The sequence below is a fragment of the Pipistrellus hanaki genome, assembly GCF_964339955.1.
Source record: "Pipistrellus hanaki genome assembly, chromosome: 6".
Taxonomy (NCBI): Eukaryota; Metazoa; Chordata; class Mammalia; order Chiroptera; family Vespertilionidae; genus Pipistrellus; species Pipistrellus hanaki.
In genome coordinates this window covers 44,626,705-44,770,883 of record NC_140508.1, presented here as the reverse complement: position 1 = coordinate 44,770,883, position 144,179 = coordinate 44,626,705, and the positions used below count along the sequence as shown (strand labels likewise).

Below are 144,179 nucleotides of genomic sequence, written 5' to 3'. Positions count from 1 at the left end.
TGTGTGTGTGTGGTTTCCCCCCCCCCCCCCCCCTTCTTTTCTGGCAGCTGGTGTTGCCTCAGCAAACTAAAGCTATTGCTGTTTCAGCATCATTGCTAAGAAGGGCATCGGAGTATCTTGATGTCAGTCTGAGTTCACTCATCCAGATTAATTCCTGAGATGTTCAGCAAAATTTCTCATAAAGCCACCTTTCAGTCAGAGCAAAACAGATAACTCATTTTATCTGTGAGCCTTTTATCTTGTTACAAACTAAAATTCTCATCCATCCCAATTTTCACAGGGATTGAAGACGTTGCTGGGAGAAGAAGTGTGGAAAGAAACACAAAGTCAGCCCTTTGCTCCTCAACGTCTCGTGGAGGCCTCACCATCCCGGCAGTTTCCGACTCTTTGGCTCGGGGATTACACATGCGCAGTGATAAATGTGTCCTCCAAACTTCCCACTGGTTTTAAAGAAGCGGCTGATTTCCACTTTTATTTGCAGTAACATCAAAGGTGATCTCCAAAGGCCAAGAGCCTAATAAGATACCCAGAATCTTGAAGTGTGAAAGGATGTGTGGAGTCACCCTATGCCCTCCTGTGTCAGATGGGCAAAATGAGGCTCAGAGAAGTGACTCTTGCTTACAGTCCAACTGAGTGGAATGCTGGCCCTTGAAACTGAGCCTCCCATATTCTTCTATTTCAGCCTCCTTGTGGACAGAAGTACTTACGCTGGATTCAGATATTACAAAATAAACACACACAAAAAAGGATTAAAAATGCTTCAAACAATAAAAAAATAAAGATCTAATAATAAGCAATCAAACCAAAAATTTTAAAATTTGGGGGAAAGTCTTAAAAAAATGCATATGGCATTTTCTCCTTTGACCAGGTAATCATTCTGCTAAAACACATCTATGCATCCATAAGACAAAGTACTCTCAAGCTGTCAAAATGTTTCTGAAAAGTTTCATTATATTCTTCCCCCCCCCTTCTTTCTATGCAGAAATGACAAGCAGTTATATATATATTTTTTTCTGAGCAACTAATAATAATCCCTAGCACCTAGTATTATGAAAATTCAGGCATATAAGTTTTGTCCTTCATCTCTCTCAGTTCTTATCCCCTAGAAAAAGGAAAATTATAGACATTGTGCCGACGGTGGAAATGTTAGCTCCCCCCCCCCCCCCCCTGCAGGTTTTTCGTTGCTAGGGCATAAGATCACGTGTGCCATAAAACTCTCTCTCATCTGGCTGGCTTTGAAACATCTCTGAGACCCAGTTCTTACAGTTGAGCAATTAATTTCCCCCAGTACTTGGGAGCTGTTGAAATAAAGGAGATTTCAGAGAGAGCAGGTCATGACCTTATGCCTTTGTGAGCTGTGCTGAGAACTGACCTCCTGGGCTACAGGGAGAGAAAAGCCTATTAAAATCTCTTGGGTGAATACTTCAACAAGCTGATTTCATTTGGAAACTAATCATTTGGTGCATTTTTGAAGGCATGATGAATGCTGTCAGCTCAAATATTAATGTTGTTATAACCCTGGATACCATGCTTTTGCCTCAGATTCAGGGCTTCACTACAACATTTCAACAATTCCATTAGGCCACACCTAAAACATCTGAGTCTGGTAAAATACAGGGGGAGAAGAGAATATTGTTCCATATTGCCGAAAAAGTATCAAAATCTGTAAAGTACCTATGAATTAACTTAACCAAAAAAAAAAAAAAAAAATCATATGAAGTTATGGGCAAAAATAAAGGATATAAGTGCCCACCTAAATAAACAGATATATTTGCCATACTTATAAACAGGCCAACCTTGCACAGAATAGATGTTAATTTTCCCTAAATTAATCTCTGAATCAATGCAATTTTCCAGGGGACTGTGCTGAACAAGTAGGCAGACAGAATCCAATGTAATGGCTAATTTTATGTGTCAATGTGGCTGGGTCATGGCACCCAGATATTCGGTCTGACATTATTCCGGATGTTTCATGAAGACGTTTTTAGGTGAGATTCACATTTCAACCAGTGGGCTTTAAGTGCAGCAGATTGCCCTCCATAAGGTGGGTGGGCCTCATCCTATCGGTAAAAGGCCTGACTATGGAACAAGGACTGACCTCCCAGAGCATAAGAAGTATTCACCCTGACAGCCTTCAATGTGAACCACAGCAGTGGCTCTTCAGCCTGACGACCCACCCTGCAGGTTTTGGATTTGCCAGCCAATTTTTTAAAGTAAAGCCCTCTCTCCACACACACGCATGCTATTGGTGCTGTTTCCCTGGAAAGCCCTAATATTCAAAGGAACTTCCCTAAGGGGGCTGATAAAAAATAAAAAATAAAAAATCAGCCAAAGGGTTTATGCCATCAGCGTCTGGCTCCAGGGTTGGCAGTTGGGATCAGTGATAAGTAACACTGATTTCAGAGCAGCATCCTGGCAAGAGATGCTCAGATTTCATGTAGGCGGTGCTTAGTTGCCAATGAACAGAACTGTTTATACAAAGCGGAAAACATCCCTAAAACAACAAGAACCCACCACAAACCCCAAAGCCCCACTTTTAACCACAACAATTCGCCAGATGGCGCAACTTGATTTCCCAGAACGTGAGGCAATTCCATGAAGGGAAATAAGCTGATTTTTAAAATTGGGAATTACACAGATTACATAGGTTTTTTTTGTTTTGTTTTTTACTTTTTTAGTTTTGTTTTGCTTTCTTAATAAGGGCCCATTGCCATGATGTATGAGAATCTAAGTGGGTAAGGTTGGAGGCCAGGTTAAACATGCATGAAACCCCGGGGAAAGCTCAGGACAGTGAGTGGGAAGAGAAGCTGGGTCACGCAGCCTGGTAGAATCATAGGATCACGGGGAATTGTTACCCCTGCTTTAAATTCCTAATATTGTCTCAAAGTTGTTTGACTAAATGAATAACTTTTTCTAAATTTAAGCATCCTTCTCGAAAACAAGCAAAACAAACATGCTCATCTTTCCTTCCTGTCCACCACGTTTTGGGGAAGCTTGACTGCCTCCCTAAGAGGCTATAATCAAGCACATTTTCTCAGCTGTCATAAGGTTTTAACGACAGGCGAAAGAGGACATGAAAAATAATCAGCGCCATAAAATACGGGTGGGTGGAAACAGAATCCCGGAGTTGGAAGGAGCCTTGGAAACGTGTTTCATCCATCTCCTCAGCTCTTGGCCACACCTAACCTCAGAAAGCCCTGGGGAACGCGCCGTGCTGAACACCTCCAAGCACAATACCTCATCTGTCTTAGAAACTCATTCTGGTATCTAAGAATACTCCCCGTCAGGAAATTCGGCGTGGTAAGTTGAAGCTCCACTCACACCCATTTCCTCAGGCTCTGAGCTTGGGTGGAGATGGACAGACAGCAGCAGAACACACACCCTAGCTTCACCTGTGTTCACATCTGGAGATGGACAGACAGCAGCAGAACACACACCCTAGCTTCACCTGTGTTCACTCACCCAGTGAACACAGGTGAAGGTTGTCACCAAATACCATCAATCTCCTTCTCCCCGAGTCCCCCCCCCCCCCATCTCCCCCTTCCTGCTCTGGGTTAAATGACCCTAATCCCTTGGTTTCATTCTCTGAACGAGGCCTACTGTGCCGAATGATGGACAAAGAGTCCAGAAGAGGGTTGGTCACCCCTGGCTTTAAGGCAGTGTTTCCCAACCTTCTCTCATGATGAGAATCACCTGGTGGAGTTGTTAAAACACAGATTCCTGAATCCCAACTAAGAAGTGCTAAACTAGAATTTTTTGGAACATATAGGTAAAATTGTATACTTAACTAGTGCTCTAACACAGATGTTATATACAGAGCACTAAGTTAGGTATGCAATTTTACCTATATGTTCCCAAAAATTCTAGTTTAGCACTTCTTAGTTGGGATTCAGGAATCTGTGTTTTAACAACTCCACCAGGTGATTCTCATCATGAGAGAAGGTTGGGAAACACTGCTTTAAGGGAACCACCTGCCCCAGTGTGCCAGGGGCTCCCCAGAATGTGGCACTTTCGGTGTGAAACCAGGGAAGTCCCAGGCAAACCAGGATTGGTTGGCCATAATGGCTCTTCAAGAGGAAAAATGTCTCCCCCCACATTTAAAGGGAACTGCTAAGACCATCGATTCGTATCTGTCCCTTGGCTGTGATGCTGACTCTGTGCAGAGCCCAGCCTCTCTAAGTCATTGCCCAAAGTGTGCCCCTGTGGTAGGAAGGGATCTGGGCAGCCATCCAAACTCTGGTGCTAAAAGGGAGCTTCTCAATTAATGACATGTCACTGTCTGGGGACAAGAAGATCCATCTGGGCTGCCTCGCTTGTTCTGTTCCCAGCAGGACCTCCACCTGGAGGGGACATGGCAGAGTCTGTCCCATAGTGCACAGCACCTGCGTGTCCTCCACCCAGTCGCCTGGCTGAGGGGCACACATCGAATGCAGCACCTGTGGCTGGAAAAAAAATCAGGAAAAACAGGAACAGACATAAAGTGTGTGAGGGGCAGGGGAACGAAGCAAGGGGAATGCCAAAAAGGGGAGGGAGGATAGCTTAAAGTGTGTAGGAGAGAAGATGTAACTTTTTCTCCCTGTGCTCTAATGGGTTCATTGGCTGAGCCTGTAAATTAGACTGACAAAAAATATTAAACAAATATAATCAGGAGTTTATTTTTTAAAATTTTTTTATTGATTTCAGAGAGTAAGTGAGAGGGACAGATAGAAACATCAATGATGAGAGAGAATCATTGATTAGCTGCCTCCTGCATGCCCCACACCCAGGCATGTGCCCTGACCAGGAATCGAACCATGACCTCCTGGTTCATAGAAGACACTCAACCAGTGAGCCATACCGGCAAAGCTCACATAGCATCTTACAAAAGAAACAGAAATGTTTATAGCAGTGACAAGGCAAAGGAAAAGGTCTTTGAGTTTCCAGGGTGGAAGTACATGAAGGAATTAAAAAAGACAAGGGCCAGTTAGCAAAGTCCGTTATGTAGGTTCCTGTGATGGGTCTCGATGAGGGTCTAGCTTTATTTCCAGCAATTAACTTCTGTCCTTTCTGGTAGCCAGGGCAGGGAGGACACTCTACAGACTGATGTCCTGCTCTGAGGTGAATGGGGGGGAGGGGTTCTTGTATCCTCCTCTTCTCAGTTGCCATTAGCTCAAAATAATTCTTATGCCAAGGTGGCATGTGTTGGGGGCAAGGGCATATTCTGCTGCACTTCAAGAGCTAAAGCAAAAGCAATAGAGAGAATAAGATTAGAAACATACTCAAGGAGAGGGAGAAATTCTCCAAGGAACAGGGAAAAAAAAAAAAAAAAAAAAGGAAGACTGTGAGAAGCAGGAGGAGAAGCCTGTGTTGGTATAAGTTCATGCCTTTGCATCATCAGGCAGGTTCACCGAGTGAGAGTCCTGCCCCACTCCTCTTGCTACTTCCTCACACCTTTTAGAAGAATGGTTCTCAACTCTTGGATTGCATGGATCGGGGGGCGGGGGGGGGGGGGGGGAGAGAACAGACTTAAATTTAAATTTGCAAAAAACATGAAACTAAAAGGACCCTCTATTAAGCTCATTATTTCCAAAAGCAAAGGACAGTGTGCATTTGAGACGGAAGAAAATCATTGGCAGCCGATGCCAACATACATGCACTTGACATTGTCCTTATTTCCCCCATTCTGCCAAGGCATGCTAAAAACCTGGCCACAGGCCTGTGCCACGTGTCCACATGGGATTGGGAGGCTTTCATTTAGGGCCTCCATATCCCAAATAAGGGAATAGAGGCCTGGAAATGTAAAGAAACTTGACAGTGGTCAAGTGGGAAGGGCGGTTTCAATCTAAGTCACCAGGCTCCAGGACCAGCTGGGCAGCACTTTGTGAACGTGCTCCTGGACAAAACGGGTCTTCCTATTTTCGGAACAATTTGTACAGGTTTTTATAAGCACTACATCTGCCTCCAAATCAAAGAGAGGGCAAAGTACCGGGGCCTCCCTGGGACTGTTTCCTAAAGCAACAACACTTAAGACATTTACATGCAGTGATGTCTCTGTCTCCTCTGGCCGGACCCCCAGCCAGGGTCACCTCTGGGCCCCTCATCCCTGCCCTGGCTCCATGTCAGCACCTCACGCTGCATCCAGGGTGGGGCCTGTGCTCTCCAGCTGCTATTCCTATCTGTGTTTGTTCAGACTTCCTTCCTGCCCTCCTTTTCGCGTTCAGACGCCTTTTCAGCACTCGGCCTTGATCTGATTCCAACTGTATCTCAGCATCAGAGCCACAGAAAGATGTGGGCTGGTAAAGTCTCTTTCTTCATTTCCATGCCAGACACTTGGTGCCCACAGATGACTGAAGGCTCAGACAAAAGCCGATGCCCCTGAAATCATCCACAGGGGATGAAGTGCTGGCTTGGACCATAAGAAACTGGGCTGTGCTTCTATTAACCAGGTCTTATTAGTGTATGAATATTTTACCTGTTTACCACTTGCTGATTTATTAGTAACCTAATGACGAGGGACGCTTTCATGATGGCTTGTCTGCGAGCGTGGGGGAAACAGTACATATCCGTTTACTATGCTGCTGTGTACATTGAAATGTCAGCATCAGGGTTTAACACCATCCCCAGCGATGGCCCAGACAGATGAGAAGTCCTCCTGGTTCGAGCAATCTCTCAATAAGAATCTTCCACAATCGCCGAAGCCGGTTTGGCTCAGCGGTAGAGTGTAGGTCTGCGGACTGAAAGGTCCCAGGTTCTATTCCGGTCAAGGGCATGTACATTGGTTGTGGGCAATCCCCGGTAGGGGGTGTGCAAGAGGCAGCTGGCCGAAGTTTCTCTCTCTCTCATTGATGTTTCTAGCTCTCTATCTCTCTCCCTTCCTCTCTGTTAAAAATCAATAAAATATATATTTTTTAAAAATCTTCCACAATCAACTCCGTTAGCTGATCCTAATGTTTCATTGTCCTTATTGCTGAGACATTTTCTGCCTTTTCCAAATCCTTTCTGCTGTAGTGTAGACACGTTTCTTATGGGTGCCCTTGGCAGAGGTGAAAATACCACCTTCCATATTGCTTGCTGATATAAACTTCTTATCTGAAAGAGAAAATTCTGTCATCTTTTCTCTTTGCCCGGCCTTTAGAAGCTAACCTTTCTATCCTCTTTCGCATGGTCATAGAATTGGAAAGGGACATCACATATACCTGGCTTACTAATCCTCAGAGCTGGCATTTCAACATCACTCGTGATTTAATGCCGGAGGCCCACTCCAGCTGCAACAAGTCAGAACCTTTGTGAGCAGGACTCCGGAATTGATTTTTAATAGCCCCAGGTGGTTCTGATACCAGCATTAGTCCGTCAGGCAGTGGCTGGTTCCGTTCATTCTTACATTTCCTCATGGCACCCAGATGGAACCCCTCCAGTGAGAGTCAACTGCTTCCCATGAAAACCCGTCCCACGGCCAGAGCCCTCCAACCGGAAGGAAGATTTTCCTTTTCACGAAGCCAAAATCTGCCCCCTTGAAGTTTCTAGGAATGATGCAAGGTGTGGCCTCTGGAGCTGCAGTATTTCTGATACTTTTCATTAATTTTTCCAACCCCAGTAATACAAATCCCATTTCCAGGCCAACATCAGAGAGGAGAATAAACGGTGTGTTTCTGCAGTAACTGGTCGCATGCACGGGGAAAACAGCCTATGTGACTGTCCCAGAGCTCCGGGTTTAGTCATCGGCACATCAGCAAAACACGAGTTGTCTAAAGATCTCGCTCAAGCCTGGCTGGCGTGGCTCAGTGGTTGCGCGTCAACTTAGGAACCAGGTTGTGGGCTCGATCCCCAGAAGGGTGTGTGCAGGAGGCAGCCGATCAGTGATTCTCCATCATCATTGATGGCTCCATCTCTCTCTCCCATCCTCTCTCTGAAATCAATAAAAAAACATTTGAGTGGGGGTAGGGGGGTGGAAAAAGATATCGCTCATGGTTCTCAGACTTCAGTGTGAATTGGAACCACCTAAAGGTCTGTCAAAGCCGATTGCCAGGCCCCACCCTGAAAGTGTCTGCTGCAGCAGATCTGGGTTGGGGCCCCAGACTCTGGTTCTCTAATCAGGACCTGGGTGATGCTGCTGCCACTCCACAGACCTCACTTTTGGAACCACTGGGCTAAGTCAGCAGGTGTGGGGCAGCATTTAATACCCCGTGGAAAGAGAACCCATTGCCCTGGGACCAGATGCAGAAGCTAACTCTAAGCTTATTTCAATGCTATCAATTAGCATAGCGTCCTTGAGATTCATCCTTGTTGTGGCATGTGTCAGAATCTCCTTCGTGTCAAGACTAATATTCCACTCTATGCATAGACCGCATTTTGCTTATCCATTCACCCACTGATGCCATTTGGGTGGTTTCCTACCTTTGAATAATACTGTGAACAATGCCACTGTAAACACAAGGGTGCACATACCTGCTTGAGGCTTCTTCCTAGTTTTCTCAACTGTGTCCAGAGATGCTCTTCTGCCCCCACAGACACAGTCCCATCTTGTTGCTGAGTCAGATATGATGAAGGCAAAACATTGATTAACAATCTGGCATGGTTGAGAATGAAGTCACTAGCTCAGGGTGGGTTCTGGGACTCATTATAAATGCTAAGTTTTGCAACGGATCCTAACTCTTCCTACTGAACACCCCCTTTCAAAGAACATTTTCTTTTAGGAGAGTGGGGCCATACCTGTCTTACTGCTGAGCTCCTGGTGCCCAGGACACTCTTCTCCAGCCCAGGGAGGAGCTCAGTGGAGATGTTGAATGAGTGAGACATATTCTCAGCCAGGGTCCCCAATAGAGATTTCTGGGCAGTAGACTCTGATGTTGAGACCCTAACCTCCAATGTGATGTTTCTAGGAGGTGAGGCCTTTAGGTGGTGCTTGGATCATGAGGGTGGGATCCCCAAAACTGGGATTAGTGTCCTCATAAGAGGAGACCCAGAGAGCTCCCTTGCCCCTTCCCTCCACCATGTGAGTTCAGAGCAAAATGCCAGCTGTCTGCAACCCAGAAGAAGGCTCTCCCCAGAACCCAACTGTGCTGGCACGCTGACCTCACCCTTCCAGCCTGCAGACAGTGAGCCACCCAGGCTGTGGTATTTTCTTCTAACAACCTGAGCGGACTAAGACAGAGTTCAGCTCCGGCCACCAGCCCATCCATGCACCAAGCGCCCATTGCCACGTTGTTTCCCCCTTTTTCTTCCTGGGACTTCTCTCCCCCACATCAGGGCCTCCACTTCACTCCCACTCACCTTTGGAGAGCTCTCTGCTCATCTCCTTTCTTTTCCTCTCCTCGTCTTTTTGCTCTCTCTCCTTCCCTCTTCTCTGGTTCCGGGAACTCGTAGTTCTAACAAAACAGAGCATGGCGCTTGCAGCCTAATGATATCCAGCCCAGGGAATTGGGCAAAACACAAAACAGACACAAACGCTCCAAATCCCATTCTAGACACCCACAGCTGCACTCAGGGGCGGCTGCCGCACAGACCAGCTGCTGCTCATCTGCTGTCATCCCCCCTCTTCCAAAGGAAGGCTTCCAGCATCAAAGACACAGCCAGCTGTCAAGATGAGGGCCCTATTTTCATATATAGGACAATGAGTGCTGAAAACTGATGATGCAAACATGTAAACCAACGAAGGAGAGGCAGGGGAGGCTACTGGGCTGCCCCCCTCCAACCTCATCCTTCTTACAGAAGCACGGACTGAAGTCACCTCCTCGTCCTAAGAACGACACTGACAAGCACAGCCCCTCAGATGTACAGGCGTACATCAAAGGACACTAGGAAAAGGGATAAGAGTTTGATCTCCAGAGGAGAAAGGCAGGGAGGATGCAAAGTGCTGGGGACAAAGGGACAGCCTAGCCTGGTAATTAATTATTCATCCCCCACCCCCAGCATAATGTTGTGTAATGAGCACAGAAGAAAGCAAGTCATTTCTAATGAAGATAACAAGGAAGCCAAGTCAGGCGACTGGGGAGACTGGAGGCATAAGTGGGGTGACCTTCTTCTTCATTTATTGACGTCATTCATCTTCCAGTCCTGGAGAAACACCCCGCGTGGACACATCTCCCTGCTCACATCAAACTGAAGGCAAGAATATGGTTAGAAGTTAGGAAAGGAAGGTTCTAATTCTTGCCCTGTTAAACTGAACAAATCACTTAAATGTCTCTGCCTAGTTTCCCCTAAAACCAGACTCCAGGGTTGTCTGTAGGATCAATGAGATCACGCTTGGGAAAGCAGTGTGTGTTCCTCCAAGGGTCCTAAGTAAGGGTGACTGGTGCCTTGTAGGGAAATGCCAACTCATTGGCAGCTTGCCAAAGCTACTGAGACTATTTTTAAATCTCATACAACATAATGATAGTGTGTAGTGTGCACCCCAGTGCCTACCCCCACCCACAACTTCTGTGACAAAGCTGTCCAGCCCATAATCATGCAACAAGGTCAAAATCAGCTGTGAGACTCTTGCGTCCCTCCTTCCCCCAGGAAAATGAGGCCAGCCCAAGTTATTGCTAAGCAACAAAGGTCTTGGGATGTTGGTCTCGGGACTGTCACTCCAAAGGGTGTGGTGATCCAAATGCATGGAGATCCAAAATCATTCATCAATAATTTGAAACACGGAGATATAAAATTATTCATAGATAATTTGAAACACCATAGAATGGGACTTGATGAGCAGCCCCCAGAAGTTCTGTAGGATCTGTAACATAAACATCCCCAGCCAGCCTGGCTGGTGTGACTCAGTGGTTGAGTGTCGACCAATGAACCAGGAGGTCATGGTTTGATTCCCAGTCAGGGTACATGCTAGGGTTATGGGCTCCATCCCCTGTGGGGGCATGTACAGGAGGCAGCCAGTAAATGATTCTCTCTTATCACTGATGTTTCTCTCTCTCTCTCTCTCTCTCTCTCTCTCTCTCTCTCTCTCTCTCTCTCTCTCTTTCTCTTTCCCCTCCCTCTCTCTCTCCCTCCCCCTCTCTCTTCCTTTATGAAATCAATAAAAATATATATTTTTAAATCCCCAGCAAAACAGAAGGGGGGTGTCTCACTCAAAGGTTGGGGGAATTTGGGTCTCTCTGTTTATCCTGAGCTGGAAAGAGCTGGAAAGCCAGGTAACGCTCCCGTGATGTAGGTGCCAGCTGAAATGTGGCATGACCCTCCCAGCAGAAGTTTCGGAAGTCAGATTTGGCAACCAGAACTCAGTGTAGCGCAAAGAGGGCACATGGGGGATCTCCCACCACCCACATGGTGTTGGGTTTCCACTGTGAGATAACACATTTCTGTTATTTTAAGCCACTCAGTCTATGCAATATTGTTATGGCAGCATGAGCAAACTAATACAAGGGCCAGTATACATCTCTCTCTTGGGGATTGGAGCTAAGAGATAAAGAGAATGAGGCAGTCTGTAAGATGTGATGTGCAGAGGTCTGGAGGGGGCAGTGGGCTCTCGCTAAGCAAGCAGGACCTGTGAGCAGCAGGGAAGCGGGGCAGAGGAGAGAGGAGCACCCAGTGGAGGGTGTCCAGGGAGAAGGGTCCTGCTAACCAGCATGCAGAGGCCCCACAACCCCGAGAGGGTCCCTCGTCAATTCTCACTCAGCTGGGTGACCTTAAAATAAACCCTCTTTTTCTCTTTTTAGTAACTCAAGACTTACTATGGAAAGAGCCCAACTAGAGCAGACAACATGATCCTGATTCATCTAGGGAGTGGTCCTGTTCTATGTGGGTGTGTCCATCTGAAAACAAAGGATCCCGCTTTCTCCGCTATCCAGCCCAAGCAAACTTTTCTTTCTAAAGAATATGTGTTTTTATTGATTTCAGAAACAGGAAGGGAGAGGAAGAGAGAACTAGAAACATCAATGAGGAGAGAGAATCATTGATCTGTTGCCTCCTGTACCCCACGCCCCCCTCTTCGGATAGAGCCCGAAACCCAGGCATGTGCCTTGACTGGGAATCAAACTATGACCTGGTTTATAGGTCAATGCTCAATCACTGAGCCACACCAATAATGACTAAGAGCACTGCTTTACTTGGCTGGTCCTCACTCTTGTATCATTCATAGTATTAAGGACTGCCTTTGCTGTGGTTTGGACAGTTCCCGTATTTCCAAAGTGAACAGCAGGGAGAGGGAGGAAGCAAATGGACTGTTTCCTTTCCAGGGAAGGAAGCTAGCTTAAGACAAGGTCTGGGTCTCTCCAGCATCAAATGGAGAAAGGACAGAGAAAGCCAGCTACTCCTGGGGGACTAGGAGCGCTGTTGGCCAGTGAATTCAAGGCTCTGAAAATTCCCTTGGGTGTCCTAGAACACAGGGTTCCCTTTGGCTACACCCAACTGCCTTGTAGGGGTCTCTCACTTCGGAGCCTGGGGCCACTGGATGGCTGCCCTTTCTGCTTTCTTCTCAGGCATAAGAAACTGTGTCAAACGAGAGATGGTGGTTAAATTGGAGATTCAAAAAGAGTGTAAAGCATCCATTAGAGGGACTCTCCCCAGGGGCTAGGGAGTGCAGAGGTCCTAGCTGCACCCCAGCCAGGACTAGCTTTTTGGATTTTGTTTTGTGTTCACCAAAGGGGAGTCCCTGGAGGCTTCCCAGACAGTGCTGAGCAGCTGATGGATGACTCACTTGCAAAGGGCTCCTGAGCAGGCCAGGCGACCTACTTAGCGCCTCGTGGGTGCAGCGGGAGGTACGTTTAGGAGCCTTGAGTGGGGACCGAGCTGCACATGGCAATGCCTCAGCAGAGGCTCGCTGCTTGGAAGCTAACTCCTCACGTTTCCATTCGAATGCCTCCTCCTTTGTCCTGGTGTCCTGGTGTGTCCTGGTGTCCTGGTGTGTCCTGGTGTCCAGGCCACAGCCGAGGGAGACTGCTGACAAGGCAGTGAAGTGGGGAAATGGTCACTTGGCTCTTAATAACTGGATGCTGTTACGAGGGTCGCACCAGGGCCATTTACCATTTCCTGTTTCAGGCCCAACTTCCAGCTCCCCTCAGCTCATCCTCCAAGAGTGTTGGAGGCCTTCAGGCACAGGTTACCCTGAGGGCTTTGGTTAGGATTGAGAGTCCCTGAGCCCTGGAAATGGCAGGTGAGGCCTTGTGGATATGTGCGTTTTTCTGGGTCGGGTGGGGGGGGAATCCATAGATTTTGTTCACCATTTTGAAGAGATGGGGGAGTGCAGAAGGGCTAAAAGCACTGATAAAGGGTTTTTAGATAGAACAGAAAAGGTGATGGGAGACCCAGAGTGTTCTGGAATCAAAGGTGGATAGCAACTCCTATGTTTCCCTCTGAGCTGCTTGGATCATGGAAAGGAGGGCCTTGGCATCAGGAGTCATCTTGAGGCTCTGAGTTTCTCGTTATCGGATGAGGAACAAATGCATTCACTACCCTTCCTCCCACTCCAACCGTGGTCCCATCAGTACTCTGCCTACTCCACTCCAATGTGCACCGGCTGTGCTTGGCTGAAGAAAGACACACAACCACAATGGGTGGTTTCTCCTTCAATGCATGACCACACACACCAAGCGGTCCTTCCTGCTGCCCAGTGATCACACCTTTCCCTGGTCCCTACACCTGCCCACTGGCCCAGATCACAATGGCATTCATTTCCTCTCTCCCCAACCCTCCAAAATGCCTCCTTAGCCTAATCTCAGCTGCAGAGCTATTTCACTTTCCTCAGCTTGGCCCTCTCATCCCCTGCGTCTTCAGTCGCAGCCCTGCTCTGTCTCAGGGTGCTCTGAGAGAGCACAGACCTGTGCACTGGAGCCGTGTCTGCTCCCCTTCCCGGTGAGACTCTTCTGTCCACAGTGATGTTCACTTGCCTCTCTCCTCTCCTGTGGCTGGAAAGCTCTCAATTGGACTTTTGCTCCACGACTCCATGGAAACTGCTCTTGCCAAAGTCAGAATGACCTCCCTCAGGTGTCAGTCCTCAGCTCTTGTCTTACTGACTTATCAGCACCTGGAACAACCCTTCCTCTCCAGACATGCTCTGTGTCTGTCTTCCTAGACATCCCAGTCCTCTGGATTTTGACCTGCCTCCCAAGCCCTTCTTTCTTGTCTCCTGGCAGGTGCATCTCTGGCCTCTGGAGTGACCCAGGGTGCAGCCTTTCGACCTATTTTCTTCTCTGTCTACATGTGAGAGCCTCCTGACTAATGCCAGCTACCTGGTGATGCCTCCCCAGTGACTCTCCCAAGCCTGGTGACTCCCTGAATGCCAGGTTCTTATATCCAACTAGATTTCTAGCAGGCATCGCAAACCTCCCTGTCCTGGAATTTTCTCTATTTTACTCAACCTCCATACTTTCTGAGATAATTACTTCCACAGAAATCATGAAGTCATCCTAAGACATCTTTGACTGTGGCAGACTTAAGCCAAACCTTTGGGTTTGATGAGTGAGAAGAACGTTCCAAGAAATGGATAGTGCCAAGGAACATTCCAGGTGTGGTCAGAGAAAAGCGAAAAAGAAGGACAAAGCATGGAGCCAGGAAGGAAAATGGACAGGGGTCTCCCTCAGAGGCCAGGGCAGAAAAACCTCACAAAGCAGCCTCCCAGGGAGGAGCTGTCACTTCCACAACCAGGCTCCTGCACCTGCCCTTATCTCAATGGGAATGTTGCTATTTCCACTTCAGCGCTGTACGTTGGGTGTTGGGTGGGGGGCAGACAACTTAGTCATCAGAACACAGGACCACTACCCACTCCTGAGGGAGATGAGTGCGTGATCTGGATGCCACTTTGGGTTGTCTCCAGAGGGAAGGGGACGAATGTGTCTGTGTGTGGGAAGAAGAATAAGATGGTTTGGTGACCAATGGGGTGTACTCTGACAGACACAGTGCAATTTCCCTTCTTCTGGGCCCACAGGAAGAGGATGTGTCCCAGTCTCCTCTGTAGAGGGTGGAGCTGTGTTACAAGTTTAGCTTGATGTAAGATAGGTAAAGACTGGTCCATAAAAAGTCACTCTTGTGTAATCCTCCCTTTTATCCCTGCCCATGGGGACTTTGGAGGCCACACGTTGAGGATGTCAGTGTCATAGGTGGGATGCAACCTAGTTTCCCTGAGTGACTACATGACACAGTCCTTCCTAACCCCTGCTTTCTCTCCACCTCCACCTCAGACCACATTGGCAATTCTCCAATTGTATTAAGTCACCGAGCTTCCGGGGCTGTGTGTTAGTTGGCCTATCCTGACTTACACAATAGGTGCTCCATAATTTTGGTGATTGAATGTGCTAATTAATTTCAGAGCCCAAGCTTTAAACCATTACTCCTCTCTTGGTTGGCTTTCTGTGTGCTCTGCCCCCTTTCCTCATAAAATAAAATTCTTTTGTGATTTTAAAAGTAACATGCACTCAGAAATCAACAGCAGCAACAACAAAATCCAACAAGCTGATTAAAAATTGGGTACAGGACTTGCATAGACATTTCTCCAAAGATGTACAAATGGCCAACAAAGACATAAAAGAAAGCTCTCAACATCATTAGTCATTAGGGAAATACAAATCAGAGCTACATTGAAATGCCACTTCATATCCATTAGGGTGGTCCTATCCAAAAGCCAGCTGGTAGCAGCTGTTGCCAAGGATGTGGAGACCTCAGAGCCCTTGTGCACTGCTGATGGGAATGTACAATGGTGCGGCCGCTAGGAAAGATAGCATGATAGTGTTTCAAAAAATTAAAAAATAGTTGGGCCTGTCTGGCTCAGTGGTTGAGTGTCGACCTATGAACCAGGAGGTCATAGTTCAATTCCAGGTCAGGGCCCATGCCCAGGTTGCAGGCTCAAACTTCAGTATTGGGCGTGCAGGAGACAGCCCATCAATGATTCTCTCTCATCATTGATGTTTCTATCTCTCTCTCCTTCTCTCTTCCTCTCTGAAATCAGTAAAAATATTTTTTAATGAAAATATAGAAATATGATCCATTGTTTATAGATTCCACAGTTTCACCTGTTAATGAAAATTTGGGTTGTCTCCACTTTCTGGCTATGAATAAATAAAGCTTCAATAAACATTCTTTCACAAATCTTTGTATTAATACAAACTTTTAATTTCTCTTGGATAAATTTCTAAAAGAAAAATGTTTAGCTCGTGGTAGGAGTATGTTTATTTATTTATTTTTAATATTTTTTATTGATTTTTTACAGAGAGGAAGAGAGAGGGATAGAGAGTTAGAAACATCGATGAGAGAGAACCACTGATCAGCCGCCTCTTGCACACCCCCCAACTGAGGATGTCCCCGCAACCAAGGTACATGCCCTTGACCGGAATCAAACCTGGGACCTTTCAGTCCGCAGGCCGACGCTCTATCCAGTGAGCCAAACTAGTTTCGGTGGTAGGCGTATGTTTAACTTGTTAAGAAACTGGCACACTTTTCCAAAATCATTGCACAGTTTTACATGCCTGCCTGTTCCTCCCATTCTTATCAACACCTGGTGTGGTCAGTCTTTTTCATTGTAGCCACTCCAATGGGTGTGTGTGCACCTCACTGCAGTTTTAATTTGCATTTCCCTGATGTCATATGAGGTTGAGCAACTTTTCATGGGCTTATTTGACATTAATATTGTTTCTTTGGTGAAGTGTTCAGATATTTGGGCTATTTGTTATGTTGTTTTCTTATTTTGAGTTTTTTTAAAGTATATTTTTATTTATTTCAGAGAGGGAGGAAGGGAGAGGGAGATAGAGGGGTAGAAACATCAGTGACGAGAGAGAAAAATCAATTGGCTGTTTCCAGCACACCCCACCCTGGGGATAGAGCTCACAACCTGGGCATGTGGCCTGATCAGGAATTGAACCGTGACCTCCTGGGTCATAGGTGAGGTAGATGTCAACCACTGAGCCATGCTGGCTGGGCTTATGTTGAATTTTGAGGGTTCTTTATATATTCCAGATACAAATCCCTTATTAAATACACAATGTGCAAATGTTTCCTCCAAGTTGATTGCTTGGCCTTTTATTTTATAACCATGTTTTTCAAAGAGCAGAGTTTTAACTCTGATGAAGTCTGATTTATTAATCTGTTCTCTTGTGAATCATGTTTTCAGAGTTGTAGCTAATAAACCTTTGCCTAAGCCAGTTACAAAGACCTTTTGCCCCGCGGTTGCTTTAATTTTTCTCTCTCAGATTATTATCAGCTTTTTAAGGGCTGGGGACCCCAAGAGATGGGAGAACTCCAGGTTCTGAAGACCCAACTTCAAATCCTGACTTGGCAAGTTTCTAGCTGTGACCATAAGTTGTTAAACCTTTCCTTGGCTATTTCATAGGCTTGTTTGAGCATTAAATACATGGAAGTGCTTAGGATAATGTCTGGCACATTTGGATTCCTTAACAGCTAATTATTATTACTATTTTGAGTGAAACAAACAAGCAGTAGAGAAGCAAGACTTTCTATAATTTCTAAAACCCGTCTTCCCATCTTCAGAGCAGCTCTTGTGTGTTTCAAACTCTCACTTCAGTATGTTGGGTGGTTGTGTGGGCGGCATCTCTGTAACCCATTATTATTGGTCCCATTTCACAGATCAGAATTAAGGAATTTAAGTATCTGTCCAAAATTACATGGCTGCTAGGCAACAGTCAAGCTCTAAATCCAAGTGGGTTTTTTTTGGTTGTTTTTTATTAATATAGTATCGTATTTTATTGATTTTTTACAGAGAGGAAGAGAGAGTGATAGTTAGAAACATCAATGAGGGAGAAACATCGATCAGCTGCCTCTTGCACACCCCCTACTGGGGATGTGCCCGCAACCAAGGTACATGCCCTTGACCGGAATTGAACCCGGGACCTTTCAGTCCGCAGGCGAAGCTCTATCCACTGAGCCAAACTGGTTTCGGCTAAATCCAAGTTTTTAGGCTGCCTGTTTGTCCAAATCGACATGCATCTGAATGTCCTCGGTGTTTGTGAAATGCCCCTTCTCAGGTTCCAGGCATTCTGTGCAGCGGGGCCTGGAGCTTGCATTTCACGGGCTCCCCGAAGGTCCTTCGATGGCAGCGGGAGAAGAGCTGAGACCGCTGTGCTCCTCCACTGTCACCGGACCAGCAGGGCCTTTTCCAACTGTTTCCACCAAGAATGACGACCACCTTTACCAGAGTAAACACACCTCCCCTTCCTATTAGGTGCAGTCTGATGTAAGAGGAAACTGGAATTCAGAACCAGCTTGGCACAATGGTTTTTTCTCTTTGAGGTCATAGGCACTCCATGTGTTTCAACACAGCCAGAAATGTGCACATTTTCATGCTAACTCCCAAGAAGATATGTAGTTATTCTGAAGACTTAGGACGTTGCATCGACTCATCAGGAGAGGGTGGGTGGGAGGGCCAGTCTGGGGACCCGCAGGAAAAGCCCCTCCGTGGAGCTGAACTTGCCCTCCACGGCCAGGTGATGCTTTTCCATCCTGTGGGAAGCAGACAGGATCAATGTCTGGCTATTGTCTTTGGTTCCCTCACGCCCTGCCAAGGGCTGTGTGTGTTCCAGGAGGCACATCTGCCCCAAGAGCCACAGGCAACACCTGCAGCCCTGCTAGAGGCCTGAATTAGAAACCACTCACTTTACTCCCATGTCTATAAATACCTGGGGAGGGACTCACTTCCTGAGTCCTAGTAAGACGGAAGAAGTTATGAGTTATGGCACTGTGAGCCCTCAGTTTCTGACCTCCGAGCAAGCAATAGGAGGGGTCAGCAGTGGCCCAGCCCCCGAGAGTGCCTGTTGGCCCCACAGGGAGGGACTTGGACATCCCCAGGGTCCACCCCCACAGCCAGGCAGATGGCTCTAGCTCTGGGTGGAGGATGTGGCAACCACTAGGGAATCCCCTTTTGGCCCATTCTGAAAGCACCAGGAAGAACCACTGGAGCATGCTGGGAGTTGTATGAGAATAAAGACAGAAAAGGAGAAGGATAAAGACAGTGTTAAAACCATCTGACTGATTTCAGTTCCATCGTGTGCCCACATTTCCATTTCATTAAATTATAAAGGACAAAGCATTAAAATAATGGAAAGACAAGGAGAAAATATTTGCAAAGCACATATTTGGCAGCAGATTGGTATCTAAAATATACAAAGAACTGTTAAAACTCAACAATAAAAAAATGGTTTGTTTTTTTTTAAATCAGTGAAAGATATGAACAGACACCTCACCAACATGCTACTCCACATCATGTCATTAGGGAATTGCAAATTCACACACAAATGAGAGCCCGCCACATACTCACTAGAAAGACTAAAATCCAAAACGGCATCCTGAGGATGAGGAGAAACAGGAACTCTCATGCACTGCTGCTGAGAATGCAAAAGGGCACAGCCACTGAGGAAGCCAGTTTGGCAGTTTCTGCAAAACTAAACACACTAGTACCTTTACCACATGATCCAGCAGTCGTGTTTTTGGGTATTCACCCAAATGAGTTGAAAAGTTATATCCACGCATAAACCTGGGTGTAGATGCTTAGAGCAACTTTATTCATATCTGCCAAAACCTGGAAACAGCCCAGACGCCTTTTAGTGGCTGATGAATAATTAAACAGTGGGGCATCCAGACAATAGAATATTCAGAAGAGGAAAAAAAAAGAAGAAAAAAAAAAAAGAAATGAGCTACCAGGTCATGAAAAGACATGGAGGAACCTTAAATGCAAAGTGAAAGAAGCCGGTCTGAAAAGGCGTCATACTGTCTGGTTCCAACTTGTATGACCTTCTGGAAAAGGCAAAACTACAGAGTGAATGACCGGTGGTCGCCAGGGGTTGGGAGGGAAGAGGAATGACTAGGTAGAGCACAGAGGACATTCAGGGCAATGAAACCACCCTGTACGATGCCGTAACGATGGACACATGTCATCATACACCTGTCAAAACCCACAGAATGTACCAGACCAACAGTGAATGTGAACGTAAACTATGGACTTTAGCAATAAAGTACCAATATGAGCTCATCGATTATGAAAAGAAAGATATAAAGTTCACATAAAGGGTGATTGTGTAAAATAAAAATAGCTAACACAAACAAAAGAACAAAGGACCGCTTAATACAAAGAAGGGAGGCGTTCCTCGATTAACAGGCTCTGAAATAGGAAGGCCAGCTTTGAATAAGAAGACATGTTTAAAGGAAAGAGAACAATGTGTTGGCTCCCTGAATGCGGGGCACCACCTGTGAGTGTGTTAACCCTCACACAGCCCCCCAGGCAGGCCCTCCTGTCACCTTTACTTATAGGTGATGGACTGGACTCAGAGGCCCCAGCTCAAGAGGCAGATAACCACTATAGTATCCTGTTTTCAAAAAAAAAATTAGTAACTAGGCTGAGGTTAAAAGGTTGTCCAAGGACCTCGTACAGAGTTGAGCCATAGCCAGTTTGGCTCAGTGGGTAGACCATCAGCCCACGGACTAAAGGGACCTTGGGTTGGATTCTAAAGTGTACGTACCTTGGTTGCAGACACATGCAGGAGGCAACCAATCGATGTGTCTCTCTCACATCATGTTTCTCTCTCTGTCTGTCTCTCCCCCTCCCTTCTACTTTCTCTAAAAATCAATGAAAAAATATCCTCGGGTAATGAGTAACTATACAAAACAAAAACAAGCCCTAACTGGTTTGGCTCAGTGGATAGAGCGTCGGCCTGAGGACTGAAGGGTCCCAGGTTTGATTCTGGTCAAGGGCATGTACCTTGGTTGTGGACACATCCCCAGTAGTGGGTGTGCAGGAGGCAGCTGATCGATGTTTCTAACTAGCTATCCTTCTCCCTTTTTCTCTGTAAAAACTCAATAAAATACATTAAAAAAACAAACAAATAAAAAAAAAAAGCCCACAGAGCCAAATGATAACAACACTTCTTTGTTAGTAAATAGGTGCTTCTGAAGTAGTTGTCCTAGTGTTTTAAATGCTGCCCTCGAAATGGAATTGGTGCTTTTGTGTGTAACAAACCGCCCTCCCTCTGCTCACCGTACTGAGGGCAAAGTCAGCCACTCACCTTGTCACATGTGCTCCCATAAATCCTAACGGTTCTGTCCTGGGGGCAGTTTCCATCAGCGGCAGTTCCTGCACCAAGTTCAGTGCTGTCCCACAGTCGCTGCCTGCAGACAGCTCTTCTGGGGGCTGTCTGCTCTGCTGTCCTCGGCTCCTTTGACTGCTGGGAGTGACTAGTGACTTTGGGCAAGGTTTGCATCTCCTGGGACTTAACCTGGAACCGTGCCCTGGAAGCCAAGGACAGAACCGAGAGCCAGGAAAGTGAAGGCTGGGAGGGAGGGGGAGGCTGCAGCACCCCGGGCCCTGGCCAGAGCCGCTGTGGCCTGACTTCCCACAGTGGACACGGCAGGCAGGCCTGTATAAGTGACATGACAGAGCTGCTGGGCCAGTGACGGGAGAGGAGGAAAGGATGCCCCCCAGAGGCCTTTGTGGGGCCTCAGACCTCCACCCTGGAACCCTGGGTCCTGCTTCCTTAGAAGGGTCCTTTCCCAGGTGCTGTGCGATTGGCCACACCTCGGATGTTGGGGCCCCGCCCAGGGCCTGGCACCCAGAAAGAAGAGGCATCGGTCACTCTTCTCTCCCCATCCCTCTTACCCTCTCTGTGACGCCACTTCCATTTCCACGTCCTTCTGTCTGATCCCCGGCCCCGCCAGGCTCCCCACGGCCCCCTCCTCAGGGCCATCTTAGCGTCATCAGTGACCGGATTGTCGTCCACGATTCCTTGTCTCTGCTGCACATGGCAATCATGACCACTTTATTCTTGAAGCTTTTGTGGGGAAGGGGGAGGTGTCTTCAGAGCATATTGTTTATCTTCCCCAATATCTCAGAATTCTCATGCTCAGCCTCCTTAGAGGGCTCTGCATTGCTCCCCCCGCCCCCCAACAAAAATTTGGGAACTTCCCTTCCGTAGTCTGCGTTGGTGGAGGGAGAGCCAGGCATCTGTGCTCTTCAGTTAGCCCCTCAGATGGGTCTGCTGCAGGTGGGGAGGCCACGCCTGGGAGACCAACACTAGGCGACTGACGTCACTGGAGCTCCACAAGTTCAAGCAAAGGACCTCCCGCTTCTCTCTTTCAAACCTATTTCTCCCTCCCTCCCTCCTGGGTGAACGAAGAAGGGTTTGCAATGCCCTGTCCTCACCCCGGCCATCCCCTCCCAACCTGGCCTTGCTCCCTACTCGGCCTAGTGGAGCTTTTTCTGAAATGCTTCCTTGATGATGCTGTTTCCTTCGCCCTCTCTCATCTGTTCCGTAAGAACTACCACTTCTTTTTTGAGGACCCTCCCCCCCATTCTCCACAGGCAGAGCTCACCTCGGTCCCCACCACGGGTCACCACACTGTGACAGCTGGAGGTGCCCCTCCCTACCCCCACTGGGTGCCATTTCACTGAGCTAAGGAGACGCAGCACCAAGGAGAGTGCAAATTCCTGCACTCACAGCGTTAGGACCTGAGGGACTCTGGCAGGGCATCTCCGATTGGATCAGGGTGATACACATCAACGGCCAGCCAGCTTTTCCCACAGCGAGACAGACAGGGCATGTTTCAGGCTGGAGGGCTGTGGCCTCTGGTGTAACTGCTCAACTTCGCTGCTGCAGGAAGTACCAGCCAGAACTATCAGACACTTGCAGGAGTGGCTGGGGCCCGGTGAGCTTCATCGGTAGCCATTGAAATTTGAACTTCACCTAGTTTTCCCATGTCTATGAAACATCAGTCCTTTGTTTCTTTTTCAGCCATTTGAAAATGTAAAAAACCATCCTTAGCTGTGGTCATGGTTTGCTGACCTTATGTAGCCTCTCTGTGGGCTACACCTCACCCCATCCTTCAGCACAAGGCTGTGCTGGAGCTTCATGCTTTGACTGAAAGGCCCACCAATGACAACTTGACCAACACAGGAAGAGAAGAACCTAGAAACTTGAGGGTAGGGGCTAAGGAGGGAGTTTGCTGGGAACGCTGCTTATGCTGCCATCTAGTGGTGTTTACACCAACCTGAGGCCTTCCCTCCGGGCTTGTCCCAGGGCCTGGAACATTCTCACCTCTCTTCAGCTTCTGTGTTCCTGACCACACCCGGTAAGGACTTCAAACCAATTAAACCTAAAATAAGTGTAAAGGTCAAGAATTAGAAAACCTTGATAAATCATTCAAAGTGAAAAGCTCCTATTCATCAAATTTCAAGATCATTGAGTTCAATTTCTACCACCTTTTTCTGATCAAACATTCAGCTTTCGGACAAGAAAGAGAGAGATGGAGGAGGGCCAGTTGCTCACAATGACAGGTAAGGCGGAGCCTGCAGGGGGAGTGCTGCTTGCCTGATCCATGGGCAAGGCCTGTGCCATTATACTCCCGGAGATCCTGTGCCATGAGCACTAACATGGACACAAAGCAGGAGCGGAGTCCCTTGTGGTTAAGGGCAGTGAGTTCTGATCCCAGCCCTGTCCCTTAATTGCTCTGAGTCCTTGGACACCCTCCTCCTCCACAGTAACATGGGGCAGAGTCTGGACCTCCTCTGGCTGCTGTACGGCTGAAAGGAGCTAATAGTGTGTGGCCTCTACAGGGTATTAAGGTGTTTGCTGCCATGAAGAACTTATTGTGCCCCTGCTATGCGTTCGACACCGAGTGTGTATTTTGCCAAATTTAAGCCATCACTAACCTAGAAAATGAATGGTGTCCCTATTCTGTAGGAAGTCTGAGAAAGATCGTGGGTAGATGCTGAGAACAGAGCCCTGTTCGATGCCACCTCCTGCACACATCCATCTGCTGACAGTGTCCAATGCGCAACTGAGTTAGCATGTTGCAAACATGATCCAACCCTGATACTCAAGCAAGAATTCGCACCAAGTACCTACTGGCAACCTGGCAGCACTCTTGGCATTCATTTCAGTGTGGGTATGGCTGTCAGTGTTCCGGCCTGAAGGCAAAGGCGGTCATTCTTCGCCTTTGGAGTCTATGCATATGGTGGCTGGTAGAGGGACAATCTTTAGGCAGATGTCAGAGCTTTAAACATATCAGCAGTTCTGTGTCTGTTCTGCTTGCCCCACTACTTTATTTCTTACTTTCTGAAGTCTTAAAACTAATGAAATATTCACTTAAGACTCAATTTATCAGGATACCCAGGGGTAATAAAAACCTGTGCACAGCAAAACTCGGTGTCCCAGCAGGGGGTACACGTGTGTGTATGTCTATAACCTTGCATGTAGGTGCGAGTGGCTGCTCCTTGAATTTATCTGAGACAGGCGCATGCTTAAAGTCTGGTTCTAAGAGCACGAGCTTCCCATCTCTGGAAAGGTTCCTTCCTCCCACGGTGCCAAACCCTTCCACAGAGACACAGAAAAGGGAAGTTCTGTCCTGTCTCAGGAATCCAAGGGCCATATGGTTGTTAAGATCATGAGTCATTCCTATTGCTTTGTATGGTTTCAGAAAGTCATGGTCCTCCATTCTGTTCAGAAATGCTTGGGGACAGGAAGCAGTGGTAGGGAAGTTAAGGATTAGCTTGAGCTTGGGGCCTGGCCTTCATCACCGGCATGTCTGTGGCACTTTTCCCCTCTGCACCCTGAGTCCCTACTCTGTACAATAGGGAGGAGGAAGACCCCGTACCCTTCACAGTTGTGCTAATCACTGACCACAGAGAAAAAAGTGCGAAATACCACTGATGCATTTAAGATGTTTATAACAAACTTAGACCGCAATGGCCCAAAGAGGAGATTGCTCAGATTGCCTTTATGGCCATCTGCTTGCAATCTTGAAAGTTCTGGGCACAGGATGACAATCTCAAATGTTTTCTGTCCTATGCTCAGTTTTCTCTAAATTAGGTCAGTGGGAAATAGCATCTGCTCGAGTGCACTGTCCTTGCCCTCCACGAGGTGGCGCTGCTTCCCAATTAGCAATTTCTTTTGGGGAGAGGCCGGCTGAGACCTTTCGCAGCGGATGAAGAGGAAGTCCGAGCTGTTAAGAGAAAAAAAGAAACACAATGAAGAACAGCCGGGGCGGGGCACCTCGCCCCACTCCTGCCCCCAGATTTCAGGAGCAAAGCAGGATCTCCAGATTAAAAGTGTGGCGACAGAGGCCTGCAGTTGCTGCCTAAGAGTTGTGGCTGCAGGAAGGGTCTTTGATGGCCACTGTAATGTGCCTCTTCCCAAAGCAGGAGAGAGGAAGGAAGCCTGAAGGCGCTGTGCTTCCAAGATGGACAGACATTTGCAGAGTTCAGGCACCGTGTCCAGAGGGCTCATGTTTTTTCATGAGAGGGATGATGTGAGGTCGACCTTAAGAATCCAATGTCCTGGGGAAGGACAGTCACGTGAAGGTCGAAGGTGCTGCCTGGGCTCAGACCTGCTCACCCTCCTCGGAATCCAGGGCCCTTGGTTCTCTAACAGCTGACCCCCAACTCCCACCCCAGAGAAGGAAGGTCCGGAGTGCAGCTCCAGGGTTGGAAGTCAGAGCACTCCCTCTCGGGCTTCCTCCCTCACCTCAGCTCCTGTCTCTAAAAATAAATGGGTCCTTTTGGAGGTGGGAGCGTGGAGGAAGTCAGCATTTTTTCCTTGAGATAAAAGGATGGGAGGGTTATGGGACTGAACTATCAAAATCTCAGCTTGCCTCCATCTGGTTTCACGGCCTGAACCTTGGGATGGTTGTGTGATCAGTATGGAGAATGGAAAAGAGGTGTCTTCCAAGCGCAAATGGATGATGCTCTGGAGTGCTAGATGCTACCTGTTAAAAAAAATTAAAAAAAACGATTTTACACGACACTTTAATGTTTTTGGAACTGTCTCCAAAAAGATTAATATTTAGCACTTACATAAAAAATTAAACGTGGGTTTGCCTTGTAATGAACTTATCCTATTTTAGTGCTGAAAAATCAGGACTGTGGGACTGAGCCCATGTACATATAACCATCGCTGCCATTAATTGGGAAGCTCTCCAACTAGACTTAATTTCTAAAAACCAGGTTTCAGTGGGAAGAGCTGAAATAATTAATCTTAATATAACGAAGAGCCTATTGCGAGGTTCCTCAACACCCAGAGAACCACTGCCTTCACTCTCAGGCATAATCCTCTTCCACAACGTGCCCTGTCTCTTGAACCAGAATCACAATCCTCAAAATGGGCAGGTTCAGGGGTGCAGAATCATCAAAATTTAATTCAACTAACATCCGAGACCTTCCTGGTGCTTTTCCTTTATTTTTAAAACAATAGATTTTTATTGATTTCAGAGAGGGATAGGGAGAGAGAGAAATATCAATGATTAGAGTCACAGATCAGCTGCCTTCTGCTCATTCCCTACTGAAGAGTGAACCTGCAACCGGGGCATGTGCCCTGACCGGGCATTGAACCGTGACCTGGTTCATGGGTGGACACTTAACCATTGAGCTACACTGGCTGGGCCTGTTGCTTTTTCACTCATTAAATCGGACCCTTCCCATTTATTATTTCATTCTATCTTTATAGCCATAATTTAAAATAATTGCATTTTATATCTATGAAAAAATAAAGTTCAGAGGCTCAAGCCTCTTTCTAGTCTCTTCCATCTCCTCTTTCTTCCCAGCTGCCTCACCCTAACCAGCTTCTGAACTTCCAGGCTTTCTTTAAGCTCAGCCATCCACCAGTTTCCTTAAAAACTACCTTCAGCATATTTTTCCTCTATTTAAAACTTGAATAGAGGAAAACTATTTACTCCCAGTTTTTCAGTCAGTCAACTGCAAAACCTCCAGGCTACGTCTGTTCTGTTGAACCATAAGTCTCCTCTTTCTAAATGTTCCCTTGAGCCCAGCCAGTGAGGCTCAGTTGGCTGAGCATCGTCCCATGACCAGGAGGGTGATTCCAGGTCCATGCCTGGGTTTCCAGCTCCATCCCCAGTACAGGGCGTGCAGGAGGAGCTCATCGATGTTTCTCTCATCAATGTCTCTCTCACCTCTTCTCCTTTTTGAAATCAGTAAAAAATATTTTTAAAAACTGTTCCCTTGACTACAACTGCCCTGTCTCCTCCTCCCACCTCCCAATGACACAACTCCGCCACTTCTTGTCTGTGCCCTTCTTTACATTCTGCCCAGAGTGCAACACCCTCCAACCCCTGAAACCTGCCCAAACTGTTAGGCTCTGCACACTCACCTGCTCCTCGGAGCCTGACACAAATGCATGCAGGTCAGACTGTGTCCTCCCTTGCCAACCTTCCAGGCACTATCATTGTATCATTTTGGGAGAGTGTCCATTGATGGGCTGAGGGATCTGTCCACTACTGGTGTGAGTGCAAACCTTTTGGGAAGCGGTATGGCGCATCTTGAGATATATTATATATTTATACCATGCAACAGAATATTGTAAAGTTAGTAAAAATGGCTTATCTGCAGGAATGCAACGTCAGGACTGTAAAATCAGACGAGCTGAGGCAGTCACAGAACACCAGGGCACCCTATAAAACCCAACATATTTAAGGGAGGAAGATGTAAAATGTGGGAAGTGTAAAATTTATAGTAGTAGTTATCTCCTGCAGTGAGGAGAGGAGGAGGAAGGGATGGGACACAGGTTAACACCATAGGACAGCCGTCGCCAACCAGTGGCCCGTAAGGTCCGAAAGGTTGGTGACCGCTGCCGCAGGAGACCTGTGTGCTAACTTAAGAGGTACCGTAGTTCCTAATGTCATAGGTTACTCCTAGGTACACACTTACTGGCTACAGGGGAAAGTGGGTGCACTGTAGCCTTCAAACCCCTGCCCACTGGGGACAGAGGGGACTTGGGTTAGATGGCTCCAGACAAGCATGTCCTGAGGAACAACCTGAGGAGCCTGGGCCGAGTGACATTAGTCATTGCCAGGGGACATGAATGATCTACAGATGCTTGGAGAGTGCCTCCCCATAATATCTTATAAATTATTGAGTGTATAGAAACAGACTTGAGACTGGACTATAGAAGACATGACCAATGAAACAGATATTCAATACTGTACCAAGAGAGCTGCCAGGAAAACAAAATCAAATTAGTAAATTTGAGAAAGCAAATTAAGTCCTCTACACTCTCAGTGAGAAGGCCTGAGCCAGAGGCATAGCTTCAAGGTGACAAGGACCCGTCATAGCACACAGTGCATGCTCAGCACAGAAGCGCAGTCTCTTCCTTTAGTGGTCACACAGGCAAACTGCAGAACCAGGCTGCGTGGGGGATACTGAATAAAGTCCGAGTGGTAAGTAACTTTGGGATTCACTGCCCACATTGCAGGGAAATAGAGGGTTGATTCTTCAAAAAGAAAAATATTATGATGTATGATGTTCTATCTTTCACTTTTACAAAATTTGTAATAAAGCACAATTCTTAAGCTGCTTTTCATTTTTTTTATTGCTGTTAATTCAAGGAAAAAAGGTTGCATAAAATCCAATCTGTTCTAGAAATATAAGTGGCCTTTCCAGTACATAACATTTCAAATATCAAAGTATATGGTAAACATACAAATAAGGAGAAGGCAACACACCTCCTATGTACAGTACAGTATTTTAAATCATAAAATAAGCTCCATAAAGTACACCTGGCAAGTGATTCACAATGCGGTCCATACGTGGCTTATCAAAACTCTCACTTGAACAACTCAACTGTAGCTTAACAATTAATTTAATAATGTGGTCCAAAAATACCTGGATCAAATAAAATATAATTAATCAAAATAATTTCCTTTACTCAAACTTTTTCTTCTTTTTAAATTAAAGCTTTCATCTACCCCTTCACACCCTCCCCTCCCCCTTTAATTCCCACCCCTGAAAGTTTCAAAATGTACATTGGTGCTATAAATAGAAATGCTATCTAGGAAGCATTGGATGAAGCTTCTTTTTCTTCAAGTTTTTTTCCTCTTGTTTAGCAATCTGTTAGGCTTCTGAACCAATTCTGTTAGGTTCCTTGCTGTGCACCAATGTTGCCTCGCACAACAAAAACCTCTTGTGTCTGCTCTGTCCTGAGGGACAGGAACGGACCCAAACCCCTTACCACATGACCATACAGCGGCAGGTGCTCTTTGCCGTTGAATGCAGCAGTCCACAAACACACCCAATCTCCCAGATAACCTCAGTGCACTTTAGGAAATCAAAAATTACCTGGAAGCAGTTTAGTACAGAGATTGGCTTTTAAAAAAACCTTTTTTTTTTTTTTTTTTAAACAGCAGCATTAAACTTAGTGACATGACACTGACATGATTAATACCATCTTAACACACTCGGAATTCAGTCTTTCACATTATAGTCAAGCACAGTGGTAAACTGGTATAAAAGTGACTTTGCTAGGAGAGACAGATTAGGAACAAATACCTGACTTTTGCAGAAATGCAGAGCTTCTGTTCAGACTGCAATAAACCGCACACATTTCAACACAACATAACACTGTAACAGTTGGTGCAGGAAAAGAGGTCTTCGCTCAGGTAGTGTCTCCACAGGACACAATGGTAGACTACAAGTAAAACAGGCTGCTGACTGCCATTGCCAACACAAACACAGAGAACAGCACTCACACTAGTTTGTTCACTTTATGTCTCTCTGAGCAACAGGCTACAAAAGTATGATGAAGTAAAAAGTTGTTTGTAAGAAAAAGCTCTTTGTCCACTTCATACATCATATTTTTTCAGTTTTATGTGGTTTCACTTTTTCCACTTAATATTTATTTGGAAAACAAGCGCTCCATATACGTATTTATGTGGTGCTGTTTATTACAAGTATATTCCCTATTTGGGGAATTTGATTTCTCCCTTATGATGAAGGAGAAACAGTTTACTCTAAATTCATGTGTAGAGCAGTTTACAGAAGTGTGGGCCAATGCACCGGCCGCCCCATGCAGTGTGCCACTGGAACACAGGGGTGGCGGAGAGAAAGATGTACTTTAGGATGAAAGAGAGAAAAGCTGGGGAAGAGGCAAAGTATCTTTTTTTTTTTTTTTTTTTTTAAACCATACGACTGTCACTAGTGTTGTTAAAAAAAAAAAAAGTCAGATACACAGTTTTAGAAATTCAGTAAACATTACACACAGCAAGGATTCAGTGTAAAGAAAAAACCACGCATCCGTTTTCCTTTTGATAGTTTGTTTGGATGTTTAACATGAATCATACAGATAAGCCTGTTGTTGAACCAGGAGACCAGAGGCTCAAAAGCAATGCATTCTTTTTTTTGTTTTGGACATCAGTACAGGAGAAATGAAAAACCCCAACTGCGTAGACATCTCGGAAATGTATAGACAAAAAAACACGAACAAAATACCTTTCCTTTCCTCCCCTCCACACCCCACCATGACTCCCCACACTTCAGTGTGTTAAGTAGTAGGCAAGCTTTACTCGATTCAGTCTGCAGAGTCCAACGTATCATTAGAAGGGGGGAGGGGAGGTGCGTATCTCAGTCTGTAAGTGCCTAAAATGGGAAAGAGAACTGCTAAGTCACTGCTCACAATGCAACACATCACAACCACTACAAGCTATCAAATGGGCATGCTCGACAGAAGGCATCTTCTGCACTACCATGATTCCAAAACGGTAAATAAAATGACTTTCTAAAAGTAATAAAGTTCGTGCTCTTTGTTCTACCTACAGCTATCAAACTTCAGCTTTCTTTAAAAATGCTAAGTATATACTCCCAATTCAAGACTCTATTACTGGGTGATGTCTGGCAAAATGACAAAAGCCAAATGCAAGTGATAGGTTTGAGGTGTATATGGAATTTGCATCTTACTCGTACTTAAGAACATTTTCTTAGTTTTTTGGTGGTGATAATATTCAATTCAGTTCAAATTCTCTTACTCCCAAACCAGCGCTTAAAATATTTTGTACCTTAAAATGCAATAGCATTTTACTTAAAGCACCTACTGAGCAGGAAAAGAGCAGGGGCAATACACTGAGCACGGGCTGGCTAGCTATGCAGCTATACTAAAATAACAACTAAAAATCTTACATAGCAGATGACTCTATTTTGTCCTAGTTTTTTAATATTTAAAAATTTGCTCACTTTATGAAAGAGGATTGTAGCTTTAAAAAAAAGTGCTGCAAACCAGAGATTTGACATTCTATTGGCAAATTCCCGTTATATTCTTTAAAAAGTGCCTATCTGGTTTCTTCCTTGCTTGGGAACTGAACTGCTCTGAATTTCCTGGTGCTGTATGACCTGGGTCTACAATAGGCTCTGCTGTCTGCACTTACGACTCATCACATCGGTAAACACACACACAATGACTTTCAACAAGATCCCCACGACCAGTAAGGTGGGGAGACACGAGCACACTAAAAGCAAGTCCTCTGGGAGCTCTCATGATTACCTTGTTGACTGGCCTCCATGGACGACTGCTTACACTCCTGTGCAAAGTGTCCGCTTACACCACAGTTGTAACATGAAACACTCCCATTCTTCTTGGGCCCTGAACCACTCGTGTTGGCAACTACACTGGGTGCTGCATATACGGGATAGTATCTCCCAAATCCTGCCACCTGCTGCAGGCCATAGCTGGCTTGGTTCCCCATGACGGGGTCATGCACCAGTCCATTTGCATATGGTGTCGGAGGCAGAAAGAAAGGAAGTTGGTTTCCATTGCTCTGATGTGCTTGGTTGAGGTAGCTGCCATTGCAGAAGGATGGCAGAGGGAAGATTGGGAGTCGGTACACAGGTCCTGGCATTGGGTTAGTAGGATAATAGTAACTATTTGGCTGAAGGTTTCCATTGGTCCCACAGCTGCACCTTCGCCCACAAGAACCACAAGGACCTGAGCCCACCTGCTGTGGTGGCAACACTGTCCCATTAGCGTTCGTGTTTCCCACAGCACTGATGTAAGAGGTGCTGTCGCTCTGTGCAGTACTGTGTGTCAGAGCAGGGCTTGGGCTGGGGGCAGGGCCTGGGGTGTGGGTAGGAACCGCAGGAGGGACTGCAGACTGGGCCTGACTCATGCCGGCTCCCACGGACTGGGTGGAGGTGGACGCTGTGCTGAGCACACTGGAATTCTGGCTGGGTAACACACTGGCAGCAAGGGGAGAGCCCGGGAGGGTGTAGGGAGCTGGTGGCTGTGCAGCTGAGAGGCCAGCTGCTGGAAGAACTACCTTCACATTGGTAGGCTGAGGGACTGTCCCTGTGTTTCCCTCAATTTGAGGCACCATTTGATTGAGTCCTACCACTTGGGATGCAGATTTGGTGATGGGGTCCGTGGCAGCACCAAGAGATCCTGGGAAACTGCCCGGGTTATGGACAGGAATGAAGGCCGTGTTTGGTGATCCGATGCTCAGACTCCCAGCTGGCTGCTGAGGGACATTCAGCGGGCAGCTCTCGGAAGATCCCTGCGGCGGCGGCAGCTTCAGCCTCTGAATCGTTAGGTGCAAAGCAGGAGTACTGCTATGAGGAAGGAACGCTGATGGAAGAGACAGAGGGGAAGCCAGCAGTTCCAGGTGCTTTTCTGATTCGCCAGCAGCAGTTGCTGGTCCTAATAGCCCAACAGGGGTCGCACTGGTGGACTCCCTAATTGCAGAAATAGCAACAGGACTCGGAACAAGCATGCCTATTGTTTTGCCATCAGCAGATTTGGGGGGAGGAACGACAACTTCAGACTTCTGGGCAACGTGATGCATGACACAGTGTAAAGCTGGCATAAAGGAAATATGCTGATACTTGGGCGAGTTTAAGGGATCGTCTAAGAGGCTTCCGTTGTCGGTTCCTAAGGAAGCCATGTCCACAGGTGGCTGGACAGGAACAGCCTGGTTGACAGAGCTGTAAGTTGTAAACCTGGTTGCCAATGGATTCCCAGAATCGTCAGAATTGCTGTCTGTGTCTGAGGGAAACAAATAGAAATACATGTTAACACAAATGTTAACTCCCATTTCTCTTGCTGGAAACTAATTTTCAGTCCACCTAAAATGAACTTTGAAGTTTGGAACTGGAGGAAACATGTCCCCTAAGCTTCCTAAAAGCCAAACTGACCCTATTTTAATTTTTGGGTTTCTACAGACTTTATTTAAAAAATACAGAGATTAAAAAAAATAAGAGATTCTGGAAAATGTGAAGACAACAGAAAGATCAGAGGCTGCCAGGGGTGGAAAGTGGGGGAGAGATGACTAGGAGGAACACGGATTTTTAGGCAGTGAAACACTGTGATATTGTAATGACAGATTAATGCCATTAATCATTTATCCAAAGCCATTGAAAGTATGCCATCAAGAGTGAACTCTCAGCCCTGGCCGGTGTGGCTCAGTGGATAGAGCATAGACCCAAACACTGGAGTCATGGGCTCAATCCCCTGCCCTGGAGGGCGAGTGTGTGGGAGGCAACCAATCAATGTGTTTCTCTCACATAAATCTTTCTCCCCCTTTTCCTCTCTCTCTTAAAAAAAAAAAAAAAAAAAAAAAATCCTCTGTTGAGGATTAACAACAACAACAAAAAGTGAACTCTCAGGTAAACTATGGACTTTGGGTGATAACGCTGTTCAATGGGGGTTCATTCTTGGTAAATATATCGATAAACAAACTATTCTAGTGAGTTATGTTGAAAATGGGGGAGGTTATTCATGTGTGGGAGGAACGGGGTAGATGGGAAATCTCTGTACTTTCCTCTCAATTTTACTGTAAATCTAAAACTGCTCTACAAAAATAATATCTTTAATAATAAAAAAAAAAATCAACAGGTAAAGTAACAAAAGGTTAATTGTTGGATGAATGACGCACAGTGTAAAATACGAAGATTTATTTAATATCACCTTATTACTGAGGAAAGGATTAGATATTTTTAACTTTAATCAATTTTAGGCAATTCACTTGATTTATATTCTGTACTACAAAATCCAAAGGCTTCCTATCTGTCTCACATAAATAATACCATTTAAAGGAGCCCAATCAAGAGCCCATTTGTATTTAACTCAAATATCTAGAGGTCGGGAATATAAGAGTTTTTTTCAGAATGCAATACATATTCTTACTTTTATATATTTCCGTGGGGTAAAGAAAATTTAAAGCTTTTATTAGAGTCATAAAACAAATGTGCTAGAACACAGGAAGCAGGGCAGGCATAAGAGCACTGCTCTTCCTGAGAGCAAAACGACATAGGCAGAGACAAAATTTAACCGCACTGGTTTTTATTACTGTATCATACTTATGCTTGCATATAGAAATAACTTCAATCCAGACTTGTCCTGGATTTCCTGACTTTTGGTATAAAGAGGGCAAAACATAAAATCTAATTCACAATATTTAAATATCATAAAGCCAGATACTGCAATAATATGTACAGAGACCATGCAATGAACATCTCTCTACTAATATATAAGCAGAACTGTAATACTGAAATGTTTAGATTTATTAAGACCAAAACTAGTTATATTGAGCTAAGATGTTAAAATGTTTTTAAACAATACACTAAAAACAAATCATTCAAGTCTTCCTGGAAAATGGTTAAACTGAACCTACTCAGTGATAAAACATCACGGTGTTGTTAATTCAACTATTATAATTTACATCAGAGGGAAGAGATTCAATTTATGAGTAAATGGTTCTAGCATAAACTCCCCTTAATAGCTGAAGTGTTAATTGCTAAACTTTACAAAACAAAATGTATCCAAAAGTTAGTAACTTATTTAGGGCATTATATCTATATCTGTACCATCGTTATGAGTAGAGTTAAAGAAACATTTAAGTAAAAAAAAAAAAAAAAAAAAAAAAAAAAAAAAGCTGTAATAATTTTCAGATGGTCAATTAAATTTCTATATAAACTGTTTTTGTTTTTGTTTTCAAATTATAAGAGAAAGTTTATTTAAGAAGTTACAGAGGTAGTAGAAGTGAGCCAGCTGGCTGCGTAGGCTCAGGAAACAAATTATAGAACCAAAAGAGGATGGTGCTTGGAGCTTGGGAGAGGGCAAGGCAAAGGTGATGTGCTGGGGGAAGTAGTGGAGGAATGAAAGGCCTGGGCATGATCCCAAGAGAAGTGCGCATCTAAATCTTAAGCCACAGCAAATGGACCCATGATTTTAAGTGGCCCCAAAATGATTTTCTGGGCATTGTAACGGCTCATCTAGCTGGAGAGAGAGAGGTCTCATCCTTTTGTGTGTGTTGACTTTAAAAAGTACAGCCTCAAAACAATACTCCATTAGAAACAATAAGAACAAAGCCACATGCTTTTCAAAGAAACCTTTTCATGCCCTTAAAATCAAAGCTTTTTAAAAAATAAATCATAGTGGATATTCACCCCCTGTGGGTTTAGAGAGTCCCATAAGTTTTCATTTAGAGAAGGTTCATTACTGGGCCTTTCCAAAAAAGGGTAAGTTCCTCTATACAGGCCACCAACTCACCCTAAAGATGACAAAAAAGGGATGCTATAAGGTAACCCAGAGTACAGATGTACTCGCAGATCCAAAATGCAGTGATGTTGTAGACTGTCGGAATTGGGGGTAGAGTCACTGCATGCGACACGTGGTATTACTTGAATTGCAAAATAAAGAGTGGCTAAATGTATGTGAGCCAGCAGCACAATTGCCACCGTTCTTTGACAAGACCTGACACTGTAACACAGAAGCTAGGGTCTCAGCTGTGGCCTGCCGAGGAGAAGCCACATGTGGTTTAAATGCTGTGTTCCAAGGATCTCCAGAGATCTTCAAGTGACCAAGAGAAATAATTTACTACTGCCCACCAGCATGTCACCAATCAGATATCATCACCATGTGTAAAAAAGGCATCCTCATTCAAATTATACATTTTTGAGATCTCACTTCTAGAGCAGAGTAGGGGCTTCTGATACTCCACTCCTTAAAAGCAACAAGAATGCTGGCAAAAAGTGTCAAAATCAAATTTTTCAGAACTCTGGAGATTAACGACTTGCAGCAGTCTGAGGAGTATTTATTCAAGAAAAACAGCTGAATCTCAAGAACTGTGGCATTTTACCTGGCCTAATTCTATCTCACTTTCTCCAGCTCTGAAGTAGCTTTGTAACTATCAGTCTTACAACTATAGTAGTTATGAAAGCCAGCAGCCAGCAGCCACAGAAGCATGGGTTTGGACCTCTCAAAAAGCCAGGCCCAAGGGAATGTCACTATCTGACTGGCAACTTCAGCTCACACTATGTTAACAGGCTTTTATTAACAGGGCATTGGTCACAAACAATCAGCAGCAACTTTTTAACAACTTGGCTTCCTGAGGCACTATTACCAGTTAGGGCTAACAAAAAGAAAAACTGAAGAAGAAACACTGGAGAATGAAATGTCCATAGGGAACTTTGAAAAGCTTCTGATATATTCTTAGGAATCTAGAAGGTCACATTCATTGTCTAGGGCTGCATGCTTGCCCAGGAAATACTTAAGAAGGCTTTCACATTTGACTGTATTTGAGCCTCTGTTTAAAGAGGAATTGAAGATATAATACTTTCAAAAAACAAATACCAAAATGGCAGAGTGTAAATCATAACTTATCAATAATGACAGTAAATTTAAACAGATTAAGCACTTCAAATGACAAAGATAGGCAGAATGGCTAAAAAATCATAACCCAATTATATATTGTCTATTAAGAGATACACTTTAGATTCAAAGACACAAATAGGTTTAAAGTAAAAGGATGAAAAAAGAGGTACCCTAAAAACAATACCCAAAAGAGCTAAAGTGGCTATCTTACTATCATATAAAAATTAAGAAAAAAATTGTTTTAGGGACAAAGGATATTTTATAATGATAAAAGCATCAATTCATCAGGAAGACATTAAAATTATAAATATATATGCATCCAATAAGATATCAGTTTTTAATCTTTCTACACTAACTATACATTTTGTTATGACCATCTTCTTTTTTAATTTCATACGTAGTGAAATGTTAAAAAACAAAAACAAAAAAACAACATTGCCAGGACCTGCTAAGTCAATGGTCCATACACTCTTTATACCAATTAAATTAAAAATCAATAACGATACTTATGAGAACATAAAATTACTTATGTATGACTGATTTTAAGAGACAACACATATTACCCTCCACTACCCCCATGTTTACTCCAAAGAGCAAACCTCTGTCTTTTTCTTCTTCACTTTCAAAACTCTCTCTTCCATCATGTCGTGGGCTAGAGGGAGAACTGTAACTCTCTGAAGATGTTTCTCCACATGTGTCATGTCCAGATCCAATGTCCAAATTCGCATCTAAAAATAATAATTCTATTTTTAAAAATCATGTTAAGTAGTTAAATTAAATTCTGAATTGAACCAGTAGAAATAAGTTACATCTGTAATTTTTTGTTTTTGTTTCAGTTTTCCTACAATTATCTAAAAAGCTGGTATCTGAGCTAGGTAAAAATTCACTATTAAATCACAATCTTAATTGAAAATAATTTATAAATACATTCTTAAAACAACAAAGGCAGAGGAAAATGTCAATATTATTGACTTTAAAAAAATCAGAGTTAAGGTTCCTTGTAAGGTCTTGTTCAATAACAACAGCATACTGGGCCATTTTCGAAGTCTAGATATTTTAACTTCTCAGAACTTGTTGGACATTCATTCTTTAAAAGACCTCAAGAATAGAACTGACTGCCAAAAAATGCCTATTCAGTTAAAATTACTATGCCTGAGTATTCAAAAGGAGTGGACTGAGTAGCTCTTTTGAGTTCTGCCTAGAAGCCAAGGTGACTCAGAGGCAGTGTTCGGGGTGAAGTGTAAAACCTGTCATGATGAATTAGCTATATCTCTTTTGAGTATAGAGGCAAGATTATTGGTATACATAGCATAGGACAACCCTGCACTATCCCTAATTTAGGGCATTGTCCTATTCATTTCTGTAAATCCATAGTTTCTGCCTTGCAACAGCATTCAACTTGCTTAGTGAATAGTTTAGTGCATAAATCCCCAAAAGAGGGATTTCAGAGGGATCTTTTAAAACTACAGATGAGTGAATTATTTCCATGGCAACTTGGTAAAACCAATGAAAGATAATAACTATTAATCACTTGGACAAAATATATGTTAGAGAAAAGATATGGTTTGTGATGACCAAGTTAGTTGACTAAGCTGTGCCTTTTGAAGGGAGTAAATTTGCAGCAATTGTTAAAAGATGACCTAGCCTAGCCACCTATAATAGTGAATAAATACCAAATAACAAATAAAGTCATTAAATATTGCTAATTCCTTTTGAGAAATAAAATCCCAAACTACCACGGAAAAATTGAACAAAATCTCATGAGGCTGTAAGTGGCTGAGGAGTTAGTTATTGGGCAAGTAATGATTTTAAAGAAAAGTAACCTGGAGTATACTTATCCTATAAAATAAAAGGCTAATATGCAAATAGACCGAACAGCAGAATGACCAGTCACTATGACATGAACTGACCACAAGAGGGCAGACGCTCAACACAGGAGCTGCCCCTTGGTGGTCAGTGTGTTCCCACCAGTGGAGCGCCACTCAGCCAGAAGCCAGGTTCACAGATGTCAAGCACAGCAGATGCAGGTGACATCCTCCAAGGGGTTCCAGACTGCAAGAAGCCCAGGCCGGGTTGAAGGCCCCTCCCCGCCTCAGTGCATGAATGTTGTGCACCGGGTCTCTAGTGTACAATAATAGGTTTTGAATTACCAATCATGGTGTGACCAAGGGATGCACATCAACACCAATGGCCACCCGAAGACAAACTTATGTGCCATAATGGCCAAAACCTGGCATTAAATTGGACTAACATTATTGAAACCTCTAAAACTGTGGCACATATGGAAATTCTGCATATAAATATTTCAACCAGCGTATAACAAAATTAACAATATAAGGATTAAGAGAATCAATGAGACAACATGATAGTCTCAAACAAAAAATGACAGGCTAAAATAGAAACCAGTGGGTCAGGTGAGCTCAGATTTGCTCACTAAAACTCAGACAGTGAAACTACAGAATGTGTGTGCGTGTGTGCTTTTAAAGCAGCTATTTCTCAAAATGACAATTTAAAAAATTATTTTCTTTAGATTATATAGCTAGTAAACATTCAAATCACCAAATTATCACATATTAATTTGTAGTTTTCAAATAACTAAATACATAAATTTAAATCCACACTAAATATAATTTTCTCTTTTTGATAATCTCTTAGGAATTGTATAGTCTTTGGAATTTTTATGAGAAATTATGTGATACCCTAGAATCAGAAGGTGTGAAGGTGAGGATATGCCAAAGGATATTCCACAAATTGTCCTTATAAATAGAGATATAAACTTCTTTATTTGTTATGTTGTCTCACAGGGTAAAAGATCATGCAAGAAGACAAAAAGCAAAAACTTACATTAGCCACTATTCTAACAATAAAAATTCTAGTAATTAGTATATATGAACAAATAGAAATTACACTTAACTATTTAGGTACATGAGACCACAATTAAAGAAAGTTGGAGATATTTAAATCACTAAAGCCTTTTTAAAAAAATTGAGAAGTCAACCACATCATTCTCCCCAAGTTTTTTGGTGCCACAATCAGCAACAGAAGAGCGGGGTGGAAGAAATATGGGTGATACACTGGAACAGAGTTCTTAATAGCGTAGACAAGGTAAATCATACATCTCTTCAGCAGAGGGTTAACACATGAAGTTTTAAAGCAAAAACACTGTAAAGAATACTGATGATGACCAGTACTGTGAGCTTTTGGAAAGGCAGCAACATGGAGGGGGACTGTGAGGGATTATTTTGTTCCTTTTTGTACCTTTAGAATTTCAAACTACATGAATGTATTATTACTCAAAATAGAAGTTAAAATTTTAAATTAAAAACAAATACTTATCTTAAACTAGACTGAATTATTTAAAGATCTGAACAACATACAAATCAGGACCCCATATTTTCAGTTTTTCAATCTAGTATCCACATTTTATGATATGCATGATTGTTCCATAAAAAAAGAAATCAAAATATATCGTGAGTTTATTGAATGCTTTAGGTAATTCCTTAATGCCTTAATATTTTAAGGAGAAATAACAGAGTTTTTCATAAGTTGGAGACATCAAACACCTGAGCTACATTTGATATCAATGAGACAAGTTGTCAAGGTATATTTTATTTATAATTATGCTCTATAACTCATTAAGTATATATGAATCAGTGACATGTATATACAAGATAAAACAGACAGAATAAAGTTTATCTTAAACATCCTGAAGTTGTACTTTCATAATATTTGAAAACAGAGAAATTAGAACTTGAGATATTAAAAAGTTCTTAATAAAACTTTTTAGCATATGTGTTCTTTTAACTTAGACTAGTGAAAAGGAACTAAATTATTGAACACCTATGTACTCAGTGCTAGCTAAATTCTTTCACAATAAATTTTTTACAATCTGCTGAAGTAGGCATTAGTCCTGTTTTTCAAATGAGGAAACTAAGACTTCAGAGAGGCCACACATTTAAGAAACCAGTGGAGTTCAACATTGAAATGCATATCTGTCCGAGACTAAAATCCATACATTTCTCCTCTGAAAATATGAAGCTAAAAAGGAGAGAAGTGTCACAAACTTCTTTGGTGAGCACCAGTTCCCAAATTATGTGAGACAAGAGAGAGTGATCTTGTGAGAGTGGTATATATAAAGTAGATTTACAGTTGTGAGTAAAACTGAAGAACACAGTTTTTCTTGTATTATTTACTTAGTATCTTTCTATACAAACCACTGTAAACCTCCTTTTGCCCACCTCTGTATTTGACAAGAGTTTCAACTGGAGAATGACCTGATTTATTGCATATGCTTTAGAAGACAATACGGTGGCAGTGTAGAAAAAACACAAGAAGGAGGCAAGGACAACAGGGAGACCTGGCAAAAGCTTTTCCAATCATCCATTGGCAGAGAGACCTTTTGTCTTATTTCAGCTTTTTCCTCTTCCTTTTAGCTGCCATCACCACAAGAAACATCAAAATGTTAAAACATATTCCTAAACTACATGGATTCCCTCCCCCCACCATGCTATTTCCCCTCCATCCCCCGCAAAGACAGCTAATTCATTCAATGAGTTGGTCCGATGATTTTATAGTCAAAATTAACCACATTTCCTTTATTCAAGCTCTCTAAATAAATATCTAGTTAAAAAAACACTCAATTAAAAACATCCTGGTTATTTATGTTGCATCATATCTTAATGTAGTAACATTTGAATAACACCTCAATTTTAAATCCTTATTTGTGCGATCAGTCCAGTATTAGGTACACAAATGCACAAAACATTCTCCTAGTAGTCTGTGGGCTTGTATTATTTTTTTAAATCTTTACTCTTAATAGTAAAGGTCAACTGACACAGAAAAGTTATCAATGAACCATCTCTCGGTCAAATGAACACATAACCTTTCACCTAAAAATAAAGGGATCTTAAAATAACAGTGGGTAAACGAAAACCACACAAATCTAGTACAAGAGTATGAGGATCTGAATTCCTCTAAAGTACCATAAAACTCCAGAGGACAGTCACTAAACATGAAAAAGTGACCAGATTCTAAAAATGACTTTCTATAAGAATGGGTCCCAGGTGCCAGGAGGGTGGGAAAGGCCTGCCAGGTCTCCTGGACCTCTCCTCTGGAGCAGGGACCAGCTTGAGACGGTAGCAGGCGAGGAGGCTGCTGGCAGCAGAGGAGAGAAGAGCTGGGTCAGCAGAACTGTAGTACACTCCATGGCCCAGTCATATTTCCTACATTAATGCCATTCATTAATACTTCAGAACTGTTTAATTCAGACACTGCTATTCACATCAACACAGGATAAAAGCATGTCAGGATTTAACATAACAGCTCAATTCCTACTACAGAAGATATACTAAAGACATTTCGGCGATGGGTATTTGAAATAAGTACAAACATTCTTACCTTTCACAGAACCAGCCTGGGCATGCTGAGGTGTAGAGAGTCTAATACCATTTATTCTACTATTCAATCTGTTGTCAGTTTTCTTAATTTTCTCTCTAAATCAAAAGTATACAAGTTACCAACACTTTTATAAGGTTCTGCAGAGAACACATTAAGTACAGTAGTATTACTAAAATTCCCCTCATTTTTAGAATTAAAACTTTTTTTTAGTAAGATATACTCTAAAAGCAAGATTTGATGTCCAGTTCTGAGAGTTTTGCCCCTCCAAACTGAATATAATATTTGACAAGAGCTTTCTTTTTATCACTTGCATTTGTTGATTATTCTGCACTAAAAAATAAAGCCCAGAGGTAAAAATATAAAGAAAACAAATGGAAAAATACTACTTATACTACATAAATTAAATGTGCCCATAATCAAATGCTCTGTGTTGCCCTTTCTAACCAATTTCTATTACTGGAGACATAAAATTGAACCTACTTTTCTACTTGTGGCTTTCCTTTCTTCTTATTTATTGAAGATAAGCTTCGTTTTTCACTTGAATGCTAGTGGATAGAATAGAAGGAAATCAGACTAAAGTTAATGCCTCAGTTTGGAAGGTATCCTCTTATTCTGCTACCAAGATTAAAATGAGCCGAAACCATTTTGGCTCAGTGGTAGAGCGTCCGTCTGTGGACTGAAAGGTCCCAGGTTCGATTCCGGTCAAGGGCATGTACCTTGGTTGCGGGCACATCCCCGGTGGGAGGTGTGCAAGAGGCAGCTGGTTGATGTTTCTCTCTCATCGACGTTTCTAGCTCTCTATCTCTCTCCCTTCCTCTCTGTAAAAAATCAATAAAATATATTTAAAAAAATATTAAAATGATACATTCCCAGATGTATATTCTAATAGATTTTTATTTTTCAACTTATCAGAACCACTAAGATTTTTATAATCCTAGACAAATACTTCATATTGTTAATCATGAGAAGAAAAATATCTATTTAATATTTTGCTTTTAAAATGGACTTGAATTTTCTTCTGAATACATAAAACACAAGTGACTTGCTATCTGTTTACTTAGTATTTTCTTAAAGTTCAGGTTGGTAAAACTGTGATACACGATTTTGTCAACTCTAACAAGAAAAGGTGTGCAGGTGCTGAAGTGGAGGCAGAACAATTTTAAAGGATATACTCTGAAAACAGGCCATTAAGTATGATTAAGATAACATACACTTTCTCAAAATATGCTTTAACGCTTTAGTTCATAAACATTCCAGTAAAGGTTACTATTTGGATCTGAGTATTGTCCAGAAATGAAAATCTGGTTGTTAACTCTATTCTTTAGAGAGAAAGTGGTTCTCTCCATGACTGCATCAGCAAGCACTCTCTCTGCACGTGGGGTGCCATATTACCTGAACACATTTGAGAGCACTGTGCTTTCTGATCCCACCATACCCTAAGGGAGCGAGTATGTCCTCATTACACTCAGGAGGGCCAGCACCTGGCCCAACTATTCATGAGGGAAGGTCAGCTTCAAAATTCGCATCACCAGTAGCAATAAAGTGACAGAGATGTGAATTATTTCAAAAGCAAAAAAAAAAAAAAAACATAACAATTTAATGTATCCATAGTTAGAATTAATGTTTTAGGCATCATATTAAAATGTACTAATTTTTTGAGCAATAAAAGTAATCTAAATAAACTTTTCAGGTCTCAGAAGAGCTTAGATCATATAAACCAATTAAATTTGAAGTCTAACACAAACATTCCTTCAGTCATTCTTACCAGATATACTCTCTGACATAGTGGTGCCTACAGAACTCTATTCTTACTGAGTAGCAATGCTTTAACCATATGGCATGAAGACAAAACAAAGCCCCCATAAATACCTGGTCAGGTAAGGCTGCACAGTGCTCCGGGTGCTGAATGGGGGTGCAGCTTTGGCTCCTCCAGTCCACAATGCCATTCTCTTCAGAATACTGCACAGACAGCCCATCCAATGGAGAACAACTTGTACCAACGGTGCTATCAAAAAGAAAGTTTATACAAGCATGAATATCTGTTCTCAAGAATCTAACCTACTGTATGATTATTGAGGAAGCTATAGTAACACTTTCTTTAGTATACACAGAATACATTATCGGAAACAAATATACTATGAGAATTAACCAGTATACAGCTATCTTACCTATTTAATAATAAACCCCTGTCTCTAAGGAGATTAATAACAGTTGTGTATTGTCTTTAGACCCTGTGCAATGGCCATCCTGCACCACTTATAGTTGGGGTGTAACCCCAATCTTGAGAGAATCACCAAGTACTACATACATCTAAGGCATGAGAAGGGACAGGACAATGTGACTGAAAAGGAACAGACAAAAACGAAACAGACACAAAGAGAATCCAGAATGAAGTTACTATGGGTGGATTTTTAAACAATAGTGCTTAGCAGGATCAATGATTACAAGAATACTGGGAAATATAAAAAAGAACCAGCCCGGCAAGCATGGCTTAGTGGCTGAGAGTTGACCTCTGGGGCCAGGAGGTCAGGGTTCGGTTCCTGGTCAAGGCACATGCCCAGATTGTGGGCTTGGTCCCCAGTGTGGGGCGTGCAGAAGGCAGCTGATCCATGATCCTTTCTCATCATTGATGTTTCCATCTCTCTCTCCCTCTCCCTTCCTCTCTCTGAAATCAATAAAGCTATATTAAAAAGAACCAAATTTAAATTCTAGAACTGTAAAATGAAATAAATTTAAGAAATGAATGGATAAATAGATGAAAAACACAATGAAAAGTCTAACATAGGCACACCACGTCTTGGAAGAGGGAGGAAGAGAATAGGGCAGAATAATGTCTGAAGTAATGCTCGGACTTCTCTAAAACCAAAAAGTATCAAGCTTCAGGCTCAAGGAGCAGAATTAATTCAAAGAAAACTACAAAGATATTGTAGGAAAACTACTGAAAACCAGACAATGAGAAAAATCTAAAAAGAGCTCGAAAATGCACACAAACTTCCAAAGAGCAACTATAAGATTAAACAATGGATGCCAGCTGTCTTAAATGTGAGTTTCCCCCAAAAACAGAGCTGGAATGTCATAGTTAATCTGGGGGGTGATCCCAGGAAACAGGATCAAGAAATGGGTGAATGAAGTAGGAGAGGAAGAAAAACCAATGTGAGGGGTCCATTACTGACGGTGCCACTACAAGCAGGAGCAGTTTAAATCAGCTGTGACCTCTCAGTTATCTACCCAAAGGACAGGAAGCTGGATCTCCTCTATCAGTAGAGAACTGATCTTGACCCCCAGGCAAATTAACTAGTACCTCTTGAGGGCAAGCAAGGCCGAAAGAATCTGCCAAAGCCCTGATGCAGAAGGTGAAAACTCTTGTGGTAGGGCTTGTGGTGGGACAATAGTAATGTGAGGGGCGTCAAAAATAATATAAATGGCCTGACCAGTTTGGCTCAGTGGATAGAGCGTTGGCCTATGGACTAAAAAGTCCCAGATTCGATTCCAGTGAAGGGCATGTAGCTGGGTTGCGGGCACTCCCTAGTAGGGAGTGTGCAGGAGGCAGCTGATAGATGTTTCTCTCTTCAGTGTTTCTAACTCTCTCTCCCTCTCCCTTCCTCTCAGTAAAAAAATCAATATAAGATATATTTTTTAAAAGAAATAATATAAATGACTGATTTTATGTAATTTGCAGAAGAAATCAGAGCTGGATGAAGGAGATATGATGTAAGGGACCAAAGGTATTAGATTGGGAGACAGTAAAACTAAAGGTATACCTCGGAGATATTGTTGGTTCCAGACCACAGCCATAAAGCAAATATCACAAAAAAACAAAACAAAACAAAAAAAAAACCCACAAATCAAATTTTTTGGTTCCCCAGTGCATACAAAAGTTATGTTTACACTATACTGTAGTCTATTAAGTGTGCAATAAATAGCATTATGCATAAAAACACAATGTACATCCTTAATTAAAAAATACTTTATTGTGCCAAAACCAGTTTGGCTCAGTGGATAGAACGTTGGCCTACGAACTGAAAGGTCCCAGGTTCAATTCTGATCAAGAGCATGTACCTTGGTTGCGGGCACATCCCCAGTAGGGTGTGTTCAAGAGGCAGCTAATAGATGATTCTCTTTCATCGATGTTTCTAACTCTCTATCCCTCTCTCCTCCTCTCTGTAAAAAAAATCAATTAAAAAAAAATACTTTATTGTTAAAAAAAAATTCTAACCACCTTCTGAGCCTTCAGCGAACTAAAATCTTTATGCTTGTGGAGGGTCTTACCTTTAATTTGTACATGACACAATATCTGTGAAGTGCAATCAAATGAGGTATGCCTGTAGAGTTTCAAAGTGCTAACAGAAAATAATTGCCAACCTAGAATTTTATACCCAGGAAAAAAGTACATAAAAAATAAAGGCAAAATAAATATATTTTACAGATACAAACAAAGTGAGTTCATTACTGGCAGATATGATTATAGGAAATAACTCAAGGTTTCTTCAGGTAAATGGAAAACAAACATTGATGAGTAACCAGACACACAGGAAGGAATGAAGAATAATGGAATGGTCAATGCGAAATTAATAAAAAAAAAAGTTTCATGAGGTTTAAAATATAGACAGAATTAAAATACATGACTGCTATAGTTTGTAAGTTGAGAGAAGACAAATGAAGTTAACTGGAGATCTTCACATGGTATGTGGTACAAGTATAACGGATATCACATCTTTATAAGTTAAAGATGTACAATACAATCTCCAGGATAACCAACCACTAGAATAATAAAAAAACAATGTATAATGACCAAGGCTAATAAAGTAAAAAGAATTAAAAAAAAAAAAAAGGAGAAAATATACAGCAAATAACAAGCAAATAACATGGTAGAATTATAGCCAACTATCAGTAAGTAAAGTAAATGAGATACTGATTTAAAATGCACAGACATCTCTCCTTTTAGGAATTAGATACTTACTTCACTGTGGGACTCTTCCCCGTGTGTTTCTTATGGATTATGGTGTGCTGTAATACATCTAGAGTGAAGGAAAGAAATTTTGCTGTATCAAAGGCTTCTACAAAACTACAACAGGATCATGCAACTAATTTATGTGACAATTTACACTGTCAACAGACCTTGCAGAGTGCTTTTCAAAGATAATTCTTTAAAGCATAAATTTTTCAAAAGATACAATAAATGACTGTATTTCTTTAACTACCCTCCAAAACTACGAACATTTACTAGGAGCATGCCACTGCAAAACTATAACATTCAATTTTAAGCTCCTTTTTTTAAACAAAAAAGTGAAGTGCCTCAAATATAAAAAATATACATCTATTAATATAACACACACCCATGTACCCACCTTCCAGATTTCTCTGTTTATTAAGAAACAAAATATCACAGAAACAACTGAAGGCCCTTTTCCATTCAACTCCCTCTCTCTACTGAGGTGAACGAGTGAAAATATTTCAGTGACGGTTTTTATTTCAACTACCTTTATATGTATTCACAAACACATTCAGTGGTGTTACATGTTTGGATATACTATAACTATGCTAAATGCCATCTAGCATGAATATAAATATGTCACAATTTACTTATAACTTTATTAACATTTAAAGCATTTGTGTTAATATCCATTTGCTATTACACACAATGGTACCTTCAGAACCTCAGTCCCTGTACCCTGACCCATGGACAATTTTCACAGAAGTAAAATTGCCGAGCAGTAGCATAAGATTAATTACCTCTAAGTTCACTACACAATGTCAAATTTCTGTCCAAAATAGTTGTGACAATTTATATTCCCATCAGCAGATGAGAATTCCCATTACTTGATATCCTTGATGTCAAATAAAAAATGTTTGCCAATCCAAAGAATGTGAAAGGATATACCATTGTTTTTATTTTTAAAACTAGAGGCCCAGTGCACGAATTCATGCACGGGTGGGGTCCCTCAGCCTCAGGGGCGTGTCTGGCCCTCACCCAGACCCCAGCAGCAACCTACCAATTGGAGCATCTGCCCCTTGGTGGTCAGTGCACATCATAGCAACTGATCAAGCAGTCTACCAATTTTATTTATTTTTATTGAATTTACTGAGGTAACATTGGTTAATAAAATTATATAATTTTCAGTTGTACAATTTTATAATATATCATCTGTATTATTATTTTTAAATATACAGATAGGAGAGGGAGAAACAGAGAGAAACATCAATGATGAGAGAGAATCATTGATTGGCTGCCTCCTGCATGCCCCACTACTGGGGATTGAGCCAGCAACTCAGGCACATGCCTTGACTGAAAATTGAACTGTGACCTCCTAGTTCATAGGTCAATGCTCAACCACTAAACCACACTGGGCAGGCAGGTCATGTTTCATCTTGTCAAGAAAGCCTTCTTATCCCAGATATAATATTTAAATGTTTAAGTTTTATATTTTATATATTACATTAAGTTTCTATGTTATATTTAATTTGTCATTCACATCTAATTTTATATACACACACACACACACACACACACACACACACACACACACACACTAGAGACCCAGGGCATGAAATTCATGCACTTGGGGGTGAGGGGGTACTCGAAGCGTCAGGCCCCCGCTTGTGCCCGCTGGACCCCAGGCCTTGGTGCACAGAGCAGCGGGATCCCAGGCCTCAGCATGCGGAACTGTGGGACCTGCGTCCAGCACACGCACATAGCATCAAGTCCCCACCTACCCATGCATGCCTCGCTGCACAAGCAGCCCCGCCCACCCATGCACCAGCTGTGCACACAACCTCCTGGTGATGGGTTGTTATGGCATGAGGGCATCATGGCGTGAGGGTATCATGACCACATAGGCTTTTATTATATAGGATAGGATTTTTTTATTGGAAAACTAGCCATCATTTACTGAATAGTGTATTCTTTCCCCACTTATTTGTAATGCTACCTGTCACATTCCAAGTTTCCATATGTCTGTTTCTCAGCTCCTTAACCTGTTTTAATGGTCTGTTTGCCTATCCCTGTTCTACAACCAGGCAGAAGGACTTATTCCAGTAAATCGACATTTACCTTCTTCTTGACTTGAAGCTTCTGAGCTGTCTTCTTTTAAGTGTTCTAATATCTTGGAAGTCTTCAGAGAAGGTTGTAAATTATCTGTAGGAAGTATTTAATACCATTAACTTTTTAGGAAAATTATGATAAAGAAAACAAATATAATGATTATTTTTCTCCCAGGGAAGGCTTGAGTGTAGTAAGTAAAATAGAACCTTTAAGAAATAAAATGACACAGCACTGGGCAGGAGTGAGAACCCTGATTTGTGGAGACAGGTCTCCTCAAAAAAACCACAAGACTGAAGCAGATGCTTGACATCTGTCAGTCCCCCATCTCTCCCTTACCCCACATGCTCAAGTGCTTCTCAAACATTTGTAGTATTATGAAACTTTTTTAAATGTTTAATTTGTTGTGGGTCATTACTTTTATAAAATACAGTAATAATGTGGCAATATCAAAAGAGTAGATGTCTACTCTTAGTTTCATTCTTTTATCACAGTCCAGTGACAACCATTTGTGGACCAGGACTGACCCACAGAAAACACTGTAAGAGCAATGGATTCCAGCAGGATTCCAGAATTCAACATTTGAAGTAATTTAGGAATTTAATATTTGTTTTCTCGGTTGTCAGGCTGTGGAATGTTGCTCTCTCTCCCACAGGGGAAAAAAAAGATAGAGCTATTATTTTTCAAAAGAGTGAGGGTAAATGAACTTTGACAATAACATGTTCTTTGGTGAAACAGCTTCGACATCCTGACCAGATTGTCCATAATCTCAAAATGTATACTTCAAGACATTATTTTGACAACTTGGTATCTTAAAACAAGATCTACCAGCTTCTTTAGCATTCACTGCTCATGTCATTTAAATACTGCTAAGCTCTCAAGATGAGTTTTCTGTCACTTATGTATATACCATTCACTTGGGTAAGTTTTCCTGGGCAGCCTATTAAAACCTGAATTAAAAGTTTAATTTTGTGCACCAAGGCCTTTTTAGAACTAGTCAGGCATGATTTATAGGTAAGTAGTCAATAAGAAGTACTTAAACTTGGTGTAAGGAGAAAGCACTGATTGTTAAATCTATATACTCTAGAATGACCGAATTTCTTTTTAAAAAGATATTATCACCTAGCTTATTTGGCTCAGTGGATAAGAGCAGCAGCCTGTGAACTGAAGGGTCCCAGGGTCAAGGACACATGCTGGATTTAGGGCTCAATCCCCAGTAGAGGGTGTGCAGGAGGAAGCTGATAAATGATTCTCTCTCATTATTGATGTTTCTCTCTCTCTCTCTCTCGCTCTCTCTCTCTCTCTCTCTCTCTCTCTCTCTCTCTCTCTCCCCCTTACTCTCTGATATCATATCAACAAATATATATATTAAAGCTATTGTTACTATTCCAATGTAAATTTAACTATGGAGTTGTTCATTTTCTCTTAGTCTAGAAGTAAAGAAGAATCATTAATTCTAATTGCTACCATCTGTTTAAAATATTTAAGGCAAACATATGTACACAGATGATTCAAAACTTTAAAAGTTAACCCATATGTTATAATATCCAATCATATTATTCTTTTACCTCTTTCCCACCTAAAATTGAGAAAACACGTATTTTCTTTCCCTTTAAATATAGGAAAATATAATTTTTTTGAAAACAGAAGATTAAGAAAACACAACTCAGCTACTTGCTATAGTAGCTGAGGTTAAAATTAGCAGAAATTCTCCTAAAGCACACAAAAATGTTACTGGTAAAATATTACTTTTAAAAGGTAGCTGAGATAGATGTGTATAAAACTAAACACAAGGCAGGCTGTGATGAATGCTGAAACATAAAGGTAAAATAAAACTACAGAAACATAAGAAAAAAACTAGAAACTTCATGAGGTAATATTTCAGTTGGGTCTTAAAATAGGTGTGACTTTAACAGGCTGTGACAAAAGAAGCATATTAAGTTTGAGTGCAGATGAGCCAGAACACTGGGACAGGAAATGGCAGGTGTATTGAGTGACTGCCCAGCCTTCCAACTTTCAAGGTTTTGAATAGGAATTAACAATTTGATCTCTGAGATAATCCTGAGATAGGTTAAAGTACAGTGAGAAATTAGAATATAAGAGAAGAGCTAGGCTTTGTATAGTCCCTTCATGAAAGAAAGAAAGAAAAAAAAGCCTCACTGACAACAATGAGCTTGGTAAGGAGAGGGTGAAAAGGAAGGTGTCCTTTGCTTGGCCTTTAAATGATTGCATAGGAAGAGGAAAAATGAAAAGAATAAGGCTGAGGTTTGTAGCCTGGGAGGCTAGGAGTTCATCATGGGAGTAGGGGACCCAGAGGAAAAGGCGGAGTATAAGAGTACGTTATATAGCAAGCAACCAGCACTCTGGCAAGGTCTGTAAGGAACCTGGTGATCCTGTATGTCCATGAATTCAAGAGACTTGTCTCCGGCCTTGAAATCAGTCTGTTTTGTGACCGTAGCTTTTACATATTATTTTCTTTAGAACTTCTGCATAAAATTCACTTAAATCTACCAATGTTTCTTAATTGTAAACTACTATTCCTTGACTTTAACTGAAATGACCACCCCATACAAGACGGCATGGTGAAGGAAAACATCATATTTCTGCAGAGGAGCAGGATGCTTACTGAGACTGTGTCGAGGGTCTGAGGATCTGGATTGAAAAAAGCTGTGGACTTTCTGACTCTGGAGAAAAGCTTGTGATGAGGTTGAAAATAGCTGCCTGCATATAAAAAGAAAGGAGATTTGTTAATTTCATTAAATATAAATACACAAAAGTCACAGTTTAGACCAGTGTTTTTCAACCTTTTTTGGGCAAAGGCACACTTGTTTCATGAAAAAAATCACGAGGCACACCACCATTAGAAAATGTTAAAAAATTTAACTCTGTGCCTATATTGACTATATATAAAGTAATTCTCTTGAATAGGAATCAAATAAACACAAAGAAAGAATTTTATAATTACTTTATTATGAAATATTAAGTAAACAAAAGAGTGAAAAATTATAAAATTCTTGTCTTGTCTGCACCTACGGCACACCAGGCAACATCTCGCGGCACACTAGTGTGCCGCGGAACAGCGGTTGAAAAACGCTGGTTTAGACTGTAAAGCAAACATAAGTGTCAATTTAATTCAGGTATAAAAAAATAAATTGTTTTCCTAAGAAAATGAATATTATTTTCTAATGTAGTTCCCACAGGAGGAACTGAATAAAAGTTAACAAAACTTTGCTTGCAAGAATCTAATAAATAGGCTTATTTCTAATTTTGTATAATCTAATGGTAAGGTTTCAATTCTGGCAAAAGGTGTATACTACCTTCAGCCTTTTGCCCAAGTGGGCCAGCCTTTCTATTCAGAAACAGTACAGTTCTCATAGGTGTGACTTTTTACCATTTGGTGTACCATGAAAAATAACCCTTCCTACACTCTGAACACAGGAGGTGGGAAGTCTGGGATGCTAAGAGTCAGGGAGACTACAGAGCATAGGGTCAGGTCAGTTCCAAGCATTATTACTATCTCCCAAGGCATGACTAAGCAATGATTCACTCCAATGTGTATCACACCATGACTCTAGGCTGTTAACTTTGAAAACCAGAATTCCTCATATTTTATTAGTACAATTAAAATATTCCAACTGGAGGTCTTCCCTACAAAAGAGACCCTAGGTAAAGTTACAGCACAGTCTAATGGAATGTTTACTTACTGATCTGAACACCAGCTCAACTACTGAAAAGCTGAATCACCCTGAACAAGCCTTTCAGCTTCAATTTTCTCATAGGCAATACTACCAATTCTTCAAGGTTATGACACTCAAAAATATATGTAAACTAAACTGTCACCCTGCTGCTTAATGTACAAATCGCCTTCCATTATTTTTGAACACTTTAAATGTTCCCTTAATATTTTAATTCTTAACTCTTTCCCAAGGTTTTTGATCTATCATTCAGATTATAAAGTCACTAAGTTCCACACCAATATATGACCCTTATGGGCCAAAGTTGCCTTATATGTAAAGCAAACTTGCTCTTGGCACTCAAAATGTGGAGGTAAATATTCAACAGGAAGACAAATAAAGGAAATAAACAGAAGAAAAATTGAGATATGAAGTAAGAAGCTAATCTAAATTTCCAGGTCTGAACACACTGCCTAAAATTGGGGACTAAAATCCAGAGTCAGTGGATTCTCCATTTACATTTACAAACCAGTTGGTCAAAACCATAAGCAGGCACACCTTTGGTTCAAGGCTTGAGTTCCAAGAGACAGACCAAATCCCACCTGCACACACTAACTGCAAATCCACTATGAGAACCACAACTGAGGTACAGACAGGCCCAGGCTTGAAATCAGTGTACAGACTGAATGCAGGGTGGCTGTATCAACCTGTCCCTACTTCACTTATAAACTCATTTCCTATTTCTCATTTGCATTGTCTCCTATCCATTATAACTTGTGTATTTCTTAAACGACAAATGATACTAATCTAAAATTCACACACTGAGAATGAAGTGTCTAACATCTTAATGAGATCACAAGTTAGCCATACAAATAAATTAAAAAATGATTCCCCCTCTGGGGAAAAAAGAGGTTTCACTGAATATTTGCATATTTTAGAAACAATCATTTCTGATTTCAGAGAGATGAAGAGAACAAATGACAAAAGAATTAGTTTGGTGTTTTACTGTGACTCAAGACCTAAACAACATAAGGATAAGACGACCATGTTAAAAAGTGCTCCAGAGGAAGACTCTGTGATCTGCCCCAAGTCCCCGGACAGCGGTGACGCGTCTGTGACACCAGTGTCCAGCGAACTATTACCTTAAGATGGGCTCCAGATCAGGATGTCGCCGTTCGTCCCGCTTCAGTGACCCCTGATTCAGGGCTCTCAGGATGGTCTTGTCAAAAGTCTCTGAAGACAGTTCCTTGGGAAGCTGGGAAATAAAGAGAGCATGGTAAGGGTTAAGTTTCTCACCTGCTTGGTAAACCCAGGCACAGAGGCAAATAAATGCCACCTGCTCAAGAACCACCCCAAAGCAGTTCCTTTTCTAAATCTTCACACAGGGGTGGGGAACCCCTACTAAAGCAGCATAGGTTCTTCCACTAGGAGGCCCACCATCTGCCCTCCAAACACACTTAGGGGCTTCCCAGGGAGCAGGGTCACCCAGCAGCATTCAACAAGCTTCTAGAACACAAGTGCAAATATCTCACACCACAGTGAAGTATCACCCACACCGAACTTCTTCAGTTAAAGGGAATATTTTGCATAGTGAAGCAAGTATTATTTTTATCCTCAAATAGTATTCTGAAAAGTGTTATCTCTGCCTTTAGTTACCACTTTTGTGCCTCCTTTTACCCTGATTCACAGGCAATGTCAGATTACTATGCTAGACACCAAATAAAGAACTGGGTATGAAAAATGGGGTAAAAACTCTTAATCTAACTTACATTTAAAAAAAGAACCCACTAATTAGAGGTTTAGTAATCTTTTCCTCAATGTGATAGAGGTACCCTCAGAGCACTGGAAATCACACACAAAATCATTACTTGGCCAAGAAAACTTTAAAGTTAAAAACAAAATCTTAAGACAATATATTTAGTAACTACTTTACTTTGAAAATTTCTTAATAAAGTAATTCTATATAAAACTAACTTTCCAAGTCAAGAATTTAAGGTTTTAAATTTGACTTTTGATAACTAGTCTTTTCTATTGTAGGTACTCTTGAATTATTGGCACTTCCCCTAAAATTAAGGATAGAACCATTAACACTCTCCAAGGAGCCTCAGGAATAGAACAATCTATACAAATGGTCAGTTTACATATTGATTTTAATTGGAGAACCAGAACCCGAAGTAAGTATTCTTCTGACAAAGCAGAATTCTGAGTCAACAATTCAGAAATGGAAAATTCAAAGGTAGCAAAAAGCATTATTCATTTTAGGCACGGTGAGACTATGGAAGCAAGATGTTATGTGAGAATGAAGTTCTTTCTCGTTCATTTATTAACCTGTAGAGGTCGAAGGCTCTGTTGGCATCCCACACACACCACTAACAGGAAGAAATAAGTTCAGAATCTACATATTTCCCCCAAAAAATTACTATTCATTTCAATATTTAATTTTTACATTATTGTCTTAATAGATTTAGGTCACTAGACATACATTACCCCCATTTTAAATACAATTTCTCCTGGATTTGCATATGCAGCCAAAAGAAATTAGCTTAGTGGAGAAGTCTTTTTTTCCATGTGATCTGAAAGAACCAATGACTGAATGCTCTTCTAGTACATCCATTTTCAACTGCTCATATGCGGGGCAGTGTGGATGTGCAGTCATCAGTATTTATAAACTAATCTATTTTTCAAGTGGTTTTTATCTTTAATTTTCAAAGACTATTTCCAATCCTAAAAGAAGGCATATTTGCTAAAAATATAGCTTTCAATCATGTCTTTTCTATTCTAGTCACTGTTTTGGATTTTCTCACCTCTTGGTCTTGGTTCCTGCACACCTATCCTCTCACCTCCGGTGTTCTGGCTAGGCCTCAGCCAGCATACACTTAGTCGAGTGCTGGGAGGTTTACACCTCGTTATCACAAGCTGTTCTTTAAAAACCATGAGGCCTAATGGATAACCACCTATAAGACCTCATCACAATTTTTTGTGACTCCTTGTTCAGCATTCAGTTAGCAAACATTAAAACTCCACCCCTGTCCTAGGTACTGTTTTGGTAGTATGGGCACAACAGTGGTAGCAGAAACCACTTGGTCCAGAGAAATACCAGACCAGGTGTCAGGTGCTAAAGAGAGGCAGGTAAAGGGACTGGGAGGACACAATTTATAAGAAAAAGAATGTAAAAACACTGGCCTCAAACCCACTCTTCCACATTACAGCAAACTACAGGTTTGGTTAAACAGCAACTAGACAAGTTAGGCTGTCAAAAGAACAGCTTTTGCTTTTAACTTATGTAGACTTTAAAAGGAATGTAAAAAATACAAATGATATATAGAAAAATTTAAAGTGTATTTTAAATACACAATTAATTTTTATACATTCACAATATATTGCCGATTATTTCATATAACTTGATAAGGAGTTTGCTCTATTTTAGAAAATATATCCAAATGCTGCCTAAGCAGGGGGGACGTTAATTATCACGATTCTGAAGAATGAATTACTTATTTGGAACTGTATTTTTTCAAGTAACTAAGGTTTTAGAAAAATTGTGTGATGAAAATGAAATGTGTCAAGACAAATAGCAGCTGAAGCGTAGGCCACCCAGTAGGAGAGAGACTCTGCTCAGGCGCCAGGTCCCAGGCTGGGGTCGGTCAGGTAATCTCTCAACACTGGGGACAGGGAAGTAGCAGCCACACTCTAACCCTGTAAGTAACCAACCAGCCTTGACAGTTGGCAGTGCTGGGCTGCAGGGTATTTCAGTCTTAGCTGTTTATCCCCTGCAACCAACCCTCAGCTCTAGAATTCGGTCATGGAAAGGGCAACAGAAAAAAGGAAATGAAGCACATTGCTCTCTAACCCAAATGAGGCCTGTTTTGGATAAATTTATTCTATGGAGAGAAAAGTCACAAATAAGTAGAAAAGAATTTAAAAGTGCATGTGTGGGTGGGGTGGGGATGCTTTTCCTGATTCTTTATTAGGCTGCTAGCCAGGAGCTACCTTCTCCTCCAGGGTACTGAGGAGAAAGTAGCTTTTTGACACAGTGCTCACACATCTCTCCTTCCACCACTCTTTCTTTCTCCCCATGCTGTCTAAGGCTCACATGTCACAGGCATGCGACCTATGGCAACTAGAAATTAATAATCTCCATCTTTACATGCAGTTAGGTCACCAAGTGGAGCCCTGACCCCAGAGTTAGTTTAAAATAAGCCATAGGAAAATGGAAATATCCAAGTTGTTCCCAGTAGTTCTCACCCAGCGGGACTGACACTGCCAACACAGGGAACTATGTGCTCCTTAGAACCAGTGCCTACCATGCAGCCCACAGCTGTGCAAGCTGGAGGCAAACAGCCCCCTAGCTTTATGAGTAAACAGAGACCCATGTGATCTGAAAGAACAGATTATGGTGACAAGTACTGTCCTGAAAATTTCATATGCTATTGGATCAAAAACTATGTCACACCGTAACCTAAAAGTTAGTAATTCAATTGGCAATGTTTTCTGCTTCTGGACTTTGTTTTATCTCTGTACTAGAGGGCTGATGCACGAAATTCATGCAAGAGGAGGACTTCCTTCCCCCAGCTGCTGGCACTGGCTTCCCTCTGGCACCTGGGACCTGGGCTTCCCTCACAGCCTCAGCTTCGTCCAGAAGATCATCCAAAAGGATATCTGGTCTAACTAGCATATTACTCTTTTATTATTATAGATTAACTATAAAATTTAAAACATTTGCTTATTGAAAAACAGCAATTTATTTGGTTATCCATTTAATCGTCTTCCCTTATTTTAATATTTATCTCTACCCATATGCTTTTCAATAAAATAAAATTAGTATAAAAGAAATAGATGAGAATTTGAACAAAATAATCTAAGATCCCTTTTACCTCTGCAAGTCTATAAGATGTGCCCATTATACCTTATTCTCAGTGCTTTGGAGAATCTATCATTGTGGGAGTGGAGGCGGATTTGGAACTCAAAGAAGGAACAAATGGATATATATTTAAGGAGTACACAGAGGGAGCTAAAGAGCTGTTAAATCTGAGATCCATTACCAAATGCAAACAAGCCTCATCTTATTTTGCAGACACACTCTTTCATAGGATGTACTCCAGCCACCAACATTACACACCTGGGCAAGGAAGTAGGAATAAGGTTCCATTAAAAAAAAAAAAATGTTGAAAATCCTTCATTTCCTTATATTCCTAATATAAAGTAAGAAAACTTATGTTTACGATAACATGACATTTTCTACATGTTCATAGAGTTCTCCAACCTGTATATATGTATTTTAAGTTCTAAGAATTAATTTTGATGTGAAGGTTTTTGGATTCTGTATATTATGTAAAAATAATTTAAACAACAAAATCTATACTTTTACCTTCAGTAGAAAATCCAGTAGTTCTTGGTGGGTTTTTGTTACTGTTGTGACTGAAAGATCAGACCAATTTACCTGATTGAAAAAACAACACAAACATATTATTTGATTATTTTTTAGGCAGGGAAACAGCTGGAAAAAAAGCCATGTGTAAAGCAAAGAGCCTTACTTACATTTTATTAAGATTAACAATTAGAAATATAAAGTTAATCTGTCATTGTCATCATTTCTTCAAAATTATTAAAATTAACAGCACATTGACATGTTCTACTAAAAAAAAAATTTAGTAACTCATTTCGAATCACATGGTGTTTTTTGTTTTGTTTTTTGTTTTTTTAAAGCTGTCTTTAAAAATATGTGACCATATTTTGGTAACTTTTCAGAAAGTGGACCATCTTACATTCCTTTAGTGAAGTTGCAGAACTCTAACACAATGCTTTGAATATAGCTCTATGCCCCAAGAAAGAGAAAAATTTTACCTCCTGGAACTTATGAAATATATATTCTTATGAGAAATAACCAGTGCTCACTAGCCTTTTTTTGATAATACTATATTGTATTTTTATAGTGATTTATGAAGAGATTTAAACTTTATCTCAATTCTGTAAAATCCTATTAAGGTGGATGGGACAAATATGACCCATTTAAAGATGGAGAAACAAACTCCAAAAGGCTGACTTACTTAGATTCAACCCTAAGTAACCAAAGAGTCAGAAGTGAAATCTATTATGCTGCCATACCTCTTGAATACTTTTAATTCAGTGGATCTAATACTGGCCCACTAATAATTTCTACTTTACAATTATTTGAGTTAAGTAAATACTTGAAAGATGCTAATATCTAAGGCTTATCAACTAATACTATATAATAACCTAATATGCTGTGTCCGTCCATTCAACCAACCAAAGTGTAATATGCTAATGATATGGTAAGGCCGCTCAACCGCTAGCTATGACTTGCACTGACCACCAGGGAGCAAATGCTCTGACCAATAGGTTTGCTTGCTGCTGGTGTCCGGCCAATCAGGACTGAGTGAGATGGGCTAAACATGCCCTGGAGCCCTCTTGCAGCCCCTCCCTGGCTAACCAATCTCCCGCATCCCTCCTCAGCCCTGATTGTGCATCGGTGGTGTCTCTTGGTCTGGCCTGCACCCTCTCACAATCCAGGACTCCTCAGAGGATGTCAGAGAGCCGGTGTCAGCCCAATCTAGCAGTCCAGGCCAAGGAACCCAATGGTGCACAAATTCATGCACCAGACCTCCAATTGTATTATAATTAATCACACACTTAAAAATATAGTATGTCCTCATTTAATGTCAACAATGGGTTCTGTGACTTAAATTTTACCATAGGCTGATATAAACAAGAGTTAAGTTCCCAGAGCATCTTATTAACAAAATAATGTGGTTGTTCAAAGACCTACTACACATACAAAGTTTTATCTATCAACCTCCAAAGCAAATATCCTTATTAACTGACAGATCTTTTAGCTGATTTTTAGTTATTCAAATGTCTGTAGAGCAACTACTGTGTCAGACAGTTTCAGTGAAAGGGATACAGGAATGGACAAGACAGCTGAAGTCACTGCTGGCCGAAGTCCGAGTCTATTGTAGGAGACAGATGAAATAAATGGCTATATAATGATTCCAATCAGTGGTCATTGCTCTAAAGAAAATTAGTATGGTGTGGTGCAGGAGCAGGGAGAAGCCCATCAGATGGTGCCAAGAAAGACCTCAGAGAAGGGGGCATCTGAGCCAGTCTGTGTGTTGAAGGGACATCAGCTGTGCCACAGTCTGAGGGTACATCATTCCAGAGCAAGGAGACACAGACCTTAAAGAAGGAGCAATCTTAGAGCTCCAGCAACAGACGAAAGCTGGTGAAATGAATTGAAGACAGCAAAGACCAGCTTATACCAAATATTATAAAACTGTCAAGTGAAAATGGAGATAAGGACTTGAAATTTTCAAATTGAGGATATTTTTTCCCCCACAAAGCAGAATCCAGGACTCCGAAATTCTTTGAACAAATGTACTAAGCGAGTTAGATATGGTGGGATGGCAGCAGATGAAGATTCCTGCTCTCCATGAGATAATAACCAAATAGAAAGAAAAAACACAAACCCAGATGTAAGAACCTGTGATGGCAATGTACCTTGGATGAATAAAAAAACATTCTGTTGGAGGATCAGAAGTGGCTTCATGAGAAAGGTACAGCTAACATTTGGCAAGCAATATCTTTGGGGAGGAACTGAAGTAGGAAGCACAGAAACATGGCATGTTTCCATTTGGTTCAAGGCATGTACAGCCTTAGGAAAAAGGGCTAGACAGAGAAGCCTAAGCAGGGAGGAATAAGGCAGATGTGGACAAGGAACCCACGTGACAGTGAATAGACAAAGGAGACCTGGGGCCTAACAGAGTTGGGCTCTAAGGTTAATTAGAGCTGTTTGAAGGATAGAATGACAGGAGAGCAATTGGAGATAAGAAGGCAGGACCACAAAGGCCAGAGAATAAAACCATCCTGGAGAAAGAAAAAGAGGAGAAAAATATAAAGGAAAAGACAAGGCCTGTGATTCTGATTTTATTTTATTTTATTAAATATATTTATTAAATTTTTACAGAAAGGAAGAGTGATAGAGAGTTAGAAACATCGATGAGAGAGAAGCATCGATCAGCCACCACTTGCACACACACCCCCAATGGGGATGTGCCCGCAACCAAGGTACATGCCCGTGACCGGAATCGAACCTGGGACCCGTCAGTCCACAAGCCGACGTTCTATCCACTGAGCCAAACCGGTTTCGGCTATAATTCCGATTTTCAAAATACTGGTGAGCCAAACCGGTTTGGCTCAGTGGTAGAGTGTCAGTCTGCGGACTGAAAGATCCCAAGTTCGATTCCGGTCAAGGGCATGTACACTGACTGCGGGCACATCCCCAGTACGGGGTGTGCAGGAGGTAGCTGGTCAATGTTTCTCTCTCATTGACGTTTCTAGCTCTCTATCTCTCTCTCCCTTCCTCTCTGTAAAAAATCAATAAAATATATTTTAAATAAATAAATAAATAAATAAATAAATAAATACTGGTGAAAATGCTTACTCTTACTTTTAAAAGATATATCTTATACCTTTAATCTAAACACTGATAATTATTGTCAGAGTAATTTTCATGTGGTGGTACAATTTCTAAAAACTTGGCAAACCATGCAGAACACACTAAAAGCAGTACATCCCCTTAATTTAGACAAAGGTATACATGTGTTTAACTTTCCTAAGTTAGCAAACCTGCCAGAAGTTTTTCCAAAGATCAATGTTTATTCTTTTCATAAGATTATTTAACATAAAATATGAGGCATTTTTTGTGGGTGAGAGTAGCTTACTTCAAAGGTGTACTCCCAATATTTGTCAGTCCTTTTTCTCTGGACTCCTTTCAAGATTATCTTCTCAATGTGTACAGCTGAAAGAAAGAAAACATGCTGACTTGTTCTACAGAGACTAGACACACATTTCAATTACCAAATGTGATAAATGCTACACAATTAAGCTATTTATCATCATCTTAATTACTCCTCTTAAATCATGATTAAGCAAAAAATAAAACAAAACAAAAAACACACACCCAGAAGCATAGCAATGTGCCATCCATCCATGAAGTAATTTTTTCCTATATCCATTCAGTATGCTGAATGTCTAAGCAGATTTAAGTACTCTGCTAAGCACCAAAGATAAAAAATAAAAGGTGCCTGCAGTCAAGATTTTTTTCAAGATGATAATCATCAAAACTGTTTATTATTTGGATTACTACAAAAACAGCACTTCAGATTCATCCAAAAGAATGTACTTAAACAATAATCAATAATGAGGCTGGTAGTAATGAAGATGATAAAGGTCTTAGTGAAGAAATTAGGAAAATGACTCAACAGACTAGCGTGCTCACTGCTGGATCCAGGAGATAGGAGATGGAGAAGAGGAAAAGATTCACTTTCCCTTAGAGGAAGAAGTTAAATCAGATGAAGCAAAATATACAAAGTAACTAAAGTATACAGGAAGAATTAAGGTTGTTATAGATCATGGAGGGTGGGCAATGAGAAAGCAGAAAACATACACAGAAATTTGCTGGTAAGCAGACACTCATAATAAACTTAGGAGATCTCATTGCCAGAATTTTGTGACAAGTTTCCAAATATATAGTGTTTGGTGGCCTGCTTCTGGACTAATTTCCCCTTATTGGGTAAAAAATATTGAGGATGGAGACAAAAGAAAATCTCAAAAGCCAGGTGAGAAGCCTGTAACTCCTCAGAACTCCCTCAGCATCATACAGGCCAAAGTGGAAAGGGAGGGTCTGCTGCTTTTCAAAAGCTTTTCTATTAAATTATGTAAAGAATGATGCTACTAAATAAAAGCCATCTGAACTAATCTATGTTCAGATATACAAAGCAGCTCTACTTCTGCAAACTGGTGGGCTATGGATAGGGGACAACTAGGGCATTATGGAACACGGCTATGTCTTCAGCCTTGATCTCAAGTTAAACCTGCCGTGATCTATCAGAATCAGGAAGAGAGAACAAGAGTATGAAGAAAGGCTGATAATGTGAGCTCCTCCTCCAAGCTTCATACATTAAAACTATGAATGATAGTTTGTAAATCATTTGTTTAAAAATTAACTACACAGCCCTGGCAGGTGTGGCTTAGGTCCACACACCTCAAGGTCTCAGGTTCGATTCCCGATCAAGAGCATATACCTGGGTTGCAAGTCAGATCCCCAGCCCTAGTTGGGGAGTGTGTGGGAGGCAATCAACTGATATGCTTCTCTCACATAGATATTTTTTCTCTCTCTCTTTCCCCTCATTTATCCTCCTATTCCTCCTCCTTCCCCTCTCTTTGAAAATCAATGGAAAAATATCCTCAGGTGAGGATTAATAAATATTAAAAATACAAGAAATTATCTCTGGTACCATCTTAACTATTAGCATTTTGATGTAGTCTTTTCGGTTTTTGTTGTTGTTGTTGTTGTTTTTTAAAGGACCTTCTTTGTAAAACCAAACTCCCTTTAGGTGACTCCATGATTGGTGTGCTTGGTGGAAGAGTCTATGATTCAAGTAGTCAATATATTCTTGATTAGAAATGTAAACATTTTTTAAACATTAAACATTTCTACCTATTTTTCCTCTGTAAGGAAAAATGTATTATACCAAAAGGATTATTATTTGGACTAAAAAGAAATAAAATAATGTCAATTCAAAGCTGTCATAACTAGCATGATGCTTTTCGCCCATCCTTCACTTTTCCAAGGCTGCCAGGTAGCTGTCTACATTTTCCATTTCACTGTTTCCCTCAACACAAGTAATGGACTCCTCAAATGTTAAGAGGATGTCTACACTCATTCCTTTTCACATAGCAAAGTATTTTCATTCCCCCATCTCCAGCCCTCTTGAAAACTGCATTACTGCAGGAAGAATGGACTTGTAAGAAATTTCTTCTCTCTTACAGTGATCTTCTTTAAAATTATTTTTTTCAGTAGACACTGAGAACATCCTACAGATATAGCCCTATAATAAAAACTTTGGGAATATGTTAAGGTCTTTGCCCTCCAAAGACATGTAACCAGATTGAAGACAACTGCCTACAAGGCAAGGCCAAGTAAGCACATGCCAGGGTGGGCTGAGTGCTGTGGAGCTATAGCCCAGATACAGATTCAAACAAGTAGGAGGACTGGCTTTTGAACTAAAACAGACCAGCAGGCTTTCTCTACTCCAAAAAGGAGACAGAAGAGTTAGAGTGAACCAATGTAAATAGCACCCTGCAATCGTTCCACTTATAGATGCTTTAAGTTAGCAAAGAATACAGCATACCTTCTCGCTGGGTTCTATGAGGTGCCACAGTAAGTCCGTCATGAGGTATTGGGGCGTGATCTATTAAACTGGCCTCATTAGTTTGCACATAATCACCATGAGCAGAGTCATTCTAGATCAGAAAAGGGGCACATGTTAATTGACTAAGAAGAGTACATTCTATAAAATAAACCAGATTTAAGTCTTATATTATACTTTTAGTAGCAACCCTTTTAATAGCAATTTTTAGAGATCAAATAGGCAGAAACGTGCGAAGTGTCACAGGAGTAAGGAAAAGATTATCAATATTTATCTTAATTCAACAGCAATATTCTATCAATTACTCAATGTCCCACTTTTCTTGCATGTTACTATTCAGAATTGCCAATGATGTCAATTCTATACCAAAGTGAACCAGAATTGAAACAACATAAATAAAAGATGGTAATCCCCCACTTATGCTAATATCCTACTATGTAAGGACATTGGTATTTTTACATTAATTATTATGCAATTTTTATTCATTACTTGAGTTTAATGACAGTCTAACAAGATGCTTTGTTGGGAAAATGTTTTACAAAAGGTATCATTAAAAAAACCAAATCTTTCTAAACAAGAATGTGTATGGACAGTGAGTTTATTACCAATGTTAAACCATCTTACGCTAACTAGGTGCTCTAAATCTAATTAAACTTGCTCAGCCAATCATCAGTGAACTGGGGTGAGTTTTACTCCTAGGAGAACTGCTGCTTGAAGGAATATAGAGCATGCTGGTGTACATACAGCTCTCCAGCATTGGTCTGTTACTATAACACATTGGTTAAGCCAAATTAAGAAAGTGGTTCTTTATCAAAATTCATACCACATCCCCCTCTTCATGTTCAGAATCTTAAAACATTACTCAATCTCTTCAGTTTCAAGAACCAACTACAATTTTAAAAATTTGCAATAAATAATATACATTCATGTTTTAAAACTGTATAAAGAAATGAAACAAAAAGAACAGCCGAAACTTCCTAAAAATCCTATTATAAAATATTTGGTTCTGCTGTCTCATTATGCATCCTGGATTGCCAGCTGACAACTCTCTCTGGGAATAAAGTATCACATTAGATACTCTGGGGAGCTAAGCTTCAGTCTTATACAGTAGTTGTCTTCCTCTAGAAGCCCAAGGAAATAAAGATTGTCTACAAAGAACCACTTAATGAGAAGAACACATACTTCTTAAGTCAACATCCAACCTCTAAAACATTTAGCACGATGGCATTCATCACTTTCCATCATTATTGATGTTTAAAAGTTGGATAGGAATTCTTCTAATGATAACACAATCAATGTATTTCCAACCCAAATCATATAATCATTTACTACAAAGTAATAAAACCACATTGGTCTAACACTACTGAAAGTACTTTAAAAATCAATACAAATAAAGCCCTGTAATCCTCTCAAATACCTGTGTTAGCTGGAAGAAGTTTAGTTGACAAGGTCAACCATTTCCTATAGACTATTTTTCTACCATGTTTATATGTGGTTCATAAATTAAAAATTGCACACACCTTCCAATGTAAGTCAAAATATACAAAACCCAATAGTTTTCAATAGGAAAATGAAAAAAAATCAAAACCACAAGGTACACTTCACTCCCACTGGGATGGCTATTATCCAAAAACCAGAAAATAAGTATAGGCAGGAATTTTGAAAAATTGGAACATTGTCCATTGCTGGTAAGGAATGTAAAATAGTGTGGCTGTTACGGAAGACAGTCCAGCAGTTCCTCAAAAAAATTAAACATCGAATTACTATATGATCCAGCAATTCCACTTCTAGATATATACCTAGAAGAAATGAGACTAGAACATATAAGTGATATTCCAATGTTCATAGCAGCATTATTCACAATAACCAAAAGGTGGAAGTAACTCAATCATCCAACGAGGGATGAACAGATAAAATGGTGTGTGTGTATGGGGGGGGGGGGCGGGGCATACAAATGAAATATTAGCCTTAAAAAGGAATAAAATTCTGACAGATGCTACAACAGGGATTAACCTTGAGGACATTATGCTAAATGAACAAACCTGACACAAGAGAATATTATATGATTCCATTTATATAAGGCACCTAGTTCATAGAGAAAGAAAGTAGAATAGGGCTAGAGAAAGTGAAATGGGGAGTAAATCAGGTTCTGTTGGGATAGAAGAAAAGTTCTGGAGATGAACAGTGGTGATGGTTGCACAACAATATGAATGTGAATGTACTTAATGCCACTAAATTATACAATCAAAAAGGGTCAAATGGAAAACTTTGTTATATATATTTTACCACAATGTTGCCTCCACAAATACTATATTGAAGTAACCATGAAAAAGTGGTTTGCTTTGTAATCAAAGTCACATTTTTAAAGTCTGAAGTTACTTTAAGAATACAATTTAGCAACCAAGAAAAAGGCTCCTGGTTTAATAAACTCTGAGAGCTTCTGACTAACTCAAATCCACATGTCAAGTAACACAAGTGAGCTAAAAAGACTCTGAAAACATACCCTGAGAACAAAGGTCAGGCCTCATTCTACTTTAACAAAGTTCTAACTATAAATGGAACACACAGAATGTGGCGAGGGAGAAAGCACCTCCAGTCCCCAGATATGTTGTGTCTCTAGACAGTCTGGCACAGAGACAAACAGACTTCACCTTTAGTTACCTGCTCAAATTCCTGGCCTATAGAGCTTTGAGAAATAATAAAATGGTTGTTGGTGTAAGCTACTAAGTTTTGGGGTAATTGGTTATACAGTTATAGCTTTCAAATTCTCTTATTTAAAGGGCTACAACCAAAGTATGTTATTATTTAATAAGCAAGATTCCTAGAATGTCTGTGTTGAATGTTAGAAAATGACCCATTATCAGATACATTACTGAAATGTTAAATTTTATCCATTTTTGGTGGAAGAAGAGGGAATTCTCTAAGGAGAATTTAAGAATTACTTACTGTCTGTCTCTTTAATTAGAGGATGTGGTAGAGAAGGCAGATGTTTTTCTCATCTCTACTCAATGAAATAGCACAACCCAATCCAGCCCAAAGTAATGCCTGAATCACCTATAGCTTCTGATGAAAGGCAAGTTCTGGTGTGAGGAGAAACATGACTGGTAAATATATTAAAGTTATGCTCAAATAACTAAACTAACACAAAGGTCGAGGGAAAGGAGACCAATGGATCAACAGCTCAGAAAGAACATAATATGGATTCGATGATTGTGGATGCTCTTCCTACGTAACTTATTGTTTAATTGATCCAGAAATACGGGGATAAGGTGATACAACAAGACCAATATGGCAGAATTCTCTTAAATGCCTGGCTAAATGAACGTGGGGTGAAGGGCCAGATTATTTATTGAATCTGTGTATACTCTTCTTTATCACAGCCTACTGCAATAGCAGCTATGCAAGCTGTTCTTAACGTGACATTTGTGAACAGTGGTTATCTGTGTATATGTGTGTGGGGTGGACTGGAACCAGATGGGTGAAACAATATGGGGGAGGGAAACTCATCACTATAACTTTCTATGTATTTTGGGAACTCTGAATTCATTACAAATAAAAATATTAACATTGTCGATGTCATTGCCTTTTCTAAATAACTGAAATTGTAGGATGCACAATTAGAGAAGATCCAGCAAAAGAATGTTGAAAAAGAAGCCTAACGGGAAGAGGGGAGTAGAGTATAAAAGAGAAGTAAAGGTGGCAGCTTTTACCTAAGAACTGGCCTTGCATTTCTATTTCAACCTGAACAGCACCATCTATAGTTGACAGGCAGAATGGTGAAAAATATACATCACTGTATCACAAAATTACAAAGGTCTAGAACGCAGCGGGGGGAGGGGGGGAGGGGGGGCGGAGGGTAGTAATGGTTTCCTACCTAGACCAAAGCTGGGCTCCCCCTCTTTAGCACCAGCACCTGTGTTTTGTTTTTGTTTTCTACCAACCTCCTGTTCTACCATTATGTAAGAACGGTGATGGCATGAGATGAGCCAGCCTTGAATGGAAGGTAAAATGTATGAAGAAATTATGGAAGAAAGAGATTTTGAGTTCAAAGACTTATCAGTGGCTAAGCTCCAGCCATCACTGCAAGAAAATGTGATAATACTGCTTTAGTAAGATGTGTCTGGCAGCAGTATGCAATAGATAACAGATGGGAACCAGTTAGATAACTATAAAAGTCTAGGCATAAAGTCCCAAAAGGGAATGGTGTCAGCAAAGATGAGGAAAGGGTGAATTCAGGACATGAGGAGAGCCAGGATTTAGGCTATCAAGCAAATCAGAGTGTCTAGAAGTATAATGGTAGTATTGAGAAAACTGGATGACTTTGGAAGGTGTTTTTTTTGTTTGTTTGTTGTTTGTTTTTAATCAATGATGCATTCTTTTCATACACATTAATTTAAAGTGACAGTGGCCATGTCAGGCAGACATACCACCGGCAAGCAGAAACACATATAAATTTGTACTGACTCCCACTGCAACCTGTGGGATAGTTATCCATTTCATCTGACCTTCAAGGCCCTCTGAACCCAACCTCTATTATTCTCTTCAAACTTCCATATTTCTGTTCTTCCACAACAACCAAATTGTGCTGTAGTCACTCTATGACCATCGGTATATAGATACATATGTGTGAGTATATATCTTTTTTTTAAATATATTTTATTGATTTTTCACAGAGAGGAAGGGAGAGGGATAGAGAGTTAGAAACATCGATGAGAGAGAAACATCAATCAGCTGCCTCTTGCACATCCCCTACTGGGGACGTGCCCGCAACCAAGGTACATGCCCTTGACCAGAATCGAACCTGGGACCTTTAAGTCCGCAGGCCAACGTTCTATCCACTGAACCAAACCGGTTTCGGCTGAGTACCTATATATCTTGTTTAACAAGCACTCTCATATACATGTTATCTTCCCAGCAGTTATCCTATCTAATAAAGAGGGAATACGATAATAGACCCGCATGCTGTAGCAAAGATGGTGGTACCCTCAGCCAATAAGGATGGAATATGCTAATTGACTCACACCCTCAAAGATGGCAGCACCCACAGCCAATAAGGAGGGAATATGCTAATTGACTGCCACACCCAGAAGATGGCAGCATCCAATCCCCTCAGCCCAGCTGGAGCCGCAGGCATGGCACAGCCGGGCCCACCCCCAGGCAAGTCAGGCTGCTCCACACTTCTGCCTCCAGAGTCCCCTAGTCTCCTCAGCCCCACAGCCGCCCAGGGCCAGCCGAGGCACAAGCAAGCCACCAATGTTGGCTGCCCAGCTGCCCAGGACTGCCAGAGGCTCAGGTAACTAGGGCCAGTTGAGGCTTGCGCTGCTGGCAGTGGCAGCAGCAGAGATGTGATGGAGCGTCGCCTTCCTCGCTTTCCCCTGATCGCCGGGTCACCTTCCGCTCCTGAGGGTTCCCAGACTGTGAGAGGGGACAAGCTTGGCTGAGGGATCCCCCACGTCCAGTGCATGAATTTTCATGCACCAGGCCTCTAGTATATACATGATATCCCTATTTTACACTGAAACTTGGGAAGACTACACTTGCCAAAGTGACCTTTTTAAAATCTAATCTGACCTCAAATAAATTATTTCTTGAATGAACATAAAACCCTTTGAATGCTCTAAGACATTTAGAAAGGAATTAAAGACCAAATGCTCCCTGGAGCATAGGAAGAACAGAAGGAAATGGACTACTGCATGCCCAGCAGCTCTGCCACCTGTAACATAAACACCCGATTAGGCACTTCCCTTTTAAAGTGACTGTTTACATAGACTGGATGAAAGAGGCTTTGTGACAAGGCATTCTCTATGAGTAAAAGAAGTGCTATCACACACAGTCCTCCATAACGAAAAATAGTCTGTAAAAGTGCCGAAACCGGTTTGGCTCAGTGGTAGAGCATCGGTCTGTGGACTGAAAGGTCCCAGGTTCGATTCCTGTCAAGGGCATATACATTGGTTGTGGGCACATCCCCAGTAGGGGGTGTGCAAGAGGCAGCTGGTCGATGTTTCTCTCTCATCGACGTTTCTAGCTCTCTATCTCTCTCCCTTCCTCTCTATAAGAAATCAATAAAATATATTTAAAAAAAAAATAGTCTGTAAAAGTGAAGCTCATCTGCTTTGAAGCAAGTGCAGGCCTTTTGCTTCTCTTTGAAAAAAAAAAATACTAGCTCAGTATTTCTCTAGAAAGGACAAAAATATTAAATAAGCTTAAATATAAGCCATCTACATAGCATTTATAAAACAAGATACAATAATGTTCCTTAATTATCAATGGGTTCCAATATGTGCTACAAACTAACAAAAAATTATGTAACTTAACAAAACTGCAAAATAGCTTTAATTTATATAACCATTTTCTAGCTAAATGTGAAAACTGAATACAAATCTAAGTGAATAGTTACACAGTAGCTAATGATAATTCAAATTAAAACCATGTATTTTCTCCATTCCCATTCATAAATTTAATATGGGGAGAATATGTATTTTAATGACTTGTGACTCAGAGAAATGCTCTGGGAGGTTTTGTTTTTCCTTTTCCTTTGGGCTTCTTTTATCTGTAGCATACCAGATCTTTGCAGTGTGTTAACAAAAATAACTGTCCCAAATGTCTCTCAAATACTACCTTTTCAATTACCCACCCTTCCTGAACACTAATCAATTTAGAGTTATAACAGAGAACAATATAGGAAATACTACACCATATGGACTTTTATTGAGTGGGGGGAAAAACACAACCATTCCCGAAAATAACTGCTAGAACAATCTGGATGACTACATCTTAGTAAAAAAGAAAAATGCATTGAGCATCATTCTCAACAGAATTAGTTGTACTCCAAATAGTATCTGAATTATTTTGCACTTTATCTCATTAATTCAATCATGCCAACCTCAAAGGCAGCTATTAACCCCATTTTACAGCTAAGACAGCCTCATAGGGATCTAAGTGCCCTGGTTAATATCAAAGAGCTAGTAGTGGCAGAATGTAAGCCTCTGAATCTAGTGATCTAAACATGGCTATCACTCAAGGCCTTTGATAGCCTCTACAACATACTTCTGTCCCCGCTCCCCACAAAATTATAACAAAGGTAGTTTTAAAAATATCTATATATTTCAGAAAAAGAACTAGCTTTCTGACCATCTCTACAACCCTCTTCTCCTATTGAGGTATAAATGTGACTTTGCCTAGTTCTCCTTACCTGAGAAAACCATTGCACAGAAAACACAAGTAATACCCAATAGCTCCCATTTGTTATTAAAATAATCACTACTTAACTCTGCTATTCTAAAAGCCTTTTCCAAAAGGCACTTATAACTTGCGTGCTTTTATTCTTTGCTGCAGCCAAATCAACCTAAAATTTCTCATAAAAGACATGGCTACCTGGCTCTGATCACACTCTCAATCTGTGAGATGCTGTACCCACTCTTCTAAAACCTTATAAACAAGGCTTAACTTTGACCTATGATTGCTAACACTTATTGAAGATCCTGAGACAGGCATTATTCTATAGGTACTTGTTCATTTAATCCCAACAATCCTAATGTAAGCACTATTATCCTTTTTGTAGGAGGAAAGCATTCTCAATGCCCCAGTGAGACACTTCACAGTAAAATCTCCCAGCAGTGGCCAACAAATTAACAGTATTTATTACCTGTGAGCTTTAGAATTGTTCTTTTTAAAAATCATTTTTAGAAAGCATCTTTTCAGTGCCTAATACAGTAAAACTGAAAACCTAACCACTAACCCAGTGTTTCCCAACCTTCTCTCATGATGAGAATCACCTGGTGGAGTTGTTAAAACACAGATTCCTGAATCCCAACTAAGAAGTGCTAAACTAGAATTTTTGGGAACATATAGGTAAAATTGTATACTTAACTAGTGCTCTAACACAGATGTTATATACAGAGCACTAAGTTAGGTATGCAATTTTACCTATATGTTCTCAAAAATTCTAGTTTAGCACTTCTTAGTTGGGATTCAGGAATCTGTGGTTTAACAACTCCACCAGGTGATTCTCATCATGAGAGAAGGTTGGGAAACACTGCACTAACCTCTCCCCTCTCATTTTAAATCAGTGATCTGTCTCACCAGGGTTCTGGATGCCACTTATACACTAAAGTTATCTTAGAGTAGGGCATTTATGATAAAAGTCTTTTAAGTTTTTCTCTTTTGGGTCCCAATATTACCAATATATAATCTGTATTATTAAAAATTAGTTGAGATACTTGCTCTGTCAAATACAAATAGCTAATTAACTTAATCCATTCTATGAGAAAGCAAATTTTGTAGTTTTCTTTTTTAGTAACACCATTGATTTCTTTAAGTGAAGGTCCCATAGCCACTTAATTTTTGTGAGTTCAAATATGTTTTGTGAATTCAAATAACACTAAGACACAAGATGATCTATCAGTTTCTACCTTTAATTCAAACATTAGTATTACTTGCTAAGCAACTAAGTTTTGAGGATACTGAAAACAGTCTCCAGAGAAACATGGCCATACCAATGATATTAACCACTAAACACTATTCTTTTTTCAACTTTGTGTTGCTAAATAGGAGATATGTCTCCACAATTATAATATTTATTTTTGTGAACAATTAAGAGTGTCTTTAGGCATTCAGAGAGAAAACTTGGTTGTCTTTTCTCTTTTCAATGAAAGAACAAATGATGACCTTTTAAAATATTTATGCATGTTTTATTATTATTATTATTATTATTATTACTACTACTGGTAACATTATCATTTATAGTTTGGGACCCATTTCTAAAACCAAGACTTTTCAGTTACGCTATGTATGCAATCTGTAACTAGATCCATCACCCAAATTTCCTAGTATATACTTAATGAGTATTACTTTTATGCAAGTGACTGGCAATTCACTACAGTTATGAGCTTTATACACAAGTCTCCAAAAAGCAATGCCAACACCTAAATACAATCAAATATAACATTTAATCTAAAATCACCCAAATCACACAAGAAAACTCTAGAAATGTTACTGTTAGACAAATATTAATACTTGTGTAATATTCCTCCATTTTTCTAAAATGACCTGGTAAGTATATTCTGGTGGTTAAGTTTGTGGCTTATCACTTCAGCCATTAACATCCTAACCATGGTATGTCATTAAACAGTTGCTGAGCCTGGTCAATTTGAAAGCATATAATTAATAGAGCATTAGAAATAAGACTCCTGTTCTATCTGTAAACATGTTTAAAAAAAACTTTATTTTTTTAAAGAGAGACTATTGCATACTAGGCACTGAATACAAGTCATGAAAGAGCCACTCTTATTCTAATAAAAAATAAAAAAATAAAAAAACATAAAACCTTAGAGATGAGTCCGACCGTCTCCATTTAGTATGGAGGATACTGAGATAGTAAGGAATAGAATGATTCCTAAGCAATTAAAAAGTTAGAGCCAAAACCGGTTTGGCTCAGTGGATAGAGCGTGGGCCTTCGGACTGAAAGGTTCCAGGTTCGATTCCGGTCCAGAGCAAGGACCTTGGTTGCCGGCACATGTGCAAGAGGCAGCTGATTCATGATTCTCTCGCATCGATGTTTCTAACTCTCTGTCCCTCTCTCTTCTTCTTTGTGAAAAATCAATAAAATATATATTTTTAAAAAATAAAAAGTTAGAAACGTGTGCCTAAAGGGTTACTTCCGGGGCAATAAAAGACTGCCTCAGGAATGCCCCAGAGTTCCTGGACAACACCATCCGCGTGGTTCTCCTTGGGCTGGGCACTCCAACCCTCTAGGCCTGCCAGACCCAGCAGAGAACACCCCGGAGCCGGCCGCGCCCTCAGCCCGCCCCCAGGGGGGCGGGGCCGGCACGACAGTCACGTGGGCGGAGCGCAGCAGCCATCTTGCTGGGCTGGGGCGGGGAGCCCCGCGGGACTGGCCCCCGTCGTCCGGGGCGGGTCCGCGGCCGCGCCTGACCGCGGGGATCTACACCGAGCCGCTACGCTGACGCACGAAGGACACGCAAGACTAGGGAGCCTCTCTGCACACCCCAAGGTGAGCACTCCTCCAGGAGCATCGGCAGAAGGTCGCGGAGTAGCTGGGTTGGACTCCAGGAAAAGGGGATTGAAAGCAATCCACCCCCATCAGCAGCTTTGGAGTGACAGCTTGCAAGCAACAAAAGCGGAAATGTCAAGGCCAGAGCACGCCATAGCTGGGGGACTCGGGAGTCCACGCCAGCAGCAGAAAATGCGAGGTCGTAACAATTTAACAAGACGCAAATAACTGTAACCAACTACTGGAGAGAAAAGTAGCACAAACTTCCAGTGTCTGGAAATAGCCTTCAGCGTCACCTGTAGTGCGTGTATCCCCTATGACTTGTTCCCCCACTTCATCTCATGGCTACAGCACTGGGCACTGCCCGACAAGGAACAAGTGCTGAAATGAATGGCAGCAGGCCCAGCCTCAGTTTCTCCAATCCTCCCGGCACTCCCTGGATGCCAGGAAAGGCACACACTGCAGTCAAGATAAAAATCTCATTATTCTGGTGTGCATGCATCTCTTCTTGTCTAGTCACCTTCCAACACTTGCATGACAAGCAAAACTTAAAGGAAAAAAAGACTCCCATCAGTTAAATCTCAAATAGGTTACTCTAGTTGTAATGATATGAATGTGATGATATAAACGGTTTCCATCCTAGCATTTATATTAAGCTTACTTACAATCTAAGGTTATCTTTACAATATAAGCTATACCAAGAATTTTTAAAAAAAATAAAAGTATTGCTCCTGAGTGCAGGCTTTCTTTTCTAAATTTAATAACAGTGCATATGGAACTTTTCTGAATTATTTTAGCGAGTAGGCATCAGAATTGAGTTTTTACCACCAGTATACACAGCTGTATGCTACTAGTAAATATTTGAAGACAAAATTTCAAATAAAAAAATTAGACATTATTACATCTGAGTTTGAATATTATATCCTAAAATTGAGTTAGTTACGTCACAGTAGCCTTCTTTTAAAAAGGAGGGGCTCAGCTTAGATTAGCACTAAATATCGTCAACCCCCCAATTCAGATAAATAAACTTTCAAAAAAGGGGTGGGGGAGGGCAAAAGCAAAACTCCCTTCCAGTATACCAGCCTGAAAACTGCCTAGGTTGAAAAGTAAGGCATCCAATTTAATATCTTTTAAATAATTATGAACCACAAAAACAAACTCTTACTGTACATAGTTTTAACTCTAACTGAAACCTCCTCCCCTCCCCTCCCCTCCACTAAAGTGTCATGCTCAAGGACTTTATATGGGGTTTATATTATTATTAAATTACTTTCATAGCTCTATAACAATTTCATCTTCCCTAATGTTTGCCACAAGTGACTCATCCAGACTCTCGTCTACTACACTTTGGTGTTCAATAACTTTTTAGAAAACAACACTTATGTCTACAGTAAAGGCCCAACAAATATTCCCGGACCCAAATCTGGAGACACGACTCAAGCCCTTTGGAAAGCAGGTTATGCCAGAGATAAAAATATAACCAGCTCACCTTAGGAGAGCTCCTTCCCAACACACACACACACACACACACACACACACACACACACACACACACACACACACACACACGGAGCGCTACTCCTTAACTAACGCTACTCCTTAACCAGCTTGAGTCAATTCGCAGATCTCCACTTCCGAGTTCTTCTGGAAATCAAGTTATTTGAACAGGAGCCATAAGCCCCTTACGACCTTATGGCTCGTAAGGCACACTCTAAGCAAAAAGAGTCCCTGTGTGGCAAGGCACGCCGGGCGCGCACGCATCTAAGGACACCTGGCCAGGGGGTAGGGCAGAGCTTTACAACGTGCAAGCAGAGCGCCCGCCCGCCCGACGGGAAAGGAAAGGCACTGCCCACGGCCAGGCTGCGGCTCACACGCCGGCTCCCATAGCGCTTCGTTTTTCCTGGCACCCAGAGCCGGAGAGATGCTCAAAGCCAAAAATGTCCCAGAGACCCTTCATCCGAGAGGGGCCTCGGGCTGAGTGCACCACGTTTTCGGTGGCGATTCCGTTACGGAAGAGACTTCTAGAGTATTCTGCTATGGCGGGTGCCTGTGAATGGGGAGAGAGGGGAGGGAGGGGGAGAGGAGAGGGGGAGGGAGGGAAAGGGGGGTTGGCGCAGTGAGTGGCACTGAGGCGGCCCAGCAAAACGAGGGTTAGTACTCCAGGGCCGGAAGGTACTCCAGGGTGGGGAACCCGAGACACCTGCGCCTGCCGGGGTCGGGCTGGGCCTAGCGGTGCCCCAAACCCAAGCCCGGGTAACGGCCTGGCGTGGCCGCCCCGCGGCGTGTGGGAGGCTCGCGCGCCCTACCTGGGCCCTGGGGCCAGGAAAGTTGCACGGCTCCACCTCCGCCTCCGCGTCCTCGGGGCCCCGGCGGAGCGCGCTGCGGAGCCGCTCCAGGTGCTCCCTCAGGGTGACCCGCTGGTGGAAGGAGAAGGCCGGGTGCAGCGAAGCCATGGTGAAGAGCAGCAGCAGTTCCTCCTGGGCCCTGAAGCCCAGCCCATCGCCGGCCCGGGGCTCGGCGCCGCTGCCTTCCGGGCCGGAGCCGTCCTTCTCGGCGTCCTCCTCGCCAGCGCCGTCCGACCCGTGCTCGCCGGGCTCGTCCTCCGCGCCGCCACGCCGCGAGCCCTCGCCCCGGGCCGCGCGCAGGCTCCTGAGCACCGAGTCCACCTGGGGCAGGAGGCGGTGCAGGCGGCCGGCGGCCTCGCGGTTCTCCGAGCCCAGCAGCGCCAGGTAGACGATGAGCCGCGAGCGCACGGCGGGCTCTCGGAAGTCGGCCAAGGGCCCCGGATCCGAGAGGCCGTTGGCCTTGGCCTCCGAGTCGCGCAGGTAGTGGTAGTCCTTGCGGGCCAGGTCCTCCAGGCACGAGCCCAGGAAGCGCAGCTCCAGCGGGTTGCACAGGTCCAGCAGCCCGCACATGAACTCCAGGCGCTGCGCCGAGCCCAGCACCAGCCCAAACCACTCGTACACCCGCTCCTGCTCGCGCAGCGCCGCCGCCGCGGGGCCGCCGCCGCCGCCGCCCGGCATGCCCGCCGCTCCGCCAGCAACAGGCGGCCCGAGCCCCCGGGGCGGCGGCGGCGGCGGGTGGCCCCGCAGCGGGCCCGCGGGAGGCGGGGGGCGGCAGTCGCGGCGGCGGCGTGGCGGTGCCTTAGCTCCGGGCCGCGCATCCGCCTCGGGCTCCTCCGCCTCGGGCGGCGGCTCGGCGGGGTGCGTCGGCTTCAGCGGCAGCTTCATCCTCAGCATCCTCGGCTAAGGCGGCGCGGACATGCGAGCGGGGGCGGGCGGAGGGGCGGGGGCCGAGGCGCGGCGCAGCGGTCAGGAGCGGGGCTCCCCCATGCCGCCGGGGGAGGGTCAGGGGCGGGTCTCCGCCGGCGAAGGGGGCGGCGGCCGGCCGGCGAGGTCGCTGGCGTCGTCTTCCCGGGCCGGAGGCGGGGCGTGCCCGCGGCGGCTCCACCTCCCGAGCTCCGCTCCGGCTCCGGGGGCCCTAATGCGGGTGAGAGCAAGCGAGCGAGCGTGTCTTCCTTCCACCTCCCTCGGTCCCGTCGTCCTCGCCGTGCTGGGTGCGGTGACGCCGGAGCGGTTCGCTCACGAGCCGGTGCGGACCGAGCAGCTGGGAGGAGAGGAGGGGCGGCCGGGTCGGGCGGAGACGCTTGTGGGCTTCGCACAGGCGCCTCAGCCAATCAGTGGTCCGAGCCGACGGTTGCGTATGTCCCCGCCCCCCCAGGGCCCGCCCCTCTCCGCGAAGCCACGCCCAACTGCTGCGGGCCGCCTCCCTCCCGGGCCGTTTCCGCTTGGTCTTAGTGTCTAGCGGTGGGCAGCCGGCGGGGGGACGCGGGCGTGGCGGCGGGGTGGCGGGGTGAGCCGGGCGCGGCGAAGGGCGTGCGAGGCGCATGGGAGAGGAGGGAGGTGGGGGAGCTCATCTCTTCTCCAGGCCCTGACCCCACTCTTCACTCCCGATTGCCCCGCTACGCCTGCTCGCTCGGGCCGCCGCCCCTCCTCCGCCGGCGCCGCGGGTGCCCTCGCGGTCGCGTAGCGCGCGTCGGGGAAGCTGGGTTCATGTGAATTGCGCTCGCTGCCCAGCTGGAGGCGTCCTGCCCGCCCGCCGCCGCCTGGCCGGCCTCCTGGACGTCCGCGATGGGACATTTCCCACTACGACCTCACAGCGATCGGTGGTTTTGACTCCGTGTTGAGGGTCGCGGGCCTGGGACTGGAGGCAGGGCCGTGGCCGTGGCCGTGGCCGTGGCCGTGGCCTTGGCGGGGGGGGGGGGGGGGGCTCGGGGCGGACACCTCGATCCCGAGCGAGCGCCCACGCCTACTGCGGGCTGCACGGACGGAGGTGGGGCGCGGCCCAGGGGGCGCCGGGGTGACCGGACCGACCCGGAGGCGAGCCACGGCTTCTGCGCGGAGGGGGACGCACTGAGTGGCCGTCCTTGGCCTAACGGTTACCTCTGGTCTGGAACGCTCTTTGGAAATTATTCCCATGACAGTTTATAGCAAAAGGCCCCTCTAGACCCTCCATCGTTTGAGAATCATTTTGTTTGCCAAGTAATATTTCTTTTAAATGTATTTATTAATTAAAAGGGGATCAGCGAGTGAAGCTATTACAGGAGGCTATTACAGGGTAGGTTTTTTTTTTAAGGTTTTTTAAAAATTGGTTTTTAGAAAGGAAGAGAGAGGAAACATCGCTGAACATCCACTGGCTGCCTCCTGCAAGCCCCCCACGGGGGGGATTGAGCCCGCAACCCAGGCACGTGCCCTGCAGGACCTAACTGGCCACATTTTGGTGCAGGGGGGACCCAGTCCACGGAGCCACGTTGGGTGGGGCCTGAGTAATGATTCTGTGGGTAACACTGACATGTTGAATACTCTGCCAGTGTGGATTCCCTGTGGCTCACTCTAGGAAGGTAAGAACCTTGACTGGCTTTTAAAGTTTAAAGAACTCCAAAATATATCACTGGCACCGCCTTCTTTAAAAAGCTATATATTTTTAAGACCCAGCTGGGATCTGTTGAAGATTCATTTTAAGTGGTGGGTTTTTTAAAAAAATCATTAATGTTTTTAAATTAAGAAGTCCAACTATGGCTACATAGTAGTTGTATGTAAAAAAGTAAGAATGACATTGATACTCTTTTTCTAAAATGTGCGACATCTATTTTGGGAGAGCCTGTGTTAAGTCCTTCTTATCGCACAACTTCATGCCCCGAGAAGCTAATTTATAATTCAGTAAAAGGCTGAACTGAAGCCTACATCAGTTTCATTGGTAAATGGGGAGATAAAGAATTATTTTCCACACATTTGAGATTGGCAGAATACTATGTGAAAGGCATTCTTTCATGTAACTTGCCATTCCCTTGCATTCTTGGGGTGTAATGTAGAAATCCTTACAATCAGGACAAAATTTTGTAAAGACTTTCAAAATATTTTTTTTTATTGATTTCAGAGAGGGAGGGAGAGGTAGAGAGAGATAGAAACATTAATAGAGAATCATTGATTGGCTGCCTTCTGCACGCCCCACACTGGGGGATCTGTCCATACATAGCTTGGGAACGTGCAATTGAACATGACCTCCTGGTTCATTGGTCTACGCCCAATCACTGAGCCACACCAGCTGGGCTGTAAAGGCTTTTTAACAATTCTTGCCCTTTTTTGCTGTCAACATCAACTGCCTGTAATTCTCTATCCTATCTCATCTCCTGCTCCCACATTTATAAAGCGTAGGGTGATGTACTTTGGGCAACCAATAATATTATTCTTGCTAGATATTCACAGGTCCACAGTTAGTCGCCTGTCTCGATCCGGGTATTTTACGTAGTAAGCTAACATTTTATCTCTGAGGTGATTTTTATATGTGATTCAGGCAAAAAGTCTTTATATTTATTTTCTTTGGTAACAAGAAGCCATTGGTGTGAATGAACTCTCCACATTTGATCAATAAGTTTTATGTTAGAATTCAGATTTGTAATAAAAAAAAAATGATGACTTCTGTACTTGTGTCTTTGGCCAATGTTAGAAAATGCAGTGATCTAAGTTCCTACACATATCACATATACATGATTTCATGATTCTGGTTATCAACCATCAGCTGGGCAGTTTGCTCTTTATCCTCCAGTGGATTTCTCAGAACCCTCTCTCCATACTTCAGTTCCCTAGACTGGGCCTCAATGCTTTTCCCACCCTAACATAATCGAGAGAGAGCACCTTCGATTAAGAGTGATGTACAATATATTGCAGTCCTTTTCAGGGAAGTCCTAGAGTGAAATATAGTGTTTCGTTGGGAAAAACTACCTGGAAGATTCTAATAAGATGCCCTAGGAAGATATTCCTCCCACCTGGCCCACTTATACACAATAATATCTGTCTAATCATTCAGATGGAATGTGGAAATGGAGGGTATATGCTTGTGTCCAAGTCTTGCATGAGATGGATATATCCCATAAAAAAGCATCTTTAAGGACACAAAGTACTACTGTTTCTTGTCCTTAGATTATATTTAATGCATATTCAATATACTTTATTTTATCTGCCTCTTTAACAGTGAGAATGCTATTGACATTACTGTCCAAATAGTTATATGTAGCCAGAAGACTACATATAACTCTTTTCACATTAAACCTTATTTTAAAGACAATAGCCAGTGATTGAGAATTGAGGATACTTTCCCTTTTGCAATTGTGTAACTATAAGAAATTTGACTGTAGCCACAATTAATTGGATGGTTCAGAACACACTAATAATGATAACTACAGAAAAATGATACAGTAACTTCTACTTCTCGTAGCAGCCAATCTGATCCATACCAAGAATTTTTCTTGGAATGTTGACGTATTTGCTCCTTTTCCCATTATACCTCCCTGTCTGCTTTCTCTATTAGAATATAAATATCTTCATGTCAGTGATCATGTCTTACTCAATTTTATATTTTGATATCTGGAACACAGTAGATGCTTGTTGAATAAACAAATGATTGAATAATACTCCAGGAACCAAAAGTAACTGCCAACAGTCCCTGGGGTCATATGAATCCTTATTTATATCCAGCATAGAAGAGAAAACTTTATCTCTGTCCCAACCCAGACTAGTCCTGAGATTCATGCTAACAGAATTGGCTTAGGTTACGTGCCCATTCCTGGTCATTTCATTGGAACCAGAGAAGTGGAGTCAAGATTCTTCAAAATCATGTGGGTCCCTAGCCAAGAATCAAGAGCTGTTATAAAGGAGGAAAGAAAACATGATGATGAGAAAGCAATCAACATATGTCTGATGTCATTGTATTTAGCATCTGTACTTTTGATCACTTAAATTGTGATGGGTTGCCCTGACTGGTTTGGCTCAGTGGATAGAGTGTCAGCCTTGGACTGAAAGGTCCCAGGTTCTATTCCGGTCAAGGGCATGTACCTTGGTTGTGGGAACATCCCCATTAGGGGGTGTGCAGGAGGCAGCTGATCAATGTTTCTCTCTCATCTATGTTTCTAACTCTCTATCCTTCTCCCTTCCTCTCTGTGGAAAAATCAATAAAATATATATATTTTTAAAAATTGTCATGCGTTTAAGGTACCTCAAAAATAAATTGTTTAGTGGGGGTCACATGTTTTTGCTTAGTCAGATCATACATTTAAGAGAAATTAAATATTAGCCGAAACTGGTTTGGCTCAGTGGATAGAGCGTCGGTCTGTGGACTGAAAGGTCCCAGGTTCGATTCCGGTCAAGGGCATGTACATTGGTTGCGGGCACATCCCCAGTAGGGGGTGTGCAAGAGGCAGCTGGTTGATGTTTCTCTCATCCATGTTTTTAGCTCTCTATCCCTCTCCCTTCCTCTCTGTAAAAAATCAATAAAATATTTTTTTTAAAAAGAGAAATTAAATATTAAATTGTTTTATTTGTTTTTTAGATAATTTTTATGAGTTTATTTGAGCCAAAACTGACAATTGCCAGGAAGCAAGGCCCCAAATGCTCCCTTAAGTTGTTTCTAAAGATTACAATAAAAAATCTGGCCTACAGGTGTAACATACAATATATAGGTAAATTATTCATTGCTATATATCTTTAGGGAAAAAATAATTGCATATTTCATAAAAGTTTTTGCAAGGTTACAAAAATACCCTACAAGACAGATTTGAGGTAGATACCATTAGTATTGACGCTGTGACAGTATTCCCATTGATAAACTGGGAATCCATGACCAATTATGGTGAATACCACCTTTTCTGGAACACTACTAGCATTGGGTTCAATTCAGTCTCTCTAGCGTTGTACCTTCCCTTTGTCAGAAGGACTCTTAGGAACTGAGATTGACCAGGCTGCCCAAATTCTCACACTTGTACATTAAACTTTTGGAGAAACCCTGAAATCCATCAAATCTTTGAAGCCTATCCAGAAGAAAAAGTTGATTCTAAAGTGGGTTGGTTTGGAAAATCCTCAAGCTACTGGCTTGTGTTAGAAATTGAGGAACTAACTGGAAGGCATTAGGCATTTACCTGGTTCTATGCAATGTCTGCAAATAGGCCCTTTTCCCAACTGTTATCTCCTCCCAAAGTCAACATGGTTTTCTAGGGACCCATGGAGAGGTGGGATTGAAGTCCTGGAAGGTTGGCTTGCTAAATAGAAAAGTAGTCACAGCAACGTTCTCTGGAATGGAATTTGCTGGATGCATACACTTCTTTAAGTACATAGTTATCAGATTATTGGTGAGCTGTTGATTGTCAACCCAGCTTAAACCCATTATATCTTACCCTGCTGCCTTCATAAAAGAAACCTAATTTTTTCAAGTGTCCAACCTTCTCTCAAAGACCCCCTGTGGCTTAGGGGATACCTTCACTAGCTCTGTGGATAGATCTTGATTAGTAACCCCATCAGGAGAGCTATATTTCTTACCAATTGCTTCAGAAATCCAGAAAAATCGGAATATGTTCAAAGGACACACAAGTCAATAAACTCCACATGAAGGGGCTCCCACTGGCCCAATCTGGCAGAATTTGAGTATCAAAAAGAATAAGATGGTACCAGTGAATTAAAAAAATCCAAATCCAGAGGGATTCTAGAAAAAAGTGGGGGATGGAGGAAGGTGCAGGGAAAGTTAGCTGTTCTTTACAGAAAAATGCCAACTAAAATTTAGAAGCAAAGCATAATTTTGCAACCACCAAATGTAATAATTGAGTGAGGCATTTTCACCACTAGGTGCAAAGTTGTTGGGAAGGGCAATATTCCCATGTTTTTAAAATTACATCTTAATTAAAAGGAGGATAAATCTGACATGTACCACCTTAACCGGGTGGTCACAAATGGCATTACCAGTAACAGGACAATCTAATATTCCTCTTCATATCATGGATGCCATTGAAGTATGTGCACTGTTTTCCCCCCAAATGTTTACATTGAATCTAATCATGAGGAAATAAAACAAATCTGGATTGTGGGACATTCTATGAAACAATTTTCAAAAATATCAATGTCATTGAAAGCAAACACAGGCAGGGGATTGTCTAGACCCGTGGTCGGCAAACTGCAGCTCACGAGCTACATGCGGCTCTTTGGCCCCTCGAGTGTGGCTCTTCCATAAAATACCGCGTGCAGGCGCGCACATGCAGTGCCATTGAAACTTAGTGGCCTATGGGCAGAAGTCGGTTTTCAGTCTGGGCAAGTCTATTTTGAAGAAGTGGTTCTAACACCGAGCCACACTCAAAGGGCCAAAGAGCTGCATGTGGCTCACGAGCCGAGGCTTGCCGACCACGGGTCTAGACTAAAGAAAACTAAAGAGACGTGTCAACCAAGTGTAATTCCTAATCTATGATTGGATCCTGATTAAACACTAAATAAATAAATAAATAAATAAATAAATAAATAAATAAATAAATACCTCTAAAAGACATTTGGGGGATAATTAGGTATATTTGAATATGGACTTCTTATTAGACATGGTTACTGTATCAGTGCCAACTTTCTTGGATGACATAATGACATTGTGGTTATAGGAAAAATTTCCTTGTTTTCCACTGGTACATGCTGAAGCTCCGAAGATTGCAATGTCATGATATTTATAACTTTTTAATTTAAAAATTAAATTGAATTATTTAATTCAAAACAAAGTGGGAAGTCCTCGCCAGTGTGGCTCAGTTGATTGTCGTCCCATGCACTGGAGGTCACTGGTTCATTTCCCAGTCAGGTCACATGCCCAGGTTGTAGGCTCCATCCCCTGTGGGGAGTGTACAGGAGACAGTCAATGTTTCTCTCTCTCTATCTCTCCTCCCTCTCCAAAAATCAACACAAATATTTAAAAAATAAAATAAAGTGGGAAAATGGAGATCACAAATACACATCCATAGCGTGAATAAAACAAAATATTAAATTTATGAATGCAATTTAACACATTTAAAGTTGTTTTTGTAAATGGGTCAAAACATTAATTAAGTTCCCCTTAAAAGAATAGATGAAAAGAGCATTGAAACTTCATGAAGAACTGATTTTCTGAATTTGTTACCACAATATTTTGGCCTTTCAAAAAAAATTAGAGTGAAGCTGGTTAGAATCAATGTAATAGTTTGTAGAGTCAAGGTGTCCCAGGAGTCAGTTTGTCAGTGTGTTCTGAAGGAACCCTGGCACACAGCCAAATGCAAGCAAGGTCATCCTCAGAAAGAAACCTTCCTAAGTAAGGAATGGAACAAGATAATCACCCTGGAACCCAATTACACGGAATCAAAGGGAAAGTATTTGGAGGATGGTGAACCTTATAATTAAATTATCAAATTAATTTTTTAAATCTCCCTTCTTTCAAAAATTATTTAAGGAGACTGCTTGGAATCTACCATAGGGGAAATGAACTGTCCATGCATTCAAGGCTGGTGCAGACTTTTCAATGTATATAGCTGTCACATCTGGTGGACATGTATTTCCACCTAGAAAGACATACACTGTCCTGGAGAAGACTTGGTTCTTTTCTAATCTCTGAGACTGCAGTTTTCACACTGTGATTCTAATTCAGAATCCAATGATCTTTTGATTAGCAATTCAGCTTCCCATGACTTACTGCTGGGAGACCAGATACGCTGGAGAATGGAGATATATAATCCACTCCCAAGAAAGGGATATCACATGTTATAAATAAATACACTGACATTCTGGTTTGTCAGTCCCTTGTAAGTTTAGTTGGAAGGGTCACTTGTTCTGAATCTTATCATTTCTGGGTAAACAAATAGCACTTTCTTGGATCCTGACCTGTATGTAGTAACTTAAGCAGCCTGCTGTCTTGCTCTTTTATGTCATTTTAATTTACACGCTGTGTAAATAGAAATCATTTAGATCTAAGCAATACCATTTCAAGTATACTAATCTTTCTTGGATGGGGAAGAGGGAGAGACCTGCTTGGAAGAATTACAAAAAATAAACTATAAAATGTTAAGTGTTATTTATCAACTTTAGAGGGCTGGTTACAAATCTTTAAAGAGAGAAGTACGTACTAAAAATTCTTACTTAAACCCCATAAACAACTGATAATATATAAGATTTAATTAATTTTTTAAAATTGACTTAAATTATGTTAAAATGAATTTCTTTAATTCATTTAAAACTAAAACCCATCCAATTTGTTAATACTGTAGAAAATATTTGTTTTATTTTTCACATCTTCAACCAATTATGATGGTACTATGTGTATGTAACTTAAATAAATATAACTGAAATTAAACAATGCGGAGTCATTGGCCCAAGAGGCCGAGGTCGTGGGTTCCATCCCCGCCAGGGCACATACAAGACTCACGTGGATAAGCATAACCAATGGACACAAAACTCTGGAGGGAGAGGGCATGTATGGGAGTGGGGTCGGGGAGCAATGGTAAGATATGTACACATATAATACCTTAATAAAAAATGAAAAGAAAAAAAAAAGAAATTAAACAATGCTCTTGCCATGTTTATCTCAGAGCATATTTATACATCAGAACACTGGTTTTATGTCTGACTATACTTGAAATATTCAAAGATATTTATTTTGCCATTAAACCTCAGGTCAAAGTTTATTTTGCTTGCATGTAATGTTTGTATTTAAAATGTTCCATCAAACCGGACCAGTGTAGTTCAGTAGTTGAGCAGGAGGTCACGGTTAGATTCCCTGTCAGGGCACATGTTCAGGTTTTGAACTCAATCCCCAGTAGGGGGCGAGCAGAAGGCAGCCAATAAATGATTCTTTACTATTGATGCTCCTATTTCTTTCTCCCTCTCCCTTCATCTCTCTTAAATCAATAAAATCAATGTTTTTTAAAATAAAATGTTCCATTTATAACCTCAATGTTTTTTTAATCACAAATCTCAATTGGTGACTTGGGCAATCAGCCATACAGAAGAAATGATGACATGGTGCTAAATTAAGACTCTCATACACATTATCAGTTCTCACAATCCTTCCCCAGCACCCTTTCAACTTCCACATCTAGCCCTCTGGATGCAAAGCCCCACGAGCATTAAATGTCCCATGGCGAAGAGGGAAACCCAAGTGTGGGCTTATCCAGCTTCTGATCCCCATTTGGGACAGTTCTGGCAATGGCTGCACCACAACTCACCTCTCTAGCACATTCTGTCCATGAAGTTGAGCAGAGACCTTAAGAGTTGGATTGTGCAAGGATTGAATGGCTCAAAAGTAGCTCTGCTGTAATAATGCAAAGACATTTATTTCCATCTCTGCTAAATCCTTACTGGCCTACTCTGATGGCTTGGAGAAGTCAGACTGAGCAAAGAAATAGCAGCCAGGAGAAAAGAATCATTTCTCCATGGCAAAGCCTAAGTCTCTCTGAACAGAGCCACAGCAACAGTACACTGTAAGACCATTCATTTACTGAGTACCAGACTGTGTCCGGTTGTACTAACCCCTTATTATACAGTTTCTAATCTTCACATTCTTTAGGTATATGGCATTTTATAAATGAGGAGATTGAGACTGAGAGGTTAAACTGTTTTCCCAAGGTCTCGATCAATAAAGTGATTAAATATGATTCAAACTCTAGTTGGCTGCCCCACACTATGTTTTCAACCATTATACAATCTAGATCATTTGAAATGCTTTCAATTCAAGGATCCAAGAGTTTAAAATAAAATTTACCATTTCTGACTCTAAAAACCATGCATGTTCACTATTATATTTTTTATTAATAAAGAAAAATTTTCAAATAAACCATAATTCTACTACCTACAAGTAAATGCTATACAATTCATTCCCAATATTTTCCTGAGATTGCATGTGTGTGAGTGTGCACATGTGTGTGTGTATATATATATATATATATATATATATATATATGTGTGTGTGTGTGTGTGTGTGTGTGTATAGGTGTGCAGAGTACATATACACTGTAGTTTGAGGGGGTCCTTCTACCTCAGTCATTCCAGTAACACTGATTTTTATGGGGATACAGTGTACATTCTTAACTTTTCACAGTTTACTTTAGTTGATATTATTCCCATTTCAGGCAAAGTGTAGAAACCTTATTACTAGCAATTCATTTACCAGTGCTTAGTTTCATATACAGTTTCATTTACCTTGTAACTAAAGGAGTTCATTGACCATTTATAGGGTAGGTAAACATGCCTCCATCTCCTGTCCTTTACACCATGTTATCATATGTTTACTACATAATCTACAAACAACTTTTAGGGTTTAGATTCAATAACTATTAAGCCTCTTTTCATTCAAGAAACAAATGCCTTTAGTAGAGAAAAATATTACAACAAAAACTCTTTACATGTGTTCTGTGTCTGTCAGTAGTACATGTCTTGTGGTTTAATATTCTTGAAAGAGGATATTATATTTTAGGGACTAGTGACTAGAATAATAACTCTAATTTTTTAATATATATTTTTATTGATTTCAGAGCGGAAGGGAGATAGAAACATTAATGATGAGAAAGAATCATTGATCAGCTGCTTCCTCTTGCCCCCTACTGGGGGTCAAGCCCACAACACAGCATGTTCCCTTAACTGGAATCAAACCCGTGACCCCTCAGTCTGCAGGCTGACACTCTATCCACTGAGCAAAACCAGCTAGGGCAATAACTCTAATACTTAAGCTGTATAAAAAGTGCAGAGGATTATTTGGGAGCAAATGTTATTTGTGCAGAGTGATCAGTATGTATTTGTATCACCTTTGCCCCTCGCAGAACTGAACTTACAGATCTTTTACACCAGGAGAGAATTAGCATCCACCAGAAGTATTATTTTTTACTATGTGATCACTAATCATTAGCATCTCTTAGACATTTCAGAAAATGGCACATTTTCCATTCCTGAAAGTTCTAGCTTATAGCAATATCATTGGGTTGGGGAAGCAAGTTTAGGGTTTGGTTTTTGATGGACAGGGTTTATTTGCTTTGCAAAGCTATCTTTTAGAATATATCTTTTTCTCCTGCCCTGAAGAAACCTCTTGGAGGGGTGTATATTTAGGGCCAGGGGTCTTCAAACTACGGCCCACGGGCCACATGCGGCCCTCAGAGGAGTCTGATCCGGCCCGCCAGGTTTTTTGGGCAGTGAGCGCAGCCGAGGTGTTACAGTAGGAATTAGTAGTTCATATAGTCCGGCCCTCCAGCTCTCTGAGGGACCGTGATCTGGCCCCCACTTTAAAAAGTTTGAGGACCCCTGATTTAGGCTATGTATATGTTCACATGCCTGATTATACCACATTTATCTTTTTTGGAAAGTTAATTTTTAGCAATCAGATAACATGTTTATCTAACTTGCCAAGAATAGGAACATTGGGCTTCTATTTTGTTCCTTGTTTGAAATGTTTCTTATCTCCTCATTCTTCTAAATCTTAACCATCCTTAAATCTCCTTTCTCCCATGGCTCTCCCACCCAGAAATGGCATTTTTTCTCCTTCATTCATTTAGTTAGCAAATATATACTGAGTGCTCACTTTTTGTAAGACACTGATTAGGTAACAAGTTATGTAACAGTTGTCTGTATCAAATAATTTTCCACTTACAGATATGTTTCTGTATTTTATTCCCTCAGCTAAATTGTGACTTGCCTGGTTAGTAAGAGTTCAAGAAAAGGTTTAATTAATCTAATGATTATATTTGTAGATTTTCTTTAAATACACTTATGTATGCAAAACACAAATAGTTATCATTAATCACTGCACACAGAATATCCTAATACAGGTATGAGACTAAATTTTGAAGCTATTCAAAACTCACCTCCTGCTGGGACCGGTTTGGCTCAGTGGATAGAGCGTCGGCCTGCTGACTGAAGGGTCCCAGGTTCGATTCCGATCAAGGGCATGTACCTTGGTTGTGGGCACAACCCTAGTGGGGGGTGTGCAAGAGGCAGCTGGTCGATGTTTCTCTCTCATCGACATTTCTAACTCTCTGTCCCTCTCAATTCCTCTCTGTGGAAAATCAATAAAATATATTAAAAAAAAAAAACAAAACTCACCTCCTTATATCTACATAATCATTCCTATCTGGTGTTTCCCTCCACTTATTTTCTTTGACTCTGATAGAATGAAGTGTGTGTGTGTGTGTGTGTGTGTGTGTGTAAAAACATCCTATATAATAAAAGCCTAATATGCAAATTGACCAAACGTCAGAATGACCAATCACTATGATGCACACTGACCACCATGGGCAGACACTTAATGTGCAGGACCTGCCCCCAGTCCGCAGGCCCCAGGCCAGCCAAGGCAGGTGTCAGTGGGGGCCCTCCCAATCAACCCACTAGTCACCCTGCAGAGGGAGGCGACCAATGGTGGCAGCAGGGGCCGGTGAGCAGGCGGCACCAGGCCAGCTAAGGTGGATGCCAATGGGGGGCCTCCAATCGCCCTGCCAGTTGCCCCACAGATCGGCCCTGATCTTCGGCCAGGCCTAGGGCGCTACCATGCATTAGTTTCTTGCACCAGGCCTCAAGCATTAAGTAATTCCAGTCTCTGTCAGATTCCCATGTGGTATACTTGATCATAGGACCCAGTAGAAAGAACACTGTCCTGGGAATTAGAATAGAAAGCTTCTAATCCCTCACTAATGTCCATTTCCTCCTTCACAAAATGTAGAATATGAGAGGTATTAGGCTGAGCTACATCTCCTCTAGCTCTAAAATTATACAAGCCAATGTAGACTAACTTCTTTAAATGCAAATTAAAAAATGCGACGTCAGAATTTAGTGTACAAATAGAGTCTGCAGCAGTTGCAAATGTTAGCTCTCCATCTCCTCATCTACACTAATAAAAGAGTAAGATGCAAATTGACTGTACCTTTGCAATGCTCACCAGTCAATCCAGTGAGTATGCAAATTAACCCCAACAAAGATGGCAGGTTAATTTGCATACACAGGCGCTGAGCGGCCGGGTGCAGGCTGGGCCACTTGCATTGTTGCCATGGCTTCGATGCAGACATTCCTCACTGTCCCTGGCCGCCCTGGGCCTCTGGGCAGTGTGGGAAGGTGGAAAGGCGGCTCTGGCAGGAGTGAAGGTGGTGCTGGCAGCCAGAAGAAGGAAGGCCCATTCTTGCATGAATCTTCTTGCATCCGGCCTCTAGTTTTCTAATATTTATGATGAACTGTCTTTGTCAATCCTGTTTTTCCAGTCTGGAAAGCCTTTCTCACCTCATCTGTATTTACCTAATTCTTACCGTGTAACTGCCTTGCCTTTCCCAACCATGCAGTCCAGTCCCCTGGGTCTCATCTCCCTGAGCTGCCTTGGCACTTAACCACCCCGTTCAGCAACCCTGTTTTGTCCCAGTTATTTCTGTGTGTAATTCTTGTCTATCCTATTTGGCACAGACCACATTTTATTCTCCTCTTTATGCCTCTGTGTCAAATAAGCTGATTAAATCTTGATTCCCCCCCCCCCCCCCATCAAAATATGGTCACTTTAGTGAACTGCTAAATGTCAGAGGCATAGGTAAAATAAAGGATATTTTTGTTTAAATTAGATGAGTGTCAAGCTGCTTTTAATGAAATATTTGCTTCAGACAACTTTAGGCAGCTGATTTTACCAGGAACATTTACACTAAATAGGCTACTTTAGAGTATGACCATTTTGTAGAGGAACTCATAAGTATGTATTAAGAATCCTAAGTTTTTTTGTACCTGTTCAACTACCTATTTTTGAAAATATATCCTAAGGAAATAATCTTAAATCAGAAAAAGAAAAAAAAAAGCTTTATATGCAAATATGTTCATAATAGGATAATTTGTATTATCATTTTCCAAAAATAAGTGAATGGGCAAATACATTGTATACAAATAAGAGAATTTATATAACCATTATAAATGTAGTTGGCAAATTTTGTATCAACATAGAGAAATGTTATAATGTTAAATGGGGAAAAAAATCAGGGTATAAAATTTCACATATAGCATGGTCAAAACAATATGTAAAAATATTTTAGAAAAAAAATAGAGGAAAATATACCCAAATGTTCCTCTTTTTCCCCCCATCAACCCTCTCCAGTCCACCCCCAGAAGAGTTATTTTTTAATGGCAGAATTGCAATTTGAATTTTTTTTCTTTCTCTTTCTACATTTCCCCCCTGTTTTCCTAATTTTTAAAATAGCGTCCATATTAGCAATGTCATTTCAAATTTGAGGCCATCAAGGATATAAGTTTCAAGCAGAATATTTTGAGAGTTTAAATATCTTAGTGACTTATTGGCTGAAGCATGTGTAGTTGTCTAAATAGAAGTTCAGTCTTTTTTCTCTTTCCCTCTAAGTGTTGTTAAGTCCAAAGAATGATCTAACCACTTGGTTGGTCACTGTTTTGAGCCCTTTTCTCAAACTTTCCAGTTTCTGGTGTCCTGTGGAATCCTTGGGCTGTTTGGATTTCAACAGAGTTGAGAATAAGCAGCCAATGAAGAGACTCCCAGGTTTCTTTCCTCCACCTTATGGCCAGAATACCAGCTAGTTCAGAACTTTCTCCATCATTCCTGTCTCCAGCAAAGGCAGAAACACCGGGTACGGTGTACTCATGTTAGGCTGATTAGGGTGTCAGAGATTTTTGGTGGCCTTTTCACATCAAGGAATGTAGAGACAGGATAAGTTAAGCCATGGATACACAGATGTTGAGGCAGCTTCTGGGGCTAGCAATAAAGTAGATGCATTTTGCTTAATGCTGGAATAAATGTGCATGGCACTGAGCTTTAAATCTGCTTAGACTTCCTACTTAGCAATATCTGCCTTAGAACAACCGGTGTATTTCAATCAGGTTTATATGGGCACAAAGGAACAAGTATTGCAAACAGGATCAGATAATACCAATAAAAAGGGAAAGAGACTATCCTGAGAAACAGAACTGAAACTTAAGTGATAGAAAATGAAACGAAACTGAAACAGCCAGCAAAGCTATTAAAAAAAAAAAGTCCTGATTTTAATCGAGTCCTCGCAGGTAACTATTTATGAGTCAGGATTGCCAAAAGTAAAATAAATAAAGGCCTTAAAATTTCCTAAGTTACAGTTGTACTCAAAATAAAAAAATGTAAACAGCCGAGTGACCTCGCTGAAGTCATTTCACCTCACTGAGTCTCAGTTCACTCCTCTGTGAGAATAGGGGTGACTGAACACATCAGCCTGTATTAAATACAGAATCTCAGTGCTCAAGGGGAAGCTCATCGGGCCAACTCCCCCCACTGGTCCAGGGCCTTATTTTTGTCCTGTTTCTTCCCAGTCACCTCACACTCAGGGCTACATCTCTCCTATCCATAGAGTGAGCTCTCGTGGCAGCCAGAATTTCTGCAAGGCCCATTGTGAAGGAGGGGACGAGAGGAGAAAGGCTGAGAAGACATTACACTGATCTGGCTTCAGAAGATGGCTCTGTGGGGATAGCTGAGCGGTCCAGGGCATCCTAGACAGGGCACAAGTATTCATCGTTGTCGCAGAGGGAGCCTGTGGTGATAGAAAGTGACAATGAAGCAGAGACACGGATGAGCACCATCAGGTGTATGACCTCAGAAGAGTGCTGTGCTTGTTTAAACATTGCTATCTTAAAATTCTTTTTAAAAATTTGTTTAAAGTATTGCATATGGCTCCTTTTCCCCCCCCGATTGACACCCCCCGCCACTCCCACCCCTGAGGGCAAGCCCCCACCATCCCTGTGTCTGTGTCTATTGGTTATGCTAATATGCATGCATACAAGTCCTTTGGTTGATCTCTAACTCCCCTATCCCCCGCCCCTTGTCTCTGGATCTATTTTTGTTCACCAGTTTATGTTGATCATCATATCCCACATATGAGTGAGATCATGTGATATTTATCTTTCTCCGACTGGCTTATTTCCCTTAGCATAATGCTCTCCAGTTACATCTCTGCTGTTGAAAATGGTAAAAGTTCCTTCTTTTTTATAGCAGTGTAGTAGTCCATTGTGTAGAGGTACCACAGTGATTTTTTGTTTGGTTGTTTCTATCAGCTCAGAAATATCCCCCCCCCCCCCCCCCCCCCCACACACACACTTAGCATGCCATGAATTCATAGGGAATGGACTCCGGCAGCTCAGGCTCCTTTCTACTGGTTCTCACAAAGTGGGCTTCTCTGGGTGAAGCAGGCTGACGCTTCAGGTGAACCCAGGTACCTTTCTCTTTGGCCTCCTTTTTCTGATCATTTTCCTTCACATGTTTCCGGAAGCTATCTCAGCTCTTAGAGTGCTTAATACACTCAATACGTACATTAATTCCCTTGGCAAGAATCTTGCCCTGAACTTGCTTGTTCACAATAATGCCCACTGCATGCTGGGTGACACTGAAGACTCTTCCAGTTTTGCCATGGCAACATTTGTGGGGCCTTCCTTTTTGAACAGGGCCCACTCCCTTGATGTCCACAATATTATCTTTCTTGTGGATTCGCATGTATGTGGACAAAGGAACAACTCCATGTTTTCAAAAAGGCCTAGAGAACCTACAGGGGGTGCCTCTCATCTTTCTCTTTGTTAGTCATTTTGGCAAATTACTGGAATATGGAGGTTCCAGCTGAAAGTCTATACCACAGTTTTTTAATCCACTCATCTGCTGATGGGCACTTAGTTTGAAATTCTTAATAATCTTTTAACAGAGGACCCCAAATTTCACTTTGCACCAAGCTCCGCAAGTTCTGTAGCCAGTCCTGGTATGACACCTGAGACTTATTTAGCACCCGGCTGTGGGAAAATGAGGAGGGGCACACAGGGAGATCAGGCATGGCCCTCCATGTGTGACTTCTCCCAAGCCACAATGCATGGTAGGACAGGGCTACACTGTGCTTCCTGTCCCTGCCAATTTGTGGGGGTTGAAGCTCAGTCTACAGAGCCTGCTCCACAGAGGTGTCTGGGAGAGGGGCGAGGGCCTGGCTGTTGTCATTTTTCCTTTTATTTTGTTGAGTTGAAGTTCATGTAACATAATAGTAACCATTTTAAAGGATAGAGTTCAACGGCATTTAGTACACTCACAAGGTTGTGCAACCATCACCTCTATCTGGTTCCAAAACCATTTCGTCCACTCAAAAGGCAACCCTGTACCCATGATGCAGTCACTCCCTATTCCCTCCTCCCTCAACCTCTGGCAACCACTAATTTGCTTTCTGTCTCTATGGATTTACCTGGTCTGGATATTTCACATAAATGGAAGCATACAATAAGTGACCCGTTTGTCTGGCTTCTTTTTCTTAGCATAATATATTTGAGGCTCATCCACATTGTAGAATGTAGCATTTAGCAAAGTAGCATTAGGGCTGAATTATATCCCATTTTATGTATATACCACATTTTGTTTATCATTGCATCCACTGATGGGTATGTAGGTTTATTTCCATTTTTTAACTATTGTAAATTGTGCTGAAATGAATATTCATGCACATGTATTTGTTTGAGTCCTGTTTTCATAGGATGGTGGATCATATAGTTAATTCTATGTTTAACTTTTTTGAGGAACTGCCAAACTGTTCCTCACAGTGGCTGTATCATTTTACATTCCCACCAGCAATGTATAAGGGTTCCAATTTCTCCACATCTTAATCAACACTTGTTAATTTCCATTTTTCCTAATTGTAGCCATCCTTATGGGTGTGAAATATATCTCATTGTGGTTTTGATTTGCATTTCCTTAATGACTAATGGTCTTGAGCATCTTTTCATGTGCTTGTTGGTCATTTATATATCTTCTTTGGAAAAAATGTCTATTCAAGTCTTTTGCCCATTTTAAAATTCTGTGGTTTGTCTTTCTGTTGTTGAGTTCTTTATATGTTCTGGATATAAGACCCTTATCTGATAAATGTTTTATAAATATACTTCTTCTGTTATGTAGATTGTCTTTTCACTCTCTTGATAGTCCTTAGATGCATAAAAGTTTTTAATTTTTATGAAATCTAACTTGCTTTTCTTTAGTTGCTTATACTTTTATGTCATTTCAAACTAATCCATTGCCAAATCTGCAGTCAATAATATTTACCCCTATATTTTCTTCTAAGAGTTTTAGAGCTTCTAGATTTAGGTCTTAGATTCATTTTGAGTTAATTCTTGTATATGTTGTAAAATAGAGGTCCAAGTTCATTCTTTTGCTTGTGGATACCCAGTTGTCTCAATTCCATTTGTTGAAAAGCTATTTCCCATTTACTGTTTTGGCACCCTCATCAATTAAACATAAATCTATGGGTTCAGAACTGGGCTCTCAATTAGAATTGATTTACATGTCTTACTATTTTTAACTGGTGTTGATGGAATATATGTCAGAATGGACTGCAACCTACCTTGCACAGTCATGACAACATATCAATACACTAGTGATCCGGTGCACAAAATTCATGCACATTCAAAGGGGATTAATTAGAGGAAATAATTTAATATTGCTATTTGCCCTTTCTCTATAATAGAAGTGTTAGAGATTAAAGAAAATTAGTAAAATGTATATGAAAACCTTCCTCCTGTCAGAGTCTGGGACACACTATAGGACCCAGAGTCAAGTCCCCACCCACCCACATGCACCTCAAAATCGCATGAGACCAAGACTCGGCTGTGTGTGTACCCACCCCCCCCACACACACTTGGGCTAGATCCAGCTCTGGCCAGTCCCATCCTTATCAAGCCCTGCTGGGCAGAGGACGTAGACTCAGGTCCCCTGGCATGGCACCAGGATGGGGGACGTGGCCTGAGGTCCCCCATCCAGCCCCACGGGGGGTGGGGTGGAGGGCGCAGCCTCAGGTCCTCTGGCCCAGCACCAGGAGAGGGACACAGCCTCAGATCCCCTGTCAAGCCCCACTTGGCAGGAGCGTGGCCTGAGTTCCTCCAATCCAGCATGGGGGGGTGCACCTTGAGGTCCCCCATCAAGCCCCACTGGGTGGGGGGCATGGTCTGAGGTCCCCTGGCCTGGCACTGGGGCAGTGTGTGCAGCCTGAGATCCCCTGTCAAGCCCTGCTGGGTCGGTGGCGCAGCCTGATGTTCCCTGTCAAGCCCCATGGGGTCAGGGGAGGGCGTAGCCTCAGGTCCCTGCTGATTGCTCGTTAAGGTTCATCATGGGAACTTGGCCTTAGCTGTGGGTGCAGCCATCTTTGTGACAGATCTGGTCAATTAGCATATTTCCTCTTTATCAGATAGGATTATGGCCAAAGATCAGACACACAGCACTTGTTATATTTGATAAAAGAGTAGAACTATTAACATTAAATATAAATAGTAGAACCACATGTGCTGAGACAATAATCTAGGACCTTTCCAAAAACTTGAAATAAATATATATTTGTATATTTATGGTTCTCATCTTAGTGGATTAACTGCTCTACAAATACAAGTGAACATAGAATACAGGTCCCTGAAGGAAAATACCAACAGTTCAGAATGTGGCACACGCTATGTAAAACCAGGAAGGAATTATGATGCATTTGCCTGAAGCTATTTTAAATTATCCCCCTATCTTCAGTTTGGTAACATAACAATTTACTTTCTCTGACAAAGTGGTCAAACTTTCTAGGAATAAATTTAGTTCAAGTAAATTCAATCAAATGGCCTATGTAAATATATTTTATTATTTACTATTTAAATTTTAACTAAATTATTAATTTACTATGAATTATCATGTATGCTTATTATTTAATTACAATCTATTGTTATATGTTATTACATATGTTTGTTGTTCATTGTAATTCTTAGTAATTCTTAATTCATTAAAATGCTTAAAAATAAAATTTTAACTCAACAATTTACTGAGTGTTTATTTTGTGTCCCATGCTAGATAAGGACGTTTGCTCATTCATTCAACAAACATTGTCTGAGCACACACACGCCCAGGCACGAGATGGAACAGGAACAGCCTCTGCCTTTCTGCAGCTGCTGGGTCCTTGGTCAATCCTGCGAAGCACAAGGTGGCAGAGATTGCAAAATGTTTACAGGCTCCACCTGCCTTGGCTCTACTGGCTCTGACCTAGTTCCAGCTCATCAAGCCCACAGCCTTTCAGCTTAGCCCAGACATACAGAAGTTGTTCATATGGAATTTTACTAGGAAGCTAAGGGAAACTCCAAAAGACAAGAACAGAAAAGAAACATCAAAGCAGAGAAATAGACATACTTACTGGACAGGGGTGAGCCATTTATCTAGATGGAACAAGAGTTCTTCATTTCAGTCTTAACCAAGAGAATCTTTCCCCAGACCCCAGTGTTCCACACCATCCCCAATACTGACATCGCTTCCTTTGGTTGCCAGCCTCTTAGAAGGCTCTGCAAGGGAAGGATCAGACCTGGAAGCAAATAGGCTGTTCTAGTTAGAAGTCAGAATATTAAGACTCTCTATAGGGGTAACTAATTTAGGAATAACACCTCCTAGAGCCTTAGGCCAACCCCTAATCTGCAGGGGTGTGGGCAGTGGTACAAAGGGAGGCCTGAATGCCATATGTGTATAAATCGAATTATAAATCAAGCTAGCAGACTGTTAAATGATATTTATATTCTTCTTCTTTGACAAATATAACTGCATAATGACATAGAAAATAGGTTCCAATTTAGAATTCCCTACTCCTGCCTGTGGCCTGCCCATTACTCTTCTTGCTTTACTTCAGGAAGAACCTACCACATATATGTGTGGACACTCTAGCCAACCTGTCCAAGTTCTATATCATTTTTACAGCTGCATTGGAATCAACAATTATCTTAATTAAAAAAATCAAATTTTAAAAAAATGAAGAAGAGAGAGGAATGAAGAGAGAGAGTCTGTGTGCATGTCTGGGTGTGTGCAGTTTGCCCCATAGACCCACACTCAAGTTGCCCTGTGCTGGCTACCTGCTTCAGAGGATGCCCTGTGGCCACCTTCAGCCTGGCCCCTCCTCGCAGGACACAGAGCCCACAGGCTGAGGGGTCTTGTCTCAAACTTGCTCAGGGCTCCCCCATCAAACCAGGGCCATGGAATGCTCTGCTGAAACAGACTCCAGCCCACCTAAAGGGCCTGTCTGGGCCTTTCCCTTCGCCATCCTCCTGAGTCAGTCTCGCTGCACTGCCGCTCCGTGCACCTCTAGGCCCAGGGGTGGGCCAAGCCATGGCTGTCTGCAGAGAGTATGAATAGAACTCCATTTGGAAAATGAAGACTTAGACTGTTGGCAACTCCCTATGGCAGTGACCAGGTGGGAGAGGGGAACAGACACATTTGTTTCTCTCCCTTTTAGCCATACATCTCTGGAAAGGAGAGTGAGAGGAAGGCAGAGCCAGCCCTCAATACCAGTACACTCCCTGAACTCCAGTGAGTGGGCGCTGCTTCATAAAACACGTGGGAAGCAAAGATCAACTGTTTCTGCTCCAATCAAGCAAACTGTTGTGACATCCAACAAAATGTCAGGAACCAATCCAACAATCCTATGTAATAAAGATGTAATATGCAAATGGTCATTATGCCATGAAGCATAACGACCGACCACATAATGACCAGATTACAGATCAGCAGGAAGGTGGGGCCGTGAGCTACAAGTGGGCAGTGGAGAGCTACAGGAAGGGGCTGGGCAGCAAGCTATGGGGGGAGGGGGGAGGGTCAGGAGGGAAAGGGCAGGGGAAGCTACAGGAGGACAGGGCAGTGGGGTGGAGAGCTACTGAAGGGCGGCAGTGAGCTACTGGCGAGCTACGGATTTGTGCGCAGGGCTACTAGTTAAAACATAGAACCAGGCACGTTTCATTTCATGCTTCAAATCCTGAGTTGATTATACTTCTCTGCAAAGAAGGGCTATCAGTTTTGGCATTTAACACCCAACGGTTCAAAGTACTGTAACCTTTCCTAGGTCCTTCTGGCTCTGCCAGGACATCTGACCAGGAGGCCCACAGATGAGAGGCTGTTTCTTGTGTCAAATCCTTCAGATACGAGGATTTCCTAATGCATGTAACAACCCCATTCTCTGAGGATGAAGTGAACCTAAGACCTGGCTATTATGGCTCAGGAGGAGATAGGACATAGGGATGAGCTGATCTCAGAGTACAATTCTGAAGAAATTTCTAGATGTTTGATATTAGTAACAAAAATCATCTGTCAACCACCAACTGCTGCATGTTTTAGAGTTGAGAGCATTTCTTTCTCTGTTCCAGCCTAATTTATAGGTCACAGTGGACTTCTAGAATCAAATCTTAGGTATTTCAGCACTGCCTACTGTCCCTCCCAAAAGGATTTTTAAGCAGCTTATCTCCCGGTAAGGTTAATTCTTCAAAATGCATTTGGTTTTGTATTAGCCAGCCCAAATTTCTCTTGGGAAATTGTCAGAGAAAATAAATCATTGAGGAGGGAGAGGCATAGTTAAGCTTGAGGACACTTGGGTCCGAGTGTAGTGGAGATGTCTTTTTGCTTATGGCCATGCTGGAGGGAAGGGTGTAATGCTTCAAAAAATAGTTTCTAGAGGATTGTTCTAGAGAACAGGTTCTGACTCACAGAAGGGGCTCCACAAATATTTGCTGATGAGAATGGACTCTCCCACCAGTGCACTGGGGCCTGGGAAAGGGACTGGCTAGCTACTGCCCTCTATCACAAATATTATCGTTTCCTACATGAGCTGTGTTGGAAATCACTGGAGCTAGCCCCATCATACTCCTCTCAGTCTGGAGAGAATCTCGAGCTTCTCCAGGGCAAGGAAAAAGCCTGCTTTGTTTGTTTTTGTTCTGTTTTTTAAATTATTGATTTGGGGGGTGGGGGGAGGAGATAGAGAGAGAAACATAAATTTGTTGTTTTATTTATTTATGCATTCATTGGTTGATTTGTGTATGTATCCAGACCAGGGAATTGAACCTATAACCTTAGCCTATCAGGAGAACGTTCTCACCAACTGAGCTACCTGGCCAGGGCCTGGGCTCATCGGTATTTATGTCCTAAGAAAAAGGCACCATGCCTGGCATCTGGTAGGCACTAAACAAATGTTGGAAAGAATCTACAAGCATGTTTTTCCCAGCTTCCTCCAAGTCATCTATTAGAATGTTGAGCAGTGAAAGATCAAGGACAGAACTATTGATCCTCCAGGTGCCAGGCTGACAATAATTTATTAATCCATAGTGGACGATGTTCTGCCTAAAACGGAAGAGATCTTGTGGGGACATGATAGTTAGTTCAAATACTAGAAAGGTTGTCTAGGGCCAAACTGGAAACCAATTTCTCTCCAAAAGAGTATTGGTGAGAGCGTAGTGAAAGGGCATCCTCATTACTGCTGGAATAAGGGTAAAGGTACAATCTTTATGGGAAAAATTTGGTAACGCATATGAAGAGTCCTAAATGTGTGCAGTTGACCCAGGAATTTCACTTCTAGATTTTGGTCACTGAAATTTAATCAGCTTCACAGAGATACATGCACAAGAATGTTCAACGCAGTATTGGGTAAACAGTAAAACATATAGAACAATGTAAACTTTTGGCAATAAAGGCTTAAAGAAATCATGATATAGTCATTAAATGCAATATTACAGCTATTACAATGGTGATATAGAGTTCTATTTAGAATTCTATTTATTTGTATTACATGATTAAGTAGAAAAAAGCAGGATATAAATGGTACCATTTTAATTTAATAGAAATATAGATGTATGTAGTTGGAGAAAGAGATACACACACAGAGAGGTACAGAGAAAGAGACAGAGAAATTCTTGAAGAATAAATATCAAAATACTAATAGTGGTTAGCAATAATACAACTAATTTAACATTTTTACCTTTATGTGTTATATCTAAACTTTTAACTGTGGATATGTGATTCTATAGTCACAGTAATAATAATAATAGCAATAATGAAAATCAGGACTGAGGAAAATGTGCTCCTGCTGTTCGTTAAGTTGGCATGCTTTCTCCTATCCAGAGTGCTCAGGTAGAGAAGAAATGGTTGCCAGGCTGGATGTTGTGGGAGGTAAGCCGGAATGGAAGAGGCCAAAGCCACTTTCAATGGAAGATCCTCTGATTCCATTAAGAATGAGGGTGACTAGAGACTGTGTATGAGTTCTTGGCACACTTTATCAGCCAAATATACGTTTTGAGAAATGATATTTTAGCCTCACTGGGGTTGAGCATCAGCCTATGAAACAAGAGGTCAGGGCATATGCTTGAATTCAATCCCCAGTAAGAGGCAACCGATCCATGTTTCTTATCATTGAAGTTTCTCTCTCTCCCTTACTCTCTTAAATCAATGAAAACGTATTTTTTAAAATGATATTTCAAAAGTTTTTGCAAAGCTATTTTGTTTTTGTTGATTATGATAATGTCTCTTAAAATCCAAAGTTCTAGTCTTTTTGTTGTTGTTAATCCTCACCCAAGAACATTTCTCCATTGGTTTTTAGAGAGAGTGAAAGGGAGGGGGAGAGACAGAGAGACAGAAACATCGATGTGAGAGAGACATATCGGGGGCCAGGGATCAAGCTTGCAACCGAGGTACATGCCTTTGACCAGAATTGAACCCAAGATCCTTCAGTCTGAGGGCCAGTGCTTTACCCATTGAGTCAAACTGACCAGGAACAGTTATAGTCTTAATATTTGCCTCTTCTATAACTTTTTAATGAGCAACAACATAATAATTGGAATATTCTCATTCTGCTCTCTGCTTTGGCACATAATAGCTTTATATCTGGCCCTGAAAACAGAAATGTTTGCTTCTCATCCCACTGCACTGCCTACAAAGTACGCTCCATGAGGCTAGGGATTTGATTTGGTTGGTTTCAGAGCCCAAAGGAGTGTCTGGCACACAGAAGTCACTCAGTCAGTTCTTTTTTAATAAAAAATGAATGTTGGCAGAATAAAATATGCAACTTGGAAGAAAGCTGCTTGGCAAACACATGCTTTTGCTGTATTCATTTTAATTACTTTTAAAACATGGGTTTGTGACCAGAGTTCCAAAACAAAAACTCAGTCTTTTAAAAAATGTAATAAAATTTTTCAAATTACTAACACTTGTTAAGAGTCAGGCATGGCCTTCACACAGCCATATATTAAAAAAATGAAGACTACTGATTAGGCTCTGGATAAGCCCTGTTCCATAGAGCTTTCTATGATAAGGGTAATAATCTCTGACTGCATTCTCCAGTATGGCAACCACTAGCCATCTGAGGTACTCGAAATGGGGCTGGATGAGAACAAGGAGCTGAATTAAATTTTGTTTAATTCTAATTAATTTAAATTTAAACAGCCACATATGGTTGGTGGATACTATAATGGACAGTGCACCTCATGATCAAACATCTTATCTTAGTGTATGTGACAAGATAAATACCGTGTGTTTACAAAGATACTGTATATAAGCATGAAACCGTTATTGCAATCTAAATGGAATTTTGTACTGAGAGGAGATGGAACTAAACTCAGGAAACCAGTATGTATGACACCAGAGTATCTTCCATGGGCTTAAAAAATGTCCTCACCACACAGCCTTGCTAATCTCCGGTAGTCCTGCTACCCTCTGGACATTCCACACATTTATTTGTATCCAAAATAAGGTTCATAAAAGTTACAAAATCCAAAGCAATGATCTGTGCAGTGCATACTGTCAGCATCAGACCAAAAAGAGTGATTTGCATGAAAAGTAATATTTTTGTCCTTGGATGCCCTTTTTATTAGTTGATTATTTTACAACTAGAGGCCTGATACACGAAATTTGTGCAAGAGTAGGCCTTCCCCCCGGCTGCTGGCACCAGCTTTCCTCTGGCACCTGGGACAGGGCTTTTCTTGCAGTTTCAGCTTTGTCTGAAAAGTCTCCTGGAAGGGTGTTGGTCTAATTAACATATTATACTTTTATTATTATAGATACTTGGGGAAGTCACATACCCCCTGACCCTGCTTTGGTAATATTGGTTATAAATAAAGGGTTTTGCTTGTTTGATTTTGCTTAACGGATCCCATGATGTTACCTGGAAAGCAGAGAACAGCACTGATGAACTAACTGAATGCAGAACCAAGGCAACATATTCAGGAGAGCCACATTTATGCAGTGTTCTCCTTTAAATCAACTGTGCCCTTACTATAATTCTTCATCGTATTGATGTATCACTGTCCTATGGCTGTTCTTCGTGATGTAGATGTTACTACAGGCCAATGAACAGAAAGCAATTTAGGAGAAAAGCAAAAATGGAGGGAGAACAGAAAATATATATTGAATCTTTGTTGTTTTAAAACTGCAAACACATCTGAACAGACCCATGCATCAAGGTACATGATTACTGGGGCCCATATTAGCGGCAGCTCTGCCCTATGGCAGCCTTTTGCACTCTCTCTCCCTCTCTCTCTCTCTCTCTCTCTCTCTCTCTCTCTCTCTCTCTCTCTCCCTTTTCTGTTAATCCTCACCTGAGGATATTTTTCTATTGGTTTTCAGAGACAGTGGAAGGGAAGGGGAAAGGGGGGAAGAGAAAGAGGGAGAGAAACATCCATGTAAGAGAAACACATTGATTGGTTGCCTCCTCCACAAACCTTGACCAGGTTGGGGATGAAATTTGCAACCAGGTACCTGGCCTTGACTTGAAATCAAACTCACAACCATTCTGTGTTAGGGCCAATGCTCTAACCACTGAGCAATGCCGGCCGGAGCAGCCTTTGCTCCGTTTATACTCTCAAAAATTATTGGAACCCCAATGGGTTTTGGTTTATGTGAGTTATAGTACTATAGTTATTTGTTCTGTTATAGATATTTTGAAATGTTATTGAATCATTTAAAAGCAACAATAAATATATTATTTGTTAACATAAATTACATGTTTTTATGTATAATAGCTATACTTTCCCAAACCAAAAATACTTAGTATGTTTTACATTTGAAAATCTCTTTAATTTTAGGCACTTAATATCTCTTTAATATTAAACAACTGGATTCTCCCATCTACTTCTGCATTCACTCTGTTGCAGTATGTTATTTCAGTTTAAGTATGTGAAAAAAAAAAAAAAAAGTCTGACCTTGTACAAATAGATATGAGTTTGGAAAAGAGAAAAATCTTCATAGCCTTTTTATATAATTGTGGATATTCTTCTTTGAAACCTCACCAAAAATGGCCAAGCAGAAGTCCCTTACGTTGAGTTGCAATGTGGAATCTGAAACTGCATCAGTGAAATTTGCCTACTCGGTTGCATTAACCTATTGCTCTCGCTGGCACTTTGAACGGATCTTTCATCTGTGCCCACGCATAATCTTATAACATCATGCCTTGACTATTTAGAAAATATTGGTTTAGTGAGTAGTGGAGATTTTCCAAATGTTGACCCATTTCATTACACAATATCAAAAGAACACTCATTCATATCAGCACCAATCTCATCAGAAAAGCCTTTAAGTCTTGGGAAGATGCCAAGCTGATTTTTTTTAAATCGAATTTTTGCTTAAAAGCCCAAAAGAAACAAATACCTTCCATTGGTTTTCTTTGGTCTGACAAGCTCGCTTGGTTCATTTTCATTTTTAAGAACATGGCTGACAAGCGGTCAGGTCTGAACAACCAGACTTGCCAGTTGTTCTTTCAAGTAAACAGAGTTCCATGAAAAAAGCAGTTAGTTTAGTTCACAACTCAAACAACTGGGTGAGTGCTTTTCCTGGAGATGACCATGGTGGCTTCAGAGGTGTGGCTCAGTTGATTGGGCATTCTCACATGCACTGAAAGGAGGTGGGTTCCTCCCAGTCAGGGCACATGCCTGGGTTGTGGGCTTAATCCCCAGTAGGGGGCGTGCAGGAGGCAGCCAATGGATGTTTCTCTCTCACATTGATGTTTCTCTCTTTCTCTCCCTCTCCTTTCCTCTCTTTCTAAAAATACATACACTTGTACACACACACACACATACTACAACAACAACAACAACATGTGTTTACTTTTAATTCTAAGAAGCTTATTTTAACCTCTTCATGAGTTTAGGGTCCTGACAGGAAGGAACAATATACTAAACAGATCTCACTTGTTTTTTAGTTTTAGTTCTTAAAAATGCTTCACCTCAACAATGATGACATTGGTCAATTGTTGAATTACATGGGTATGTGTTATGATTTCTAGATCCCAAATAAAAATCCAAGTGATGCAGTAAAAGGTTATATTTGTCTGTGAGACCCACAAAAGGTAGTGTTTTAATAAAAAAAGATGAAAAACATAAGTCTTGAGAACATAGACTTCAAAGATACATGAAATATTAAAGTAAAAATAAATTCACCCTCAGATAAGAGAAAGTCAAACATGATAGAAGGAAAAAAATAAGATTTTATAGTTTTATGAATCATTTCTCCTCCACACTACTCAACACTTTTCCCATAAAGCTCTTGTTTCATTGTGGTGTGGGTATTTATTTACATGACTTGTTCTACATTAAATTTTCATTACTTGGGGATAAATACCAGGTTTTGTTTATCTCAGTATCTGCAAGTACCCAGCACGGGGCTTAGAAAACAGTGGATGTTCAATAAAGGTTTATTAATGGCAAGAAGACAAGAAAATGTTTCTGAGAGAAAAATAGAGAAAGCCTGTTGAGAGAGAAAATTGGAGTCTAATACCTGGAATAAAATAGTGGCATTCGGGATTTTTATATCTTCTGAAGCAGGTGGTTATAATTTAAACTTCATGAAATGCAGGAAAGAAGAGATGCAAGCAAATACTCTGAAGTCCTAGTTTCTTATTTTCCAGGCCCAAGCCTGCAGTGTAATTGTATAAATAGTTCTGAGACTTTCTCCTACTTTTCTTCTTTCCTGGAGATAATCCGAAATGTGTCTGTCTGGACACATCTCATGGTTATCCAGATGGCATTCCAAGAATCGCTTTTCTCGAAGTCTGAGAACTCGTAAGACACATTGGAATGATCTTGAGCTGGAGGAGGGGAGCAGAATTAAGTATAGACGATGTGGAATGGAGGGAAGGGAAAGTCTGAAAGAATGCCACGGAGGAATGGTTACTTTAAAAGGCAGAAGGGACACCAAGGGTGAGATGAGGAAAACCTTATGCATATTAAATCTGTCATGATCCTGATGACTCAGTGTTGGCCTGAGCTGTTTCAACATTATCCATATATCTTAGCAGAAGTGCAAACGCTATATTAGGGATGACAAATATTTCACAGTCAGGCTTGTTTACTGCAGGACTTTCCTAACCGAAGTCAAATAGATCTGAAAGCAAATCATAATGGTGTTCAACAAAGCTGATGAGCCTTCCCTTCAGGGATGACCAGATGCTATTTTAGGAGACATCAACCTTCCCTTCAGACTCATGGTTTGATGCTGGAAGTGTACTCAGAGCTTTGGGACTTTAATTTAAGGCTCTACTCCCTGTTAAAACATACCCTCCCTATACACCACTTTTTCATTCACACTCTCCCAGAGATAACAGCATAAGCTGTAGATTGATGACTTGGAGGTCAGTGAATGAACTTCAATTTTGGTCCTCAGTTTAAGTTTTTTAAGTGTATAATTCAACATTTTTAGTACTTTCACAGACTTGTGAAACCATGACTCTTTTTATGGATGAATACATTCCCAGGTATAGATATATCACATTTCGCTTATCCACTCACTGATTGGCAGGCATTTGAGTTGTTTCTGCCTATTGTGAATATTGCTATGAACATTCACATACAAACATTCATTTGAATGATTTTTTTTGAATTCTTTTGAGTATCTACCTAGGAGTGGAATCACATGGAAATTCTATGTTTACCTTTCTAAGGATCTGCAATGGCTGTACTGTTGTATATTTCAGCAATGTGTGAGGATGTCAATTTCTCCAAATATTCACCAACACTTGCTATTTTTGTTGTGTGTTTTTTTATATCTTGTTTGTTTGTAATACCCACCCCCACCCAGGGATATTTTTTTTCCATTGGTGTTTAGAGAGAGGGTGGATTGGAAGAGGAGGGAGGGAGAGAGAGAGAGAGAGAGAGAGAGAGAGAGAGAGAGAGAGAGATGTGAGAGAGACACATGGATCAGTTGCCTCCCACACGTGCCTCTACTAGGGTACTGGGGCTGGGAATCAAACCTGCAACTGTGGCACATGCCCTTGACCAGGAATCAAAGCCATAACACTTTGATCTGTGGGGCAATACTCTAACCACTGAGCAACCTTCCAGGGCTGGTTTTTAATTTTGTTTTGATTTTTTTTTTATTATAGTCATCTTGGTTGGTATGAAGTGGCATCTCATTGTGGCTTTGATTTACATTTTTATATTGACTAATGATGTTGAGCATCCTTTCATATGCCTCTTGGCCAGTTATGAATCTTCTTTGGAGAAATGTCTATGCAAGTAAAAGGGATAAATGAATTATTGAATACTCACACAAAGGAAAATTGTGATAACAATGGAAATGACATACTGCCACTCACAGCAATATTGACATATCTCACAAGTATAATATTGAGCAAAAGAAGCATTTAGATGGAGAAGACAGCTTGAACCAAAGCATAGGGGATGTGTACAGGGAAAAGCAAATGACTTAGTCTGAACAGAAAAAAAAAGTAAAGGGAGTTTTGGGACATCGAGCGGCTCTAAATCCAGACGTGGACTTTATTTCACCTCCTCGAGGGAGCTGGTGAGGGTGCTTTAGCAGAGCCATGACGATGGGAGGATACTCAAAAGCTTACTCTGCAGCCCTGCACAGAAGGCACGCAGAGAGATCTCCCAGTGGCTGGAAGTGTGGATGCTGAGGTCAGGATCCATTGAAATAATGCTGAGTCCAAGAGCCCCCTGCTTAAAACTCTTAAAGTGGCTCCCCACTGCCCACACGATCAATTCCAAAATGCTTCCGGTGGTGCAAAAGCCCTGCCTGCTCCCCTCACTGGCCCCTGCGGTGTCTCCGTGCTCTGACTGCAAGGGCCTCCCTCCAGCTCAACTCTCAGGGCTGCCCCTCACTGGGGCCTTCATGTCTGCTGCTCTCTCTCCCTGGCACTGTCCTCCCAGCACATGGCCCAGGCAACCCCTGCTCCTCATTCAGATTGCAGCCTCATTGACCCTCATCGAAGCTGCCCTTGAATCTCCAATCAGGTTACATCCTCCAGTTACAGGCTCTCAGAGCAGGCACCCTTGTCACTATTTACATATTTGTTAATGGTTTTCTTACTGCCTGCAGCCCAAAGGGCAGGCATGCCAGGGGCTCACCCACCAGGTTCAAATGCAGAGTAGTCGGCTTTCCATACATACTTGTTGACCAATGTACCTGGTGAAGTATGATGAGATCCTTTCAGTAGGATGATGACAATGAGAATGACAAGGAGGAGAGGGGGAATACCAATGTGAAAGCCCATGTTTGCCCTCTCCAGACTGCAGGCTTGAGAACAGGGGGACAGCAAACTGTGGGCAGGGCCAAATCAGGCCTGCTGCCTGTTTCAGGGAGTGCATTTTCATAGGAGCAGAGCCAAGGTCACTCGTTTAGGTGCCGTGCATGGCTGCTCTCTCACTGTGCCAGAGGTGGGGAGTTGCAATAGCAAAGGCATGCAGAGACTAAAACATTTACTGTCTGGTCCTGTGCCAAAAAGGTTTGCCAAGCCCCACTGCTCTAAACGGAGGCTGCATAGAGGGTCACCATAATGATCACAGCGGTTCTCTTATTGTGCCAGGATTACAGATGAGCTTGATTGTCTTCTCAATTTTCTGTATTATTCATATTTTTTGCACAGAACATATTTTTACAATCAGTAAAACAATAAACGTATTCAAAACCAGATGGAGTGTCCCACTAACTCCCTTTAGTTTCATTATTATTGATTTCAGAGAGGAAGAGAGAGGGAGAGAGAGATAGAAACATCAATGATGAGGATTGAGCCCGCAACCCAGGCATGTGCCCTTGACCAGAATCAAACCTGGAACTCTGGCCAGGGCCCTTTTAGTTTTTAATTTTTAAGTGTTCTATGCTTTTTTAAGGAAAAACTTCATTAATCAGAGCAATCTTCTTTGCTGGCATTGAAGAACACAGTAAAATGGGCCTAAGCGCTACAGGGGAAATCCCTGTTCCCTCATTTCCTGCACCAGGGGGACTAGGCTTTTCTGCTATTTTATGAGTCTGGCTTTTGATTCTGAGTTCAGAGAAGCAAGCTGAATATTTCTATACATTAATTAATTAGCACAGGGAGTATAAGTTATGCTGCAGTAATAAACAAGGCTCCAATCTCTGTGCTTACAATGGTGGTCTATATTTTGCACATGCTGTATGTACACTGCAAAAAATGGAATGAAGTATTAAAAAAGATTTTGTTCTCTTCCATTTGATTCCACAAATATTTGTTGAGTGCCTGTTATTACAAGGCCCACAGCTGGCCCAGGATATAGTTGAAAATATTTTTTGATGAGTCACAAATAAATGAAAACTGGGAAGTCCATTTTCATAACATGCTGTACAACAGCAGGGGGAAAAATCAGTGAAGGCAAAAGATCATTTTCTAGTCTAGTCATTTGCATGCCACATCTGTACTGTTTCAGATATAAGTTCCCTTTTCTCCTTTGTGCATAAAGGTCGCCCGTGGGTGTGTTTCTGTGCCAGTGATATAGCTTGAGCAGACTCAGTGCCAGCGCTGGCATCACCAGCCTTGGTTTTGTAACACGTTCATCTCCCATGACCTCAAAAGCTGTTGTGAAATATTTAAACAAACACATTTCAATTTACCTAAAACAATTAAAAAAAGAAAAAGAAAAAAAAAATGCTCTTTAGGCAAATAGCCCCAATCCTAGGGCTTTTTCTAAGGAAATACTTCGTCAAAAGAATAAAACAACAGATACATGAAGATCTTTGTTATAACTATTTGTAACAGCAAATAATGGTAGGTGAATTGTAGCACATTTATGAGACTTCTTAAAAAGTTCATGATATTGGTAAATATCTTGAATCAGTAAACATGAATAAGTATGAAAGTTTTATAGATGCTTATGATTTAAGATTGAAATGGGGAATTTGGTTTTGATTTATGGTTATGATTTAAGTAAAAACAGGGAAAATAAGACAAATTTCCATCTATGTTGTGCAATATGTATTAAATATGAATACATTAAAAAAATAAGGCAAATGAAATGATTGGTTGGTTAGGGGATGAGAGTTTTGCATTATTTTAAAATATTTAGTATTTCTGTTTTGGCTTATTTGTTTTGTTTTAGCACTTCAAACAATAAAACATTTTAAAAACACCAAAACCGGTTTGGCTCAGTGGATAGAGCGTCGGTCTGCGGACTGAAGGGTCCCAGGTTCGATTCTGGTCATGGACATGTGTATTTGTTGTGGGCACATCCGCAATGAGGGGTGTGCAGGAGGCGGCTGGTTGATGTTTCTCTCTCATCGACGTTTCTAGCTCTCTATCCCTCTTCCTTCCTCTCTGTGGAAAATCAATAAAATATTTTAAAATTTTTTTTAAAAAACACTCAATAAAATTTATTCCTGGGAGGGATTCTGTGCCAATTTAGCATTTTTAAAAGTTGGAAATAAATGTTGTGTTGAGATGTCAATTAGGGTATACTGGAAGCACCTTATCAGTTGCTCTTTTGCCTGATGTGCCCTTTATTCCTCATTACTCAAAAGCTAAAGCATTTAGCTAAAAATTTGGAAATGGAGCTCTTTGGACAAAGAGCACCCCTTGCTTTCTGATCTATTGCCACTGCTTTCCAAAACTCAGGAAGTGAATCGATTTGAATACTGAGGCATGCTTCTATACAAAATATAGGCCTAGGTAACATAAGACATTTTTCAGAACTGACCATATCAAAGTCTTCCATTGTGCTTTGGACTGAGCTCACAGTACATACCCAACCAACTGCAGATGGAAGGCAGAGAAGAAATGACGTTGCACACCTGGCCCCTGTGGAAGGATGGAGTGTGTCTTCCAGAGCAGCAGGCATCCCAAGGTGGGAGGCAGGAAGGACAACAGCTGAGGCACAGGAGCCTGTGGGGAGGACACAGCTCATCATGAGCCATCTCCACCGAGACATGAGTGGCCCCAGAGCTGATGGAGGCGAATCACGCTGCTCTGGGGCCTTCTCCCCAGTTTCCATAGCCTTGTCAACACAAGGTGGCGGGAGGTGGCTCATGACAACCACCGGAGAACCTCTGGCTTTGTGTAACCACATCAGTTTATTGAATTCCTTATTTTTTTTTTCAATATATTTTTATTGATTTTGTACAGAAAGGAAGGGAGAGAGATAGAGAGCTAGAAACATCGATGAGAGAGAGTCATCGATCAGCTGCCTCTTGCACACCCCCTACCAAGGATATGCCCACAACCAAGGTACATGCCCTTGACCGGAATCGAACCCGGGACCTCTCAGTCCCCAAGCCGACACTCTATCCATTGAGCCAAACCGGTTTCGGCTGAATTCCTTATTGGAAGCTCCCTCAGTTGGGATGCTAAAGGGCCTGATTCTTGGAACCAGTATTTATCGTTGAATTTCAAAAACTCTTTGGAAACATTCCTGTGCTTTGCCATTTGAATCCATAACACACTAACAAGTCCAGAGACTTTTTGTTTTTAGTAGCTTTAACAGCTCCCCTCGGTGGTGGCAGTTTGTTAGTTTTTGGCATTCTAGATTTGCATGGAACAGATCCAGTTTCCTCACTGGTGAGCTTGGCGACTCGCACATCACAGCAGCAGGAGCCTTCTAAATAATACCGATGGCGCCAATCTCGGCAGCCAGTGGCTTCATGGCACACTGTCATCTTGGCTGTACTCCTGCGGACAGTGTGGTCGCTGCTGACATCGGCATCTGTTTGGCTGCTTCTCTGGGCTGAGCCTGAGCAATGAAGAGTCCAGTGAGGGTTTCTCAGGGCCAGGGATGCACCTTAAAGAGACAATTAGCATATTCACAGGGTAGGTAGGAATGCTTGATGTACTTGCACTGAGTGCCTGCTGTCTGGTTGCTGGGGCCAAGCTGGTGTAGGAAGACACTGGGTCAGGTGCCTGCCGTTCTGGGTGGTCCAGCTGGCTCCACTGACCCTGTCTCCATATGGATTTTTTTTATTTTTTTTATCCTACTTTGTGGCAAATTTAGCTGAAATATGTCCATCCCTTGGGCCACTGTGAAGTTTCAGTTCTCATTGCAAAACCTTTTGAGGTCCTCAGCAGAGGTGAGAGTAACTGCTGAGTATGAGTAGTGAATGAGACCTGGGCCTTCTCTTGTGAGTAGCTAGCTGGTCATTCATTCTCTTTCCATGTGGCAATGGAATCCGAGAGCTGGCATCTGCAGAATGACAACCTTACCTGCATTCCCAGGGTTCAGTTTGCTTCTTAGGAGCTTTTTTAAGGAAAAGCTTAAAAAAGAAAACAGATGCAAAGATTTAAAAAAAAAACTGGGGGAAGCAAACCTTCAGCTGCCAAGTTTCAGGAAGGAGAGAACACTCTTTCTGAGTGGCTTTCAACCGTCTGCTGTAATAAATGATGAATTTTCCTAGTGCATTACATTAAAGGGATTAAAAATGGTACTGCCCTCCTTTTATATCCAATTTTATGAGTCATATCTACGATGGTGTGTCATCAATAATAACAGTGGACCAGACAGCTAAATGAACTGCCCCAGCAGAAGGCTCCTGTGTGTCGGGAGTTTCTGTTAATCCTTCCTGTCCACTGGAGGGAGGGGGGACTTCCACAGCTCCGATGGACTCAGAGGCCAGTCCTGTGGGGCTGTAGGCAGGAGGGGGCCCATCTGCACCCCTCTAGGGTATGATGGGCCGGCATCTCACCAGGCCAGATTCCTTGTAGACTCCCCGAAGGTTTCCTTGGAGTGGTATAAAAAAAAATTACCTCGAACTAGGTGGCTGAGAACACAGAAATGGATCCAATCATGGCTCTGGAGGCCAGAAGTCTGTAATTAAAAAAGCAGCAGGATCATGCCCCCCTTAAGATGTGAGAGAGGATTCTGCTCCAGCTCTGTCTTCTAGCTTCTGATCCTTCCTGCTTGTGGTGGCATAATTTCAGTCTTCCCATGGGTTTGCCTTTTGTACACATCTGTCTCTGAATACCCCCTTTTCATAGGGACACTGATCAGATTAGGGCCCCACCCTATTCTCAGTAGACCCCATCTTAACTAATTATAATCTTAATGAGCCTATTTTCAAATCAGGTCATATTCTGATATTCTAGGAGTTAGGACTTCAATGTCTGAATTTTTAGGAGACAAAATTCAACCATAATACTCATCCAGGTGGGCCTTTCCTTGATACCTGACTTGGAACTTCAGGGTCTCCAGGTTTTTTAATTCAAATTGTGAGATTGAAGAGGAGAAAAGCCAGCTTGTATGGAAGCCAGCATAGTGAGGAATCCCAAATAAGTGAGGAAACCCCATAGGTGAGGAACTCCACAGAAGTGAGAACTCCAAATGTGCTTTGGATCCCTCCTGCTTTTATTTGTTCTTTCTCAGATTACAAGGGCCTAACTTTACCCTCTCTCCAAAGAAATGATTTGGAATTAATTGACACTAAAGGGATGAAGCAGAAGATTATGGAGTCCTCATGTCAGATCTCACAGTTCACCTAGTCCAGGGGTCGGCAACCTTTAAGACATAAAGAGCCACTTGGACCTGTTTTCGAAGGAAAAAAAAAACAAACCTGGGAGCCGCAAAACCATTTCGACATTTAAAACAAATATAACACTGCATATATTGTTTCTTACCTTAATGCTATATACCGGATCGTGCAGAAAAGGGATTTTTTCATTAACAAAAAGAGCCGCATGTGGCTCCAGAGCCGCAGGTTGCCAACACCTGACCTAGTCTAACTCCCTTCCACAGAGATCCTTGATACTTCAGATACCACACCCTTAAGCCCAATGAATGGATGTCCATAGTGGAATTCTGGGGCCCTGGTGATCAAGGGGGACAGTGTTTGTGGGGGAGGATTGATTATGAGAATTCCGAAGTCACACCCAAGGGGCCAATTTTTCCTCCCCTGGATTTTCATACCTTGGATTCAATTAGCATCTTCCTTGAAGCCCAAGATTCTGAAGAAGGAGGTTGAGTAGATAGATCGTGAACACACACTCCACCTTGAGTGGATCAGAATCCCAGAATCTCCTGGAAGTCTGACATAGTGAACTTCCGCCCCCACCCTCAGTCATCACCACACACACTGATTCTGATACACTGTGCCCTGGAGGTGAGGGTCTGAGCCCTCAGATGTCTTGGAGGCAGACATACATTGAGATCTTGCTTCGGAGCTCAGAATACTTGGTACATTTAATTCCTCCTCTACCTCCATCAGGAAGGGATATTTAAAGTAATTATTGATAGCATTGGATTGATATCTACCATATTTGTTACTATTTTCTATTTGTTGTCCTTGACCTTTGTTCTTTTTTTTTTTTTTAACGTATTTTATTGATTTTTTACAGAGAGGAAGGGAGAGAGAGAGCTAAAAACATCAATGAGAGAGAAACATCCATCAGCTGCCTCCTGCACACCCCCTACTGGGGATGTGCCCGCAACCAAGGTACATGCCCCTGACCAGAATCGAACCTGGGACCTCTCAGTCCGCAGGCCGACACTCTCTCCACTGAGTCAAACCACCTTCTGCTGTTCTTATTTTTGTTTTCCACTCTTTTTCTTCCTTTTGTGGTTTTAATGAAACATTTTATATAATTCCATTTTCTCTTTCTTAGCATATCAGCTATACTTCTTTTTTAAAAATTTTAATGGTTGCCCTAGAATTTGCAATATAATTTACAACTAATTCACATTTACTTTCAAATAACACTGTACCAATTCATAGGTAGTGTGAGTACCTTATCCTGTATAATAAAAGGGTAACATGCAAATTATCCCCTCGACCAGGAGTTGGACTAGAGTTTGACCAGGTGGTGGGGATGGCCCGCCAACTGCCCAGGGCCCCTCCTCTGGGCCAGCTGGCCCACCTGAATGGCCCAATTGGATCCTACCCACGAACGAATTTGTGCCCTGGGCCTCTAGTAATAACATAATAATCCTAATCTCTTCCCATCCCTTGAATCATTGCTGTTATTCCCTAATATACACATAAATACATACATACATATACACAATTGAATGCATTGTTATTATTTTGAACAAAATGTTAGATCAATTAAAAGTTAAAGAAGTTAAAAATTATTTTATCTTCACTATTCCTTCTTTATTGTTCTTCCTTTATTTATGTCGATCCAAGTTTCTACCCTAGATAATTTCCCTTCTCTCTAAAGAACTTCCTTCAATATTTCTTACCTGGTAGGTCTCCTGGAAACAAAGTTCCTCAATTTTTGTTTGTCTGAGAAAGTCTATTTCTCGTTCTCTTTAGAAGGATAATTTTTCAGATTACAGAATTCTATGTTGGTGGTTTTTTCTCACCACTTAGAATATTTCACTTCGCTTTCTTCTCACTTGCATGGCTTTGAGGAGCAGACAGAAGAAATTCCTATTTCTGTTCTTCTATATGTAAGGTGTTTTTTCCTTTGCTTTCTGTTGGATTTTTTCTTAATTTTTGACTATCTATAATTTGAAATGATATGTCTAGGTGTAGGCATGTTTGTTTTTTCCTTCGTTAGTTTGCATTTATGTTGCTTAGTGTTTTTTGAGCTTATTGGGTCTGTGATTTGGTGTCCAACTAATTTGGGGGAATTCTCAGTTATTATTGTTTCAAATATTTCTTTTCTTCCCTCTGAAAATCCCATTATGCATATGTCATACCTTTTTTAGTTGTCCCATAGTCCTTGAATATTCTATTCTCTGTTGTTGTTTTTTTAGTCTTTGTTTTTTTACCTTTAAGTTTCAAAAGATTCTACTGATAGACCCTATAGCTCAGAGATTTCCCCTCCTCCCCGAGCCATGTCTAGTCTACTGATAAGATCACCTAAAACATTCTTTATGTCTGTTACAGGGTTTTATATCTCTTGCATATTTTTTTGTTCTGTCCCTAAGGATTTCCATCTCTCTGCTTACCTTGCCCATCTGTTCTTGCATGCTGTTTCCTTTAACCACTAGAGTCCTTAACTTATTTATCATAGTTGTTTAAAATTCCTTGTCTGATGTTCCTGCCATGTCTGGTTCTATATTTGTTCTGTCTCTTCAAATTATGTTTTTTGCCCTTTTTGTATGCCTTGTAATTTTTTTCTTGATAGTCAGACATGATGTGCTGGGTTAAAGTAACTAGTGTAAACACGCCTTTAAAAGATGTCAGGTGTCACTTAACACCAGGGATACGCTCTGAGAAATGCATCATTAGGCGATTTCATCATTGTGCAAACATCATTAACAAAAGTGTAACAACTTGCACACCTCCTGATTACATGGGAGAGACCCAGGAAAACTGAGTAACTCCACGAAATGGCTGGATCACCACCTTAAATACCATCTGCCGCTGAAAACAAATGAAGATGGGGGTGGGAGAAGTCTGCTATGCGAGGTAACCAGGAAAAGCACGGTAAACAAGGATAAGATTGTTATGCAGATTGAATTTTCTGCCTTCTGCATCAATAAAAATTTCTAGAAATAAGGGCATCCCCCTTTCCTAGTACAGGAAGGTAGACACTGTCTTTTTACAAAGGATAATTTCTACTTGGTATTCAGGGCTTCTCCCATGTCTGCTGTTTCTTAAAATCCACCAGCCTAAAATAAGCCTTATGCCAAAGAGACATATTTTGGGATGACACAATATGTTCCCCTATAGCTGTTAGGCTACAAACCTGTACAACATGTTACAGCACTGAACACTGGCGACAATTGTTACACTACGGTAAATATTTGTATAATGCATTGCGCTATGTTAAGACAGCATGGCTGTAATGTGGTGAGGTGGGTGGGGGAGGGGAAGGGAAGCATCCTATAATCCTGCCATAGGTCTCCATCTTTTAGTGAACTTATCTGTGCCTCTAGACTGTAAACTTCACAAGTGTTTCTTCATTTCAATCCCCCTCCTTAGGCAGGGCAGGGTAGCTAGAGTAGACTGGAGTTGAGTACTCACCTTCTCCCAGGTTAGGTTAGGCTCTGTTAACTCCCTGAAGTTAGTCCTTGTTAAAAAGAACAAGAGTATCTAGCTTATTCCAAAATGGTTCCTTTTCCCCTCCCACTGCCAGAAGTATCAGGGGAGTGTCCTCCTGTATTTACTAGTACAAAGGTAACCTGGTTGAGCTCCTAGAGGTAATCTCATGGAGTTCCCCTGAAGTTTTTAATTCTCAGACTTGTCCACACTGAGCCACCAGCAATAGAATAATTACTGTTCAGGTTTTCCTATCTGGGCAAGGAAGAGATATTGTTTCTGCTCACGGCCAGGGACAAGGAGACCCAGAGGAGAACAGTGAAAGAACATTCCCTAACCCACTTAGTACACCTGTTTCTCAATCCAAATTTCTTTTCATAACTTTTATCCTAATTTTTAAAAGTAATACATAGTCGTATGCAACTTTGGAAAAATCAGAAAATATATTTTGAAAATTCTGTAATCCCTTTCTTTACCCAGAGATCACTATTGCTAATGTTCCTTTGTTTCTGATGTTCTCCTATGTATCATATTTTCTTCATGTCACTTAAAACCCTTATGCATATCATATTCAATGGCAGCAGCATCACACATTGTTTAGATTTTCTATACTTTTATTAGCCCCTTGTTTGAGAACTTTAGGTTTGTTTTGTAATTTGGGGGCAAACATGTTTGATAACATTTGATTATTTTCTTTGGTTGGTGTCCTAAATGTAGAGTTGCTGGGTTAAAGGGCATAGGCATTTGAAAGGATTTTGATAAATGCTACTAATTTATTTTGAGAAAGCTTATGCCTGTGTCCCTTCCACATCTTAGTGTTGACTTACCTTTGTATTACAGCTGCCCAATCTATGGGTAGACAATTCTTTGTGGAGTAAGAGGCCAACAATCAGTATCTTGCTATACAGGGGATATGGAACTCATGTTCCCATCATTTTTGTTATGATACAAAGGTGTCACTAAGCCCATAATAACAGCCTTCTCTTTTATTCAAGTGCTCTGAGCATTTGGTTAGTCAACACAAGACCAAGAAAATCTCAGAGAGAAGAAAGCATTGCCAGCCAGTTACCCACTTTTTTCCCTAAATAAACCCAATCCACAAAAGGAAGGAAATGGGAAAAAAGAGAAAATGAGCCAAACTGATTGCTAACTGCTCACATTTCCTCCCAACAAATCATGTAATATGCACTGCCAAGGCAGATATTTAATATCAACGGAGTCATCATTTTATGAACCAGGAAACTGGGTGATATTAGTGGAAATGTTGGCCAGCTCAGAGCCTAGGTTGATTCTCAAGGCCACTTCTAGAAAAGTCATTGTTTGCAGGGCCCACAGATGCCACTAAGTGACCTGAGAAAACCTCTCTGATTGACACCTCATTCCTAATCCCTTTGTTTCATTAAGATTTTATGATACTATTTTACTGCAATACATTTTAGATTTGTGAACAGGTGTACTCACAAACCAACTTATTAAATAAAACATTATAAATAGAATTTTGCTTATTCGTTATTACATTCTCTCCTTCCACTTTCACACCCCATACTCAGAAATAACAATTATTCATAATTTAGTGTTCAACATTCCCAAGTATTTCTTTATACTTTGCTACATATTTCTGCATTCTTAAGCAAAGCATAGCATTGTTTTTCATATATATACTAGAGGCCCGATGCACAAAATTATGCAAAGGGCTCGGCCCTTGCAGCTATGGTGTCTTGCCTTGGACCTAGCTTTGTCCGGACAAACATCTGGAAGGACTTCTGGAAGGTCGTTTGGCTGTCCGGTCTAATTAGCATATTATGCTTTTATTATTACAGATCTATACTTTAAAACTTTTATAAGGATACTGCATAATTCTTTCCAAAACTTGCTTTTTTGTTTCCCATCATGCCCATGAAACTTATTCATGCTGAACAAGTAGCTCAAGTTCAATAATTTTTGCTCCTATTTAATACTCCTTTGGGTGTATATATTTATTTTTCCAAATTTTTAATGATAACCATTTAAGCACCATTGAAAACAATGATGCTACGTAGATTCTTGTACATAACCTTTGGGTTTCTATGCAGCCATAGTCAAAAGGTCTGCACAGCACTAACTTTCCTAGGTATTGCCCATTTGCTCTCCAAGAGAGCTGTGTCTTTGTGCACCCATTGCCCCACAGCCCCATCAACTCAACAGTGTCAGACTTAGAGTTCTATTCATCTGATGGGTTTTAGCTTGCAAGCCCCTAATTACTAGTGAGTCCTAGTGGTTTTACATGTGTTTATTGGTCTTTGTGGCTGCTTCTGTGAACCCGTTCATGTTCACTTGGTTTGCCCCACTTTTGAATGAACAAACCTGGCAGAATGAGCATCTAAGACGTCACCAAGGGGAGTGTTGGGAGAAAAGGAGGACTTGTCTGGATGGTGATAATTGGCTATTGTTTAACTATCAGCAGATGGAACCACATGCTTCCCACTCCTCCTTGAAGGTTCTGGTCCAGGGAAATCTCCCAAATCATTGAATTTTAGGAATGACTCTTCAGAACCATGTCAGTCTTGCTCCACCAATGAGTCAGTTCAGGACTCTTTACTACAAGCATCAGAAACTAGCTCTATCTAATTTAAACCAAAATGGAATTTATTGAAAGGGTGCCAACGATACTGAGAGGGTTGCAGAACCGGGATTTCTGAAACAGGAAGGATGTCCCCAAAGCATTTCACAGAACTAACCTGATGAAATTAGGCACTGTACATTGTCATTGACTTTGGCATGGGTGATTTTGACAAAGTGGGTTCCCTTTTGATGGGAACAAAAGGCTGATCTGAGTGAATTCAGGAGAGAATGGGAGAAAGGAAGTGGAAGCTGCTCTGATGAAAGAAGTCCCTATATAAGGGGAAGCAGAGAGAAATGAGACTGTGGCTCTGGCAGGGGTGGTGTGGGGGGAAATGGGTCAAGAAGGTTTCTTAAGATGGGAAATATGACAGCATGTTTGTATACTCATGGGAATAATCCAGAGCCAGAAAGAGAACAGTTAGTCATAGGAGCAGTTTTAGAGTGTGTGTGTGTGTGGGGGGGGGGGGGGGGGCGCGCGCAAAGGAGGAGGGGAGGAAGGGGAGGATGGGAGGACAGGCCACTAGAGTAATGGAGTGAAGATGAAGCTGATGGGAACAGTCTTGGGGAGGCTGGTAGATTGAGGAGATGGGGCACAGAAGTTCTTTTCTGATTCCTTCCATTTTCTGGGTGAAATAAGATCAATTGCCAATAATCAAAAGGAGGGATAGGATGCTAAGGGAGTGAGAACAAGAGAGAAACAGATATAACTTAAATCAAAATCCAAAGGTTTCCCCCTCAATATTCCTGATTATTTGTATCCTACAATAAAAATAAAATGAAAAAAAAATATTTAAAAGGTTCACTGTGAACAACAGTGGGGGAGTTTATTGTACACTGTCTTATCTTTGGAATGAATTACTACAGGACCACTACAAGAACAGTCTCTCTATCAGAGAACACCACAATCTATTTACCTTTCTCCAGAAACAAAAGTGACCAAGCAGTTAACATCTGCTCTCCAAGACCCGAAGTCCAAATGGTAATATTTACTCTGACTAACTTTCAGAGAATGAGAAAGGGATCTTTTAGGGCCCAGGGAACATGTTAACCAATGGCAACACACACCGTGACAAGCACTGCATTTGAGAGAGAAAGAGACAAAGCCAGCAGCCAGTTTTACTTTTCTAGAAAAGGTCTGCTAATAATGCGAGGATCAGAATCACCTTCTGTGGCTGTGTAAACAGCAAAGCTGATTCTGCCTGATGCAGAACCCCTGATGCCAGGCACAGTGGGTGTTTCAAAACGAGTGTTTTGAAACTTACTGCCTACACTTGCCACCTCCCTGCACCGGCTAGATTTCAACACTGGCCTAGTGGTGCAATGTTCATGTTCCCCTGGCAGCAACTCCTTCCCAGAGGCTATGGGATGGGGCAGGCTTCCAGGGAGCAGCTTCCCTGCATAATGACTTGATAGTGTGCAACTTATACATAAATTTGATTGGAATATTTATTTTCAGCACAAAATTCTGCCAAGTGATACATTTTCTCTTTGGCCCTTTCCCCAGCATCATGCTGCTTCTGTAGGCACCAGGGAGAGTGTGGCTTTGACTATCAATGATCTGTTCAATTTCATTTACAATGATTATTGACCCTCCCACCCACGCCTTTCAGGGTGATCTAATTTCTTGGGAGATCTGGGCCTTAGACGCAGGTTAATTTGTTGATTGAGTTAGAGCGCTGTCAGAACATCAGAAGGCCTCGGTTTGGCTCTAACCCGTATCTCCCCGTGAAATGTCGGCTGTAATGAAGTTACATGGGTTGAAAAAAAAATAAGAGCTGGTGAGTCACAGCCAGAATGGGACGCTGATGACAGTCAGCCATTGAAGGGGGGCGCATGTTGGTCTCAGCACTGCAGAGCCCATGGAGCAGGCCTGGGAGTGGGGGGGGGGGGGGGGATTGGTGGCTTCTAAACAGAGGCCGCTTCTTCTGGGAGCTTTGACGCAACAAGTAACGGGGCTGAGAGGCTCTCCCCGGCCCCCAGGACTGGAGTCTCCAATCCATGTGACTCTCCGTGACTCAGCTGTCTTGACCTCCTTGGGCATGCTCCAGGCAGTGCATGTTTTGCCGGCCCGGGCTCCCAATCCAAATGCGGATGGCTTATCAGCCAAGCAGATGGACAGAGCAGCTGCCCCTGTCCCCGGAAACGGAGTTTCCCCGCCCCAGCGGGGAAGGATTTCCTGCGAGGACACCGCGTGCAAAGTGCTTGCGGCTGCAAGGCATTGAGGATGTGAGTGATCACAGCAAAGCTCACCCGAGCTGCTGGGACCTGATATAAATAACTCCGCACTGGCAGCAGGTGGGAAGACAGCCAAGAAGCAATGGATATGAGCACAAACAAGCAGGCCTCGGGGAGGCCGGCCCAGCCAGGCCAAACCACAGTGGCAACAGGCTTGGCGGTGGTGGTGGTGGGCGACTGCCTGGCTTCAATCCTTGTGAGTGACATTAGACATGCAGCCAGAGCATCATCTTAAAGGGGCACAATTAGCTAGCATGTGAATTTGCCTGATCTGATGTTTAAATAGTAAGCAGCCAGTCAGGAGTTGGATACTTCCTATTTATAAAGCACTATGCTCGCTCCAGGAATAACAAAGATCCAGGAGACAGTTACAGCACCCCCTCCCCACCTCCCACAAACAGAGCTTACAACTACAGGGAGATGCGTGGGAGCTGAAGGAAAAACTGGATTTATTCTAACAGTATTGTATACTATCCCCCAACTAACCCTGTATGAAATAGACCATTTTATTGCATTGTTGAGCTCATCTACACTAATAAAAGAGAAAGATGCAAAAGACCATACCTTTGTGATGCCCACCAACCAATTAGGAGTAGGCAAATGAACCCAACAAAGATGGCGGGTTAATTTGCATACACAGGCCTTGAGCATCCAGGTGTTCTGTACCACCCCAGCCACTCCCGGCCTCTGGGCAGCGTGGGAAGTTGGAAAGGCAGCTCCAGGCCAGAGTGAAGGCAGTCCCAGCAACCAGGGGGAGTGAGGCCCATTCTTGCACGAATCTTTGTGCATCTGCCTCTAGTGTTAAATAAGGAGAAAAAAATAGTGAGATGATCCCAGAGAGGGAAAACTGGGGAACAAGCAAATATGGAAAGCAGCATGGCCTTGAGTTTGACCACCAAGGTCAGCACTGTAATGATTCATCTAAGCCAACAGCCATAGCCCAGTGGGTAGGGAGCAGAAGTGGGGACTCTTGCATTAGGACCCCAGCCCTCAGTAAAAGCAAACTCAAGTCCTCTCAAAATAAAAGCATTCCCTACCTTAGGCTCTCGGGATTCCCAGAAGTTAAGATCAACCAATACATTATAAATCAAAGGCATGAAAGAAAACAAACAAACATGCAAATAGGCCACCATGAGTGAGAATCAGCAGATACTATGGATCATTGAATTCAACCCCCATCCTCCAGGTAGTAAAATGATCAGACTCAAAAATATATGAGATAAAGTATTTTAGAATTATAAAAGTAAAAAACAAAACACATACTTTTATGACTGGGTAAAATAGCGAATTAGGTATAGTTGAAAAGGATATTTTATTTAATCCTTGAACAAATATTCATTGAATATTTACTACAAGTCAACTACAGTTCTAGGCTGGCAGAATACAGCAGTGAACAAAACAGACAAAAGTCCCTGCCAGCACATAGGTTACAAACCAGATATAAGAAGTAATAAAATACATAGCATAATATTTTGAAAACCACAAATCAGAAAAGAGGTCTGAGTAGAGCTGTATTTTAAATAGGAAAAACGGAAAAGGCCTCATTGAGAAGTTAACATTTAGGCACAGATCTGAAGGAGATGGAGAAGCAACTCATGAAATATTGGGAGGAAAGGATTTTGGGCAAAGGGAATAATAAGTACAGTAGCCACAAGGAGGGAACAGAACTGATAAATTTGATTGCCTGGCAAAGCCATGTGGGTGGAAAGGTGGGAGTCTAAAGGTAATGGGGACATGTCCTGGAGTCTTGCAGGATAATAAGGGATAATGCCAGGCAGCATCTGAAGTTAGTGGCTATAAATTTAAAATTTAATTTATTATAAAATGTGCCTTCTCAGCGACCCCTACAGCGCCTTCCATTCCGGCTTGTGGCCTTTCTTCTCTTGTGCCTGGAGTCCTCTCCTCCCCCAGTCCTTCATCTCTGTCAGATTTATTTGCACCTCATCCCTGTTTCTATCTCACTCTGCACTTATAGAACTAACATTGTATCCTGGTTTCTGTTTTATCCCTTCATCCAGAAGCTCCATAAGGACAGCGATGAGCCACAATTATTGAACATAATGATCCATCCATTGAATTAAGCTCTGTAAATCCCACCAGATTATTGCAGGAAAAAGCTAAATGGTGACTGTTAGCAATAAGATTCTTTTGGCACTGTGACCAGATTTGGTTTGTCTTTAATTCAAGCACACTGCTGAATGTGCAATCAATATTTAAGTAATTAGTACAAATGGTTCTTGGTATAAATCAAAGTTGTTATTACTGCCTTAAGCTTTGGCTTTGATAGCACATCCTTTCTTGGAGACCATGCTACTTTTCTGTGTCAGCTGCCTCAGTGGGCTCCCAGCACCATTCTCCTACAAAGCTGCACATTGAAGTGAGCTAGTTAAGGAGGTAGACACCGCCTTCAGTTTGAGTAAATCTTCAGCACCTCTCTCACCAATGGGAGAATCGGGCCTCCATGCCTAAATGCAGGATTCTAGCCAGAAGGCTGTGATGTTTTGTCCAGGCCACCGTGACCTCTTACACAAAACTCTCAGAGGAATTATCAGGATTGAAGGTCACTCAACTTGAAGAAAGCCCTTGAACGCTAACTGCATGGCAGAGGTGTCCCATCTCGGTGTAAGGAGACCAGCCTTTTGCCCCCTGTTATTGTACCCTAGTGGTCAGCCAGTCACAGGCAAGGCAGATGCTGTGTCCCAGGCCAGCCCTCCAGGGAATCAGCTCTAAGCAGTTGGGGAACAGGAGTACTGGCCAGGTAAAGAGCACATGGATGGGCACCCAGAGCCACCAATGAATGCTCCCAGGAGTTCAAGCTAGAACAAGATGGCTTACCTGACCAAGATGAAGCAAACACAAAATCTAGATCTTTCTTCTTTTCCATGAGGAAGTAGGCTCAGTAGCAAACCAAGACAGGGTTCTTCAGGAAGTGGTGCCTGATGGTGAAGAAATTAATATGTAGCCCAAAATTTTCATGGAAGTTCTACCAAATGGCTCAGCCTTATCTGAACTTGTCCACAGCATGGCAATACAAATATTTTTCCATATTCACCAAGGGTTCCCATCTCTGAGTTCTCTGGCATCTCTGTGCCAGTCTCACAGCCTCCCTCTGTGTTAGGAGAGAGCCCTACTATGCAGCCCAAGTCCCCATAATCACTGTCATTTCCACCCATGGCAATTCCAACTCCCTAAACGGCCTGAGTGAACAAGAAAATTTAGATGCAGTCATGGCCAAGAGACACTCCCTAGGACAGTGTTTCCCAAACTTCTCTCATGATGAGAATCACCTGGTGGAGTTGTTAAAACACAGATTCCTGAATCCCAACTAAGAAGTGCTAAACTAGAATTTTTGAGAACATATAGGTAAAATTACATACCTAACTTAGTGCTCTGTATATAAAATCTGTCTTAGAGCACTAGTTAAGTATACAGTTTTACCTATATGTTCTCAAAAATTCTAGTTTAGCACTTCTTAGTTGGGATTCAGGAATCTGTGTTTTAACAACTCCACCAGGTGATTCTCATCATGAGAGAAGTTTGGGAAACACTGCCCTAGGAGGACACTTGGTCTCAGAGGCCAGCATCCCAGAGGTGACCCTTTCTTCATTTTTTTAATTACAGAGAACTGTCATGTGATTCGACACAGAAGGCTATGATTTGACTTTTTCTAATCAGAAGGGAATATTCTACTCACCTCTCAATTTTATCTCAACACTGCATCTGCTATTACTCTCCTTTGTTTTTAGTCCAGCGCAGACATTATAAAAGATGGTTTACTAACTACTCTTTTAAAGGGAAATTAGACTTTAAAGACAAAGTGCAAAGCTCCACTGTCTGCCTCCCTTCCTATTCTAAACAATATTCATGTGCCTGTTGGTTCCTAGTGAACTGGACCAGTGGACACCCCACTGGACTTGAATCCCCATGAAGGTCATGGAGGATATATTCCACTCCATTCTCGCCTGTGGTTCCAAACAAATTACAAACCGAAAACAAAGATTCTAATAAGAGGTGAAAACAAAAACCTAATTTACCAAAAGAACTAGTCATTTACCCCCTGGAGGGATGAATAGCTCAGGCCTTGCTCTGAATCAGGGCACTGGATTAAAAAGCACACGTGTTAAATGTATATTTAAGCCTTGCCTCAGACAGATGACTAATGGGTGTTATGTTGTGTTTTGTATTTTGTTAAACCCACAGAGATAATTATTTATTCAATAAAATGTAAACAGTTATCATAGCATAATTGGACACTGAGGGTAGCATTTTTCCCTCCCCGCCCCTTCCCAGCTGCACTTCACACAGCCAAGTAGCAGACAACATGATTATTGGTTTGCTTCTACAGCTTTGTGACAATTTATAGAGAGAGGACCCACGGGCCTCTTCTTTAACAGATCCCCTGCAGGTGCCGCTTGTAAATTCTATCCTGACCTAAACTGTCACCCCTTTATTTCTAACTGATTCATTTTCTCCAGAAAAGGGGACTGTTTGCCAACCTTATTTGGGAAGGGGAGACCAGCCAGCTATAAGTCCTCCTCTTTATCATTTACGAGCTTTTCAGGGCTAGAAAAAGTTTGGAACCATCCAAGAGACCCACTGGGCTTCTGTCCAGTGGTCTGGGGATAACTTGGATGCTCAATGCACTTCAAGATCCAGAAATATTGGGAATAGATGGGATCTGGTTAACCACAGAGGACAACTGCCAATCCTGCAGGCGAGCTACTGAGAGACCAAGAGGGGTATTTCCACACCTGAGAGCTAGTTAGTAGTTAGTAGAAGAGTTATGTCTAAATCCAGACCAGTGGTCACTGCCCCCTAGGGCTCTTGACCGCTGTCCCCACCCTGCATTGTGGCAGTTTCCCAGGCAGTTCCGAGGGTCTCTCCCGACTTTCAGAAGGTACCACTCTTCTGGAGTGACTGAGTTTCTGCACAGCATCCTGGGATATGTGATTCCAAATAATCTCTATTTGGAATATGTCTTATAAATCACTCCAGTTTATCAAAATATTGTTCAGGAAGCATGAAAATATTTTCAAGATGTGTTTAATGCACATCTTGAGAATACAGTAGTCCTCTCTTATCTACAGAGATACATTCCAAGACCCTCAGTGGATGCCTGAAACCATGGATAGTACCAAAACCTATCTATAGATTCACTATTTCCCCTATGCATACATACCTATGATGAAGTTTAAGTTATAAATTATGCACAGCAAGATATTAACAATAATAACCAATAATAAAATAGAACTAAAACAATGTACTGTAATAAGTTGTGTAAATGTGATCTCTTTCTCAAAATATCTTATTGTTCTATATTCACCTTTCTTCTTGTGAGGATGTGAAATGATAAAATGATAAGCCTCGTCCCAAATCTGTGTAACCACTCCTCACTTGCAGTAAATGGCTTGGTGTCACTCGTTTTAGGGGATCCCTTGCTGAGGCCTTTGTACAGGTGCCACTACTTCCTGGTGCCACTACTGCCATAAATCAGGTGTGTTTTCTTCAGTCTTCCACCTAAACATTTAATGCATTTTCCATCGTAACTAACTAAGCACTTATCATGCACTGCGGCCATAATTTTTGCAGGTTGAGGTACAATAACAGAACTAGCAGAAATTTCTTCACAATTTTAGGAATAGAAGATTTGTTCTTACCAGTAGATCCTAGCAACCTCAGCATACGATTCTTTTCTTTCCTTGTTAAGTCTAGAGCTTTCACCTTTCTACATAAAGGAAGCACCTTATGGCTTCTCGGCGGAGTATCTGAACTGCTAGAATCACTATTCTCGGGCTTTGGGCCACTGTTAAGTAAATAAGGGTGCCTTGAATCCCAGCGCTGAGATTCCACAACAGTCCATCTGATCGCTGCGAGGGTAACTGAGTGGAGACCAGGACAAACGGATGAACCACATCCGGGTGGGACAGAGCAGACCACGTGAGATTTCATTCCCCTACTCAGAAGGGCCTGCCATTTAAAACTTAGAAATTGCTGATTTTGGGAATTTTCCATTTAATATTTTCAGACCGCAGCTGACCCTGGGTCACTGAAACCGTGGAAAGTGAACCCGCAGATAAAGCCCTTCTGAGAACCCCTGTTAGCAGGTAGCAAAAGTTCAGCCATATTTGGGCTTCAGTGTAGCCCCTCGGTTTCCTGGACGGGCAGTGGAGCTGTGAGGGAGGGAGATGGGAGCAGTCCCAAGGTTTCACCACCCCCTGGGTCGCGTTCTTTGGGAGGCATGGCAGAAACTGCTGCCTTCTTGGAAGCCTGTGGCCAGAGGCCTCAGTATCTTCTGTTTAACGCACACAGGCCTTCCTCGGCTGCATTCGATTGCTCCAGCCTTCCAAGGGCTGCCTTGAGCTGCAGAAATTCCTTAGCTCTGCAGTGTCTCTGACTCATCCTTAGGGAGATACCAGGAGCAAAGAGGCGGGTGCGCAGGACACAAGGGGCTTTGTCCCAGGCAGGAAGGTGGGGGACATGCAGGACACCTAAGGACACAAGACGCTGTGGCCGGATGTTCTGTCTGTAATCCTCCCCACTTGCCTCTGCTGCTCCCTCCATTCCTGATGTTTTCAGAGTAGTGCTTGTTCTGGTTAGAAATGATTAGGGCTCTGAAAATGGCCCCTCTCCCACCTACCAAAGGGAGATAAACGATGCCCTGGAGATTTAAATCATCATTAATGAGGACACTTCTTTACTGGATATGCTATTTTTCTTTTGTAAAAGGGACTAAGGACTATTGGCTGGCTGGCTATTTAAGTTTATGAAAACATACAGCGTAAGTGCCTAATGCTTTTCTATTATTTTCAGTAACAATTATAGTTTAAAGAAAAGGTAAAGCTTGAAGCTTTTTCTCCCTGAAGATGAAATATGGGTTGCATCCAGGAGCTCTCAAAAATTGGTAAGAAATAGTGTATCTCGCTCCCCCACCTTCTAGGGGACAGAGGGCTGTCCCACACCTGAGGCAGGAAGATGGTGGCTGCAAAGAAGACCAAAAAGTTGCTGGAACATATCCACTCTAGGCTTCAATTTTATGGAAAGTGGGAAACACGTGCTGACCCTGAAGATGATCAGGCAAAGCGAACCTGGTCATCACCTGGCCATCCTCACCAACACCTATCCAGCTTGAGGAACTCTGAAACCGAATACTAGGCCGATACGATTGAGTTGGGCACCGGGTCTGGAAAATCCTACCGAGTATGCTCACTGGCTGCCACTGACCCAGGTGATTCTGATATCATCAAGAGCATGCCAGAACAGACTGGTGAGAAGACAGTCATGCAATATTTTCCTTTAATAAAACTGGCCAGAGCTTGTTTTAAAAACCGATTTTAAAAAGTAGGCAATACTACCTGGAACATTAGCAAACCAGAGAAAGGATAGTGCCTTGGTGTTGTCTTCTGAGCTACTCATCGTTAAAGCAGTTTTCTCAGGCAACATGCCCTGATCAACTGTATCCTCACAACCAATGACCATGCAAGTGAAATAAAGCACCTGCAGGTTACACCTGTTAAAGATCTGTTAGGCCAGGGTGTCAAGGAAGAGACTATTCCCCTACCCCTCACGCCCCCATGGTCCTTCTTGCTGTAACCATTGCTTACAAAAAGGGTGCCATGTTTTTATGTTTTTGTGACCCTATTTCTGAAACTGAGGCACAGTTTTGTCACCTGCAGGAATAAATATGAGGACATAGATACCTACTGTCTTGGTTTGAATTTGCTCTGTCCCAAGAGCAGAGCCTGAGTCAAGAGCTAGGGGCAGATATTCTCATTAGAAAGTGTATTTGTTTCGTGGGATTGCTGCAACAATTACCACAAACCGGATGACTTAAAAGAACAGAAATGCATTTTCTCACAGTTTTAGAGGCCAGACGTCCAAAATCAAGAATGTAGAGGAAAACCCTTCGTGACTCTCCCTGGCTTCTGGCAGTTGCCCAAATTCTGGGCGTCTCCTGGCTTATAACTGCAAACTCTGATCTCTGCTTCCAGCGTCACTCGCCTTCTTCTGTGTGTTTCCCTGTGTCCTCCTCTGTCTCTTAGAAGGACGCTCAGCTCTCATTAGATTTAGGGCTCAGCTGAACCCAGTATGATCTCGATTCTTAATACATTTTGAAGTTTGGGTGGACATAAAATTTGGGGAAAATATCATTCAACCCAGCACAAGGCATGAGGCTCCTTTTATGTCCCCAATTCTGGAGTTACCTATGTTGACAGGGGGACTAACCTAAAAGGGCAGGGAGAGTGGATGTCATGCCAGGAAATGAAGACGATGGCTGGTGCTCAAAGTACCTCCTTCACACTAACTGCTATGGCTGAAATTTCCCCATGAGAAATGCCTAAGCAATTTGACTCAGTCTTCAAGTCTTGGTTCTCTGAGACTCTCCAAGGGTTCATTTATTCAGCTGATTCTCAAGGGGGCAGGACCCTTAGAATCACCTGGGTATGGGCATCTTTACAAAGAACACTAGCTCCGGGAATTCTCCAAGGGCGGGGGTGACTAGGGAAGTGCCTGATTATGCTGCTCTGATTACTTTTTCATAATCTAAATACATTTTGATAGTCAGTATTCAAATCTTGTGATTGTTGTTGGATCATAAATGATTAGAGGCAAGTAGTTGAGTGAGTAAGAAGTTGGGGGTGGGAGGGTTTTAGTCCCTGTTCTGCCTCTAAGGGCAGCTGCAGGCACCACCATGAGTGATGTAATTCAACTCTCAGCACCTCAGTCTTCCCATCTCTAAAATGGAAATGATCCGCCCCTTACCTTCTGTCACAGGTTGGTGTGAGGCATATTTGGAGTAGAAGCGTGGGCCGGGACAGAGCAGGGGCTGTTTTTTAGAAATTATTCCTGCACATTCTGAGGGCAGTGCCATGGCAAATAAGAATGTTGGCATGAGGAGGGCACTGCCCAGGAAATCCGGCTCTGATTCAAATGAGACATCTGAAGTCTCCAGGGCCCAACCATTCTGAAGATGCCAAGCAAACACAACAGTCTGAATAGTCAGCGGTGCCCCGGGGTACAAGGCAGGGCCTGAGAGACTCTGTGCCAGGAGCTGACTTTTCACTGCATAGGCTTCATTTGCAGGAGCCCAGGCTGGCAGCTAAGGCCATTTGGCCTCACAGCCAGACGCTGAGGATGTCAGAAGGGGGTCTTAGGAATTACGCAGGAAGCAGGAGAGAAAGTCACTTTTGCCCAGATCGCAAAGCTAAATGGTGGCTGAAAGGGGATAAGAACCTCACTTTCCAGTGGCAGAGAGGAGAGCGTGTAGAGAAAGGGAAGGCCAGAAGGAAGCCTGCGTTGCTGCCCTTGAGAGCTGGCCTTGAGACCAGAGGGTGGAGCTGGACTCTGATATCCGTGTCCCTTCCCAGGTAAAGGGGTTGTATTATAGCTTGAGTGGGAGAAAATCACCTTGGGGTGTCAGTTTTTCAATTTTTTTATGTCCTGTATTATGATGATGAGGTCATGGTAGCAGAAGGGGATGCTCCTGAGATATAACCCCCAGCCTTGAGGCCAATGAGCATCTAGTTAACGGTTGTGGGTTAAAAGTAGGTAGTAATGCAGTCTGATTTGTGCAGGAATAAGGGAAGGGGGGCATTATCTGTAGTGAATTTTAAAACCCTAGTAAAGCCATCTAGGAGTTAGCCTGCATTTGATTTTCACCATGCATTGGCAATTCTAAAGAAGTTAGTGATACAATATTGCTCCCTGAATAATCTTGTTGGTCAGACCAACTATGATCACCGTTGAGTTTAATCTTATATACTTAAGCCTAAACTAGCACATTCTTCTTGTTTATCTAATAAATATTGTCTTCCATGTAGAAGTTATTTGGCTCTCAGTCCACAAAGATTCAGCTACGTACTTTTGTTTCCAGATAGTGCATGAGAGGAAAAAGTAGGAGCAATCAGACACAGAGGCACAAACTTCAGTGACCTTAAGTCTGTTGCTCACTGGAACCATGTGGAAGTATTTGCAGACTGTCAGAATCTACCTTGAACAAGGTACTGATCTTTTCCTTGAAGATCAGTGCAAAGAAATTATGGAGAGGGCTGTTTCTTCCTAAAAACAACAGTGAGAAAATGGACAGTTACACAGAAAAGAGAATCAAATTCAAAGAGGAAGTGCTGACCGAAGGTGCTGGTCTCAGGTTGCCAGGTGAGATTAAAAGGGCTGTGTTGGAAGCCGGAGTCACTTTCACCAGGAGTTGCATAAGAAATGACGGTTCGAGAAAGGCCCTGTTTGTTGTCATTCAGCCAATTGTCTAATTTTTTGCAGAAGAAAAACTTGAGATCCAAATACAGTAGGAATTTGTGATGTTTCCTGATGATGTTATTTTGTGTGTGTGTGTGTGTGTGTGTGTGTGTGTGTGTGTGTGAGAGAGAGAGAGAGAGAGAGAGAGAGAGAGAGAGAGAGAGAGAGAGAGAGAATTTCAACTGTGGGGACATTTGAAAGCTGCTAGAATTGATCGTGAAGAAACAAAGACGTGGACTGTGTCGCTGTTTCTGGAATTTGCTGACCAGGAGTTGAGCTGGGCCTCTGCCCAATGTAGCTGTATGAGTCCCCTAACTACTCATATGTCTCATGTTGCAGGTAAAAGAAAACTTCAGAAACTAAAGTGGATAAAAAATATTTCTCAGTCAACTCAGATGAATTGGCAAATCTGGCTACGCTGCTGACTGCATGTGAATATTCAAGGAAGATCAATTTTGATGAAATCAACAAATTTTGCAGAAATCTCAACAACAAAACTGTCATGTTTTATAACCATCATGTAGGCAAAAAGTTTTTCCCTTTTCTTAAAAACAAAAACAAAAAGACACTTGAAAGTACTTATTTTTCCCTTTTTTTTTTTGGCAATGACCTGTTTCTTTACTTATTTACTTACTTATTCATTTATTTATCTAACTGCCATGTTAAATAAATTACAGTTGAAGTGTAATCAAAGAAAAATTTCATTGCTTGTATTTCTTGCCCTGCTGTTATTTCTTTAATTTCATGATTATGACTAAAACTAACTTGGTTGTACGGAGCAGGGGAGTTGTTGAAAATAATCCACTCCAGGTGTGAAATACTTGAGCCACCTTGAGCAGGCATAGCATTCTGGGAGTTTCTGCCCTCACTTGTTTGGGGAGAATAATAATGATGCATAATTTTACAAGAACAACAGCACCACAGCACCAATACGGATACATTTCTGTGGCTCCTTTATCACACAGCAGACACTTGCTCTCTGCTTCTCTTCTTGGCTGATCAAAGGGAGAATTTGATGAATCCTCTTGAATGCACCTTGATTCTGGGAAAATGACAGCTTCCACTCTTAGGTTTTCTTATTTCAATCCACGACCAGCAGAGGCAGGACTGTGAATGGTGGGTGATTTATATTTGGGCTTCCAGCCTTCCCTTCCTTCTGCTCTCCTCTCCTTCAGGAATTTAACTCCACTGCCTCCCAGGCTCTGATCCCCAGGCTCCTTCTCAAATCCTCACCCACTGCAAGTCTGCATGACACAATGGAGGAAGCAAGAATCTTGGGTAAAGTTGACCTAGTTTTCATAATCCTGGCTCTGCCACCTACTAGATGCATGACCTCGGGCAATTTATTCTCTGAACATTGATGCTTTTTTTAATCTGTAAAATGGGAATATTAGCAGATTATGAAAATTGCATGAGTAAACATAGGTAAAGGACTTAGTATCGTGTCTGCCCTATGGGCACCAATATCCTGGACTCGAAGAATAAGATGTTGGAATGACAGAATTTTAGGCATTAGCTAACAGTGAAGTGGGGAGGAATTTTAGGAGTGATCAGTTGTCTCTTGTGAAAGACCTACTCTGTTCTGTCTTAAAGAATTTAACCATCAGTAGATGGCTTTAGCACTCCCAAAAGGGACCCACATTAAGGTCTGATCAGTTTTATCTCAGTGCCCACTCTCAAACAGTTGCATTGAGGACTGTGGGGCTTTGTCCCTGGTGCATGAGAAGGAAAGCTGAGACCGACAGGTGATCCTGCAGAAATATACATTTGGCTTGTTTGAATTCAGATCCTGCTTCCCTTGAGCCAGGTCATCATTGGAGAGGTGGGGCCAGGCCAAATCTTAAAGAGCTGCTTGGCAACCCGAACAGTTGGCAAAGAGGGAGGAAATTGGTAAACAATGTTTAAAAACATGTTAAATGCCAAGCATCCTGTATTTCATTTCTAAAATGTTTATTCATGGATATTTGCTGCTATTTTTCAGGAATCCCAGCAGCAAGCACTCAACTATTCCAAATCTCCACCTGTGACCGAGAAGGTGCTTCTGGAATATATTCATGCTTCCATTAGAGTGATGGGAGAGGTGTCCCTTTGGGGTAATTTCAGGGACATCAGAAGATCCCTGCCTTCCGAAACACTCTCACCACCTTCTTGGTGGCAAGTAAATGAGGGCATATTCTGTCTAAAGGTAGAACAGCCTATAAATGTCTGTTCACTTAAGGCCACTGATACCAATTTTTTCCTGAGATCAAGTCTTGCTAGAGGAAGAAAGGGAAGAAATTGGGAGCCTGCCACTTTGATGACAGAGGAAAGAAAGCTAGTAAAAGAAGAAATTGAAGGCACCCAATATCAACTTCACCTATTTTTCCAATGCCCTTGAGATGGCTCAGAATGTGCAGCCTGCCACAGAGGCATCAGTGCCCAGGTTATTGGAGGGACATCAGTACACTTGGCTTTGTCTTTTTGGGTCCTTCCTCAGAGCCATTCAGCTGGCATGTTAGAGGGCAGTGGAGAGCCCACCATGCATACACCAAGAGCCAGCATTGAACCTGGGGAAGGCGGAGACGGCGGGGGTTTGTGCCAGCTGTACCTGTGGCAAAAACCTGCACCCAGATGTTTAACAGTTTCACTTTGGTGATTCGTGTGTAGTAACTGTTTCCCTCTCTAGTGTTTATAAGCCCCTTTCCTCCGAAGTCCTCAGCAGAGCAGCAGGAAGAGAAGGAGCTATTTATGGAGGACCTGCTAGGTGCCAAGCCCCTTGCTAGGAAGTCTCGTATTTCCCTTCCAAGCCTCATCACAGCACCACAAGGAAAAACTATTTTTTCCAACTCAGGGTTGAGGAAATTGAGGCAATCAGGAGGGTGTCCTGAAGCCAGGGTTGAGTAGGACCTTTGTCACTTAGCAAAGGCAAACTCTTCTGTCACCAAGACAAAGGGGAAGCCTCTTCAAGGTGCATAGTGTGGTGCCTGGAGAGCCCTTCTCAGACTCATTGCTCTTCAGTGTCATCCCCCCCCCCCCTTTTATTTTTTGTCCTGAGGTCCATCTATTCTCCCAAGTTCAAATACTGACAGCGATAATCCTGATGGGAGAAGTGGGCTTAGGTTCTTACTTCTGTCCACCTGGGAAAGCACATAATCCTGTCAAACCATCTCATCCTTCTCAGCTGGTCACACTCAGAGTGTTGCAGTGTAGAGGGTGCTAATGGGCACAAAGTGGTCATTTTTTTGTGGTCATTTGTTTTTAGCCAGCACCAGATGGCATCCACTAACGAGATACTGACAGCTTCTTCTCTGCCCACCCCAGCCACCTCCACGCTGGGCACTGGGCTGTCTTAATACGAGCGCCTCCTTTCATTTGTCTCCATCTGACCCTATGGTTTGGTTGTGTGTTGATCCTGAGCCCTTCAAGGGAAGGAGCGGGGAACTTGATCATGAATGAGGCTGTTAATGAGGCAAGCAGTCGGAGATCCTGATCATCTGAAAATCAAGTCAAACGTTAAGGACAAGTAAGGCCGGAGCAATTTAGGTCTGCCTTGTGGAGATCCTCATTCGTTCCCAGATTTGCTTCCTTTAACTGCCGGAGCTCAGAGGGAAGAGCCAGGCCGCTGGGCCCAACTTTCCGTGGGGCTCCACCTAGCGGAACCGTCTTCACATGCAAGCATTATGCTGCCAACGGAGTCCCTCTGCGTCAGGGGCCTGGCATTTGCTTCTTATTTTAGGCGCAGTGTCAACAAGATGGTCAGGCATTTCCTAAATCCAAATAAGCCGAGGGAAGATGTCATGGATTTAAACAGGGCGTACGTTAATTGAGCGGGGCTGTCTCCAAGCCTCATAGCTGGAATTCCATTCACCCTTGAGTGGAGAGAGCAAAGTGGATGTTACACTCACTGGGCGGAGTCCTGGCAGCTGGAAGAGAAGCAGGGAAGGAGAGGAAAGAGCAAGGCAAACATCCTGGAAATTTCCGTCGGAGTTCAGGCATGGGCAGACCAAATGAATGTCAACCTCCAGAAAATAGAGGCAGACGGATGACCTGCAACCCCAGGAAGCTGGCTCTCAGCCACCGAGAGAGGAAAATCCCCGTTTCTTTTCTACCCAGGCGGGCCGGGAAGGTATAAAATCCAAAAGGTTTCAGTCCTTCCCACATCACCTGCTGCTCTGTGTGGCCTGAACACAAATGATTTCAATCCTTTCATCCTTGTTGTTTAGAGACAGCATGCCATGATTTTATACGATTAGAATTTCAGGGAACTAAAACCTGCCCAAATAAACACCCACCATCCAGCAAGTTCTTCTTCTTTAAAAAAAAAAAAAATCTATCTATCTATCTATCTATCTATATATATATATATATTTTTTTTTATTGATTTCAGAGAGGAAAAGAGAGGGAGAGAGAGAGAGAGAGAAACATCAATGATGAGAGAGAATCATTGATTGGCTGCCCCCTGCATGCCCCACGCTGGGGATCAAGCTGTAACCCGGACATGTGCCCTGACTGGGAATTGAACCACGACCTCCTGGTTCATGGGTAGATGCTCAACCACCGAGCACGCTGGCTGGGCTGGAAGTTCTCTGGAAGGAATAGTGAATTTAATAAACTACTACAGACTGGTGGCTTTAAACATTAGAAATGTATTCTCTCCCAGTTCCGGAGGCTAGCGGTCCAAGATCACGGTGTCAGCCAGGGCCTTGCTCCCATTGAAACCTGTAGGGGACAGTCCTTCCTGTCTCTTCCAGCTTCTGGTGTTGCCGGCCGTGCCTGGCATTCCTTAGCTGTAGACACATCCCTCCAGTGTCTCCCTCCAGCACTCCGCGGTGCTCTCCCTGTGTCTCTACTTCGTCTGCCCTCTGTGCATGCCTGTGTCTTCATGCGGCATTCCACTCTGTGTGCCTCTTCCGCTCTTCTCACAGGACCCCAGTCAGAGAGGATGAGAGCCCACCCGCCTCCAGGATGACTTCATCGTATTGACATCTTGATTGCATCTGCAAAGATCCCGTTTCCAGATAAGGTCACCTTCACAGGTAGTTGAGATAAGGAGTTGAACATATCTCTTGGGAGACACATTCAAGCCACAAGGAATAAGAAGGGACTCAGGCAGAAAAGCACAAGACCAACTAGTTTCAAGGTGCAGGAGAGGATTCGGAAGCAGGGAGTCTCCAATGCCGCTGGTTTTCCTGAGCCCCCACATTCTCATCCATCCACACCCCCGTTATATGAGGCTGTGGGGGCAACATCACATAAGACCATGATACCATCCACTGACCATTGCTTTCATAGGATTTGAAATGTATTTTAAAGACATGCTATTTCCTTAGAAAGGCAATAAAGGCTCATTAATTATTTGGGACATCTTTTAGTTTATATTTGTCACTGACTTGCTGCCCTTTATTTTTAACTGGCCTAGAAGAAATAAATATGACTCATTTAACACTACCTATGCATTTCCATTGAAATGGAGAGTCAACCTGAAATACGTAGAAACTTCCTCTCAGTCACGTTATCTAGGATTCCTTCTTATTTATTCAGTGTGTAATTTAATAGGACCTATTGCACTAAAGCATGTCACACTCTCATCTCCACTAATAAAAGAGAAACATGCAAATTAGCCATCACTCCACAGCCAATCAGGAGCAGGTATGCAAATTAGCCCAATCAAGATGGTGGCAGCCATGGAGATGGAGTGAGCAGGAGGCCTGGGTTGACCTAGCAATGGAGGAAGCCAAGCTTCCTACCCACCCTGGCTGGCCCTGGCTTCTGCTCAAGGCTACAAAGTTTCAATTGTAGAAGATAAGTAAATCCCAGGTACCTGCTTCCAGCCTGCCCTGTCCTCTGCTCAAGGAAGCATGGAAAGAAAAAAAAAGAAAAGAAAAAAGGAGATCCTGGGAACCTGAACCGCCGGGGTGTGTGGCCAGCCTGCAAACAGCCATCAGCCCCTGACCCAGGTTGGCCAGGCACCCCAGTGGGGACCCTCACCCTGAAGGGGTGTGGCCAGCCTGAAAACAGCCCTCAGTCCCTCACTCCATCAGTGGGGGTCAGTTGGGAGGTAATCAGAACAGTGTGGGGAGGGCAGTTTGGAGTGAGCAGGCCAGCAAGGGGGTAGTTGGGGGGCAGGCAGGCCAGTGGGGAGGGAAGGTGGGAGTGAGCAGGCCAGCAGGGGGCGGGGAGGGAGGGGCAGTTGGGGGTGAGCACACTGGCACTGGGGCAGATGAGGGTGATCAGGCTGGTAGGGGGCCATTTGGGGGTTAGTAGGTCAGCAGGTGGAGTGGTTAGGGGCAATCAGGCAGGCAGGCAGGTGAGCAGTTAGGAGCCAGTAGTTCTGGATTTAGAGAGGGATGTCCGACTGCCAGTTTAGGCCACATCCCTGTAAACTAGCAGTAGGAAATCCTCCTAGAGGTCCCAGATTGGAAAAAGTGCAGGCTGGGCTGAGGGAAACCCATGCCCCCTCACCTCCATGCACGAATTTCATGCACCAGGCCTCTAGTTTCTTAATTTTTTTTTTTTTTTTTTTAATCTCTGTTACCTACTCACATGCATGTAGGCAACTCCTTTTAGGAACTATTATACTTTGTCCCTCCTTTTAAACAGATGTAATAATGATACCTGTCACTGACTGTCTTCTATGTTCCAGACACTGCTAATTGGTTCATATGCATTATTTTCTTTCTTTAAAAAAAAAAAATATATTTTATTGATTTCAGAGAGGAAGGGAGATGGAGAAAGAGACAGAATCATTAATGATGAGAGGGAATTATTGATCAGCTGCCTCCTGCATGCCCCCTACTGGGGATTGGGCCTGCAACCCAGGCATGTGCCCTTGACTGGAATCAAACCCGGGACCTTTTAGTCTGCAGGCCAACACTCCCTTCACTGAGCAAAACCAGCTAGGGCCATTATTTTTTTAATTATTAAATAAGCATGCTGTAATTACCATTATTTCCATTTAAAGTTGAAGGAGCTGAGACATGGATTCTCAATATCTTGTCCCAAATCACATAGCTCTATATTGGTGGAGCTGGAATTTAGATTCAAGTTTATGATTCTAAAGCTCATACTGGACTATCTTTATAACACTTTCCATAGTAATCTTGGCAGATTTTCCTTGACCAATCTAGTTCTTTTTCGTCTTCCCAACTTTTGATTCACAAGAAAAGGATCTGGTTTTGGTGCACAGACCAATACCTAATGGCCCAAAGCCATTTCAATGTTCCCAAATGTTGCTTTTGGCCAGTAGGTGGAGACATGCCTATTTTATCTCCTCAAAAGATCTTGAACTCTTACTGAATGCTGACTTCACTATTCAAACTCCCCAAATCCAAATGGCTATAGAAAGAGAACCAGATTACCAATGAGTCAAAACACACAGAACTGAGCCTATGGACTACGCTGTTCATCACAGTACTCTTCTAAGCTTTATTAAAAGTGAAACAAACAAACAACAAAAAACTCCAACAGTGATTCTAGAATTGGTTGAAGCAACAATGCATGTATACACATTGCATTGTTTAGAGACAGCATGCCATAATTTTATAAGATTGGATACTATCATCTTAACAACTACATAAATGTACTTTTGAACTATAAAGAATTACATCTAATGAACAACATAAACTGATGAACAAAAACAGATACAGAGACAGAGAAGCATTGATCAGACTGTCAAAACTCAGAGGGAAGGTAAGGGAGGGTGGGGTAAAGGGGAAAGATCAACTAAAGGTCTTGTATTCATGCATATAAGCCTAACCAATGGACACAGACAACAGGGGGGTGAGGGCATAAGTGGGGGGGATAGGGGAACAATGGGGGGGATAAGGACACATATATAATACCTTAATAAAGAAAAAAAGAATTATATCAATAAAATTATGTATCTAATAAAGGTGACGATATGATGAACAACTTTACAATGGCCTTGGTAACTTTTATAAAATTGCACCTAGTCTTCAGGAACTATATATCTAGAGTAGGTGGTACATGGAGTGCAGTTTCTCTGTGAGTGTGTGATTGACCTTACTGAACAATGTGGCAGGCCATGTGCAAAGCATGGTGAATACAACATAGACAGATGAGATCTACCCCGGGGACTATCTGTATGCGCGCACGTGTGTGTGTGTGTGTGTATGTGTGTGTGTGTGTGTGAGTGTGCACATATGGGTGTCTATATATGTATTGAGTACATGTGTGCACATGTGTATAGAGCTGATCCTCATAATTCTTGGATTTCATTTTGCAAATTTACAGATTCACTAACATTTATTTGTAACCCAAAATCAATATTTGTGGTAATTCTGTGGCCATTTGCTGAGATGCACAGTCAAAGATTGGACTCCCTTGATGTGACATTCCCAGCTGAGGGTGAAGAAGGCAGTACTCTGCCTTCTAGTTTCAGCTCTCTTACTGTAAGCAAGTGTCCTTTTCATCATCTTTTTAGTGTCATGATTTTTGCAAATTTGTGCTTTGTGTTCATCATGATATTGTTCAGCATAGTGCTGAAGTGCTGTCTAGAGTTCCTAAGCTCAAGGAGGCTGCAATATGCCTTCCAGAAATACAGTGTTAGATCAGCTCCCTTCAGGCATGAGTTACAGTGCTGCTGTTGTGAGTTCAATGTAATCAATTAGTAATATACCTTACATAAGGTGTCATGCAGCAAGGTTATGTCTTGCTGATGAAAGAAAATGTGACCAAATGCTTGAAGGATACAGGGATGACCCTGTATTTTCCCAAGGAGCAAACATTTCAGAATTCAATCAGTGTTCATGGTGACTGTATACACCAAACTGATGTGAAAAACAAAAGTGACTACACATACACACACACACACACACACACACACACACACACACAGTTACGTGGGATATTAATAGAATTCCATGTAATGCTGATAAAGAGTGGCATCTACAAAATCCGTACAGTTGCTCTGTGAGCCCTCATATGAGCGGTGTGCAAACTGGGAGGAGGAACATAGGGATTAAGGGAACTACACGAGGTGAAAACAAGTTGTTGGAACTGGAGAGGACTTCTGATTTGTAGACCAAATGGCCTAAATTTGCTTCTTTCACCTAAGGCAGGGAGGTATGGAGAAGAAAGAGAGGGAAGACAGGAAACCTCAAGGGTCCCTACCATTGAAATGGAGGTGGAGGAGTTGGGGAGAGCTGACTTGCTGATCCCATGAGGTTACAGAGAAAGAGCAGGTCTTGACTAATCCTGTCTCACTAGGCTCCAGGGATGACTAGTTGGATGTGAAAGTTTTCCTCTTATTTTTCATACTCTCTTCTGTGTTCCTGCCCTTCCCAGCATTACTAGTAAACTGCAATCGATGGCTTCAGAAGGATTTCTAACCTTGTTTAGAGTGGAAGGGGAGCAAGAAAGCTGTACAGCTGGATTCCTTCCTGCAGTGCCCAAATGGGAGAAAGAAGCCTGTGGAAAAGCAGATGGTAGCAGCCAGCCAATCCCTGAGACCCGCTGAAAAGAGAACCAGGGCATCTTCGCCATGCACACATTATCCTAAGATGGAGCCCACACACACATGCTCCTTGAGTGACTCCTCTATGAATGGTGTCAGGAAGTTCTATAAAACAGCAGCACTCAGGGCTATGAGAACTGCTGTGGCCACCCAGAAGGCCTTGCTGATCTATGGGAACCAAGGAACAAGGAAGACACCTCACAGGCCTGAGGGAGAATGCAGTGTAAATACTAGCCAGAAGGACTCCAGAATGACACAGAAAGGGTCAGAAATACTTAGAACTGCTCAATAATGCTTTTGTTTCTGTATCGCTGAAAGCGATCAGAAGTGTAAAATAAAAATAAGCTTAGAGATGTGAAACCCAGATGGGGAGGAGCCCTACAGCTTTAACACCCCAGTGCATGAGATGGGAGAGCAGACATGCTCCAGGCTGGGGTCTGAAGAACCAGGGCGATGAGAGAGAAACGACAGATCTGGTGTCCTTAAGGAGAAGGGGAGAGGTAGGATCTGGGATGTATAGACAAGTAAGCATTAATTCCTGGCTAAACGTTAGAATCTGCCTAAGCAGTCATTTTTCGACCCTAGGCATAAGCCTTAAGATCAAAAGTGGTGCCAAACTAACCACCTTTTCCCATTTTAGAGAACCTCTACTTGATTAGCAAATCAGAGGGAGTCCAGACAGCTAGTGGATGTGGAGGATATTCCAGGGAGTCTTTTCCTTTAAGATGGAACTCTTTAAGCGTCGAAAGTGGTTTGGCTCAATGGATAGAGCGTCAGCTTGGGGACTGAAGGGTCTCGGGTTCGATTCTGGTCAAGGGCATGTACCTTGGTTGCGGGCATATCCCTAGTAGGAGGTGTGCAAGAGGCAGCTAATCGATGACTCTCTCTCATCAATGTTTCTAACTCTCTATCTCTCTCCCTCCCTCTCTGTACAAAATCAATAATATATATACATATATATATATATATATATATATATATATATATATATGATGGAACTCTTTAAAAGTTTTGCTCAGACACCTCAAACTTGCTAAAAGATCACAGCTGAAGATTCCTGATGGGGGTTTGACATTACACCAGGTGCTCGCCTGGCTCACTGAGTTATTACCTTTCATCTTACGCAGGAAGGTGCCAGCATGCTTTATGAATTTAAATTAGTATTCAGAAATATGAGCGGTGTGGCGATGAAGAGATTTGGGCAGAAGTGATTGTGAGGCCCTAACAATTACAGCTGAGAAAATATACTGAGATGGCCTGAATATCAATTCTGAGATAACCTTCCCACTTGACATTTTTAGAATTTCATATTATCCAGCATTGAAAAGGGAAGATAGATGGCTCTAATGGTCAAGTGTATCTCTTGGTATATTGACAGGCCAACAATATACGGGGAAAGGTGGTGTGTACTGTACACAGGAGAGAGAAGCCAGCAGGTGTCAGTGCTGGTTGACCTTGGCAATAAAGGCAAATTCTGGGCCAAAGTTTCCTTGTCCATGTCCTAATCCCTGGAACATATAAATACAGCACCTCCCACGACAGAGGAGGCTTTGCAGATGTGATGAAGATCATCCTGACTGTCCAGCTGGTCTCAAGGTCATCACAAAGGTCCTTACAAGTAAAAGAGGGGAAGCAGGACAGTCAGAGAAGGAGATGGGGCCATAGAAGCCTCGGTGGGGATGATGAGGTTGCTTGTTTTGAAGGAGGGCCGAGAGTCACAGGATGGGGAAGCCTCGGGAAGCTGTAAAAGGAAGGCATTCTCCCCAGGGGGGCTGCCAGCACCTTGATGTAAGCCCAGCGAGACCTGTTTCAGATGTCTCACCTTCTGAACTGTGAGATAATCCATTTGTGCTTTAAGCGGCTACGTTTGTGGTCATTTGTTACATCAGCAATGGGAAACGGACACACTTGTCTTTAACCAGACAAGTGCCTGAAGTTTTTATGAGAAAATAGAGGATATTTTCATATCCCTTAGAAATAGAAAAGATTACTCTGGGAAGGCCAAAGAAAGCCTGATTAATGAAAACAATATAGGACATAGGTTTCTCCCAACTAAATGCAATCCTTGTCCTATTTTTGCAGCCTGAGAGTTTGAATGGGGAGCCCTGCCCTGTCCACGTACCAGCCTATGCAGCACCCTATGTGGACGGAATGGATCACCCCTCCTTTCACCCACTATGTCATGCTTGAGCAATTCATAAAATTAGATTGCAGTAATTAAATCATTTCTCTACTCATCCCCTTAACATGGTGTAAACATTTATGCAGATGGAGAATATTGTCAATAATCAAGTATTTATATAACATCTGCTAATCAACATTAGTTGGTTAGAGTGTTGTTCCAATATTCCAAGGTTGCGGGTTCGATCCCTGGTCAGGGGCATACAAGTAGTAACCAACAAATGCATACATAAATAAGTGAAACAACAAAATGATGATCCATCTCTCTCTCCCCCATTCCTTTCTCTAAAATCAATAAATAAAAATGTAAAAAAAAAAAAAACCTTCCAAGGTCAACTAGTTCACATTTGTATAGATTACATATAAATTGAGGATCAGTTGGGATCAGGACAGAACACTGAGGGTGGTTATGGAGGGTGATCTCTTATTCCTGGGAAGGCTTCTACGTTATTCGATACAGGGCACAACAGGAAGACATGACCTCAAAATAAGGCAATATTTATACTGTACGTACAAAAGGGTTAGGACTTCAACATGTTTTGGGGTAATAATTAACCCACAACACGCTGTTGAAAAAACCTTCCTTCAACAGCGATTGAGTAAAAGAGTGC

At 42.2% G+C, this 144,179-nt stretch overlaps 1 protein-coding gene and 1 pseudogene across 3 annotated transcripts; both read right to left on the bottom strand.

The window, feature by feature from the left end:
- Positions 1-28,199: 28,199 nt before the first annotated feature.
- Positions 28,200-76,984, bottom strand: ZCCHC2 (zinc finger CCHC-type containing 2). 2 transcript variants are annotated; one of them, XM_084888298.1, is made up of 14 exons: positions 75,914-76,984; positions 63,578-63,689; positions 61,106-61,182; positions 57,736-57,807; positions 53,510-53,622; positions 51,320-51,414; positions 48,706-48,789; positions 46,615-46,672; positions 43,524-43,659; positions 42,135-42,199; positions 41,655-41,749; positions 36,821-36,985; positions 31,155-32,648; positions 28,200-30,256 (listed from the first exon to the last, which is right to left on the bottom strand). In XM_084888298.1, exons 1-14 carry the CDS (start codon positions 76,844-76,846, stop codon positions 30,189-30,191), a joined length of 3,567 nt encoding a protein of 1,188 aa, XP_084744424.1. In that variant the 5' UTR covers positions 76,847-76,984; the 3' UTR covers positions 28,200-30,188. The 2 variants fall into 2 exon arrangements, with proteins under 2 accessions (XP_084744424.1, XP_084744425.1); XM_084888299.1 differs by having other exon boundaries at positions 36,857-36,985.
- A 16,033-nt stretch (positions 76,985-93,017) lies between these two features.
- LOC311624837 (large ribosomal subunit protein eL21-like) lies at positions 93,018-111,590 on the bottom strand (annotated as a pseudogene). The gene is made up of 4 exons: positions 111,491-111,590; positions 105,648-105,777; positions 93,637-93,697; positions 93,018-93,485 (listed from the first exon to the last, which is right to left on the bottom strand). The product of its transcript is annotated as a large ribosomal subunit protein eL21-like (transcript).
- Positions 111,591-144,179: the final 32,589 nt, after the last annotated feature.

Bases quoted from the DNA above. Each gene is read 5' to 3' on its own strand.
- ZCCHC2 (XM_084888298.1), bottom strand. From the start codon at position 76,846: ATGCTGAGGATGAAGCTGCCGCTGAAGCCGACGCACCCCGCCGAGCCG. The intron at 53,623-57,735 runs GTAAAAGTATAG...TTTATTTCCCAG, and splicing joins TACTGGATTTTCTACTGAAG to CTTCCCAAGGAACTGTCTTC. The intron at 43,660-46,614 runs GTAAGTATCTAA...TCTTTTTGATAG, and splicing joins GGGAAGAGTCCCACAGTGAA to CACCGTTGGTACAAGTTGTT.